The sequence below is a fragment of the Salvia splendens genome, chromosome 1 (genome assembly GCF_004379255.2).
Source record: "Salvia splendens isolate huo1 chromosome 1, SspV2, whole genome shotgun sequence".
NCBI classification, from domain to species: domain Eukaryota; kingdom Viridiplantae; phylum Streptophyta; class Magnoliopsida; order Lamiales; family Lamiaceae; genus Salvia; species Salvia splendens.
The window spans coordinates 41,026,536-41,165,702 of NC_056032.1; the positions used below are offsets into that span (position 1 = coordinate 41,026,536).

Sequence of the window (139,167 nt, forward strand, 5' to 3'; positions counted from 1 at the left end):
TTTTTAATCATAATTTCTATCACAGTTTAATTCAGTATAAATATCATGATCCCTATAAATCTATAATTACATCTTTGTACTCATACTTTCACTCTTGGGAATAAAATGACAATAAAAAATTTCTAGTGATTGAAATATCGATGTTGTTAGAAGAGATGATCAGACCTAGGCTGGATCAAGCTACTGCTAATCATCTTGATCAAGCCACTGCATGCCGACGCTCACATTGCATGTCGCAGCTGGATCAAGCCGCTGCTAACCAAGTTGATCAAGCCGCTGCTAACCAAATTGACCAAGCCGTCACGTGCCAAGTTGATCAAGCTGCAATGCGTTGTGCACGAGCCAAAGCAATCACGAACTCCACGAGAGCTAAAGCTGAGAATGAGACAAAGAAGAGTAAGGGGTGTGCGGCACAAAAGGAGCCAATGATCAACCTCGCACACGTTGAAACCACGGACAAGCCAGCTAAGATGGAGGACCACATATGTACTTCGCGACGTGGTGTTGCGCGGTTTAAAGAGGAAACATGTCTTGCAGAGTTTGTTAAAGTAGATTAGTACGATGTTCAGAGTTTGTTAAAGTAGATTAGTACAACGTTTTTAGATCGTTTGAATGGAGTATATATGTAGCGCATCTGGTTACATTTGATGGAAGGAAAAATGCCAATTTGAGAGCTCTCTCCAAATATATCTCTAGTATGTGTGTTCATGGCTTCCGCAGTTTTCTTTCAGATGTGACAACTAAAATTATATTGATTATAACATTCTCACCCGTCCTTAAAAAATATATACTACTCCGTACTAGTTTTACCATTTTCGGTCATTCCCCGAAATTAGACCAAGTCCAATTATGAAAGGTTTTAACCAATTACACAATATTAATAATGTGGACCCCAATCGCTAACACTACTTCTACTACATTTTTCCATTTCTCTCTCTTATTTTTTCTCATTTCTATCTTACTTTACCAATTTCACATAAAAACTCGTGTCATATACAAATTTCTCTAATTTTTTAGGACGAATGGGAGCATTGATTATTTTAAATTATACACTGATTAATCAATCGACATGTAAGTTTGGCTATCATACAATACTTCGATTGCTATAATTTTCTTTTGCATGACAATTTATTCCTAAAATGAAATAACTGATACTAAAGGATAATTACGTAAAAGATGAGATCTTTTTCGGGTTAACACTTCAAACGATGAGACAAAATTAGTCTACCCCAGTCAACTTATAGTACACGCAATAAGACGAACTTAAAGTTTGGATGACGAAATCGCGTGACTTGGTTTACTACTAGTAGAAGTATGTCATAGAAGTAGGACAACTGACGAGAAACGATAAGAGAAGACAAATATGCATGTAGGAAAATAAAAGGTAGATTAGATATTAAATATATGGGATAAAATTCCTTTTCAGTGGGCTCTTCTCTTTGCGTCTTGTCTTTTGAGTTTGGAAGCTTCGTGTGCAAAGTTGCATTCGACAAACATATATTGGCACTATATTTGGAATTCCTTGTATTTTTATTGCGTTCAAATTACGGGAGCGAAGACCAATTAGTTATTCCAGATCCAGATGCATGCACTCCTAATCATCACCACCATGGAGAGATAGAATAATATTGCACTTAGAATTTCGTAATAAACAATATCATGCTAATATATAGTTTGAGTACCCTAACACAACAAACTATATTTATGCACAATAATGAAGCATGCTTCAACACAACACAAATTTCATAAATGCAGTGTTGTCATGTGTCACAATCAAGAGCAGTGGCGGATCCAGGATTTCTGATATGAAGGTGCAGAAAATAATTATAGCGACTTGAAGTTTCAATATTAGATTAATCTATTTTATTTTCTTGATAATATTTCTCGATTAGAATCTTTATCTTTATTTTTTTACAGTAAATTCTTCATTATAAATAAAAATAAATTATTTTTTCTAGTGTTACTATATGGAGTAAATGATTTCTAATGTCTTGAATTAAGGTTATTAGACTTATTATAAAAATTTACTTCATTTTTTAGTGTGTTATCTACTTATCTTTATTTTATTGAAATAAATGTTTTAAATCTGAATATTATGAAGAATTTATTTCACTTTCTGAAGGATGTGTAATCTTTACCTAAAAAAAATCTTTTAGCTCTGATTGGATAGCTTTAAGAATACAATTGACATTTAAATTTCATCAATCACATGTTGATTTTTTATTAAGATTTTAATTTACATTTTCTTAAAATTTTATTTACAAGAATTAAAAATCACATAAACTTTTTTCTTTTTATTTTAATATTAGCCACATAAATATCTATTAAAAACAAGGTAATAAGAGAAATCTAAATATGAATAAAAATAAAATTATAGAAATTATAGTTATTAAATTATTAGCTATATATTTATTAAACATAAAGTGAATAATAAAAGTTATACTTTGATATCAATCAAAACAAAATTAAACTGAAAGGACATATGAAGTCAAGTGTATAAATTGAAAACATAAAATAATGTAAATAATGAAATTAAATAGCAATGAACATAAAATAAAATTGAAAAGAACAATTGGGTATCTATGACATGCGTTGAACAGGTGTAAATGTAGTGTAGTATTATCACAAAAATCAAAGATATGAAAAATACACTCCTAGAATTCGAACACGGGTGTTGCCTTTAAAAGAGCTCAATACCACTGCACTTGGCCAACGATGGAATTTGTAAAATGAGGTACCAATATACTATTAAACCAGAAATATTTGGGGTACAGCTGTACCCCTTGCTTCAGTGTGCATCCGCCACTAATCAAGAGAGTTTAAAATTCACATCGAATGATCGATATCCCACCCGTCTCAGTTATGATATAAGAAGTAGTTTTGAAATGAATATGATACTCCTTGCTGGATGCATTTTATCATTAGAGATGGCTCATCCTATTTGATCCATTTTTAAAAATAGACATACTATTATCTTTGTACAAATGTCCATGTCAAATAGGAAATGTGTCTATGGCTATCCGCCTCTTTGTCTCAATACCGTCTCTTAACCGTCTCATCCCTTTACTATTCATGGGCCCCACAGCATTTTTTACCCTCTTTCTTAACTAAGAGACAACACTTGCATCCCTCCCCTCTATCTCTTAACCATCTCATCCATTAACTATTCATTTAATTTCATTTTTATTTTTATTTCCAACAAATTCAATTAATATTTCATTGAAATATTAAATTAATACTAATAATTTATAAAATCATTAAAAACCACGAAAATTACAACATCCAAAAATACAAAAAATAAATAATTGAAATCCTAATATTAAAATTTATTGAAATCCGCATAATCATGGAAAGTGATGCGGTGATCGTCTAATGGTTGCCAAATTTTGCCCAAATGAGCTCAATTAGATCCTCCTTGAGTTGGGTGTGAGCGGTAGAATCACGTGTCCTTGCCCGAACACACAACCGTTCTTGCAAAGACGGATGCACTCCACTACGAGGCGGACTACTTGCGGTAGAGCTTCCCGGGGTTTCAGGGTCGAACCAATTTCCGGCCTCAGGTCCTTCGTCGGCGACAATCATGTTGTGCAAGATTATGCACGTATACCTGATGTCGACCATATTCTTCATAAACCTCGTACGAACCGGGGATTTGATAATGTTGGATCGAGTTTGTAGAACCCCGAACGCTCTCTCCACATCCTTGCGAGCAGCCTCTTGCTTTTGCGCAAAAAGAGCATGTTTTTTGTTTATCGGTCTGTTGAACGTCTTCACGAAGGTTGGCCACTTCGGATAGATGCCGTCGGCAAGATATTACCACATTCTATACTATCGGTTGTTAGTGGTGAAGTTGATGGCCGGTGCTTTACCATTCAAAACTTCGCTGAAGAGGTCGGATTGGTTGAGCACGTTGACGTCGTTGTTCGATCCGGGGACCCCGAAAAACGCATGCCAAATCCATAGCCGGTAGTCGGCAACGGCTTCGAGTATAACGGTGGGGTGGGTGCCTTTGTGGCCGCTCGTGTATGACCCCCTCCACGTCACAAGGTAATTCTTCCATTGCCAATGCATGCAATCGACGCTGCCGAGCATCCCGGGGAATCCGTGCATTGTTTCGTGAAGTCGGAGAAACTGACAATCAGCAGTGCTTGGCTTCTTGAGAAATTCGTCGGTGAAGGCTGCCCGGACGCCTTTGCAGAAGTTCATCAAACACAATCTCCCAGTGCTTTCCCCAATGTGTAGGTATTCGTCGAACAAATCCGACGTTTGTCCAGTAGCAAGCTGACGGATTGCTGCAGTACATTTCTGGAGCGTCGTGAGACTGGGACGGCCAATAGCGTCTAACCCTTCTTGGAAGTACTCTTCCCGGGCCGCCAATGTATTTGCGATATGCAAAAATAGCTCCCGCCGCATGCGGAAACGGCGACGGAAGTAGGTATCTCCCCATAGCGGATTTCACAAAAGTAATCTCATACCAACCTTGCGGCGGGTTCCTCCCGGTCACGGTGGATGTATTTTCGGGGTCGCTTTTGACGCACCACGGCTTCCTCCTCCTCCCTACGTTGATCTGCTTCTAGCGATTCTTCCATCATTCGACGCATTTGATCAGATGGATCCATGAATGGATTAAATTTGGGAGAAGAATAATGTTTTAAGATGAAGAATGTAGAGTGTTTGAGTGAGAATAGAGAGTTTTTTTATGGTGGATAATTTGTGGGAATGATTTGATATATATAGAAGTGATGTGAGCTTAAAAAAATAGAAAAAATTAAAAATTTGAAAAAAAAGCGGCTAGTATTTTTTTATAAATTTTTTTATTTTTTCAGGATTTTAAAAAAAATTTAAAAATAATATTTTTCAATGGATAAAAACGACGCCCACTCGCGAGCCGGCGAGTGGTCGTCACGGACGAACGGGAGCTCGCCAGCCACATCTTCGCGGAGAGACGTGGGACGCGACGGGACGAGACGCGATGCGCTCTTATCTATTAGAATACTAAAAACAGTGTCCATTAGAATGAGGCGGAACTAATTACTTTTCTTATCTATAGAATACTAAATCGTGTACGTAACAAAATTTAAATATACTGCCTGAAATTGACAGATAACAATACCTTGTGAATTATACTTAAATTGGATGGCATATTTCACAAAATAAATTGAGCTTTAGGCTTTTAGCAGACTGTCAATTACTTATTTTTTAGCAATTACCTAATTTACATATCCTATCTTTTCACAATTTTCAGGATTATATTTTACGAAGGCATTGAGTTTTAGCAGACTGTTACGGAGTACTTTTTGCAATTACGGAGTTTTAGCAGACTGATATTAGTCAATTAAGTACTACTACATACTACTAGTATTTTTTTAGCAATTACGGAGTACCTAATTTGCATACCCTATCTTTTCACAATATATCTAGATCTATTTTTTGGTATACTCAGCGAAATATATGTAGCAACCTCTGGTTGAAAAAAATACATACATCTAAAAATTTCTGTTAAAATGCTGAGAGTAAGTGGCAGATTCAGGGGTCCCCCCCCCCACATTGTACCAATTTTTCCTTACTTGGATGTAAAATTTTCGGATTTGGATCCCCTATTGTGGCAAAATGGACAGCAAGAGATACTGTGCACATCACCACCATTGATTTGTGAATAAAAGAAAATTGTATAACTTCATAAAAACAAATGGAGGGTGATGATGTGCACAACAAGGATGATGTGCACAGCATCTCCTGCTGTGCATTTTGCCACAGCAGAGGATCCAAGTCCAAAATTTTCATGTCCATTCTCCGTTTACCTATAATATTGTTCTAAGAGCATCAGCAGTGGTGCAGAATTCCCGGCGGAATTCCCAAAAACACCTCCTGCCACGTCATACGGAATTCCTACTGCACAGTGGCGGAATTCCCGAAGGAATTCTCACAATAAAAAAAATTCACAAATCAAATAATTTTAGGAAGTAGAAATTTACGGAATTAAATAGTCGACACAAATAGGGAAAAATATTCCATTAATAAAAAAAAGAAAAGTACATTTCACCAGATTAGAAATACATTTCAATAATGCCCACCCCCACATCAACGACGACTCCTCCGCTGTCACAATTCTTCAATAATATCGTTCTGGAGTCGAACATGGGAACCGAAAAAAAAAATTTAATGCATTAAATGGGAATTCCACACGGAATTCCGCGGGCTTCAACGCAATGGCGGACGTCCGCACCGAATTCCCCGCAGAACACCGCGGAACTGTGAATTCCTTCGCAGAATTCCGTATCCGTGGAAGGGACGCACAATGACGGACGTCCGCCACGAAATTCCCGCACGCCGGTGGGAATTCTGTGTGGACGTCCGCCATTGCTGATGCTTTAAAGACCTAAGGAGAAGTTGAGATCACATATGTCATTTTCTACTCCAACTCCTGCTACATACACACAAATATGATAAGTGATGATAAGATGCATCACTTATTATGTTTGTATGGATGTAGTAGAAGTTGGAGTAGGAAATGAGATATGTGATCTTATTGCCAAAGGAATAGCCATATTCGCTCCTTTCATATCCGAATTCATGGATTAAAATGTGAAAACCAGTATTAAGAATATGGATTGTGGGCTGATGGATTAAAATGGAGTACACTTTACACATAAGCAAGGAATTTTTTATAATTGACTAAGTAAAAGGTTAGTCATTTTGTGTTTTAATCAATGAGCCACTATAAAAACAGACGAGATGTGTGTTCAGATTTGAGTTGAAAAGACGACGCTTTAATACTAGAACTAGAATCAGAATCTGCACTCTCTTCGAAAATCGAATCCATTTCTCAACCAAATCCATTGATGGGTTTGTCAGATGGCGACGGCTCATCGCAGTTCCGCCAAAACGTCGTCGTAATGCGCCACGGCGACAGGCTCGACAACGTCGCCCCTCTCTGGTCGGCCTCCGCCCCGCGCCCCTGGGACCCCCCGCTCGCCGACGACGGCCACCTCCGAGCTTACGCCGCTGGCGACAAACTCAATAAACACCTCTCCTTTCCGATCCACCGCGTCTTCGTTTCCCCCTTCCTCCGCTGCCTCCAGACCGCTTCCGGAGTAGTCTCAGCCCTCTGCGCCGTCGATAACAAATCCGACGATCCCAACAACGCCGTCGCTATCAATCCTTCAAAAATCAAGGTCGGTTGTTAATAATCCTATGCATGAAGAGCATTCCTTTATCTTTGATGTTGACTTGTTACTAGTATTTGATTTTTTTTTTTAATTTCATTCTCCTGTTTCATTAATATTCATAGTGAATCATTGTATGTTTAAGATGTGAATTACTGAATTTTAAAATATCGAATTTCATCTGTTTACTGTTCTACTTAATTTGACAATTTTGGTTGAATTGTCTTCCTTTGTGAGGTTTATCCAAATCCATTTGCGCTCTATTGTGATGTTTCAACAACTAGGAAAACCACTATCGTTCATTCCCACCCAAAAAAACCACTTTGCTTATTGTATTTTCATCGTCTCACTGGTTAGCTAGTTTTCAAAGCATTCTTTTTCATCTATTCTCAATTCTCATTCAAAATAATATATTTCTTGAGCAATGTCTATAGTGGAGACTGTGGAATGTACCACTTAAACTATTCTATTCAATACTGACCGCAAATTCATTTAGACCCCACCATTAGTTACAAGAAAACACAAGTAACCTAGTAGTAATATTCAATTACAAACCTTTTACTACTACATAAGGTCAAAGTATTCTCCCAACCACATTTTTTATTACCACGCTTAGACATATAAACTTTGTCAACTAGGCAAATTCTAATACAAGTTTGTAAGCTTGAGTGTGAAGAAAGTATTGCTCAAAGTAATCAAATTGCGTGCATTCTAATTAGCTAATCTCATTGTTTGTGTTCAGGTGTCAATGGAGTATGGATTATGTGAGATGATGAATTCTTTAGCCATCCGGCCTAAAGTTGCTCCTAAAGATGGGATTTTTAGTTTTGACATATCGCAGTGTGAATCTGTATTGCCTGCTGGAACTATTGATAATACTATTGAAATGGTGTATGAGGAGGTAATATTATGCTTTCATTAGGTTTAGTGCTCTGTAATATGAGCCTGTAGCAGTCCAACTTTCCTATGCTAAAACCCGGTTTTGTCTGTGAATGTAGCTGCCAGGATGGCAAGAGACGCGAGAAGGTGCTAGGGATAGATATATGCAGGTGATCACAAGCCTTGCTGACAAATATCTGTCAGAAAACTTGTTGCTAGTGACTCATGGTAAGCTTCTCTACAGCTAGTTACAACGTGGCATTTACTGGCTCTCAGGCATTCGTGTTACCTTATTTTGCGGTCTTACATCATGAGCCACTTGATGCAATGTTTTGTGGCCGTCATTCATCACATTTCATCAGCATAGTTGTTTCTCTTGATGATCTGAAACTTCTAAAAATGGTATGCTTTTTCAGGTGAAGGAGTTGGAACCACAATTGCAAGATGTTTTGAGGATGTTGAGGTGGCTGAAGTCGAGTATTGTGCATATTCAGTCTTACAGAGGTCTGTAGTTTTCGAAGAAAGCAACTCGTTTACTGCTGGGCAGTTTGGGGGATCACTGAAAGATCTAGCTGGTGTCCAGTTAATGCAAGTCCAAGAAACCTAGTGAATTAGTGTTATGTACTTCATCTATTGTCTTCTCTTTTCTTGGGAATCCTAATAAACTTTGCCAATACATTCAGTCTGAAAATTGAAATCACCCAATGTGGTCAATGTAAAAGCATTTTTTTTCCATTTGATCTTTGACATGCTATCGATGTTTCTCTTGTTTTCCAGTCGCATATCATTACATATCTAAACAAAATATTTACAGAGAAACCAGAATTCATTTCACAATACGAGTTGCAGATACAGAACACAACAAAGCTTAAAACTAGCAGCTACAATGTTAGATGAAAGTACAGAAGAATTAGCAACAATTACAAGAAGCCATGTTTTGTAACTTCAATCAAGACCAGTGAGAGGGGCTTGGAAGCTGCTCGATTTGATCAAATAAGTCGATGGGAGGAAAGTCATCATCGATGAGGCTGTCGATGTCCACCGTGTCATGACTCACCGACGTTCCAGAAGCCTGGAACGACGGGGTGATGGGGACTTGCGCAGTGCCCAATGCAGAATGCCCAAACTCATAATCAAGAAAACTGGGAGCTCCAAGCCTGCCAATGAAGTCCTGGCCCTCCAAAAGCAGAGGGTAGTCCGGCTGAAGTATCGGAAACTGAGGGAAGGAGACATAGGGCTGCTGGTCCACCGGAACAGGGTTCGGATACACCACCTCCCCAAACGGCACTGTTTCAATGGTTGGGCACAACTGTGACTTGGCCGCAAATTCTTCCTCCCTTGATAGGCTCAACTTGGGTGCCTGCACACACATATGTTCTTGAGATTGATAGATGTATCATAAAATACGAGAAATTGGTGAGTGTATGACCTTGAGAGATGGAATGAAATCGAAAGGAGGGGTTTGGGGATGCTTGGTGGTCTTGTGAGATTTGGTGGATGATGAAGGAGCAGTAGAGGTGTGCAGAATCCTAGCAAGTCTCTTCTGTCGACTACTCCAGAAATTCTTGACGTCGTTGTCTGTTCTTCCGGGCAGATACGTTGCGATTTTCGCCCATTTATTCCCGAATTGTGCTTGCAGATCGATCACCGTTCTCTCCTCCTCCGCTGAAAACTTCACCCCCCTACAAAATCAGCAACGTAATAGTCAAATTCTTCACGCAAGCAACAAATTGAAGAAACAAAAGGGGGAAAAACAACATTTTTAACCTAGAAAACACAGGAGAGAAACAGAGAGAGAAGAAAAAAATTGTGAACTTGGAGGCAGAGGCGGAGAGATAGAGTTAGTACGTCTTCAAGTCAGGGCGGAGTTTGTTGACCCAGCGGAGGCGGCAGGACTTTCCGGTGCGGCGGAGGAGGCCTTTGGATCGAATGGAGCTCCAATCTCTGGGGCCGTATTTCTTCACGTGATTTATGAGCACTTGGTCTTCTTCCACTTTCCATGGACCTTTCTTGATATCGCGGAGTTCATCATCGTGTAACATCCTTCTCTTCCCATCCATCAATTCTATTACTTGATTGAGATGCTATTGCTTCTGGATTTTTTTGTCTGCAGATTTTGTTAGTATGTATGTATCTATTCTGTGTGCGTGGGAATTGGAGAGAGTGGCGGTTGAGACGGTTATTGGCACTATCCCCACTAAATTTCCCCGCTTTCCTCATTTCTCTCTTATTTGAATTTTGGGCCAAGAATGCTTATTGGGCCTATTTCGAGTGTAGCAGATTTTCCACTCGACCCATTAACCTTTTCTTTTTTGTTTTTTTTATTTCGGTGCCTATGCAAAGTTTCTTGAAGCTAAAATGCTAGTTTATGCTTCCAAGATGGTACAAGAATAGGATTCAGACAATCCACCTACATCCACCAAAGTTTGTTACTGCATAAAATGTCTTTATATTTTTTTATTTATGTATGAGATGGTATATTTAGGAATTTTTATGGTTCAAACTCCATCAATACTCTTCGTAACTACAAATGTTTTACTTGAGTTTCTGAAAGTAGGACTAACATAATTTGACAGTGGTATCTTACTAGTCTCAATATAGATTAAGGTTTAAAATCTTCTTCATTTACTCATAAGTTGGAGGAAAAAGTGATCGGATAGGAAAGCTAAAGAAAAGTTTACCAGGCTGGATAGTATAGTCCTGGACGTTCTACCTTGCCATATTGAACTATGTTGTAGGAGTATGAATTAACATTACTTTTCTATCTGTAATTATATAAAAAAAGTTTCTATCTTGCATATTATTTTGTGTTCCAACTTTGCATGTTGCTTGTCCTATTGGAGGTATGTAGATTTCTGCTTAGAATCCATTGCATATTTGTGTACAATATTGAGGACATATTTGAATCATTTCTCCCTTGGAACTATGCTCAAGGACTCTAGCTACCTCTCTTTTTCATCTTTTTTCCGCAGGGAGTGGGGGGTTAGAGGGTTTCAGAAATTGGTGGCATGTTTAAAACACTCTGTTCATAAGCCGTTCCTGCTATGCTAGATCATATGCATCCCAGCCTACACAATCAAAAGGATATTCATGTTCTTTCCAGATTAAGCTCATCATGTATTTTTTTTTGCTGGTGCAAAGAACTTATATTTGAACCAAAACAGTGAGTTAAAAATTATACTTCCTGAAAAATTGTACTCCATATAGGTTTGTTTTCCTCTTGTTTTCTGTAATGTTGAGCTGGAAAGCATGAGCTCCATTTGTGGACTTCAATTAAATGCACTGCAGGCTTCATTTAGCATACAGTTACATTTGCTGAAAAGAATAATCAAGAAAGAAGAAAGGATGACAAAGTTTGATATTCTTTTTAGAACATATCGAACTTAGGTTTGAACTAGTATTGAATGAAGCACTTCCACTGTCAATCACAAAAGTTTTAATATGTGATAAACTGGATTAGTAGTGGTTTAGTGTCTCAAATTAGTAAATTTTGCTCTGTTAGCCCATTTTGGTTCAGATTTTGCATTCGTCAGCTCATTGGTTACAGATTGTTTTTTCTATAAGCATGGGAATTTTAATTCCTTTTGGCCTAAATTGACTGCTACTTGTTGATCCTTCTTTAATTTATTGCTACCGACAGGTTAGGGTAAGAATTGAATCCCCTGTCACAGGCTATGGATCAGAGAACAGGAACTGTGCTGCTCGTCAACGGGTTCCCCACAAGTTATGTCGGAGATGCTCAAAGAAAAGGTGGACAGTGAATGGAAGTTCATGTATCTAATTGTTGAATTCACTTCACCTTTCCCAAACTCACCTCATGCTCCAGTCTTACATTCCAGTTGGGCAGTGCTCAAATCGTAGCTGGGCAGTTTGCTTAATGGTTCTAAGAATTTTGTTGCATAAGAACGCTTCAAACTTGAGTGTGCATGGTGTATTATCCACATGTAGGAGAAGAAAATTTTGTTTGGATGCCACAAATTCTGATGATTGATAACATTTATCATCTCGATTTTAATTTTCTTGGTACTTTCTGCTCGATTAGTTAAAAAAAAGTGTCATTGAATGGATTTGGAAGGTCAAATACAGGTCTCATCGACTGGTGGTCAAGAACAAGGGACCATCTGGATTTCTAAGGTACAAATGATAGTGGTGTGCTTGATATAAAAGGGCTCCTACACTTTTATTGCTTATGATAACAATAGGGAGAGACTCATCGTGTGCTCTTGCATGCATTCCTTATATTTGCCCCTACACTCTTGAGGTCTTCCACCTATAACCATATCAATTAATAATCAGACACTGCATAGAAATAAATTAAATGAAGTTAATCACCTAAAGACATAACTAGTTCATTTTCAAAATAGTTAACATCTCATAAGCTCTAAAACCATCTTTTAAAGTAAGAGGTGCTTATAAGTTCCTTAAAATAAGCTTAGCCAAGACTCCCAAAAACAACTCAAAATGTGATCGGCCTAAAATTATAAAGTACCAGCAAATTATATCCCCAACTTCTAGCATGTGGCCAAAAAGTAGTATCAGTTCTGTTATTTGACATTTCAAATTGCTAGTTTAGCTATAGTGAGATTGAGCAAAAACAGCATAGCTAGAGTCTTACAAGCAATATGAGATTCTCATATGCATCAAGAGTCGGATATGCACCATCTAGGATTCAATTTCACCAGACTCTATGTTCGCCACACAACACATTTCACCACTTCCAGTATCTCTAAGAAATCCATAAGATATTGAAATAACATTATTACTTAGTTAGTTCATCATTCTTTTTTTTGTTCAATCTACAACAGTCTCTAGTTATCCACTGTACTCACATGCAACTATCTCACCATGACATAGTAAATGATTAGATCATCGGAACGAATGTTGCAGCAGCAAGTAGAGCTGAAAACCTTAAACTTACTGTTCATGCCACTAAAACCTGACTAAAGGTAAAACTAAACTGAGCTGGATTTGAAATCAAAAGTATAACTCTTGTTAACAAGCTAAGCTCAAGACTGATTTGTTGAATATGCTAACGATAAGTCAAAACAAGCTTTATAGTTTATAGACGACACAACACAGCTAAGTTAGTAAGATGATAGTTCGAGTCATTCTGAAACGAGTGTGTGTTTTTGTAAATCTAAGAAAATCAAGCTTTATGTGTCATATGAAACGAGTTCATTATTGAGCCCAATTCCAAATATCTACCAATAATTCTACTTGCAACAAAAGAATCTCACAATTGAAAGACTGCAACCAGATACACATTTATAGTTTTTCGTTTGTTGTTATAACAATGTGTAAAACTCATATTTAGATGCAATAGCACAAACTAAGAAGTTTTAGTCAGCATTTTGATTGCAAGATCAACACAATTTTAAAATAAAAAAGGAACCCTAAAATAAACCAATTAGAGATTCTGCACAACAATTTACAGATACCAAAAAATAGTCCACAAAGAAAGAGAGGGCGGGGTGTGAATACTTACAGAGCGGATTCCTGAGAGCTGGAGCGTAGCTACGGCGGCGGAGGTGGAGGCGCCGACGAAGAGGGAGGCCACGGTGAAGGCCTTCAAAGGCATGAGGTTGCCATTGCCAGCGTATCCCCTTTTCAAGGCGGCGACGCCCCACCAAAATTGAACGGCGCTGGCGCTACCCCAGAACCAGTAACCTTGAACTACGCCATTGCCCACAACACTACTTTCTTCCTTTTCTTCCATTTCAACTTTCTCCATTGCTTAATTTCAAGTGAGATTCCATTTCTTGCCTCAGTTTTAATTGGGCTTTACAGCTGGGCCTCTCATCTCAAACAATAACAATACAAAAAAAAATTATCTTTTTCTTCGAAATCAATTAATATCAATTTTTAATACTAATTAAATCAAATGTAGTACTATAAAACAAAATAAATACTGTAATGCTAAAATCCTCACATAAATATATAGCATTTTATTTTTGAGGATTTAGGTATCCTGAAATATAAGCGTTACTTGTTGTCTCCATGTGGCATTTTATTTTTGAGGATTTAGGTATCCTGAAATATAAGCGTTACTTGTTGTCTCCATGTGGGGCGATGGAGCCTCATTTTATTCTAACCTTTTTTGTTTAATGTTCTAATGCTACCATAAGTTCTATTGTAGGAGTGGGACGTTGGGTAACTAACTTCACCTCCATAAACTCTTACTGGAGTATTAGATTTCTTTTATACTTGAGAGAATCTTTATCTAATAAAATAAGATTTTTTTTAGATCACATGTGTACTGAACTCGCTTTTAGTGTTATTTAACTAATCATGCCAACCGGGTTTGCGAACCCACTTGGATTCAGACCGAAAGTCTCTCAGCTGGTGGTGGGATTTGAAGCTGTGACCTCAAGGTCACCACACAGCTCTGCGTTGCCGACTGCACCACGGCCCATTGATAAATAAGATTCATTTTTATTATCGACCTTTTTAATCTCCATATTACACACGGACCAACAGTTTAGATTAATTTTGGATTTAGGGTTCTTATTGGGTCAGATGACGTCAATTAAAATTAGGGCTTCGATATGAATAGCGTGATTTTCTTTATTAATCGATTAGCACCCATGACATAAGCGAAACCTTGGGCTGAATTCTTGGTGAATACAAAATTATACTGTATTAAATTTTATATAGCAATAATATCTCTAATCTTTTTATATGTGGTAAGTTCGTCATTTCTATTAAATTGTAGTAATTTGGAATTTAGTCATCTAAAAATCGTCGGAACTCACTGAATCCAATGAACTATGAAAAAAGAAAAAGAAGAATAAGGCATATAGCGTTGGCATTTATACCTGGCGTGGAGGGTAGATAATATAGGGAAACATTTCAGTTTTGAACATATATGATGAGAGCAATTCAAATCCAGAAAAAGTCAGTCAAGCCAGCCAATAATAGTTGGCCATAGTTTGCCTGTGCTGTGCCCCCTTCCTTTAATAGATTCTTTGGGTTAGCCTTTATTATTTCAACTCCAAATTCCACATTCCGCCCACTTTTATATTACCATAATCGAAGCACACACGATATGCAGAGCAGACCTTGAAATCATTCAAAATCAACCCAGAAGCACTCTTTTTTTTTTTGCCATTTTCTCACCAAATTCATTTTCTGCTAAAACATAAGTAACATCTTTCCTTCACTTCTTTTATGCCCGGTTGCTGAGAAAACAATCCAATTCTTTCCCTCAAGGTTTTTTTGTACTTCATGTTCAAGCCCCTAATTTGTAGTAGCTACTATTCTTCTTACTTGGTTTGGGTATTAAAATTTCCACTTTGGAGTTGGATTTAGCAACTTCAATCTTCATCAAGTGCCAGAGTACACCAGGTACACAATCTAAAACTAAAAGTATCATACTTTATGCATAAACATTGTGTTCTTCAAATCAAATGGCATCACACAAAAATGAGGGCACAATATAATGTAAAGAGAATATTTGAGATGCGTCAACTATCAAGATTCATGAGTCATGAACTGCAACAGAACCAAATACATGAATTTCAACTGTTTTAATGTACAAATAAAGAAAGACGACCCAAATCAGTCATTATTCATTTAAAACAAAAAATGAATCAAAACCAATTGAGTCATGAAACTGAAAAAGAAAATCTAAACGATCTAAAATCCATATTTACATAATGCTAAATAGAAGAACTATCATCCATCTCCAGATCAGCAACTTGAACAGGGGCAGACAAAGGAAACAAGAAAAGAACAAAGAAACCCTAAATCAATGCTAGTTCTTCCTCTCAGAATACAAGTTACTACAGAGTATACCTTCAAAGCCATCCCCCAGAAAAAAAGGTTGGAAGCGAAGCAGCTTAGAACTTCCAAAAACTGCATCTAGCCCTGTGTAGAAGACCACCGCCATCCAGATCAGAAATTTAAAATTGAGAGCAACCATGGCTGGATGATCAGGGCTGTACCTTCAGAGAACTCTCAGAAACCTTGTATGAATCCGCAGTTATTGATACGAGCCATAATCCAGGGAAACAAATCTGCGATCCATGAAAAATTAGACACAGAGATGCCATAGAAATTCAAGCGCAAAAACTGATTCAGATCTTATCTTACATCAACTTGTTTTTGTATGTTCCTTGCTCTCTTCTTAGGCCTCCTTGCCGGCTTTGATCCGGTCAGCGCAAATATATCCTCCTCGATCTCGTCTTTCGTTAGAGGGATAGATATGCTCAGCTTCCTCTTCTCCTTCTTCCCACCGCCGTCGTTATCCCCCGATCTATTGTTCAGATTCCTCAACGGCGACGGCGCTTTACTCCTTTCCGGCATCGCCGTACCGTTACTCTTCACCGGACCTCCGCTCACGTTCAGCGACTTGTGCAGAGGCTTCCGAGGCCTTAAATTCCATGTCTTCGTTTCTTCATCAGTAGTAGTATTGTTGTTAACCTTTTCCTCTTGTTGCACTTCACCGCTGCAAACGTCTTCCTCTTTTTTCTCCGTCTCTTCTTGTGGATTTTCGTCCTCTGTTTTGCTGCTCTTGCAGGGAATTTTGATTAGGATTTTCGATCTCTTGATTCCAGCCGCATCGACCTCTTTCGCCTTCGATTTAGGCTCCGATTTCAGACTTGTTCGTCCTGAATTTGTTGAATGGAGACCGTTCCTCGCACCATCCAACGCCGGATGATTGGACTGATGTCTCCGATGCTCAACAGAGCCGCCTTTTCCGGATTGAGGAGGCGATTCATGCCTCGGCAAATGCCACGCCGGATCACCGCCGGTTGGCGAGTGTTTCCCCCACTCCCGAAGCGGAGATCGTTTCCCCAAGTAATCCCCGTGGACCGGAGACCGACGAGGCGACACCACCACAGCCGCCGCCGCGGCGGAGTCGCATAAAGGGGACTGATGCCGAGGCGGAGTCGCCGATACGGAATCTCGCAACGGCGACTGGCGGATGGGAGATGCGGAGGAGATATTCGGCCGTCGCGACGGCGATTTGATAGAGCGGCGCCGCTGGTGTTGGCCGGTGGAGTTTCGGTCCTTATTCCATTTCAGATGCGGCAGCGTGAAATTGTGCAGCGGCTGAGATTTGGCAGGAACAGTAGAAGCCATAGCAGCAAGCAACAACCGCCTTTGAGCGCCGAATTCAAGGAAAAACTTGAATTGTTATCGGAGGATGCGAATCGGAAACCAATCTGTTTCGAGATCGACGGCGACGTCACATCGTTTGGTAAATTCCGACGATATGAAATCAAATTGAGTGCATGAAAAGAGAGTGCGTGTGGTTGTGTGTGTTGGCACAGGTGGGTGGGGATGAAGTTTGTTTTGGGGGGTTAACGTGAATGAAGGTTGAGGTTGAGAGAGCAGAATTGATGAATGTAGAGAGAGAGAAGGAGATGATTTGCAGAGAATGTGAAAGGGAAGAGGTGAGGAGGAAAAGAAAACTTGATAAAAATTAACATAAAATAATTAATACTACTAGTATATTTATTTCATAGTATTATATACAGACGTGTGTATATGTATCGTATATCCGTATGTATATCCAGGCGCAGGTAGACCTCCCCAAGGTTTACCGAACCGGCGGTTAAAACGAAACCGTAACCGCCGGTTGCAGTTTCGAACCGAAACCGTAAGAATTTACCCAAATCGAAACAGTCGATTTTTGAACCGTGGTTCGGTTCAGGTTCAAAAATTTTCGAACCGAAACCATGTCGGAATCGCCGGTCCCGGATGGTTCCAAACTGGAACCGCGAAAAACCGTTGGAAAACCGTGAAACCAAACCGAAACTGTAAAAAACCGGCGATTCAGAACCGTGAAAAACCGTAGAAATCGCCAAAAAAACCGCCGGTTCAGAACTGAACCGGCGGTTACTATTTTGGTTCGGCAATTTCTAAAATCGGAACTGACGGTTCAGAACCGTAATCGCCGGTTCCAGAACCGTGGGCACCTCTAGACGCAGGCACAAATCTTAGAGGGGGATTTGTTGAAAACCCTATTTAGGGTTGGCTCAATTCTTCATATAAATATATTTATGTGTTCTTCGTATTGGAATTGTATATTAAGAGAAGAAGAATGTATTTACTTACTTTTACCCTTTTCAAATGAACACATTGAAATTAAACAAAAATTGATACTTTTATTTCAACTTTGCCGATTAATTTATTGCGTCATTTATCATCTACTCCCAACTTTGTATACTCCTAATTTTTATAATGTTAATTATATTATTGTGATTATTTAAGATCAATATATATATTTTTTTATGGATAAATAAATTTAAATTTAAAAATCGCTCCACGAAGAACTCGAACCTGCATTAACCTTTCTACTGTTTGGCCAAACTCACACACAGGCAAGATCAATACATAGTCCATCCACAAGTTTGTGGCTAACCTTATCACTTAAAAGTCATGCTTTTTTAACCAAAAAAAAAGTTAATGTTTTCTCATATTACTTTATTAATTTGACATAAAAATCGTTCTTATTTTTAGGGGAAGTAATATATTATGATATGTTTATTTACAAATACGACCAGTCCCATGACGTCACAAATGGTAAAGTTATATTCTCAAAGGGTAGCAATTTCCTATGACCGAATTGTGTGAAATTATAATTTTTACACAAGCTTAATTAATTTTATAAAGAATAGGACGAGTTATATACAAGGTCTAAGTCTATCTAGTTGATTTGTAACGTATGTTATTGTCGGTAAAGCCCATAAACATTGTATGAAGAAAGCCCATAATTTTAGCTAAATGTCTGCAGAAAAATAAAACGAACGAACAACTACCATAACGCCGATGTGGATGTGAAATCTAATTTCACTAGGCATCAAAGTCGTTTTGCCTACGCTACAGAAATTATAACAATTGTCACTCGAACTAAAGTCTTTAATCTCTTAACAATAGCAATCCGATCATTGTGTATTATTTTTTTTAATTTTAAGTAGAGAAAAACTCTATAAATAGTACATGATCTTTCACTTTTACATAAAAATAGTATCTGATATTAGTTTTATATTTGGTACCTCTATGTACCAAACATCTGATTTTGGTTAATTGAGGATATCTTTGAATATTTTTATTAAATAACCAAACGCGTGATTTCTTTTCTTTTTTTCCCTTTCTTCTTTCCTTTTTCTTCCTTTTCTTCTTTCTTATTAGTGTTTTATATATACACCTAATTGACATTCATAATATAATTAAGGACAAAGCACCTAATTAAATCAATTGAATAATTTTAATTTAATTACTTTGTACTCACTCCGTCCCATAAAAATATGCATTATTTCCTTTGTAGTCCGTCCCACAAGAATATTCACTTTTTAATTTTGGAAAGTCTTTTCTCTCTAATGAGGTGTGACTCATTCTCCACTTACAATACTTTAATTCCTTTTCTATCTACCTCTCTCTTACTTTACCAATTTTATATTAAAATTTGTGTCGAACCGAAAGTGCATATGCTTTGGGACGGAGGGAGTACCATTTTAGGACTAAAACACCTAATTAAAATATTTAATCATTTTATATCATTATAAATATAATTCATCATTTAAAATTTTATTAAGACTATATTGATTAGCTATTAATTTAAGATAAAATACTAATAATTATTATAATTTAATATTATACTATTCATATTTTAAATAAGTATATTATAATTATTTATTGATTACGAGTTATTAGTACTATAATAATATAATAATAATTAAATATAATTAAAACTATTATTATAATTAAGTCTGAGTCATAATTTGAGCTATATTAGAAAATAAATTAATTATTAATTTATAACATCATAATAATAATGATTAATAATAATAGTATAGAAGAGAAAGATGGAACAAATATATAGTATATCATGTTAGGGTTTTTTTTTCGTGTATGCTCAAAAATGCCTTCCATGGCAATTGTGAAAATATGATTTTATGAGGTATTTTGGGGTGAAAATCAGGTATTCAAAATGTGATTTTTAAGTACCACAAACGATATAAAACAAAAATCATATACTATTTTTATGCTATATCATATTCTATTTATGCAGTTCATTCTTTTAAGTATACAAATTGATTAGGAGTATGAGTTGAATTTAATTAGATTAGTAATAGTTGTACAGATTGATTAGGAGTATGAGTTGAATTTAATTAGATTACTAATAGTTGCGTGAATCACATATTGAAGGCAAGTCTAGTAGTAGTATCATTCTTTGAATCTAGTATTCTAAAAAGAATATAGATAAATTAACAAACATTGTATAAGCAAAATACCCTTAAACTTTAAATCGGTTTTTATTTAAACTGATTTTTTTTATCAACCATGATTTCTGTACTACATTACCCTTGTAAAGTCAAATCACTCTCAAATTACTTTAATTAATTGTGGAGTATATGGTATGAAATTCTTGCACAATACAAACCTTTCCATTATTAATCCAAATTTCAAATTGTGTCTTTACGTGTCTTAAACAAATCAATTTAATATTTATCAACTCCCGTAAATTTAAAAATTATAAGATTTTTAAATATTTTAAACTTATTTCTTAAAGTGCTTGAATCCTAAAAAATTTGAGTAATATTCATGGTCAACACCAATGATATTTTATACTACTAACATGTTTGGATCTAACGATGAAGAGAAATATTGTGTACGAATGAGTTGAACAACGCTCCGAGGATGAATTTCAATTCCAAAAATTTGTATGAAGATGATACACACAACTCACACGACGAGATAATACGAGAAGGTTTACAAGACGAGATGGTACGAGAAGGTTCACAAGACGAGATGATACGGGAAGGTATTGTTTGGATGACAACATTAAGAAATTAAGAAATTAGATGTAAATAAGGAGTATTATTTAATTGGATGTGAATAACTATTATTATTAAGTATTTCAATAAATGATAACATTAAAAAATTAATTACATATGCATTTAGTCATTTTTATAAAATAATGAATTAGTAATAAAAAAGTAATTGAATGTTAATTACTATTATTCCATTGGATGATAACGTTTAGAAATTAAGTATATAAACACACATTCGTTTTAATAACTTAGAATTTTAAGAATTATTTGGTAATAAAAAATAATTGGATGTGAATGACTACTAATATTTCATTGGATGATGACGTTTGGGAATAAAGTATATGCACGTGCAGTTGTTTTTATAACTTAGAATTTAAAGTTTAATTAATAATAAAATAATTGGATGTGAATGGATATGATTAATTCATTAGATGACATCAATAAAGAAATTAACTTAAAATTTTAAGAATGATTTCATAAAAATAAAATAAAATTGGATCTGAATGACTAATAATATTTCATTTGGATGATAACGTTTAAAAATTAAGTGTTTGCACATGAAGTCATTTTTATAACTTAGAATTTTAAAGATGAATTAATAATAAAATACTTGGATGTGAATAGATATGATTATTTTATATTTTGTTGAATGATTACACTAATAAATTAATTATATATGCAAGTAGTTGTTTTTAGAACTTGGAATTATAATACTTATTTAGTAATAAAAATTAATTGAATGTGATGACTATTATTATTTCATAGGATGATAATATTAGAAAATTTATGTATATACGCATGCTGTCATTTTTATACCTTAGAATTTTAAAGATGAATTAATAATTAAATAATTGGATGCGAATGGATATGATTATTTCGTATTTCCGAGGTTGATAAGACTAAGAAATTAATTATATATGAATGTAGTCATTTTTATAACTTGGAATTATAAAAATTATTTAGTGCCCACTCTATCCTGAATAAGATTCATGTTTTGCTATTTTCATTCCTCCTTAATAAGAGTCATATTTAACTTTTACGATAATTGGTAAGTAGGTCACATATTGCACCAAGTTATTTCATTCACATTTTATTCTAAAAGTAATATATTTATGTGAGACTCATATTCCACTAAGTTATTCAATCCATTTTTATTTACATTTCTTAAAACCCATGCTATAACCAAATAGGACTCATATTGCGGGACAGATGAAGTAATAAAAAATTAATTGGATGTGAATGACTATTATTATTTCATTGGATGATAACATTAAAAAATTAAGTATATGCACATGCAATCGTTTTTATAACTTACAACTTTAAAGATGAATTAATAATTAATTAATTAGATGTGAATGGATATGATTATTTGTATTTCTTTGAATGATAACCCTAATTAAAAAATTAATTATATATGCATGTAGTCATTTTTATAATTAATAATTGTTTAGTAATAAAAAATTAATAAGATGTGAATGACTATTATTATTCAACTGGATGATAACATTATAAGAAATTATATATATACATATGCAATCGTTTTTATAATTTAAAATTTTAAAAATGATTTAATAATAAAATAATTGGATGTAAATGACTATGATTATTTCATAATTTTTGTTCGATAATAACACTAAGAAATTAATTATACATACATGTTGTCGTCTTTATTAATTATATACACTTGTAGTCATTTTCATCTTCCGAAAATTGAATATTGTAAAGTATTGTATAGTAAAATATTGTGAAATCAAATATTTATTCGTTCCTATTCGTCATCCGAAAATTATGCAATCAAAAATCATAGACTTCATTACTTTTCCAAAAATTGGTACGTCTATATAATCAAAGCATATTTGACAACAATAAAATAGTTATATAGAAGGTAATTTTGATTAATTTTTTTAATTTAAAAAATTTATCTTTTATATTTTAAAAAATATTATAATTTTATTATAAAAATATGTTTCAATTATTCATATTCATTATCCGAAATGGCAAAATTTATGAAATCATATATTGTGTACAATATATCCATTAATTGTAAATTAATTTTAATTTTCAAAAATCTCATTTAGAGATATATAATTAAATCAATTAAATTATACATATAGTTAAATAATCTATGATTTATTAAATTAATATCTGTTGTCGATTTTCGCACAACGAATTCAGAATCTAAAGAAGTCTAGCTCTTGAATAAAAAACTAATTATGTTAGAATATCAATATTTTTTTTTCGCTCGACAACCAGAGGCAAGTTCCGGAAGACCTCGGGCCGAGAGATATATGAAATATCATCATTCTTGGAAGAAGAAATCATGCAAACATATATATCATATGGATGTTATGTGATGCGAATCAAATTGTACATTTTTATTCCCCTAACTTTACATGATTTATATAGTTTGATGCTTGCAAAAATATGTTTTATGGTGTAGGAAGAGGAATGAATGGTGAAACGAAATAAGGAATGAAGCTCGGATGGTGAAAAAGTTGTGCAAAATTCCCAATTTGACAGACTGCCCATAAAGCTCTCAAAATGAGGCACCCGATCGGGTGTATTTTATGCCTAATAATTCCACCAGGCCGGGTGAAATATATAATGCATGTGGAGTCCAGAGCCTACCACCCGACTGGGTGGGTTTTGCACCAATAAATACACCCGGCCGGGTGAGATTCGCAAGGCGTAAAGTGTCCAGAGAAGGCGGAATTTCTGTCACCCGGTCGGGTGATTTTTTAGTTTAAAAAATCCACCCGGCCGGGTGGTTCATTTCTAAATGCAAAGTGGCAGTTTCTTCGTCAGTTTTGGGGAGATTAAATCAGAAATAGAGGGGACGTTTTGAGACGTTTTGGGGAGAACAGAGAGACGAAATTGGAGAGAAAAGAAGGGAGAAGAGGAAGAAGAAGAGAGGAGGATCCGACATCCAATCTTCATCATCTCGGAGACGGACTACCGCCGGCTATCGGAGCACACCATTAGTCTTACGGTTTTTCTTCTTTAGCATGTGTGACTAGTTTTTCTTCATTGCTCCTAACACTAGTAGGATGAATTGATTGTAGAGATTCTATATTTAATCATTTGCTTTGGTTTTCGTCTATGGTTTGCATTTTATATATGCTATGTTATGATGCATCTAATGTAGTATATTATTTGCCTCTTTCTAATGTCTCTTCAACTTGGAAATTGGATGATAACATAGATGAAGAACTTATGAATTTTACCTTGTTCAGAGATAAATGCATAAGTGAATATTGATGTAAAAAAGTATTTGGAGTTGAATTATTACTTACTACGCATCCGTGGGAGTTTAGTTTGATGAGAAGATGTTTATGTGTTAAGTGTTCAGCTAACCATAATATTTGTTGGCTTTGAGAAGTTAGTCTAATATTTACTGCGATTTCGCGGGAATAATAGTCTAATGAGTAGGTACTTTTGGCTATGTGTTCAGCTAACATTAGTACTATAATTCTTTAAGTATGTTCAATACTTTTAGAGTGTAAAATTGATCATCGTTCTCAATTGCTTATGAACTTGAATATAGAATCAATACAATAGTGATTCATCCGAATGTTGTTGGGAGCAATGTTCTTTATCTCTTGAGTTTCTCCATTTTCGTACTTTAGTTCTTAAATTTAGTTTATTAATCTTGTCAATTCTTGTTAAATAATCAAACGCCTCCCTGTGGTTCGACACTCTTTTACTACAACTACATCTGTACTCTTGCAGAAAGGTTGTAATTTTAGAGCTAATTTATTAAGCTTGTGTGTTATTAGTTCATTGATATAAAAGCTCGAAAAATACACATCATTATGTTAATCTAAATAATTAATTTCAAAGATCTAATACATCATTTCCTAAATGTGTGTATATTGATTAGAGCATCCGCAGCGGTGCGTCCGTCCGTGCCAGTGGCGCGGCACCGCCTGCTCGCCGCTAGCGCGGCACTGCTCGATGCATCGAGCACGTCCGTGCCAGCGAATAGCTGGCGTGGCGCGTTCTAATTGGCCAACGGCATTTCCGTTGGAAATTCATTTTTTTAAAATCGAAAATAATACCAAAAATTTTAAAAAAATATTTTCATATTCCAAAAAATGTGGCCGCTTTTATTACCGTTTTTCTAGAATTTTTTTAATTTTTTTTATTCCCAAAATCATCTATAAATACACACATTTATCATCCATTTTTCACATCAAATCATCTCCCATTCATCTATCATTCATATTTTTTCATACAACTTATCTACATCTTTCTCTCTCACTCAAACCCTCTCAAATGGATTTCACCAATCTCATTGAGGCGGAGCGCGAAGAACAAGAATACTATAAACAATATTGTGCGACCTATGAAGCCTATGTCACCGCGAATACCCCTGTCCCTCATCCTCGACCAACTAGATCAACACGCCGCTACATCCATCGTGACCGAGAGGGAGCCAACGAAAGGCTCGTTGCCGACTATTTTTCCGATCGGCCGCGGTTTCCGGAAGATTACTTTCGAGGCCGTTTTCGCATGTCAAAACGCTTGTTTATGCGTATTGTCAACACATTATCCGCCTGTGTTGAATACTTTCAAACAAGTACAGACGCAACCGGTCGGCAAAGTCTCTCGGCGTTGCAGAAGTGTACGTGTGTCATCCGACAACTTACTACTGGGCAAACGGCTGACCTCTTCGACGAGTATTTGCATGTCGGTGAGTCAACTGGAATCCTTTGCCTTAAAATTTTTTGCGACGGCGTTCGTTCAGCTTTCGGTAAGAAATTCCTTCGGGCACCCACCACCGATGATTGACAACGGTTGCTTCGTCTTCACGAAACAGTCCATGGTTTTCCCGGTATGCTTGGCAGCATTGACTGCATGCATTGAAGGTGGAAGAATTGCCCGACTTCTTGGAGGGGGCAACACTTAAGCGGCCACAAAGGCAGCGGCCCAACACTTATCATTGAAGCGGTTGCCTACTACCGCCTATGGATTTGACATGCATATTTTGGTATTGCCGGATCCAACAACGACTTGAACGTGCTCTATTCTTCACCACTCTTCAATGATGTTTTGAATGGTGTAGCACCGACGATTGACTTCGCCGTCAACAGAAATGCATACCACATGGGTTACTATCTCGCCGATGGTATCTACCCAAGGTGGTCGACTTTCGTGAAGACGCTCAGCAACCCGTAAGACCCGAGACGAGTTCTTTTTGCGCAGCGTCAAGAGTCCGCTCGGAAAGACGTCAAAAGAGCTTTTGGGGGTCATTCAAGCCCGATTCAACATTGTGAAGGCCCCGTTTCAGATGTGGTACGTGAAAAATATCGCCGACATCATGTACACGTGTATTATCTTGCACAACATGATTATAGCTGACGAAGGACCGATGGCGGCTAGCTTTTACGACGAGGATGAAGCCGGAAGCTCAACCGCGAGGTCTCCCCCACGCCGAGGTGTGCATACGACGGTGGGCGAGAGGATCGAAACAAGGAACACAATGCGCTATACCAGAGCCCACATTGAGCTACAAGAATACCTAATCAAACACATTTGGGCGAAATTCGGCCACAAGTAGTGGATTTTTTTAATTTTATGAATTTAATTATGTAATTTTTAATTTTTAGGATTTTAATTATATACTTTTTAATTTTAGGATTTTAATTATGTAATTTTTATTTTTTTTGTAATTTGTAATAGTATTCCAGATATTTTTAATGCATTTTAATTTTGTGGAAATGTTTTTATTTAAATTGAATAATAGAATGATGGGACCCTTGAGCTTGTCCTTGCGGAAGAGCACGACTGTGGGTGTTGTGCCCTTGCCTAAGAGCAGGGAGTAAAAGTGGGTCCGGGCCCACATCCGTACTCGTTGGCAAGAGCACGGATGGGGATGCTCTTAAAAACACTTGTTCTTTCCTAAATAATCATACAAGGGTAACTATGTAATACATTAAATTAATTAACAAATATAAATTTATTTTGAATGTAAAATACCTAAAATGCCCAAAATTGTATATACAATTTTTGTTAATTTATCACTACTCATTCTAAAATTTTATACCAAAAGAAAAGGCTATAATAACAATAAACGTGATTCTTAAAGTAGAAAAACTTTGAAATAATATCGTAAAGTACTCAATAAAAACTAAAGCTATTAATGTGTGGATTGTGCTTCTATGTTGGTAGAGAAGGATGCATTGATAAGAATTAGGTGGCAAGATTAAATAAATGGATCATGGCATATATTGGCATGCTTAGCAACTAAGTATTTATGGGTTCTTTATAATCAAAGTGCTCTTGGTTTTTTATACTGGATCTTTATATTTTAGAAAAAATGAAATTAGAAGTTTTTCAATACATGAAATAAGAAACTATATTTGTACCTTATTATTGTGTTTGAAAAAATAAAATACAAAAATTGACTGGGGAGAGGGGGCGGATCAATGGCATGCCTCGTAAGAAACATGATCCTTGCGAGAATGCATCAAGTGTGCCTTCTTCTGAAATGGATTGTCCTTACATGTGCGTTCAAGGAACAATGGCATATCCACAATTTTTATTTTGAGGGCGCGATATATAATTATACTATCAATTTAAAGTTTTAAAATTAAATCAATCTTTTTTGTTAGATTTAATTCGTAATACAATCCGAAATTGGTTTTAAAACATGACGCACAAAGAATCTTATCATGGCCTTGGAACATATCTTGTTTTACAGTAATAATGGTTGATCCATTGATATCCTACACGATCTCTGATACGGAGTCTATTATTATTATTATTATTATTATTTTGTTTAGATATATTAAGTATTTTATTTTGTTTAGATATATTAGGTATTTGCATATCTTTTCATATATTTGTTTCTTGTTCATTAAGTTAGGGTAGTAGTTCTAGTATTATAAATAAGATAGATTGTTATCATTTTATTCATTCAATCAATATATGAAATTATCATTCTTTTGGCTCAATTGAGTAGTAAACAAGAAACATCTCCTAAGGTTGCCAACGAGGCTGATCTCGCGCTCAACCGCCCATTTTTGCCGTCCAAGCCACGACCCAACGTTGGGCGCTCGACAACGACGACATCTCGTTTCTTGATTTTGTGTGGAAATCGACGTTAAGGATTTAGGTCCTTAACAACTGGTGCTTTCATTGAGAGCTGACCCTCCCACCATCTCGAACCGAAGCTACACCGCTGCCCGACGGAAAACATTCCGCGCACAGCAACTGCTTTGGTTGTCGAGTCCCGCCTGTCCGTCGAGCTCTAGCCGCAGGACAACACTACTTCTGCAACGCCCGACGGGAAGGATTCCCGCGTGCCGCTTCGAAGTCAGGCGATCATCATCCACCACAGCCACGCCTCAGTCCGTCAACATGTCATACGACTACGCCGGCTATCGCCGTCGTCAATACGACTTCCCTCAGGCCACACAGCCATTCCGTCCCTACCATCCGGCCCAACCTCGCCGTGTAACCAGTTGGGACCCTCCGAGCATCCGGGTGGAAGTACTCCGCCTGCCGTCGTGGCCTGATCCAGAATCACCCTACGTCTCACACCACTTGGATCCACCTGATCGTCGCCCACGGCCGAGATACCAGCCCATCGGGTACCGCAATCGCGCGCAAGACGCCTGGCCCCGACACCGCGGTGGCTACGCCGAGAGTGGTGGCCACCTATCTGATCGCGGAGATCATCAGACCTAATTAGGGTTTGACCGCTACCCGCCAACCGCAACGCATCGGCACCGCCCAACGTGTTGGGACCCACCGGCTCAACAGCAGGACCGCGGCTACCAGACCGTTGACCGGCCCCGACGCTCGGAGACGTGTTGGGACCGACCTCGCCCTCGGGAGGAGGTGAGAGCGCGAGTCCAGCCCGCCTCCCACCAGCCTCGCTACTCCATCGAAAAGCCAACGCGAGGCCTGTACAGTCAGCCCGCGCGTGTGACCAGTCAAACTCCAGAGCAGCCACGCCTGCCGCTAATACGGGTCTTCTAGGCGGAGAAGTCAGAACGGTCCAGGTTGGGTCTCTGCTGGCACTGTCCCGAGAAATGGGTGATGGGACATGTGTGTAAACAACGCATTCTCTGTTATGCAGATGATGGAGAGGAGTTTGAGGAGAACATTCAAGATGAGAATTTAGCCGAAGAGAAAACTGATAATACTCCCACAATAGTATTCGGTGATGATGTTCCCAATGACATTACCGATGTTCACAATGATGGGGCTCCTCTTGATGTTCCAAACAACGAGTCCCCCGGAGAGTTCGTCAAGAACAAATGGATTGTCAAGAACGACAATGAGTCACCGCAAGTGCTCGTTGGGGTATATGATGAGAAGATTGGTGAAAAGGAGGAGACATTGCTAGAAGATAAAGAGGAGGATGATTCTATTGGTGAAGGGGAGAAGATAATCGCATCGTTCAATGTTGCTCAAATGTTATCGACGGATGTTACGAATTGTTGGTTTAAGAGAGGAAGTGCTTGCACTGGCGTAAGGATAACTACCTATTTCTATGTGGATTTCTTTGATGGCGATGTTCCAAGTATTGTTCATCATTCGACATCACTCGACGCCAGTACACGATTCATCCCTCCGTGCGATGACACGCCATATTTGAGCATTCTTGGAGGCGATAAAGGGAGACATTCAGCTGTTCGATATGTGTTTGATCCAGAAGGAGACGCCTAGCTAAAGCTTTTTGCTTTCAACTCTTCGTTGCTTCGTGGTTTCCACCTTGGGGACAAGGTGGATTTTAACCATGGGGGAGTTGATACGAGTCTATTATTATTATTATTTTGTTTAGATATATTAGGTATTTGCATATCTTTTCATATATTTGTTTCTTGTTCATTAGGTTAGGGTAGTAGTTCTAGTATTATAAATAAGATAGATTGTTATCATTTTATTCATTCAATCAATATATGAAATTATCGTTCTTTTGGCTCAATTGAGTAGCAAACAAGAAACATCTCCTAAGGTTGCCGACGAGGCTGATCTCGCGCTCAACCGCCCCTTTTTGCCGTCCAAGTCACGACCCAACGTTGGGCGCTCGACAACGACGACATCTCGTTTCTTGATTTTGTGTGGAAATCGACGTTAAGGATTTAGGTCCTTAACAATCTCACAACAGTGGGAGATTGCTGGGGAGATTTATACCATTTGCAGAAAAAAAATTTGTAAACAAAATCTAGTAGTATGAATCTACCCACCATAATGTATTTATATGGAGTATTATTTTTGTTTTAAATTATTTTGGTATTGTAAAATTATAAAAACACAAAAAATAATCTAATTCTGTTTTCCTCTTTGTTTTAACATGCCTCACCGCTTTCGTCCTTTTTCTTACCTACATTTTCGCCGTCTGATCTTATTTATCCTTTCTCTACAATTAACAATTTAATCCAATTATCAATGGAAATTGGGTATCCGTTGTTAGTTAAGAGTGAGTCCACGTGCATATGCCACCAACCCAATCGCTGCCTGCAATTCGTCGCAGCTGAGCTCCGCGATGACGTCATCTTCCTCCTCCCCGTCGTTCGTATCGCGTTTCTGCTCCTCGGCGCTTCGCTCCAAGCCTCTCTCGCCGCCTACCGACACCACCGTTCATACAACCTCCCCCCAAGGCCTCGTTCGCCGCCTAGGCGTCTTCGATTTGATTCTACTCGGCATCGGCGCTTCTATAGGCGCCGGAATATTCGTTGTCACCGGAACCGTTGCTCGCGATGCTGGTCCTGGTCAGGATTTTTCTAATTGCTTATTTTCGTTTATTTAGCTTGCCTGTCTTCTATTATGATTGAGTAAAAATAATCTCCAAAATCTGATGGTCGTTTAATATACATCTCACTTTAGATTGGAGCATACTGTGAGTTCTGCACTCTACTTCTTTACACTGCTTCATGAGAGTAGAGAGTGGAGTAATCTGCCAGTTTTGTATTCTGCTTGAAGTGGGCTAGTGATGGGGTGCGTACTAAACAAGCCCAACAGCAATGACGGCCCATCAGCCCAAGGAAGAGTATGAGTTCGGCATTACCAAAGAGTTCGGCCTCAGCCTACAGCTCGGTAAAAGCCAACCTATCAAGCTCTGCTCTCAGGTCGGCATCAAGCTCTACTCTCAGATCGGCAACCAAAGCAGGAGTATGAGTTCGGCATTACCAAAGAGTTCGGCCTCAGCCTACAGCTCGGTAAAAGCCATCCAATCAAGCTCTGCTCTCAGGTCGGCATCAAGCTCTACTCTCAGATCGGCAACCAAAGCAGTTCGGTCTCAGTATTCGACCGAACAAGGAGTTAGTGGACCCATACAGGATGTCCAACACACCCACTACCACGTGGTGTCAACTCAGGCCACGATCGTAGGTCATGACCTACGCTACATCCACGATCTTAGGCCATGACCTACACGACATCCACGACTTAGGGTGGTGATGCAAGCCACGATCTTAGTTCAAGATATAAATAGAACTTAGATCAGATAGAAGAAGGTTAAGCTCTCTAGAGATAAAATAGCAAATAGCAAGTTTGTATTTGTAAGCTGTAGAAAACAGATCAAGCAATACAATCTTGCCCTCCCTTCTTCCCGTGGACGTAGATTTACTTCAGTAAATCGAACCACGTAAATTCTTTGTGTCGTAGTTTTCATTCTCTACCAGCAATTACTAACATCAGAAATTCGCGGATCCATCACTGGCGCCGTCTGTGGGAACCAGAGAACAAAATTTGTGATAAAGCGAATTTTTGATCCATTTTTTTCCACCCAAAAAATGCATACCAGATCGCAGAGTACCCGTATTCCTGCCCGTGAGAACCAGGAGGAAGCCAATCCATCCCATAGGTCTGGAAAACAGCCTAGGGATAAATCCACCACCAGTTCTCATGGCGAAGGAACAGGCCGCTCCAAAAATCGTCCCACTGAGTCTTCCCAGCAGCCTGATTTGAATGAGGCTGTCAAGCTGTTCTTGGCTGAGAAGCAGGATGAGTTCTTAGCCTTCCTGCAAAAGAGCCAAGAGCCGAAGACGAAAGCGGAGGATTCTCCTTCCTCATCCAGACATGAAAGTCACTACCGCAGTAGTGCCGTGTCTTCCAGGAAGAAGAATCCTCAACCCCGACATATTCCTGCTCTTCCTCGGTACCGGAATCACAGGAGAACTCAATCTCCTCCATACCGACGAGATATCGGATTCGCCGTGTACGGAGCACTGAAGACTCCGTTCTCGGACGACATCACCCGAACTCCCCTACCACAGAACTACCGAACTCCGTCGATGACTTACGACGGACTCGTGGACCCTCACGATTTCTTGGGGCGCTATCAGTATAACATGGCGAACCAGGGTCTCAACGAGGTCCACATGTGCAAGCTGTTTCCCGAGCTGCTCATCGGGAACGCGAGAAGGTGGTTCGATAGCCTCCCCCAGGGCAGCATCAGATCTTACCGAGATCTAATGGATGCCTTCCACAGGAGGTTCTTTCAGAAAGCGGAAGCCCGAATCACTTCGGCTCAGCTGCTTTCCATTCGTCAAGGTCGCGACGAAAAAATCAGCGACTTTATGACAAGATTCCACAAGGAATGCCTGCAAGTAGACGATCTCAACGATCTGCTTGTCATCTCGGCATTCCAAAATGGAATCCTGCCCGGAGCTCTCTACAGGAAGCTCGTTGAGTGCGGTCCGCAGACAGCTCAGGAAATGTGGGACATTGCGGACCAGTACTCCCGGGCCGATGAGGCAGACCGTCGCAAACGGTCGTTAGACAGCTCATCGTCCCGAGGAGACAGGAGGAAGCCCGATCATAGCGATCAGGGACATCCTCGCCGAACTCCTTTTGGCGATCAGGGACATCCTCGCCGAACTCCTTTTGAAAGGATTCAAAGGACTCCGGTGCAAGACAGATTGGGACCCCGTCTCAATCCCGAGAAGCCGCCCGCTCAGTTCGTACCGCTGAACAAGCCGAGAGCGGAAATTTTCGAACTGCACTCTGACCTGTTCGAAAAGCCAAAGCGGATGACGAAATCAGCCGCGCGCCGACCCCAGGATAACTACTGCTCCTACCATCAAGACCACGGTCACGATACCGAGGAGTGCAGAAACTTGGCTGCAGGTATCGATGTTCTTGTGAGGGCAGGGACATTGAAGAAATACCAAAGCAAGCAGTCAAAGAAGAATAAGAAGCAGAGAGGTGCGAACTGCGCTCCTCAGGATCCGAAAAGGCAGCCGGATCCCGAAGACGATGACGAGCCGCAATATGATGGAGTAATCCTGACTATTGACGCTCTCCCTGCCGGGAAGACCAAGTCGTCCCTGAAGTCAGAGCGCAGAGGCTCCAATCGAGAGGAGCCAACGCATAAAAGGCTGAAGCAGGACGAAGTGATTACGTTCTCGGATGCTGATCCCGTCCCGGCCATCTCTCCTCACCAAGACGCCATTGTCATCCAAGCCGGAGTGGCAAACAAACTGATCCACAGGGTGTTTGTGGATACAGGAGCGTCAGTCAGCATTCTTTTTAAAGAGTGCTTCGACAAACTAGAAGTGGACCCAGCTCGGCTCAGTCCGGCTCCGCTTCCCCTGAAGAGCTTCGCCCAGGAGGACACCCGCCCTGAAGGTATTATCAGCCTTCCGATCACGGTGGGGAAAGCGCCTACTAGCTCCAGTACGATGATTGAGTTTTTCGTGGTGAAAGCTCGGTCCCCGTACAACGTCATCCTGGGAAGAGACTGGCTCAACACAGTTCGGGCCGTTTGCTCCACTTATCACCTCACCATCAAGATCCCTACTAAAGGAGGGATAGCGGTCATCCGAGGTGACCAAAAGAGAGCAAAGGAATGTCTGCAAATTGCGCTTAGAAGTGCCGAGCAGTCAGATCGGCACCACCAAGCATAGCAATCACAGCAGCCGGAGTCAGAGGCAATGACCGAAGTCATACCGGAGCCGAATTCGATGACAGTTCAGCTGTACGAAGACGATCCATCCAGAACGGTTAAGATCGGTTTCGCGGGAACGCCTCTACTTCGGGAAAAAACCATCCAGCTCCTCAAGGAGTATAAAGACGTCTTTGCATGGTCTCCGTTGGACATGACCGGAGTGCCCCCCGAGGTAATCACTCATCGTTTAAATATTGATCCTTCGGTCCGGCCGATAAAACAGAAGCAAAGACTCTTTGCGGCAGAACGAAGTCAAGTCATCCATGACGAAGTCCGTCAATTATTGAAGGCGGATGTGTTATTCGAAGTGAAGTATCCTTCGTGGGTGGCCAATCCTGTCATGATCAAGAAAAAGGAAGGAGGATGGCGGATGTGCATAGATTTCACCGATCTAAATAAGCACTGTCCCAAAGATTGCTATCCCCTTCCGAACATAGATAAAAAAGTAGAAGCTCTGATAGGCTTTGAAATTTTTTGTTTTCTTGATCTATACAAAGGATACCATCAGGTTTTAATGGATGAGATTGACGCTTCAAAAACGGCCTTCATTACTGATTTCGGCATTTTCGCTTATAAAAAGATGCCATTCGGTTTAAAGAATGCCGGAGCCACTTATCAAAGGATGGTAGACAAGCTTTTTCGGCACCTGATTGGAAAGGAGGTCGAAGTGTATGTTGACGATATAGTCGTCAAGAGCAAAAGCACCTCGGAGTACGAGCACAACCTCAAGTCCACTCTCAACGTGCTCAAGAAAGCCAACCTCAAACTTAATCCCCAAAAGTGTACCTTTTTGGTAGATTCGGGAAAGTTTCTGGGTTGTTGGGTTTCAAAAGACGGACTCAAGGCAAACCCCTCAAAAGTTCAAGTCGTTCAGAACATGGCAATGCCGAAGTCCATACATGACGTGCAAAGGCTAACCGGATGTCTAGCCGCACTGAGTCGATTCCTTTCCCAAGCAGCCGAAAAGCAACTGCCGTTCTTCAAGGTGTTGAAAAAGGCACCAAAGTTCGAGTGGGGAGCCGAGCAGAAAAAGGCCTTTGACGAGCTCAAAAGTTATCTAGCCGAGCTTCCTATTCTCTCTGCTCCAACCGAAGCCGAAGTAATATTCTTATACTTAGCGGCATCGGATCAAACCATCAGCGCGGTACTTGTTCGAGAAGAAGGCCTAAAGCAGCTTCCCATCTACTTTACAAGCCGAGCTTTAAGAGGTCCAGAAACCAGGTATCAACCACTGGAAAAGATTGCTCTGGCATTAGTAAATGCAGCAAGGAGACTGCGGCCATACTTCTATGCTCACAAGGTATGCGTCTTAACTGATCTGCCACTTCGGCAAGTGTTGACCAAACCAGAAGCATCAGGCAGAATCGCCAAGTGGGCTATAGAGTTGGGAGAGCACACAATTGAATATCTACCTCGGAAAGCCATCAAGGGACAAGCCTTGGCAGATTTTCTTGCAGAAGCGAAGTTCGATCAAGCAATTCCTATTATTGCCGAACAGAAGAATTCTGCCAATACCGAACTAGCACAGCCCTTGGAATCCGAAGTAGAGCCGCCGGACTGCTGGAGCGGATTCGTAGATGGAGCTTCAAACAAGATGGGAAGTGGAGCTGGTATTTTACTTGTCGCTCCCGACGGACACGAGGTAACCTACTCACTTCGTTTCCTATTCCCCACTACTAATAATGAAGCCGAGTACGAAGCCCTCCTGGCCGGACTCCAGTTAGCGCAAAGTCTGCTCGTCAAATCTCTCAAAGTCCATTGTGATTCACAAGTCATAGTAAATCACGTGTTGGGTACAAGTGAAGCTCGTGACGAGAGAATGAAGAAGTATTTGGACAAAGCGCAAAGCATCAGCCGAAGTTTCTCCTATTTTCGGATAATCCGCATTCCCAGAGCGGAAAATAGCCGAGCAGATGCCTTAAGTAAGTTGGCCTCAGATCCGAGCTCAAAGGCGGAAGAATTAATGCATCGAAGCATTGATGAAGCCGAGGTACATTCAGTATCCAGCTCGCCGAACTGGATGACGCCGATCTTGCAGTATCTGGATCAAGGACAATTGCCCGAGGATAAGAGAGAAGCTCGGAAGATCACGTGCCGAGCTCTTCGGTACGAACTTCATGAAGGAGTCCTCTTTAGAAAGTCTTACCTCCAGCCGTTATTGCGGTGCGTAGGACCAGAAGAGACGGACTACATCCTCAGAGAAGTTCATGAAGGATCGTGCGGTAGCCACATCGGAGCCAGAGCTTTAGCTAAAAAAGTTCTGAGATGGGGATATTATTGGCCAACCATGGTACAAGAGGCAGTTCAGCTCGTCAAGAAGTGTACGAAGTGCCAAATTCATGCAAATGTCCCAAGGATGCCGCAGACCGATCTATACACTATGCAAAGCCCTTGGCCTTTCATGCAATGGGGCATAGACATAGTGGGACCACTTCCTCAAGCTCCTCGGCAAATGAAATTCCTTATCGTTGCCGTGGACTACTTCACGAAGTGGGTGGAGGCTGAACCATTAGCTACGATAACGAGCTCAAAGGCATTGGACTTCGTCTGGAAGAACATAGTGTGCCGATTTGGCATACCCCACATCCTCATCTCGGATAATGGGACTCAGTTCACCGACAAGACGTTCAAGAATTGGTGCCAAGAGCTGAACATTCAACAGCGGTTCACTTCGGTCTCCCATCCCCAAGCAAACGGACAAACGGAAGTAACGAACCGGATTCTGGTGAAAGGGTTAAAAGCTCGGTTAGAACAAGCCAAAGGACAATGGGTAGAAAATCTCCCTCAAGTCCTATGGTCCTACCGAACTACACCCAAAACCTCCAACGGTGAAACTCCGTATAGTCTGGTGTACGGCACTGAAGCCGTAATTCCGGTGGAGATCGGCGTACCCAGTCCCCGAACTCTAAATTTCTCCTCAGAAATGAATGACGACGGACTGAGAGCAGAACTAGATCTCGCCGAAGAAAGAAGAGAATTGGCGTGCATAAAAGCAGCCAAGTACAAGGAGCAAGTAGCCCGGTATTATAACCAAAGGGTGAAAAAGCTTCAATTTCAAGTGGGAGATCTCGTCTTGAGAAACAACGAAGTAAGCCGAGCAGAAAAGCTGGGCAAACTCGAACCCACATGGGAGGGTCCATATCGGGTGTCAGAAGTCCTCGGCAAAGGGTCTTATAAATTGACTCACATGTCAGGAGAACAAGTACCCCGAACATGGCACGTCTCCAACCTCAAGAAGTTCCACTTGTAAGAGACAAAAGTCCGGTCAGTCCGTCTCGTGTCTAGTTCGGTCATAGGGGTATGTGTTTTTATTTGTTTGTTTTTTACTTGTACCTTTTACTTGTCGTTTTTTAAAAAAAAGGGTTTAAAGTTTTTTTCCTTCGTCCTTTTCATTTTTTCTCTATGTGTTTTGTCTCTATGTGCTTGTCGTCTCTTACAAATGGTACCAAGGTATATCGTTCTTTAAAGACTGATCTCCTTTTTAGATCGATTATTAAAGACTATTGTGAGTCCAAGCTTCTACGGAGGATATAGGACCACAATTCAGCTTAACAAGCAGTCCGTCTGAAACGAACTGCAATAAGCCAACGATTGTGAGTCCAAGCTTCCAAGGAGGATACAAGACCGCGATTCAGCTTAACAAGCACTTCGTCTGAAACGAACTGCAATAAGGGAAAGTCCGATCCACGCGATAAACCTCGCCGAATTAGGACGACCAAGTTCGGTCAAAGAAGTTTACCTCATAAGACCGGGGACGACCATGTCTAGTCAAAGAGGTTTACTGCATAAGACCACTTCGGTTAACAGGGAAAGTCCGATCCACGCGATAAAACTCGCCGAATTAGGACAAGGGAAAGTTCGATCCCGGCGACAAAAATCGCCAAATTAGAACACAAACCAAGTCCGGTCAAAGATGTTTATTTCATCAGACCAAAGACGAGTCCGGTCAAAGATGTTTATTTCATCAGATCAAAGACGAGTCCGGTCAAAGATGTTTATTTCATCAGACCAAAGACGAGTCCGGTCAAAGATGTTTATTTCATCAGACCAAAGACGAGTCCGGTCAAAGATGTTTATTTCATCAGACCAAAGACGAGTCCGGTCAAAGATGTTTATTTCATCAGACCAAGGACCAAGTCCGGTCAAAGAAGTTTACTTCATAAGACCAAGGCCCAAGTCCGGTCAAAGAAGTTTACTTCATAAGACCGAGGACGAGTACGATGAAATTTTTTCGCTAAGCTGTAAATACAGTGTTAGAAGCGAAAACAAAATTTCATTTTTCAAATCTTGTTCGGCATACAACTTAGCTACCCTACAAAATGGCGTTACGCTATTACAAAGGACTATTCTACTGTCCAGGGTTGCTGAAGTTAAGCCACCTATCTGCAAAATCCTCTGGAAGCCGAGTTCGGTTGTTCCGAGCAGATGAAGAATAAGCAGGTCGACGAGATGCTATCCTCGACCCAACGCCTCTTCCCCGAGCCCGAGAAGTCCTAACACCTCGGCGATGAAGAGTCTCTGCAATAAGCATCTGCTGATCTTGCTCGCTCATAGTCACAACTCCTCGGCGAATTTCAGTCCGTCCCTGTCTTGACGATTCCGGTTGCTCCTGAGCCCGTTCTCGTCTTGACGTTTCCGGCTGTTCCGGAGTTCGTTGTTGGCTGGGAGTAGGATTTTGAACAAGGGAACCAGAGGTTTGATCTGGAGTGCGAGCATCTGTTGGCGCGATATGCCGAAGGAATCTTTCTATGGAGGGGCGCCGAGAAAGAACAATGTTGTACCGAGAAGCCCAACGCCGCAGTGATGTCACAACTTGTTGGCAAGCCGGGCTCTCCAGCACATTGTTCATACGGAGTACATGATATTCCTCCCACAGTTCGTCAACTCGACTCTGAACATCTGATATGGTCATTCCCCCGCGCACACGGATGTAATCCTCATACGCAGTCCTCTCAGCAATGGCCGTATTCAGCTCGGCCTCCAGATCTTTCTTATCGGACTCTAAGTCCTTGATATCGGCCTCCAGCTTCACTAAACGAGCCAGAAGCTCGTCATTCTTCGTCTGATCGGCTATAGCTCTTCTCTCAGCTTCGTCCAAAGCCGAAGAGTACAGCCGTTTCCAGTGAAGTATCTCCATCTCCTTGGGTACAAAGCAGCTATATTAGTTCGGCAGCTGTACCGAGCAGATAGTAAAATACAACAGGAATAAAGGCAAGTACGAAAAGCTATACGAAGACAAGTGTAGAGAATTTTTCATTCACAAGGAAAATTTTTTACACTAGGGCTTCAAGGCCATTTTACAAGGAAGAAACTAGACTAAGAGAAGGGAGACGAAATCATACTCCGCCAGCTTCGTCTCCGGCTCCTCGGTCTGGTACAGCTTCTTTCTCCTGGGCTACCTCAGCCTCAGCCTCGCCTCCTGCCGGCCTCGCCTCCGCCTCCTGATCGGCTTCCTTCTCCGGATGCCCGGCCTGATCGACTTCGGACTCCAGCTCCAGCGGCTCGGCCTCACCCTCTCCGTTGTAAGTCGAAGCGGGTGAAACGGGTCCCACGGAGGCAAAGATAGCCTCCAGGTTCTCGTCCCGATCAGCTCGACAACTCCGGACTTGGTCTGCAGAAAGCAGGACCGAAGATGAAGCGAGCTCCTCAAGGAGCGGCAGATTCTGAAGCCGAGCCGCTATCTCTCGGCTGTACAGAGGCAGCACGACATCGGCCCCCTGCTCGCCCTTATCGGCAATTAGCCTTACCAGACTACCGACAAAGGCCGAGAACTGGCTGCTCAAAAAGAGTTTCTCCGTGTAAACACGGAGAGCCTCCCCTTGGGCAACCACGGCAGCAGCATCCCTCCGTTTCGTCTGCTCCCGCTGGATGACGAGCTGGTTTTTGGCAAACTGAGCTTCATCCTGGGCCGAAATCCTAGCAGCTCTGGCCTTCTCAAAGTTAGCCTCAGCCTGTTCGGCCCGATGACAAGCAGCCGCCAACTTCCTCTGCATCTCAGCATAGTCATTGGACGCTTTGGAGAGTTCGACGGCGACGAGCTTGGAGAGCATATCGTTCCTCTGAAAATGAATAAAGAAAAAAGTCAACAAAGGGACCACAAAAAATACAGGAAAAAAGCAAGGCCAGAAAATCAAGAAGAGAATTCACCTCGGCGAAGTCCGTGGGCCATAAAAACGGCTCACAGATATGTTCCGAAGGAGGCGCCAAGACCACGTCTTTCTCTGGCGCTCTCGGGGGCTTCTGGGCCTTCCCCCTCCCCTTTGCCGAAGTTGACTCCGGCTTCTTCGGATCCGAAGAGGTTTTTTGCCTTTTCGGAGTCCTCTCGGCATCAGACGCCGAGCTGGTGGTTTTCGGCCTCTCCGGCTCCTTGGACTCCGAAGATTTTCGGGTAGCCTTGTTCAGCATGTACACTGCCAAAAAGCAAGAAAGCAAGACGAGATGTCGAACACGACGTCGCCCTTGACGAGCTCAGACTCCGTGTATTGTTTCCTAACTATGGGAATCTTGTTGAGCTCGCCATCGAGCTCGGCCAATGGTTCTAACCGAGGATGAGGAATCACGGACTTCGGCCCTCTCCAGGGGAAGCCCGGAGCCGCTGTCCTATTATAAAAAAAGAAGCGGTTTTGCCATTTCGGCCACTTGGTTTTGCAGAATGCCCTAAAAGGCTGTAAGGGGATCAAGTAAAACCAAGATCCCTTCCTTTTAAATTGGAAAAAATTAAGGATTGCCCGCAGAGACAGATCCTTATCTAACCTACGGAGTTCGGCAGCAAAAGCCGACAAGTGCCTCCAAGAATTCGGAGTCACCTGACCTAAAGGGAGTTGAAAAAAATCAAGAAGCTCTACAAAAGGTGGGGGAAGAGGGAAACGAAGCCCGCATTCTAAGCAGGCTTCGTAAACGGTGGCATAACCCTCCGGCGGGTCGTTAGCCCTATGATCATCGTCGGGAACCACCGCCTTCCCCCCAGGAAAAGAGTATTTTTCGTAAAGGGATATCACAGTATCCTTACTCAAGATACTGTGAAAATACTCTACGGTCTTCTCCCCGGATTCTTTCCGGCTAGAAGACCCCTTACCCCCTTTTCTACCGCTACCAGACTCAGACGAAGAAGAAGCAGACATGGTTCTTACTCTTTGAAAGTTTGAAGAAATCCTGAGGAAATTTTTGAAAGCGGAAGGAAATTTTTCACGCAAAAGATAGAGAGTGCAAAAGAAGCCAATAGCAAAGGTGTTCAAATGATGAAGAAAGGCGGTATTTATCAGATTTGGAAAAGATTTCAAATCATCGCACCGTTTCATATTCCACCTTTTCAGGATTCGACGGCCGGATTTTACTGTCGCATTTAATGCCGCATTTAATGCAGTCACGCGCAGGGCACGTCCCCTGACTTCAGCCTCCCCCGTACCCTTTTCCAGAATGCCGAAGTGACTCGCTTCGCCGAAGTGATTCACTTCGCTTTTCGGGGGGGGGTAGTGATGGGGTGCGTACTAAACAAGCCCAACAGCAATGACGGCCCATCAGCCCAAGGAAGAGTATGAGTTCGGCATTACCAAAGAGTTCGGCCTCAGCCTACAGCTCGGTAAAAGCCAACCTATCAAGCTCTGCTCTCAGGTCGGCATCAAGCTCTACTCTCAGATCGGCAACCAAAGCAGGAGTATGAGTTCGGCATTACCAAAGAGTTCGGCCTCAGCCTACAGCTCGGTAAAAGCCATCCAATCAAGCTCTGCTCTCAGGTCGGCATCAAGCTCTACTCTCAGATCGGCAACCAAAGCAGTTCGGTCTCAGTATTCGACCGAACAAGGAGTTAGTGGACCCATACAGGATGTCCAACACACCCACTACCACGTGGTGTCAACTCAGGCCACGATCGTAGGTCATGACCTACGCTACATCCACGATCTTAGGCCATGACCTACACGACATCCACGACTTAGGGTGGTGATGCAAGCCACGATCTTAGTTCAAGATATAAATAGAACTTAGATCAGATAGAAGAAGGTTAAGCTCTCTAGAGATAAAATAGCAAATAGCAAGTTTGTATTTGTAAGCTGTAGAAAACAGATCAAGCAATACAATCTTGCCCTCCCTTCTTCCCGTGGACGTAGATTTACTTCAGTAAATCGAACCACGTAAATTCTTTGTGTCGTAGTTTTCATTCTCTACCAGCAATTACTAACATCAGAAATTCGCGGATCCATCAGCTAGCTTTCTTAATAAGAGGCACTGGCATAATTTGGAAAGAATTTGTTGAGGATATGATTCTACATTGTCGGAATTAGTAGCCAAGATGGCTTGGTTAGATTCACTTATTCAAAGGCTACTTTTCCCCCCTGTTTCTGCAAGTCAATGATCATTTTCTCTACATCCAATCTTGATCTAAATGATTAATTTTTTTTATTTTTATTTCAATGTCCGGCTTTTAAGCATAGTATCCAACTTTTGGGGCTTTTGGTAATTCACATTTGCAGTTTGAATATTTGGAACCAGGCTGCTGTTCAAAGAATATTTATTAGTATACCACATTGTCATTTGAAGAAAATTATTCATCACTTTAATGAAATTCTATTCTTTTGATTTCAAATGCAGGAGTTACGATTAGTTTCATCATAGCAGGGGCATCTTGTGTGCTCAATGCGCTCTGCTATGCTGAATTAGCTTCTCGCTTTCCAGCTGTTGTTGGGGGAGCATATCTTTATACATACTCAGCATTCAACGAGCTTACAGCTTTTCTTGTGTTTGCTCAGTTGATGCTTGACTATCATATTGGGGCTGCTAGCATAGCTCGTAGCCTAGCAAGCTATGTAGTTACCGTTCTAGAGCTGATTCCCTTCATCCAGGGTAACATTCCTAGCTGGGTTGGGCATGGAGAAGAAGTTTTTGGAGCTTTATCTATTAATGTATTAGCTCCTATCCTCCTCGTGCTTCTGACGGTAGTCTTGTGTCGGGGTGTTGGAGAGTCCTCAGTGCTGAATTCAATCATGACAGTGACAAAGGTTGTCTACACATCCTGAAAGTTTCTTCTTTTTTTAAAAGATAATCTAGCTGCAGAAACCTATATTGATAGGATGGCACTTGATATTTTTGTACAAATCAATGAATATAAGGGACCTAAAGTAAGACTTTTTAAGATTATGACATTTTCTCTAAGCAGTATCCAAGATTTTGTTAGGAACACAATGTTGAAATAGTTATGCATTAACTTACCTGGGTGCTCTTAGACCTTTTGATGGGTGCTCAAATACAATCTGAGAGCTCTCGCTGAGTTCTTGTGTATACGAGAACTTTATAAGACACTTTCGATGAAACTCCGGTTGAGGCCCAGCCTTCTTTTAGACTCATATTTTTAGCACTGATATGCATGAGAATGAAATGTCATATAGTAATTCTCCACACATGCAAAGACAAAAATTAAGATTGAGTAAAAGCTATAGTTGGCTTTCAGCCGTTAGCAGAGGAGGAATAACACCTTGTAATTTCATTCTTTTAGTCACTGTCTATGATGCTCAGAATTCTAGCTAGTTAAAAAGTTAGTGCCAATGTGAGCTTGAATTGTCTACCAGGACTCAATTGGTCTAATCTATGTGACATGCCATCATTCTTCTTTGCAATGCTTCTAACAGATGTATGTGTACTCAGTGTAGTAGAAATAAGAAAAATAGCAACCAAATGAGCATAGTGGTGGTGCAGATATTTCAAATGCTTCTAACAGATGCATGGTCTGCTTCATTGTAGCATATTGGTGAAGATTTATGTAGTGCTTCTTCTGTGCAGCTCTGTGGTGCTTCATACTTAATTATTTACCAGGCGCTAAATTCAAATATAATAATACGACAGGATTCATATGATACTTTTTGCAGGTTCTCATTGTTATGTTTATCATCATTGTTGGAGCATTTGAGGTTGATGTCTCAAATTGGACTCCTTTTGCCCCAAATGGTGTGCAGTCAATATTGACTGGATCAACAGTGGTCTTTTTTTCTTATGTTGGATTTGATGCAGTTGCTAATTCTGCTGAAGAATCCAAGAGACCCCAGGTATGCAAAAGGGAGATTAATTGAGATCATATTTTCACTTATTTTTGTTGTCACAGAAGGCTATTAATACTACTTCATAACCAATTCCTACTGCATCAACTTGATGTTGCAGAGAGATTTACCTCTTGGCATAATTGGTAGTCTCCTGGTCTGTGTTGTATTGTACGTTGGTGTTTGCTTAGTGATTACTGGAATGGTCCCATACCAATTTCTTGGGGATGATGCTCCCTTGGCAGAAGCTTTTACTTCAAAGGGATTGCAATATGTATCTGTGTTAATCAGCATTGGTGCTGTTGCTGGACTCACAACGACGCTTCTGGTTGGGCTTTATGTTCAGGTGATTTGCTTGTTCATCTTTACCTCAATACATGACTCGTCTCAGTCAAGCTATGGCCAACGACTCATTTGCTTGATTTTATTTGGCAGTCACGGTTATATCTTGGACTTGGAAGGGATGGTTTACTACCTGCAATATTTGCGAAAGTACACCCAACACGACATACCCCAATTCATTCTCAAGTGTGGGTTGGTCTAGTTTCCATCATCTTGTCCGGACTGCTAAACGTGGAAGTGCTCTCGCATATTCTATCAGTTGGAACCTTGGTATGATGTACTTGGACAAGAAAGATTCCTATTAACTGTGAACATGGAAAAAAGCATGATCTTCTGATCCGTTACTACTTTATGTAAAATTGTGTGCAAGCTTGTTATACAACACTGTTGATCTTTTAAAAAATAAATTTATAAGAGTGTCTAACCATATATGATTTGTTTCAGACGGGTTATTCAGTAGTTTCAGCATGTGTGGTAACCCTTCGCTGGACGGATAAGAGGTCAAGTGAGGTCACTAGCAAGGGGATTTCTAGGAGGGGAGAAGGCATCATCTGTCTCTGCACACTTGCCTGCTGTGGTTTTGCTTCTGGTGCCCTCTTCCGTTTCCAAGCTTCATTTGTTTTTATAATTCTAGGTGGTGTAGTCGCTGTGTTTTGTGGTGCAGCTCTCTATCTACGACAAGTAAGTAATTTCAATTCCACAGATACATACTTGAGGGGTCAATAAAGTTGCTTAGTATAATCTCCAAGTTGATTGTGTACAGGTGTACAAAGATCCACCGGGTTTTTCATGTCCCGGGGTTCCAATTGTTCCGTGTGTTAGCATCTTCGTCAACATGTTTTTATTCGCTCAGGTAAATTCTTAGTATTATAAAAGCATGAGAAATTTGAAGGTTTGTTGTATCTGACTGATCCTATATTTTGCAGCTGCACTACGAGGCATGGGTGAGATTTATAGTGCTGGGCATAATTACAGTGGGTATTTATGCATTTTACGGTCAGTATAATGCAGATCCTCTAAATTCTACTGCCACTACTGTTTACCACAGGGCAGCCACTGAAGAAGCACCATAGCTCTACTTATTTCCATTTCTTGATCATTTCAAGATTTCCAATTCCTATTATCTATTCCATGTATTCAACTAATAAATTGTGTTTCAATCCTTAATTGGAGGTTTTATAGTATTCATATGGTTGTCTTGTTATTAGACAACGGTCGAATCCCCCTCATGTCATGTGCTTGGCAATTTAAGGCAGCACATAAGGCCTTCAAATTGATTGAGGATGGGAAGATTCGCTACCAAATTCCATTTGATATTAGTTGTCCAGCAACATTTCCCAGGGAAGTCTCGACCAGTCAATAAAACCATTATCAGTCAAATGCTTTGCTAAAGGCACCTGTATCTACGTCTTGAATGCCTGATATCCTAAGCTTTCAAATTGCAATGCCATTACAGCTGATCTTCTCACAGAAATCTAGCTCAATTAATCTGAATGCACTCTAGTGCTTCATGTCGAGCTGCAAGCACACTTAGTGTTGCATCAGTCATGCTTCATCTTCCATAAATTCTTAGCTTGAAGAGCTATCTATATATAATAGCAACATGAAGACTCGGGAACTCGAGAACGAAGCTTCTGAAGATTCACACACATTAGAGAGAGTGATGAAGCTGCAGCAGAGCACCTCTTTCACATCCGAAGTTGTCGTTTCTTCAATCTCAGGGACATCCACTTTCTCTTCTCTCTATATGCCCCTCTTCCTCCGCACGCTCCGCTTTACCCTAGGTATAAAATGCATGAACGTTTTGTAGTAGTACTATCATAATTAGATCATTTGTAAACATCCCAACTGTTAATTCAAACTTAAAAATTCAATTAAATGCTTTATGTTATTATAACTATGGAAAATACTGAGTTACACATAATACTATCTATCAACATATTACATATATGAATATCGATCATTCTCATAGATAAAGCTACACATATCTCAACTCTTGATTCTCTAAAAAAATCACTATTGATTCTTGTTAATTTTGCAAACGGAATTTGTAAAAAAATAAGTATTCGTACTACTCTAATATATTAGCAAACACTCACTCCATTCCACATGGAAAAGTTTCCAATATGAGTAGAGTGCTAATACTTAATTATGATACTCCTAAATAAGGCAATTTTTTAGTTTGGGCTTTGAGATATACGTGAACGTTATGATTAGAGGCCCATTACTATTTGTGAATTGGAAGTTTAAAAAGCATAATTATGGAATTATTGGAATACGTAGGATTCATTAAAGCGTAATTCCAATTCCCACGTAAATTAGCAATTTCACAAGTTTTGCGATCATCATTTTCACTCACGGTATGTTTTACTCGCTCGATTCATATGCCTTTCTTCTTAAACTAAATCTGGAAATACACACAGCTTAATTATACAAAATCTGGAAATATACATATCACGAAATCTCGATAAATAGAGCGGTTTGCAGGTTTTACTTTCTAAATTCTCGATTGTTTTCATTGTATGGCTGCCTTTTCTTCTTAAACTGAACATATTCATACAAACATTTTTTACGATTTCTGGAAAAATACATATTACGAAATCTTAAAAATAGAGACTCATTAGGGTTTGCTTGGGAGATATAAAAAGAATGCGAAATCTGGAAATATACGTACATAATATGTATCGAGATCTGGAAATATAGTAAAAGAAAAGATTTAGGTTTTTGTAGGGTTTATTGAGATACGGTTAGGGTTTGCAGGGAGATAAAAGAATACCAATACAGTAATTGATAATTTGGTCTACTTATCAAATTACCAACTTACCATGAAAAAATACCAATTCAATAACCATAAACACTATCCTATTATTTGTGTACTATGTTATTTTATGTATTGTGGATTTAAATTGTGTCTCAATTCTATTCTTTTAAGTAATGATTTTTGACTGAATTTGAGTCAGATTCCATAAATCTTTTAATTTCATGATCAATTTTCTAAATTGTGAACTTGTAGGATTTCTGATTTAATAGTTGTAGCAATTATCTTCTGAAGAATTGTAAAGGTGGGATTGTGTATTTTTAATTTTGTGTCAATATAGAATCTAGAAAGATGGAAGCTTCAACGAGTGATGAATACGATGATTTTGCCAAAACACTTGAAGAGGAGCTGATGATGTTGGACGAGGAGGATCACGGTGCATACTTTGATGACGAAGGAAGTCAGGATATGCACAACGAATGTTCGGGTTCTGGTGGGGTTGAGTTAGATCACTCGGATGGCTCGGATAGCTCCTTTGATGGCTCGGATTGTGATGATGTTGAATCTAAATTCCCCAACCTGTTCACCAAGAGGTTGGTAGTACCTATTACAGTTCTCCACACAATTGAAACATGATCTGTATTTCCTTTGTTTGTTTCATCTAAAATATGGCCAACTATATAAAGGAACAAATTGCTGTCATTGGTCTCTTATGAAGACATCTAAATTCATCACAATCAAGATCATGATTACATGATTTTAAGTTTTGTGAAACATTTATTTAGGAGGAAGTTGACATCTCACTGGAGAGCATTTATCCACCCTCTTATGTGGCGTTGCAAATGGGTCGAGTTGCAAATCAAGAAGCTGGATGCACAATCCCGAGCATACGCCCACAACAACGCCCCAAGTGATCAGGCCCTGTCGCGGAAGAGAAGACGAAGAAGTGAAGCAACAAACAACGTAGAAGCCTATATGTCGCGCCACAACCTCTTCTCTTACTATGGTGCATTCTCCTGTTCATCACATTCAACTCCATTTTGTGTATGGCAATTGAAAGAGTTTGATGAAATTTCCTTTTCGCAGAACATAAGAAGCATAACCAACAGATTTCTCACAATGTGGTGAATAATTCTGGTGAGGAAAAAAGACATCTCTCTGTTTATTAATCAAGAGTTGTTTTTTTTCAAATAATCAATGTTTCATGTGGCAGGTACGTGTGAAGAAGGAAAGAGCGATAGTGAGTTGGGGAACGACGAGGCTAGAGATTGTAATAAGGATCATGAAGACATTCTTGAAAGGCTTGAAGGTCTGCAAAGGCGAGCACATAAGCTGAGGAGTCTATTCGAAGAGGAAAAGGAAGACTATTTTAGGTCAGTTATTTGGCCGGATGGTACATTGGACTTGCCTTTGCCTCGGAAACCAAAATCAACGTACCACCGGATGCCAGTGGGGACTCACCTAGCATCTCAGCTTCTAGCAGAGTATAACTTGGGTGGCGTGCTTTTACCCGAGAGCGCCCATCCTGGCCCTCTGCCAAAACCAACAAGACACCACCCTCCTTCTACTACACATGCTTATCAAAATGTGAGTGTTTCTTTTGCCTTATCTCATCGTTTGAGGCGACAATGGTGATGATGATGATGTTGTTGTTGAGTTAACTGATGTGCAGGAAGATGAAGGCGAAGATGATGACGATGTTTTGATTGACAATCAAAGGGTGAGAGATGAGGTGCCTTATTTTGAGAAAGGGATCATGGTGGTGAATCATGAGGCCTTGGCTAGCAAAAGTCGCGCAGAGCCACAAGATCGTTCAACTACAAAGGCTACTAAGACTAATACACGGTGCAAGAACAAGACATGGAAATGATCTTGATGAGTATGGAAACAAGTCCATATATGTGGATATGAATTTATGCTTTGTTTGTACATTCTTCCATTGGTTATTATTATTGCATAGGTCCCAAGTTGCAGGAGAGTCGAGAGATTTTCTTGGCATGATCGATCCCTTTGTGTGTGGTGTGGTCTACACATAATTGGGATAATATTAATCTGTTAAATTCAACCCGACCGGAGGTGGAGAGGCACTGCTGCGTTGCAGGGCATGCACCTGCAACGTGGATCTGCTTGCGCGCGTCTCATGCTGCGCTCACACACGTGCGTGTGCCGGCTCGGAAGGACGCACCGCGCAGGTATATTACACTTTTCCTTTTTCTTTGTTTGTTTTTTTAATTTTACAGTATTATTTTATTTGAATAATAATTTTATTTTATTTATATATATATATTTTTTAATTTCAATAATTTTACCTCAATTTAAATAAATATATAAATTCATTATTAAGAGTGAAATGGTGGGATTATGTATATATAGTATATATTTTTGAGCGTTTGATTGGATTTTTGTGGATAATTTTAGCCAATTTTATTTAATTTTGCATTTTTACATAATTAACTGGAAAAAAATATGTTCAAATTTTAAATTTCTAACATTTTCTTCTCAACAAAATAAGTAGTTCTTTCTAAAGTTTATCGAAATATCGTTTACCTTCAAAAAAAATATTTTTTATTTTCTTTTTCGTTCAATATTTTAACTATTAAAATTCAAATCATGACAGGAACTTTAACACAATTTATTATTGAAAAGTAGATTTAAAATTAAAAGTTAATTTACATTTAAAAGTTGAGGTTTGCTTCAAAATAAACTTTTCAACTAGTTTCTAAAAGTTTAATCCTAATTAATTTCTATTTGTGTGTCAATTTTTTTCCCTTGATAGTATACTAATCTAGTGCATACAAATTATTTATTTCGTTCTTTTCTCACTTCATTCTCTCCTCTCTATTTTGTTGTTCTCATTTCACTATCTTTTAGACGTTGTTTCCCTTTTTGTGTACATTGTTGAATAATACGATGATCGTTCACACACTTATTTATATTTGTTATCAATTTATTTTTGATAATAGAGTGATCATCAGTCCATTCGAAAGAATTTGTTGAGTAAATTTGTTTTTATCCATAACGAAAAACTAATAAAAAATAAACAAATACTACTAATTCGAATTATTTGAAAATAAAATAATATTTCTCACGGGCCATCCATCCAAACTACTAACAAAAAAATTTATTTTTCCAAATAATAAAATCAAAGAAATGAAAATTGGGAAAATATAATCGCACAAAACAGCACTTTGAAAAACAGTAATGATCAATTTCGTGACCGTTTTATAGTCATTTCGTGACAGTAAATTGAAGCGCAATCTCATGATTTCTATTAATCAATTTCCCTCCAAATATCAAAACTACTCCTATTTCTTCAACTCAAAAATTAGTACTTTACTTCCAACTACAATCTTGATGTGCATATGCAATTGATCCAACAGCAAATGTGTGACTTCCCAAAACGGAAGGCACTTATCTCCATCAACCACCACCAAAATCTGGTTATTCATCTCAATTGCGCTGTACCACATCTCATTCTTGGCTTCTCTAGCTCGTCTCACATCCATCGCCTTTCTGACCGCTTTCTCAGTTCTGACAGCGTCCTTCGCATGAACACACGCAAGCAGCAACGAAGCCAGCATGATCTCATCAGCCTCGTAAGGCATGCTCTCCAATCAATATCTCTGCTTCCTCCGTGCATCCAACTCTAGCCAAGAGATCAACTAAACAGCTGTAATGCTTTAGCTTAGGTTGAGTCCCAACTCTCCCATTTTAATGAACCGTCTGATTCCTTCTTCTACTGAACCACCATAACTGCAAGCTGACAAGATACCATCAAAGGTATCCTCGTTTGGGTTGAACCCATTTCTCTTCATATCTGCAAACGCTTGTAGTGCCTCTTTGCCACACCCGTTGAGTGCCAAGCCGTTGATGAAAGCAGTCCACATAGATGCATCTCTTGCTCGAACCTCGCAAAAAACTTTTCTTGCTTTCTCAATTTCCCCACAGTTAGCATACATGTGCACCACTGCTGTCGAAACTTCTGCATATACCTCCAACTTCTTTTTCTTCATGAATTCATACACCCGATTCCCCAAATCCAGAGCACCCAAATCTGCAATGGCTGGAAGAACAGCAAGAATCATAATTCTATCGGGCTCAAACACGTTGCATGCAAGGAACTGCTGGAACAACAACAATGCTTGATGGGGTTTCTTCTTCTTACAATATCCACCAATCATTGTGCTCCAAGAACACATATTCCTGCCAGGCATCATATCAAATAGCTGCCTAGCATGATCTACATCACCAATGCTACTATATCCATGAACCATAGTTGTCCACGAGACTACATCTTTCTCTGGCATGGCATCAAACATCACCTTGGCTAATCTCATATCCCCCAATTTCACATACCCATCAATCAACATATTCCAAGATACCACATCTTTCTCTGGCATGGAATCGAACAACATCTTGGCTGATGTCATCTCCCCCAACTTCAAAAACCCCTTGATCATCGTATTCCAAGACACCGCATCTTTCTCTGGCATAGCATCGAACAACTTCATGGCTATTTTCATATCCTCTATCTTCACATAACCACCAATCAAAGTATTCCAAGACACCACATTTTTTTCCGGCTTGGTATCAAACAGCGTCTTGGCTGATCTAATATCCCCTGAAATCACATACCCTTTAATCAAAGTATTATAAGACACCACATCTTTCTTTGGCATAGCATCAAACAACATTCCCGCCAATCTCATCTCCCTTGACTTCACATAACCGTTGATCATAGTGGTCCATGACACCAGATTTTTCTCAGGCATGTCATCAAACAACATCTTAGCCGATTTTAAATCACCTAACTTCACAAACCCACCAATCAAAGTATTCCAGGAAACCACGTTTTTATCTGGCATGGCATCAAACAACATCTTTGCCGATCTCATATCCTCCATATTTACATATCCACTGACCATAGTGGACCAAGCAACCACATTCTTCTCCGGCATTGCATCAAACAACATTTTCGCCCATTTCATGTTCCTCAACTTCACATACCCGTCAATCATAGTGGTCCAAGACACAATACCTTTCTCTGGCATCACGTCAAACAGCATCTTGGCTGCTCGCATGTCCCTCAACTTCTCATATCCATTTATCATAGTATTCCAAGATATCACATTTTTCACGGGCATGGCATCAAACAACATCTTAGCTGTTCTCATCTGCCCTAACTTTGCATGGCCATTGATCATAGTGCTCCAAGCAACCACATTTTTGTACGGCATAATATCAAACAACATGTTAGCTGATCTCATGTCTCCCATGTTCACATAAGCATTGATCATCATACTCCAAGACACTTCATTTTTCTCTGGCATGGAATCAAACAACATCTTGGCTGCTGCAATATCACCTAACTTCACATACCCTCCAATCAAAGTATTCCAAGATCCTAAATCTCTTTCTGGCATTGCATCAAAAATCATATTAGTCGATCTCATTTGCCCTAGCTTCACATGCCCCTTCATCATGGTGGTCCAAGACACCACATTTTTCTCCATCATGGCATCAAACAACAACTTTGCTGATCTCATATACCCTAACTTCACATACCCTCCAATCAAAGTATTCCACAGCTCCACATCTTTCTCAGGGACTGCATAAAATAACATCTCAGCTGATGCCATCTTCCCTGACTTCACATACACATCAATCATCATCTTCCACGACAACAAATCCTTCTCGGGCATGGAAGCCATAGCATTGAAAACTCCTTCCGCAGCACCCATATATCCACCCCTGATATACCCATACATGAGAGCGTTCCACGACGCAGAACTCCTCTCAGTCATTTCATCAAAGACTTTCCTAGCGAAGCCCATTTGCCCCATCTTCCCATACATGTCAACCAACGCATTGGCCACGTATAAATTCGAGTTAAAACCATATCTCAACACGTGAGCGTGCACTTCCATCCCTTCCACAATCGATGAAGTCAAGATGCAGCACTTGGTGAGAATGGTAAAAGTGTAATTGTCGGGTAGGAAGCCTTCCTCCCTCCTAAGACAATTATAGAGATGAATGGCTTCAGAGAACTGACGAGAAGAGAGGTGGGACTTGATCATCGCGTTGCATAGGGGGACATCGGGTTGTTGCGGCAATTGATCGAACAGTTGGCGCGCCTGACGAGTGCCGCTGCGCGGATCAGCTGAAGAGAGGTTGGCGATGAACATGGTGACATGGCTGATGAATCGGCGAATTTCTGATGTTAGTGAATGCAGGAAGATGCAGATCACGACACAGATTTTTACGTGGTTCGATTTACTGAGGTAAATCTACGTCCACGGGAAGAAATGAGGGCAGAGTTGTATTGCTTGATCTGTTTTCTTACAGCTTACAATACAGACTTGCTATTTTGTATTTTATCTCTAGAAAGCGAGAGAGTCTACCCTATCTATCTGATCTAGGTTCTATTTATACAAAGGACCAAGATCGTGGCATGCAGCTATTTACTAGGTAGTGGATGTCGTGGAGATCGTGGCGATCTTGCATGGGTCCACTATCCTGCATGAGTTAATGACTGCTTGACACCACTAAATAGATCGTGGGTGTAGTGGAGGTGGAAATCCTGCATGAGTCCACTATCTCCTAGTTCGGTCGAATACTGAGACCGAACTGCTGAATTATTGCCGAGCAGCTTTTGCCGATCTGAGAGTAAAGCTTGATGCCGACCTGAGAGCATAGTTTGATTGGTTGGCTTTTACCGAGCTGTAGGCTGGGGCCGAACTCTTTGGTTGTGCCGAACTGAACTCTTTAGTCATGCCGGACTGATACTCTTTCTTGGGCTTTAGGCTGATGGGCTTTACTGCTGTTGGGCTTGTTTAGTACGTACTCCATCACTACCCCCCCGAAAAGTGAAGTGAATCACTTCGGCATTCTGGATAAAGGTACGGGGTAAGTTGATGTTTGTCCTCGGTCTGATGAAGTGAACTCTTCTTTGACCGGACTTGGTTTGTGTCCTAATTTGGCGAGTTTTATCGCTCGGATCGAACTTTCCGTTGTCCTAATTTGGGGATCGGACTTTCCCTTGTCCTAATTCGGCGAGTTTTATCGCGTGGATCGGACTTTCCCTTGTCCTAATTCAGGCAAGTTTTATCGCGAGAATCGGACTTTCGTTGCAGTTCGTTTCAGACGAAGTGCTTGATTCTTAAGCTGAATTGCGGTCTTGTATCCTCTTTAGAAGCTTTGACTTCACAATCGTTGGCTTATTGCAGCTCGTTTCAGACGAACTGCTTGTTTAAGCTGAATTGTGGTCTTGTATCTTCTGTAGAAGCTTTGACTCACAATCGTTGGCTTGTTGCAGCTCGTTTCAGACGAACTGCTTGTTTAAGCTGAATTGTGGTCTTGTATCTTCTGTAGAAGCTTTGACTCACAATCGTTGGCTTGTTGCAGCTCGTTTCAGACGAACTGCTTGTTTAAGCTGAATTGTGGTCTTGTATCTTCTGTAGAAGCTTTGACTCACAATCGTTGGCTTGTATATGTTCTAAGAAGGGGATCAGCCTTCGAAGAACAAGATACCTCAGTAACATTTGTAAGAGACGACACGCACAGAGACAGACAAAACACACAGACAAAACGCACAGAGACAAATAAAGACCAAGTAAACCAAATAAAGCACATTGACTGAACAGGACTCAAGACTGACTGACCGGACTGTCTCTTACAAATGGAACTTTTTGAGGTTGGAAATGTGCCATGTTCGGGGTACCTGTTCTCCTGACATGTGAGCCAATTTGTAAGACCCTTTGCCGAGGACTTCTGACACCCGATACGGACCTTCCCATGTGGGTTCGAGCTTGCCCAGCTTTTCTGCTCGGCTTACTTCGTTGTTTCTCAAGACGAGATCTCCCACTTGAAATTGCAGCTTCTTCACCCTTTGGTTGTAATACCGGGCTACTTGCTCCTTGTACTTGGCTGCTTTTATGCATGCCAATTCTCTTCTTTCTTCGGCAAGATCTAGCTCGGCTCTCAGTCCGTCGTCATTCATTTCTGAGGAGAAATTTAGAGTTCGGGGACTGGGTACGCCGATCTCCACCGGAATCACGGCTTCAGTGCCGTACACCAGACTGTACGGAGTTTCACCGTTGGAGGTTGTGGGTGTAGTTCGGTAGGACCATAGGACTTGAGGGAGATTTTCTACCCATTGTCCTTTGGCTTGTTCTAACCGAGCTTTTAACCCTTTCACCAGGATACGATTTGTTACCTCCGTTTGTCCGTTTGCTTGTGGATGAGAGACCGAAGTGAACCGCTGTTGAATATTCAGCTCTTGGCACCAATTCTTGAACGTCTTGTCGGTGAACTGAGTCCCGTTATCCGAGATGAGGATGTGGGGTATGCCAAATCGGCACACTATGTTCTTCCAGACGAAATCCAATGCCTTCGAGCTCGTTATCGTAGCTAATGGTTCAGCTTCCACCCACTTCGTAAAGTAGTCCACGGCAACGATAAGGAATTTCATTTGCCGAGGAGCTTGAGGAAGTGGTCCCACTATGTCTATGCCCCATTGCATGAAAGGCCAAGGGCTTTGCATAGTGGATAGATCGGTCTGCGGCATCCTTGGGACATTTGCATGGATTTGGCACTTCGGGCATGTCTTGACGAGCTGCACTGCTTCTTGTACCAAGGTTGGCCAATAATATCCCCATCTTAGAACTTTTTTAGCTAAAGCTCTAGCTCCGATGTGGCTGTCGCACGATCCTTCATGAACTTCTCTGAGGATGTAGTCCGTCTCTTCTGGTCCTACGCACCGCAATAACGGCTGGAGGTAAGACTTTCTAAAGAGGACTCCTTCATGAAGTTCGTACCGAAGTGTTCGGCACGTGATCTTCCGAGCTTCTCTCTTATCCTCGGGCAATTGTCCTTGATCCAGATACTGCAAGATTGGCGTCATCCAGTTCGGCGAGCTGGACACTGAAAGTACCTCGGCTTCATCAATGCTTCGATGCATTAATTCTTCCGCCTTTGAGCTCGGATCTGAGGCCAACTTACTTAAGGTATCTGCTCGGCTATTTTCCGTTCTGGGAACGCGGATTATCCGAAAATAGGAGAAACTTCGGCTGATGCTTTGCGCTTTGTCCAAATACTTCTTCATTCTCTCGTCACGAGCTTCACTTGTACCCAACATGTGATTTACTATGACTTGTGAATCACAATGGACTTTGAGAGATTTGACGAGCAGATTTTGCGCTAACTGGAGTCCGGCCAGGAGGGCTTCGTACTCGGCTTCATTATTAGTAGTGGGGAATAGGAACCGAAGTGAGTAGGTTACCTCGTGTCCGTCGGGAGCGACAAGTAAAATACCAGCTCCACTTCCCATCTTGTTTGAAGCTCCATCTACGAATCCGCTCCAGCAGTCCGGCGGCTCTTCTTCGGATTCCAAGGGCTGTGCTAGTTCGGCATTGGTAGAATTTTTCTGTTCGGCAATGACAGGGATTGCTTGATCGAACTTGGCCTCTGCAAGAAAATCTGCCAAGGCTTGTCCCTTGATGGCTTTTCGAGGTAGGTACTCGATTGAGTGTTCTCCCAGCTCTATGGCCCATTTGGCGATTCTGCCTGATGCTTCTGGCTTGGTCAAAACTTGCCGAAGAGGCAGATCGGTTAAGACGCATACCTTGTGAGCATAGAAGTATGGCCGCAGTCTCCTTGCTGCATTTACTAACGCCAGAGCAATTTTTTCCAGAGGTTGATACCTTGTTTCTGGACCTCTTAATGCTCGGCTTGTAAAGTAGATGGGAAACTGCTTTAGGCCTTCTTCTCGTACAAGCACCGCGCTAATGGTTTGATCGGATGCCGCTAAGTATAAGAAAATTACTTCGGCTTCGGTTGGAGCAGAGAGAATAGGAAGCTCGGCTAGATAACTTTTGAGCTCGTCAAAGGCCTTTTTCTGCTCGGCTCCCCACTCGAACTTTGGTGCCTTTTTCAACACCTTGAAGAACGGCAGTTGCTTTTCGGCTGCTTGGGAAAGGAATCGATTCAGTGCGGCTAGACATCCGGTTAGCCTTTGTACGTCATGTATGGACTTCGGCATTGCCATGTTCTGAACGACTTGAACTTTTGAGGGGTTTGCCTTGAGTCCGTCCTTTGAAACCAAACAACCCAGAAACTTTCCCGAATCTACCAAAAAGGTACATTTTGGGGGTTGAGTTTGAGGTTGGCTTTTCGGAGCACGTTGAGAGTGGATTTGAGGTTGTCTTCGTACTCCGAAGTGCTTTTGCTTTTGACAACTATGTCGTCGACATACACTTCAACCTGTTTTCCGATTAGGTGCCGAAAAAGCTTGTCTACCATCCTTTGATAAGTGGCTCCGGCATTCTTTAAACCGAATGGCATCTTTTTATAAGCGAAAATGCCGAAATCGGTAATGAAAGCTGTTTTCGGAGCGTCACTCTCATCCATCAACACTTGGTGATATCCTTTGTATAAATCAAGAAAACAGAAAATTTCGAAGCCGATCAAAGCTTCTACTTTTTTATCTATATTCGGAAGGGGATAGCAATCTTTAGGACAGTGCTTGTTTAGATCGGTAAAATCTATGCACATCCGCCATCCTCCTCCTTTTTTCTTGATCATCACAGGATTGGCCACCCAAGAAGGATATTTCACCTCGAATAGTACATCCGCTTTTAGTAATTGGCGGACTTCGTCATGGATGACTTGGCTTCTTTCTGCCGCAAAGAGTCTTTGCTTCTGTTTTACTGGCCGGATTGAAGGATCAATATTTAACCGATGAGTGATTACCTCGGGGGGCACTCCGGTCATGTCCAACGGAGACCATGCAAAGACATCTTTGTACTCCTTGAGGAGCTGAATGGTCTTTTCCCGGAGTAGAGGCGTTCCTGCGAAGCCGATCTTGACCGCTCTGGATGGATCATCTTCGTATAACTGAACGGTCATTGAGTTCGGCTCTGAAGTGACTTCGGTCATCTCGCTTGCCTCTGACTCCGGTTGCTGTGATTGCTATGCTTGATGGTGCCGAACTGATTGCTCGGCACTTTTAAGCGCAATCTGCAGACATTCTTTTGCTCTCTTTTGATCACCTCGGATGACCGCTATCCCACCTTTAGTGGGGATCTTGATGGTGAGGTGATAAGTAGAGCAAACGGCCCGAACTGTGTTGAGCCAGTCTCTCCCCAGGATGATGTTGTACGGGGACCGAGCTTTCACCACAAAGAACTCGATCATCGTATTGGAGCTTGTAGGCGCTTTTCCCACCGTGATCGGAAGGCTGATAATACCTTCAGGGCGGGTGTCCTCCTGGGCGAAACTTTTCAGAGGAAGTGGAGCCGGACTGAGCCGAGCTGGATCCACTTCCATTTTATCGAAACATTCTTTAAAAAGAATGCTGACTGACGCTCCTGTATCCACAAATACTCTGTGGATCAGTTTGTTTGCCACTCCGGCTTGAATGACAATAGCGTCTTGGTGAGGAGAGATGGCTGGGACGGGATCGGCATCTGAAAATGTAATCACTTCGTCTTTCTTCAGCCTTTTATGTGTTGGCTCCTCTTGATTGGAACCTCTGCGTTCTGCTTTTAGGGACGACTTAGTCTTTCCGGCAGGAAGAGCATCAATAGTCTGGATTACTCCATCATATTGCGGCTCGTCGTCGTCTTCGGGATCCTCATGCTTTTTCGGATCCTGAGGATTGCAGTTCGCACCTCTCTGCCTTTTGTTCTTTTTCGGCTGCTTGCTTTGGTATTTTTTTAACGTTCCTGTTTTCACAAGAACATCAATACCTGCAGCCAAATCTCGGCACTCCTCGGTATCGTGTCCGTGGGCTTGATGGAAGGAGCAATATTGATCCTGAGGTCGCCGCGCGGCCGATTTCGTCATCCGCCTTGGTTTTTCGAACATATCGGAATGTAGTTCGAAAATTTCCGCTCTTGACTTGTTTAAGGGTACGAACTGAGCGGGCGGCTTCTCAGGATTGAGACGTGGTCCCAATCTGCCTTGTACCGGTGCCCTTTGAATTCTTTCAAAAGGAGTTCGGCGAGGAAACCTCTGATCGCTATGATCGGGCTTCTTTTCGTCTCCTCTAGATGAGCTGTCTAAAGACCGTTTTCGACGGTCTGCCTCATCGGCACGGGAGAACTGGTCCGCAATGTCCCACATCTCTTGAGCTGTTTGCGGACTGCATTCCACGAGCTTTCTGTAGAGAGCTCCGGGCAGGATTCCATTTTGGAATGCTGAAATGACAAGTAGATCATTGAGATCATCTACTTGTAGGCATTCCTTGTGGAATCTCGTCAAAAAGTCGCTGATCTTTTCGTCGCGACTTTGACGTATAGAAAGCAGCTGAGCCGAAGTGATCCGGGCTTCCGCTTTCTGAAAGAACCTCCTGTGGAAAGCATCCATTAGATCTCGGTAGGATCTAATGCTGTCTTGAGGAAGGCTGTCGAACCACCTTCTGGCGTTCCCGATGAGCAGCTCGGGGAACAGCTTGCACATATGGACCTCATTGAGACCCTGGTTCGCCATATTATACTGATAGCGTCCCAAGAAGTCATGAGGATCCACTAGCCCGTCATAAGTCATTGACGGTGTCCGGTAGTTCCGCGGCAAAGGAGTTCGGGTGATATCGTCCGAGAACGGAGTCTTTAATGCTCCGTACATGGCGAACCCGATATTTCTTTGGTACGGAGGAGATGGAGTTCTCCTGTGGTTCCGGTACCGAGGAGGAACAGGAACATGTCGGGGTTGAGGATTCTTTCTCCTGGAAGACACGTCACTACTGCGGTAGTGACTTTCATGTCTGGATGAGGAGGGAGAATCCGCCGTTGTCTTCTCCGGCTGTTGGCTCTTCTGCAGGAAGGTTAAGAACTCCTCCTGCTTCTCGGCCAAGAACAGCTTGACAGCTTCATTTAAATCGGGCTGCTGGGAAGACTCGGTGCGATGACTCCTGGAGTGGCTTGTTCCTCCTTCGTGAGAACCGGAGGTAGATGTCTCCCGAGGCCGTTTTTCAGACCTGCGAGCTGGACTAGCTTCCTCACGGTGATCACGAACGGTATTACGGGTGGTATGTGATCTGGTATGCATTTTTTTTTTTGGGGTGGAAAAAGGGTCAAAAATTCGCTTTATCACAAATTTTGTTCTTCGTTTCCCACAGACGGCGCCAGTGATGAATCGGCGAATTTCTGATGTTAGTGAATGCAGGAAGATGCAGATCACGACACAGATTTTTACGTGGTTCGATTTACTGAGGTAAATCTACGTCCACGGGAAGAAATGAGGGCAGAGTTGTATTGCTTGATCTGTTTTCTTACAGCTTACAATACAGACTTGCTATTTTGTATTTTATCTCTAGAAAGCGAGAGAGTCTACCCTATCTATCTGATCTAGGTTCTATTTATACAAAGGACCAAGATCGTGGCATGCAGCTATTTACTAGGTAGTGGATGTCGTGGAGATCGTGGCGATCTTGCATGGGTCCACTATCCTGCATGAGTTAATGACTGCTTGACACCACTAAATAGATCGTGGGTGTAGTGGAGGTGGAAATCCTGCATGAGTCCACTATCTCCTAGTTCGGTCGAATACTGAGACCGAACTGCTGAATTATTGCCGAGCAGCTTTTGCCGATCTGAGAGTAAAGCTTGATGCCGACCTGAGAGCAGAGTTTGATTGGTTGGCTTTTACCGAGCTGTAGGCTGGGGCCGAACTCTTTGGTTGTGCCGAACTGAACTCTTTAGTCATGCCGGACTGATACTCTTTCTTGGGCTTTAGGCTGATGGGCTTTACTGCTGTTGGGCTTGTTTAGTACGTACTCCATCAAAGGCTGAGGTTGGTATCGAGGGCGTGGCGGAGCATGAAAGCATGGATTTGGAGGAGGGTGGCCATGCGGTGGGTTTTTCTTTGAAGGAGGAAGAAACAATGTCTCGCTGTGGGGCCCCATGGCGGGGACGAGCAACTCGCTTCCATTTTCCATGTCTTGCATTGCAAATTCGGCTCCAATTTTATTTACTACTAATAGTATTTTTTTTATATCTAAATTACATTTCGATGGCTTTTTTTATACAGTAACAGTAAGACTTTATGTTTTTAAAACGGTAAAGTTTGGATTTGTTTAAGTAGTAGGGAGTATTTTATCGTGAAACACTCTTAACTAAATAATGTCATTTTATATGATTAGATAGCACTTTTAATTCATCAACATCCCATATCAACAATTTCAAAAAAAATCAACATGAGGAAATTGAAAACAATCCAACTTCATTATTTTTCTGACATATTTTTGAAGTTACAGAATAAACCAGAAATTAATCAAACTTATGATTTTTGACAATTTACTAGATTACCTAAAGTAGAAGAATCTTAATCCCATATCTCCAAAACCAAAACAAGGGATTAATGAATTACATACTACTAGTAGATTACCTATTAAATATTCATCACGTGTTGCCAAAACTAGTCTTAAACTTAAAAGGAGCAAGTACCATATTTCATACCATTACCATTGATCATAATCACAATGGGTAGAAAATTGATATTTTCTGCCTTGAAAGGACAAAATTATGAATAAGAGAAGAGGTCGCCATAAGAATTGAATAAATGAATAAAGATATCCACACAATGAGAGATGGTGCGCTCAACTTCTGTTCATCACTAATATTGTCCCAGCCGCATTACAAAAGTAGGAGTGGTTATCAGTTCTCATTTAGTCAAAACGATCCTGTCAACTTTCTGAGTCTAGAACGAGCTGAGAATCGCACAGGGATCACCACATCTTCCAGAGCATCGATCTCACTGACCTGAATGCAAGATGGCAAGTTACCTGGACAATTCATCCGAGGGACTCCCCCTCAGTTCTATCGCGATGTCGTCTCCTGTACGTTGTGAAAGCCAAACAACAATATAATACAGGATATACGTGATCCCAAAAAGTAAGTGGACTCAATTATATTACTAGGGGTATTGTAATCTCTTTAAGTAGCTTCAATCATATAATCGGTTCGTCCCTTTTTCACACACACCCATGCTGACCGTAATATGCATTTAATTCTGAAGGGCTTCGAAGGAGTAAACAGCTAAACAGTTGGTAGTAGGGTGGATTACATGAAGAGAATAGATATAACTCTCTAATTTTGGAGGAAAAAAGAAAGATAAAAGATGGAAAACACCTTAGCATATTAGCAGCTATAGCCCATGACATTCATAGCAGAAGCCTAAGATAATAGACGTATGGTCGGCTACCTCTTTGGCCGATTACGATCTTGGTCATGGTCCATTACTCCACCAAGTTCAGAAAAGTTCTCTTCATGCCCTGGGTAGTCAATGTCTGCCTGCTTACAGTATGTAACTTCTGCCACAGTGTAAGTAAGACAACATCGACCAACATATCCAGAGCTTATATACAACTACTTTGCATAATAGATTTAAACAACAAAGTTCTATAATGTACAAGCCTAACCTCATTTATGCATTTGGATGACTAAACCAGCATTCTTTGAAGTCTTATAAGAATGATGCAAGTAATGGCTCTAATCAATTGTTTATGTTGGCTAAAGCTGAGATATAAGTAACTCATAATCTAATTGTTCCAATTTATCATATTATCAACCCTAGAGGAAAATTGGATTCGCAAAGCATTTATGTTATAGTTCACACTCCAGCGTAAAACGAAAAGCACTTTTACCCAGGCCCTCAACACAAATCATGGATTCAAATTGGCATTTAAGTTTTTTATGACGGCTTAAAAGCATTGTGCCATGTACTATGAAAGAAACGACACCAACAGTTCATTCTTTACGAAAAAGTGTACTCTAACTGACCTTCATAGATAGTGTCTTCTTCACTTCTTCCACCCTCTCTTCTACCACCTTCTTGTGCTTCTGGTCAATCTCACCCATAGTGTCAGCCCATTTGATCTTCTCTTGAATTGAGACAAGAAGGTTATCTGATGTAGCCAACCTAAGAAATAACCAAAAGAGTCTTTATATACAGTTATACAAACTTCCGATATCACACATAGACGGCAAGTTACAAGAAATAAACAGTTACAGCTTCAACTGATACAAATTAAGGCTCTGACACAGAAAATGGCAGAGAAAGGTTCCGGAACAATAATTTTGAAGATAAGATCAGATAAGACCAACTTACTAAATCCCAACAAGATACTTAGAAACTTAAACCCCAGCAGTTGGAATTTTAAACTAGGACAATGACAAATCAGCTTAAAGATTCAAATCTCAGAGGGAGAAACATGTACCAATTCCCTAGAATATCAATCATGCTCCCTAATTGTCCAGGTCTGATATCCCTCCCAGCTGCAAATTGCACCTACAAGCCCAAAGATTGATGATTTACCAATCCACCAGTCAAATGTTAAACTGCTAAACACATTAATCAAGGTATGTTATCAGAGTGAGACCTCAAAGCATCTTCGTAACTGATTCAGCTTTCCTCTAACTATCCCCTGCCAATGAAAGCACAAAAAAATCAGCATTGGAATTTCATATCACCAACCTTACACTAAAGAACAACAAGCTAGTATGTCCTATTTAAAAAGGAAGCACAAAGACACTAGTAAAGAAAAATGAAAGATGGCTATCAAAAGTGAGGAAAGGGGCAGTCTCAAAGGCTCAAACAAAAGTAAATGAAAATGGAGTAGATATCATGTTGATAAAAAATATTGGTGACGAGTTCATCTCAGAACTGAAGTGCCATTCGTTGTACATATTCTGGAGCAAAAAGCATAAACGCTTACCACATACATACAATCATTGATGAGAAAATCCTCCAACTCGCGAACATTTGAAACATCCAACTCCTGCATCAATGTGTCGTATGGCAATACCTAGGGGAAAGCCGAGATCAGAGAGTCAAGCAAGAGCAGTTAGATAACTTGAAAAAACAGCCTCAAATAATCTCAGCAAAATATGTCATTTCAAGCAATGAAATAACAAATATTCCGAAAACACAAATGAAAGAATACTACACAAATGCAATTTTTTGCATCATCTAGCATGTCAAACCAAAGAAAATACTGCATCTGTCTATGATAAATAATCTTGGTAGTGGACGACATGGGTATTAATGAAAATTGGTAAAGTAAGAGATACAGAGAAAAAAGTGGTTGAAGTATTCCACCTCATTAGAGAGAGAAACTTAGCATATATAAGGACTAATTTTGGTGGATGGACCAAAATGGAAACATAGGACTATTTTTCATAGACAGATGGAGTAGTAAAATGGGCTGGTGACCAGCATATTTGAAGACAACTTTTTTACACACGGAGTAAAATTGCACCAGGAAATTGTGGTAAAGATGAACAAGTAGTAGTTTCAGAATGCATCCAATTGACTCTTCAGAACCCCCACACCAGCTCTATAACTTTTCTAAAATAATTTTCCTCAAATTCTGAATCGACAAGATATTTATATAGAATATATACAAAATGACTGACATATCAAACCACTAGGACCTTTCTTAGATGAAACCAGAACAACATAATGTATCTAATTTCAGGATCGGGTGGTAATATAATAACCTATAAGAAGTAATCACTGACAATGAAATGAGGTAGCAGATATCTACAACTAGCTAGAAAGTGTGTGCTACCCCTATACATACACTCAGACAATGTATGACAAGCTACCTTGTCTGTCTCGGCCAGAGTAAGCACAGTCAGCTGCTTCAGCTTGAGAACTTGATCAGGAACCAATTGTGGAAGACGACCAGCAACATCTGCCACGTGGCATAAAAATGTAAAACTGATAAGGAAAGAAAAATGCATCCATAGATATTGTAGAAGGAGCTCTTTTAGTATAAGCACCAAAATATCAAACTTATGATGCTCTAGCTAAGGCCTCTCTGCCAACAATCACAAGAAGGTTCTCCTTTTTTTAAGGCTCTGTGCCCCTACTAACACTTACCCCACTGATAAATGATACAATAAGCCAGTCGAAGAAGCCTAATAGAAATATAGGAGTGCCCATATGCTGTAGTTAAAGCATAGGTGCATACATCTTGCAATCAGTATTTTATTTCATTGTGCAGAGTTATCGGGATCATCTTTTTCAATAAAAATTAAAAGTTCAGCCTGACCGTGTATATTTAGTGCATGTGTTTCCATCTGTATGCACATTTAAGATATTTTTTTCCAAATTCTCACTACAGATCAGAGGCTCCTAGTCCTATAAAGAGAGTTAGGATTCCAACTGGCCAGTAATTATTCTAATTTATAAAGCAGCTCCCCGAATCATGTTTGGCTGTAAATTCTGTTAACAATCAATCAATGGGAGTCCTTTGACAACATATAACAGATGAGCTCAGGCACCTGTGACCCCCATTGAATTTATAGTCATAGAGCATATATTACTGGAGGTTTCCAATCAATTTCAAGTAAAAATATAAACTAATGGAAAACAAAAGTACATCCATAATGCACGAGTGTTATCATGGTGCAAGCATCCCTAAGCTAAAAAAGACAGCAAGATCGTCAATACTAAAACACCAGTAACACAAAGATTTTAAAGATTTCTTCTGACAGTAAATACAAAATCCCAGGTGGACATAAAAAGACATTACTAATCTAGCTGAAACCCAGAGAAGTTTAGCCAGGAAACAGACGATTATCTATGTTCCAACATGGAACACAGACAATAAAGTGCAATAACTTTAAGGAAATGACACAACATTAGTCATAATGAAGAGCTCATGTAATTTGGTGAAATCTATACCCATGAAAAATTGGTTATATGAGGAGATCGAGTCTTACTCTTATATTCACTCCAAGTACCATGTGCAAACATGCGAAGCAAATCAAGGAAGGCACTATTCTCAGTTCCTTCAAGCTGCACACATATATACATAGGTTAAAAACTTGAAACTAAAACAAGTTTTAGTATTAGCAACCGGTAACTCAAAAGCATGGAGATTGTTACCAAGTAGAAACTATGATTACAACAAAATATTACAATCCCTTTTCACTTTTGATTGATATTAATATTATTAAAGTCAGTGAGTTTAGGAGTATATATCTTTTATACATCAGCCATATTTTCACTTGATTCTTGCACCATCATTCTCTTTGATCCTAAATTTTTGCCAAACTAGTATTCAAATTTATATGTAGACAAAGGCTAAAATCTTCTCAACAAGCGCACATATCACCCGCAAATACATTACATGATTAAATACAAAATTCTTGACGTTTATTCAGATATCATCATAACATAAGAACTTTACGCATAAAATAAATAGACACTTCCAAAATATATGTGCATCTAGAGGAGATCAAACATGGCACATGTCAAATCTAGATCATTAAAACACCAGTTAGAGAGTGTGTAAGTGGTGGACACAATGATGTGATAATTACATCCTTCCTCCAGCTCTATGTATTAGAGGTGATAAAGAACCTGCTTGAGAAGATACTGCCACACCTTACTATCTAACCTTGCCTCCACAAACACACATTACCATATCCTTTTCCAACCAAGAAACCCCCGCCCAAAAAAAAGGAAAAACAAAACACATACAAGTTGAACCATCATCTCTCTTAAAAATCAAAGCTTATATACTGCATTTTAATCAGCAAGCAAAACCTACGAGATTGTCCGAACTATGCAAAAGTGCACATTTCCCTTCAATCCTATACAAAATATCCCTCCATTAACTCACCACATTAATATATCATAAAGGCGTAACTATAACTCTCCTTTCTATTAATTCCCAGCAATTGTTTGCAAAATCAGAAAATTCCACAGAGACACAAAAGTACAGCAAATTCTGACAAACAAACACAAATTCATTATATGTAACTGTATAAAAAATTATAAACAATAAACATAAAATATGGAGTAAGAGATTAAAACTAAAAACGAACCCCACTTAACCAAAATCATCATAAGCGAAAGCTTTCTAACCTCAGTAGCAAAACTAAAATTCAAATCTTCAAACTTTCAGTGCCACTAGTCCTAACCTAAAATAAGCAACACATACCTCGAGAACACTGGGAATTGCGAGAATCTCGGAGAAAGCAAATAGAGATGGGTGCGAAGTGGCCTCAACGACGACGTTTGCTAGTGCGTGGCCCTTCAGAGTGGAAGCCTTCTTCACAAAATAGTCTATGTGCTCCGCCTGTCTTTCTTCAAAGTCCATTTTTCAAATTCTATTGATTCAACAAAATTATAAAATCACAGAGAACTAGGTTCGTGGATTGCTTCTTTCCTCGAATTATTAACCACAGATGGACGAGGACGATGAGAATCTATGCTTTGAGTGATCACAATTTAGGGTTTGGGAATTCGGAGAGGGCTTTTGTGAATTGTGGATTTTTAGAGTCCCTCTGATGTTTCTGCTTTAGTGCTTCCAAGCATCCAGATCAACTAGTATAGTATAAACACATTTATTATGTTCAAGTACATGTTCAAGTATAATATTTTTTAATAATAAAATTCAAGTATAATATTTTTTAATAATAAAAAATAATATAATATTAATTTATCGGGCTCAACCCGAAATCATTATGTTCTTTTAAATAAGATGCATATTTGATTAATAAAGTTGTTGTTAACTAGTTTCTTGAAATATAGTACATGTCTTGTTTGGATAGATTAGAATTTAGAAGTTATTCTTGGTTTGGTTTTGAAGATTTGCTTATTTTGAGAAGATGCGTTCTCCTTGGCCATTGAATAAGGGTGAATATTTTGTTCTTACTCTTTGTAATTTTTGTTTGTTTCATATTTCATGACTTTGTTTGAGTCACGGTTTACATTTGGAGTAGAATAAACTGATGTTATACATTGTTAATCTTTTGTTGCCTGGATTTTGTTCTTCAATTTTCTTACAAGTCTTCAATTTTTGTTGAAAAAAAGTCTTGTTAGTATATTTTTGTGTTTTATTTTTAATTTCTAATATGCTCAGTACGTTGGGTTCTCGACTGATGGATTTGTTGTTGATGGCAGACTATTCTAGCTCGAATTTAATTAGTTACTTGAATGTAGGATATTCGTTCGTTGAATTTTATTGTTCGATGGTTTCTTCTAAGTAGCGAATAAAATTTCCAAAAGAGCATGTCTCAGGAGATCATCAACAGCCGTGAGCTGCAGATGATGATAACGTTGGATTAAAGGTGCGAATGCGAGCACGGTGATGAGTTGACTCCCTGACCAGTCCTGAGCTGGCCATAGGCGAAACATAGTTTAAGGGCTTGAGGGAACTAATGGCCTCTCGGGCTGTTGCAAGGGATGAGAAAGATCCCTTCAGTGTTTGCATCTCATGAGATTGTCAAACGCCACACGTTTAAATTTATTTATCACATGGTTTGTCGTTTATTACTATATGTTGATTAAATTTATAGAAAATTGTAAACAATATAACAAACAGCCCTTCTTCTATATTATATAGACTGATCAGTAGACTCATAATTTCAAAAGATTTTTCAGCCGGTACCTTATATAAGTAATTTATTGATATTCTCAACTTAGGGTTACATGGACCCGGAATTATAAGGATGAAGATTAAGAAGTGGATGCAAACAAAGATATTGAAGAGGAGATGATGCCGGGGCTGCTGCAGATTGTGATCGTTCTCGTCGTTGCATGAGACTCTTGAGTCGTTGTTGGCATCGAATGCTAGCTGCAGAGGTAGAGAATGACGGATAGGTGTAGGGGTGCTAGATTGAACTTGAATTCGATTTGTTGTTAGAATTGTAACATAGATGAAATCCATCTCTCATATCATCATGGTACCACATTTTTTCAGGTGGCAAGTCAAAAAAGTTGCCAACTCTCTCCAGTGAAGCTGAGAGGCAAAGCTGCATTGATGGATACTATGCAATAGTTGGACCTTACTCCTTAGCAAATTCAGATATTTTTCAAGAAACAAGTGATAGTCCCCTACCCTGCTTTTGTCCCCCAAAAAAGTCTAAAAGATATGCACCACTAGTTTGTTTTGATAACTGTACAAGAAAAGATAAGGGCAAGCATTATATTAGTATTTGCTGTGAAAACTTCTCATTTGAAGCATCACAAATCAGAATATTGTCTTAAGCTCCATAATGCTTTTGAGTTGAGACCCTAAAGTTTATTGTTTTTTCACTAGTGATTGATAAGATTCTCTAAGCACACTGGTCTCCATGTACATTTTTTTTCAATAATGTTAATTTGCCTCAGACAATATAAGTTTTGGATAGTACTGCTATAATTTTTTCATTACCAGCATTTTCTTGGAGTACCATGTAGTGGAAACTGAAAGGTCTGCAAAAAAATAATATTAGTATTGGAAAACAATGATATTTTTCTTTGAGGGGAAGCAAAATGATGAGCAATGAGAGGCCCCAAGAATTGCACAGAATTAGATTGAATGGAAAGAAAGGCAGGGCCCTTTGATGCACCACTTTGAGGGTGGAATATATTAATGGTAGTAACAGGTGGTGGAATGTAGAATAACTTCCTCTTTTCTTTCTACCCTTTAGGAATATTTATGATCCTATTCCTATAGGTATCATTTATGTGCAACAGAAAATCACATGTGACACATAATTTGAAGGGTAAATTCCCCCTAAAATGCATTGGATAACTTCACAAATAGTGTAGTTTTAATGAGGGATGGTCCAAAAGAATGTGTATGGAAAGAAGAATTCTTTCACAAACTTCAACCTGCGACTCCCACCATACCTATGTTGTCTTTTTAATTCATCTGTCCCAATAAAGAAAAAAAGGAATCAATACATTGGAACATTAAAAGGACATTTTTCCTGGGCTCTATGGTTGAACTTTTTTTTTTGGAAGATCAAGGGTTGGAATCCCCATCTTCAACATAAATATTTAATTGTTCAAATCAATAGTTAGATTGCCAAGGTGAAACAATACAAAAATAAGATCATTTTAACTTTTATTTGTCAAGGTGGTGCTGTGCTCAATGCATATATACTTGGTCTTTGAAACTATAAGATCTTTCTGGAGTAGTTAATAGATGAGCATCTTCTTTTGTGTCAATGTATAAAAGAGTAAAATCAACAACTTTTATTTTTATATTTAAAGATCCAACAATATAAAGAGAAAACAGTCAGTGTGACTACTGGTGATTGACTTTAGTTATGCTTGTGAATAATGTCTAAAAATGTAAAATTCTACTTTTTATATTCATTTATTAATCAGTAATTGGAATTTATTCTTCACAGAACTCAAACATTGCTTTGAATATGCTTTTTTTCTCAGTAGATATAAAAAAGGTTCACAAGGACTTTAACTACCAATGGGGCCCCACTAGAATTTATCTTTAGTTATTCTTCTTGGATATCACTCAACCTTTATTTTAAGAGTGTCCAAGGTAGGGAGTCGCGGCTCCCTATAGCTGCGGAAGCAGAGGGCCACGGTGGGGGTAGACGGGCGTGGGCCGAGTATTCAGCGTGGACGCGGCTGAGGGAGAGGGGGGGCGGTGGACGGGGCTCCTATTGCGCGGTACCGACGAGCCGCGGCGAGGACATGGCTGCGGAGAAGGGGGGCGGCAGTGGGAAATAGCTTGTCCAACAATTGTGGACACTCTTAATCTACTTTTGAGAATATTGCTAATTTTTATTAGTGTTGATTCTATATTCTGATTACCAAATACTACTACTATATAAGAAAAGTAGAAAATTACTCCCTCCGCCCCATAATAGATGACACAAGATTTTAGGAGATGTTATTTTGTGTGTTAGGTAGAGAGCGAAAATAATATATTTATATTAATGTAAGATAAAGTTTTTTCCAAAAAATGAAATGTGACATCTTTTATGGGACAAACTAAAAAGAAAAGTGTGATATCTATTATGAGATGTAGAGTATTATGTCAAAGAGTTTATAACTTGAAATGTAAGAGTTAAGACTATATTGCCATGGATGACAATTATTGGACGCAAAAATAGTACGTATGATCTACATGTTTTATAATATACGTATACATGAGAAACTCTATTATGTTAGACTTGTGTTCCAACATCGCAAATGTCTTTTCTCTACCCAAATAAATGAAGTGACCCTAATAGGACAAAAAATAATGTAGAGTGACGAATTTTAGCATTCCTCTTGTATAATCTTAAATTAAATCGTTATTAGAGGGAATTGCACAATTCTCGCGTATAATCTTTGTATAATCTTATATTATACGCACTTTATCTTATTGAGTGACGGATTTAGGGTTGCTGCTAGACTGCACGAGGACTTAATTTTTATTTAGGGTCGATTGAAAATCTCATGTTGTGTTCCTTAGTTTGTAGACTTATTTTTCTTCAAGAATATATGTGTCGTTTTGAAATTTTTTAAAAATTACTATGAATTTACAAATTTTTCTCTTATTAAGTGAAAGAAAAACCCGTTCTTCTTCCTCTATTTGCTTAGTTCAGACTGTAAATTATTTCTATTCGGATTGTCGACTGCAACAGACATCTGATATTGTCCGCTTTGGGTCAAGCCCGCACAGATTTGTTTTTGGGTCACTCCCAAAAGGTCTCAAACTGATTAGGGGTTGGACATGATTATATACATCTTCCAACTTCCCTCAGACTCCCGTGAGATGAGTTTGTACGTAACAATTTCCATGTATGTATATCAACGTTACCTATGTATACAGTATACATTTAGCAATATTTTGATTGCACATGTTTTACAATTTTATATACATATATAGTTTCACATATTAAGTAGGGCATATTTTCAATATATGAGAAAATAAGATTATGTGTTTTGAGGAAAATTGAAATGCTTGTGTTATTTCCTCTATTTTTACATTATAGTGTATGCATTAGTATAAGCGTACGGTAATATAAAATGTTTTATACTCTAGTGTGCAATACACACAGATAAAACACGAGCAGCACTTTATTTATACACACACCAATATTACAATATGTTAATCCCAAGTAACTATAGGATTATAGCTGTAAGCCTACCTAAATAGTGTTTTCTTTGACGTACTAACATAAAAAGCTGTTAGGATAACACTGACACGAACAAATCTTTGTTGTAATTAAATACTATAACCCCTCATTATTGCAATTATGAACAATAATCACAATTAGGGGCCATAATAATTACTCATTCAATGGGTCCAAAATTCACATTGATTTTCATTTTGCTTTGAGAAAAAAGTAATCCAAATACCAAAATTAAGGGCTAGTTCGGTTGACCGTAATTGGTTTTGCATGTTTTAAAACCGGGTGGAATTAAATGTGGGTGGTCCCACCAACTGCCAAATGATTGTCGCTGTTTGGTGACTCTTAATTGAGCTTATGTGTGAATGAGAAACGCGTATATATGGGTTGACTATTTGTCCTCCTTCTTTTAGCAACTCCTCTAAGGGGTCGTTTGGTTATCAAGGTGGGTAAAGTTTATAAACCTGGTTACCTTTGGTGTATAATCTGTGCACGTCGTGACTAATTACCATTGGCTGTTTGGTTGAATAGAGGTCAAATTAAACACAAGGCCAATCTTATCGTTTGGTTTACCAGTTAACAATCCGAAGCAAAGTAACCAGAAAATTAAATATAGAGTAAAAGCCAAAATTGGTCCTGAACATATGCCCATTTTACGATTTTGGTCATAAACTTTATCATTTGAATTTTTGCATCCTGAACATTTCAACTCGGATCACAATTGGTCCTACACTAACAATTCCGTCAATTTTTAAACGGTTTTAACCCGATTTTGACCGATTTTGATGGTTTTAATAGTCTCAATCGGGTTAAAGCCGTTTAAAAATCGGTCAAAATCAGGTTAAAACCGTTTAAAAATTGACGGAATTGTTAGTGTATGACCAATTGTGATCCAAATTGAAATGTTCAGGACCAATTATGATCCGAGTTGAAATGTTCAAGATGTATTAAAACCATCTCCACGTTAGGTTAGATATAAACTTTTAATTAAAATTAAAATATAGTACAGTAGTTTTACTTATTACCACTGTATCCACACTATCCACACACGAGTGAATGGATTCAAGTTCAAATACTAATACTCACACCGTTCCATGTTAATAGAGTCATTTTTCTATTTTGGGAAGTTTAAAATTAATTGAGTCATTTCTATTTTTGATAAAAAATAATTCTTCTTTTTTACTTTATTCTCTCTTCATCTTTCTTACTTTACTCTCTCTTACTTTTTTTACCATCTATTTAACATATTATTCTTAAACTCCGTGCCGAAAAGAAATGTCTCTATTAACAAGGAACGGAGGGAGCACTACTTTTCATGTGCGTAGAAAAAAAAAAGTTTGCGCTAATTGAATAATTAGTTTACGAGAGTACCTTACTATTTTTCTTCTCCTGGGATATTTCAGATAAAATTGTGAAAGCGCGTTTATCTCCATAAGCATGATACGTTCAGAGGTGTAAAGTAGGATAGATGATACTCCACGTACATGACAATTACCGGCGGTTAATCTCTCTCTCGGCTAAAGGTTCCGTTTTTTCATTTCTAACAATATCTCATAAATAAAATAAGGAAAAAACATTTATGAAAAAAAATGCATGGAGTTAATTTGATTTTCATAAAATATTTATTTAAACAGCAGAAAACAGAGTGGGAGTGCGTGAACTGTGTGAAAAAAGTAGACATAATCTCTCCGGCCAATCTCCATTGGAGCTGAAGCGGGTGTTTAGAGGAAGAAATGGGTTGCACGCCCTCCAAACTCCACAACGAGGACACGGTGCGTCGCTGCAAGGACCGCCGCCGTCTCATGAAGGAGGCTGTCTACTCCCGCCACCACCTCGCCGCCGCCCACTCCGATTACTGCCGCTCCCTCCGCATGACCGGCTCCGCCCTCGTCGCCTTCGCCGCCGGCGAAGCCTTCTCCATTTCCGATAATGCTCCTCCCGTCCTCCTCCGCACTCCCACTCCCACCACCACTAACACTAACCCCCCTTCTCCTTCACCCTCTTTCCACCCACCTCCCCCGTCACCCCCAATGTCCACCGCCTCCTCCCGACACCGCAAACCTCCGCGGAGACGGAGACAGCCAATCAAACTACCCCACATTCTCTCCGACTCAAGCTTCTCTTCTTCCCCGCCTCCGAATCACAATTTCACCTACAATTCGAGACCAAATTCGACCTACTCGGCCACTCCTTCACAGACCTCTTCGATATGGGATTGGGAGAATCTCTATCCCCCGCCGTCGCCACCGGACTCCGAGTTCTTCGACCAGCTCAAGCCAAACGTAACTCCAGCAAACGAAAACGACGATTCATCCTCTTCCTCCTCCGATGATCATCATCCCTACATCGTCAACGACAAAGCTTCCAGGTTCACACCCAGCTCGAATCTGAATCCATTCGATGACCGAGAATCAAATCACTCGTCGCCTTCACGTCGCTCAGAAATCAATCAATCGAGAAAGTTCACGAAGAACAGCGGCGAGGAGACGGAGAGAGAGGAGGTCGAGTGCAGTGAGTGGGGCGATCACGATGACTACACCAGCTCGAGTGATGAGGGTGAAGAGGCGGATTTGAAGTCGAGATCCGATTTTGAAGTGAGAGATGAGGGGGCTGCTGATTCAGGGAGTGAGAGAGTGAAGGCGAAGAGCTCCAAGTATTGGAGTAAATTGGATAAGATTTCATCGGAGGATGATGGGAAGGAAGGTGCGAATTCGGAGACAAGGATTGTGGTGAGGCACAGAGATTTGGGGGAGATCGTCGCAGCTCTCGTGGAGTATTTCGACAAGGCTGCTTCCGCTGGCGAGCAGGTGACGGAGATGCTGGAGGCCGGGCGGGATCAGCTGGATCGAAGCTTTAAGCAGTTGAGAAGTGAGTATGGTTGATTGCTCTGTTTCTCATGCTATGTTTATGAGATTGAGTTGTGTTTCTTTAACTTATGACTGTGAATTTGATTGGATTTTTTATTTGGTGTTGTAGAGAGAGTGTATCATTCTAGTGGAATGTTGAGCAACTTGAGCTCTAGCTGGACTTCAAAGCCTCCGTTGACAGTTAAATACCGGTTCGAGCCAAGCTCAGTCGAGCTCTCCAGTGGCAATAAGAGCTTGTGTTCCACTCTGGAACGCCTCTTGGCTTGGGAGAAGAAACTCTACCAGGAAGTGAAGGTGTAATAAGCTTGTAAATCATGTCTACTTATTTCAGAATTTCAACTCTTATGTGTGTGATCACGATTGCAGGCTCGTGAAGCAGCGAAAATCGAGCATGAGAAGAAGCTATCTGCACTTCAGGGGCAGGAGTACCGCGGTGAAGAGGAGTCGAAATTGGACAAAACAAAGGCCTCAATAAAGAGGCTGCAATCTCTAATTGCGGTGACATCTCAGGCTGTTCAAACCACCTCTTTCGCCATTGTTGGACTACGGGATTCTGATCTGATCCCGCAGCTTGTGGAGCTTTGTCATGGGTGAACACTCTCCCACATCTATAATAGTATCAATCTTATGCACAACTTAGCATAGGTTAGCTAACTCAGTGAAGCATTTTGTTGTTAACTCACCCTCTTCTCAACTTGAACTACATGACAATACTTGTTGCTTTGGTTGTCTCTCGTTTATATGTTCTTCGAAGCATGATAGAATTGGAACTTGCTGGTATATGGAGTCTTTTTGCATTGATACAGTTTGTTTTCGAGCCTTTTGTGATACAGTGAAGTGTGAATTATACCATTAACATATTTGTTAGCATATCATATCAGTTAGGATGAGAAAACATAGGATCATAGTAGCCATTGATTCAAGAATCTTTTTTTATCTTCAATTGTATTGCTTCAAATAAGGTTAGAACTATTTATTTTGTTTGTACTCCTATAAACAAGGCTGTGAATCCTAAAACCAATTTTCATACATACAGATTCATGTACATGTGGACATCGATGAATCGGTTCCATGCCCTCCAGAATGACGTGGTGCAGCAAGTTCAGGGCCTCATCAACCGCGCAGGAAAAGTCGAGTCGACTTCTAACCTGCACCGGCAGGCCACTCGCGATCTTGAGTTGGCTGTATCAGGTTGGCACTCCAGCTTCTGCTGCCTGATAAAGTTCCAACGCCATTTTGTCCGTGCCCTTCATGGCTGGTTCAAACTGACCCTATTCCCCGTCCACGGTGAGCCCGCTAATGCCCTCTCCGAGGTTCTTGGTTTCTTCGACGAATGGAAGCTCGCCCTTGAACGCGTCCCCGACACAGTTGCTTCCGAGGCCATCATAAGCTTCAACAACGTGGTGCATTCGATACAGTTGAAGCAAACAGAGGAGGCGAAGATCAAGAAGCAAGCTGAAACCGCATCAAAGGAGCTCGAGAGAAAGGCCTCCACCATCAGAAACCTCGAGAAGAAGTACTATCACTCCTACTCCATGGTTGGCATTGGACCTCCCGACGCTAGGCCAGATAATGGGGAGATGCTAGACGCGAGAGACCCGCTGGCAGAGAAGAAAGCAGAGCTAGCTACATATCAGAGGCGAGTGGAAGATGAGATGAGCAAACACTCCAAGGCAGTGGAGGTGACCAGAGCAATGACATTGAATAATATCCAAACCGGGCTTCCCGGAGTTTTTCAAGCTATGACGAGCTTTTCTGCTCTGATGTCCGAAGCTCTCGACTCTGTGTGCACCCGCTCTTATGCCATTTAGTAGGGTAAGCAATCTGTTGGGATTAGATGAATGAGGCGTTGAGGATTAAGAACTTGGAGATTTCGAATCTTGAAGAGAATTTCCTTCTTGGAATATTGGAATGGAATTGTGTAAAAGCTACTGTACAAAGCTAACTAAAAGATTAGCTATTTAACAAACTAACGGCTAATTTTAATCCTACGGCTAGGATTAAATCTTGACTACCAACCAGATCTAATGGCTGTTAAAACGAGTTGTCATAGCAGCCGAGCTCTTCTTCATGTTTTGATCTTTCTCTCCAGATCACGGAGCTGCCGAGCTTGTTGCCGAACTGCCGAACTACCGAACTGCCGAACTTGCGAACTGGCGAACTTGCCGAACTTGCCGAACTCGGTGCGCGAACTGCCGAGCTATCACAATCTACCAACAAATTGCAACTGAGCAATTAATGTCTTCACAAATCTCCACCTTCATTGACCAGTTGGAATTGTGGCTCTCTGCAAGCCAACCAACTCCAAACAAAACTCAAATTTCTCTCTTGTCAACGGCTTTGTCAGCATATCCGCAGGGTTCTCCTTTGTATCCACCTTGAACAATCTGACCCTACCTTTCTCCACCTCTTCTCTCACAAAATGTAGCCGCACATCTATGTGCTTGCTACGTTCGTGGAATACCTGGTGCCTCGCTAAACACAATGCACCGTTGTTATCACACCCTATGGGAATGACTTGCTGCTTTACCCCAAAATCTGCAGCTATCCCTCTCAACCAAAAACTTTCTTTAACCGCAGACGTAAGGGCAATATACTCGGCCTCGGTTGTGGACAATGCCACCACATCTTGCAACATTGACTTCCAACTCACAGCCGAACCATACAAGGTGAAAATGTATCCGGACTGAGACCTCCTTGTATCAACATTGCCTGCGAAATCACTATCACAGAACCCCATCAACACCTCAGTCTCTTTTCCAGCATCAGCTTTGAACAAGATCCCAATATCTCCAGCTCCCTTGAGATATCTGAGTATCCATCTTAAAGCCAGCCAATGCTCCTTTCCATGGTTGCTCATGAATCTGCTTGTGCAGCTTATTGCTTGAGCCACATCTGGCCTGGTTCCAATCATTGCATACATAACACTCCCTACAATGTTTGCATACGGGATAGCTTCCATTTCCTGCCTTTCTTCCTCTGTCTTCGGTGATTGCTCCATTGATAGCCTGAAATGCTGTGCTAATGGAGTCTTTGTCAGTTTAGTATCCTCCATCCTAAACCTCTTGACGACTCTGGAAATATAGTCAGTTTGATTCAACCACAACTCTCCTTTCTGCCTGTTTCTGACTATATTCATACCCAGAATTCGTTTGGCTCCACCTAGGTCCTTCATATCAAATGCAGACCCCAGATCATCCTTCACATTCTGTACTTCTTGCTGCGAGGCTCCTGCCACCAACATATCATCCACGTACAGAAGTAAATAAGCAACAGTAACACCTTTCCTCTTCTTTATGTACACACACTCATCATACTTGGACCTCACAAACCCATTCTTGAGTACATGGTCATCAAATTTTTTATGCCATTGCCTACTAGCTTGCTTGAGACCATATATGCTCTTCTTGAGCAGACACACCTTGTCTTCCATCCCTGGCTTAATGAACCCCTCAGGCTGAGACATGTAGATAGTTTCCTCCAAGTCTCCATGCAAGAATGCTGTTCTTACATCCAATTGCTCGAGTTCCCAGTTCATTCTTGTCACCACAGCCAAGAGAATCCTAATTGATGTGTGCTTGACTACGGGTGAGAACACCTCATTGTAGTCCACCCCATATTCCTGAGTGAATCCTCTGGCTACCAACCTAGCCTTGAACCTTATTTGTTCATTACCAGCGGACTCAATCTTTTTCTTGAAAAGCCATTTGCAGCTGACTAATTTTCTGCCCTCCACCTTATCTACCAGGATCCAAGTCCCATTCTTGATGAGGGAATCTATCTCCTCAATCATAGCCTTTAACCATCTGTCTTTTTCTTTGCAATTCATGGCCTCTGCATAAGAGCCAGGCTCTGCAAAGTCTAATTCTTCAGCCACACAGAGAGCAAAGTACAACATCTCTGCATCTGCAAATCTGCTTGGTGGCCTTACATTCTGCCTTCTTGTCCTGTCTCTTGCTAGTTGATAATCTCTCAGGTTAGTTTCTCCAGCTACAGTTACTGGAGTATCTCCATCAGAGCCTTCAGATTCTGATGAGTCATCCATTCCCCCAACCTCAACACTAGCACCAGGCACAGAAGTTTCAGCATTCCCAGATGGCTTTTCGGTTTTCTTGAAGGGCAGCTCAGTCTCAGTGAACACCACATCTCTGCTCACAACTACCTTCTGCATTCCAGGCTCCAAGCACCAGAGTCTATAGCCTTTTACCCCAGATTGATAGCCCAACATCACACATCTTAAAGCTCTTGCATCTAACTTTGTTTGCTTCATATAGGCATATGCTTTACACCCAAAAATCTTGAGTTGTGAGTAATCTCCATAACTTCCATACCATCTCAAGTCCGGAGTGTCACTTTTAATGCTAGAGGAAGGGCATTTATTTATTAATTTGACAGCAGTGGACACAGCCTCTGCCCAAAACCTTTTCTCCATACCCGAGGTGAACAACATGCACCTTACCCTCTCCATAATAGTTCTATTAGCCCGCTCCGCTACACCATTCTGCTGGGGATTTAAGGGGACGGTTCTATGCCTCTTAATGCCCCTAGACTGACAAAAGGTCTCAAACTCTTTAGATAGGAACTCCAAACCATTGTCAGTCCTTAAGCACTTGACTGCACAGCCTTTCTCTTTCTCCACAATTAGGCACCACTCCCTAAACTTGGAGAAAGCCTCTGACTTCTCCTTTAGTATGTAAACCCACATCTTTCTAGAGTAGTCATCTATTACTGTCATGTAATATCTCCCTCCCCCAACAGATAGAACCGGAGAAGGCCCCCACAAGTCGCTGTGCACATAATCAAGTGGGGCAGTGGAGGTGTGTTTACCTTTCTGATATAAAAGCTTCTTGGCTTTGCTCAGGATGCATTCTTCACATGGTTTGCCGGATCTTTCTTCAGATCCTTCAATCACATCCCTTTTCATCAGTTCTTTAATGCTCCTATCAGCTGGATGCCCAAGCCTTAAATGCCAAAGCTCCATAGACCCTGACTTCACTGCATTTGCCTGAGCAGCATCTCTGACAGCAGATCCACATAGATAATACAAGCTGCCATTTCTTTTGCCTCTAAGCACCAAACTTCCACTTCTCCTGACTTCCATTGCCCCATTAACAGAACCAAAAGAGCAGCCCTTCTTTTCAAGGGACCCCAAAGATATCAGATTACGTTTTACTTCAGGTATGTATCTGACATTACTCAAGATCATAGTGGAGTTATCTTCAAGCTTGAATCGAACACTCCCAATTCCTTTAACCTGGCACACTTGGTTGTTGCCCAACACCACAGTCCCTTGTGCCCCTGAAATCTCTTCAAATAGCTCAACACTGGGACACATGTGAAAACTACATCCGGAATCAAGAATCCATGATCCTACTCCCGGCCATTCCATCACATTCAAGGCATGAGTGGTCTCTTGCTCCTCAACACAATCGGAGCTGGGCTTGGGGTTGTCACCTTCTTGGGCTTGCTTCCGCTTCCAAGCGAAGCAATCTTTCTTGAGATGCCCCGGCTTCTTGCACCAATGGCAAGAGCGTGTCTCTTTCTGGCCGCTCCCATTAAACTTGGGGGCTTCCTTGTCCTTCTTGAATCCCCTTTTTCCCTTGAACTTTTTGATAGTCAAGCTCTCGGGGACTACCTGAGTTCCTTGGTCCCCATTCTTCTGCAATTCCTTTGATCTGAGGGCCGACTGAACCTGTAGCAAAGTCACAGTCCCCTCCCTTCCAAACAGAATTGCATCCCGCATCTGATCGTATGTTTTAGGCAGGGCATTCAATAGGAGTATGGCCTTATCCTCTTCCCCGATGGTGACGTCGATGTTCTCAAGATCATCGATTGCCTTTCCGAAATCTTCCAATTGCTCCAAAATATTATTCTCCTCACTAAAGCGGTATGAATACAACCGCTGCTTCATAAAAAGTCGATTGGCAAGGGATTTTGTCATGTACAACTCCTCGCACTTCTCAAGAATTCCGATCGCCGTAGTCTCCTTTGAAACTTCTCGCAAGACCTTGTCTCCGAGAGATAACACTACCACGCTATGCGCTTTAGCAAGTACCTCAGCTCGCTTCTGTTTTGATCTCTCATCGAGAACTACTTCCGGATCATCTTTGTTGAGTGCATCCGCCAACCCTTGCTGGATTAGCAACGCCTTGATCTTCATTCTCCACAAACCGAAATCATTTTTTCCGGTAAACTTTTCTGCTTCAAATCGCGAAGCCATTGAAATCGATTTTAGGGCTTGATCGATTCACCACTGGAGCTTTCCTTCTGGACGCCTCTCCGATTCCCACAGACGGCGCCACTTGTTGGGATTAGATGAATGAGGCGTTGAGGATTAAGAACTTGGAGATTTCGAATCTTGAAGAGAATTTCCTTCTTGGAATATTGGAATGGAATTGTGTAAAAGCTACTGTACAAAGCTAACTAAAAGATTAGCTATTTAACAAACTAACGGCTAATTTTAATCCTACGGCTAGGATTAAATCTTGACTACCAACCAGATCTAATGGCTGTTAAAACGAGTTGTCATAGCAGCCGAGCTCTTCTTCATGTTTTGATCTTTCTCTCCAGATCACGGAGCTGCCGAGCTTGTTGCCGAACTGCCGAACTACCGAACTGCCGAACTTGCGAACTGGCGAACTTGCCGAACTCGGTGCGCGAACTGCCGAGCTATCACAATCTACCAACAAATTGCAACTGAGCAATTAATGTCTTCACACAATCTAAATGGAAGTTGTGAGGTTGTTCATTCTTCTCCCTTTTGACTTTTGAGGCAAGTTGGAGAGCTTTTTTGGTGGTGGCTTGGATTTTTTGATAGTTTTTGTCAGCTTTGTTCTTTGATTACCAAATGCTGGTATAAGAATATCTCTGTACAGAAAACTGCTTCTGTATTCACTTTTTTTAGGTGATAAATAAAGTGATCACCTGAAATATGTGTTATTATCGTATTTTTCCTTATCTTACCAAACGATGGTATTTTCAGTTATGGTGTAACGAGAATGTGATGAACGGTGACAAGTATTCATTCTGGAAAATAGTAATTACAATGAAAAAGGAAATTAAAGTTGAAAATTTGTTTATTCCAACGCCCATTTATTCTCATCTCTAACCACAGCTTCTTCTTCTGCAGTAAAATCGTTTTTGATGCGGAAGGTTTGGCGTATTTCTTCAGGAGTCTTTCCGGCTATTGTATCTCTTATAGCTTCAGTCATCAGATCCAGAAGCCCTTCAATATTCAAGAAATTTGCCGCCTGAATCAATCAAATACTCCCTCAGTTCCGCGGTAGTTGGGTCATTTTGTTTTCTGCCGTCGTTTTGAAAAAAATGATAATAAATAGTTAGAATGGAGAGAGAGTAAAGTAAGTAATATCATAAGGTAAATAAGAGTCTTTTTCTCCACTCTATTTTTTTCTAAAACGAGGGCAGAAAATGAAATGACTCAACTACCGCGAAACGGATAGAGTACTAATAATTAAACAAATTTAAACGATGATACTTTTAGATTAGAGAATCTCGATTGCAATACCAATACTGAGGGATGAAATTTGTAGTAAACTAGATCTCATAATAAACAATTAAAAAGTTATAATAATTGCAAACAACATGCTCTTATCATCGATCATATTCTTCACGTACTTGGAATTGAAATGAACAAAAAATCCATGGGTCGGGAGCGTGGTATTCGCAGTAATCGAGCAGCTTCGCCAGTGTATCCGAATCAACTTTAGGCAGCGGGATTCCACCGTCGACGATGCAACCGTCTTCAATTAAATTCTTCACAGTTAGCGAGAGCATGGCGACGGCCTCATCTACTTCGACCTTCTTGCCGTCATTGCTGATCAAAACAACTTTCTTAGCTGAGGAAGATGACGCCATATAATGCAGAAACCAAAAGAGAGTATACACAAGTAGAGAAGGCTGGAGAGATGTGAGGTAGCGTAGTGTACTTATACAGATTGTTATGATTTCAAAGTTGTTGGAATTATAAATTTATATTTATTAATTAAATACAATTAACTAACTAATGTAATAACTATCTATAATTTTGAAATTACATTAATATTTGCTGAATATGTTATTAATAAGGACATAATAGAAGTAATATAATTTATATTACTTTAATTTTATTACTATTCTTAATTCATATCATAATAATGCCAATAATAATAGTGGTATGATTAATACTACAATTATAGTTATTTATTATTCTCTCTGTTCCTGAAAAAGCAGTAGTACTACATTTTTTTTGGTTATGCTCGAGTTTTAATACTTGGTATAACAAGAGAGAAAAAAAAGAAAGCGTAATAAAAGTAGTGTTAGTAGAGTGTGAGACCTCATATTATTAGTACTAATATAGTTGGATTTCTAAAATGTTTAGTTCTTTAATAGATTAATTAATCATTAATCATTATGTCCAGCCTCTTCAATAACCATGGTTGTGTAAGTTGTAACGAGAATGTGATATGAAAGGTGACAAACTACGTTCTTAAAAGTGTAGCTGCATGTAATAAAACTTGAGGAAATGTGCTTGAAAAATAGTACTACTACCACTACTAAAAATAATCACCAAAAAGCAAATTAAACTTGAAAACTAGTTTATTCAAAAGCCCATTTATTCTCCTTTCTAACAGCAGCTTCCCCTTCTGCAGTAAAATCGTTTTTTATGAAGAAGGTTTCACGTATTTCTTCAGGAGTTTTTCCGGTAATCATATCAGTTATTGCTTGACACGTCAGATCCAGAAGCTCTTTAATTATTCCACCTAAAAAATCAAATCAATTCAATTCAATTCAATTCAATTCAATAATTAAACAAATTTAATCGATGAACTACGAAGAATGAACTAAATCAGAAAACAATTTAGATTAGAGAATTTCGATTAATAAGTTCTAATGATTGCAAATTTGCAATAACAATAATCAATGAGCAGAAAAGTTTCAAAGCTCTTAATTGCAAGTATTTACCGTTTAAATCATAATACGAGAGAAAATTACCAGAATCATATCAAACAACAAGCTTTTATATCATTCTCTAAAAAGTAAGGTAGTTTAGGGTTCAATTTATGAAATTATATTTCGTGGCAAATGGACTCAGTAGCCAAACAGCCCCCAATAGCGCCGACTTCGAAGCCATCGAGTTTCTATAAATAGCCCCTTCAACCCCCGATTCTCTTCTTTATGTTTCAAAGCCGCCTTCTCCTTCAGAGATGAGCGCAGCGTGAAAAAAATGCACCAGTTTTCAAAAACCCCAAAAAACCAATTACTTAACTGAAACCGTGGAAATCTTGATTGTACTGAATAACCATATTTGTTTCTAATTTTAGATTTTTTTAACTAGCATCACAAATCACAATCGAAAACCCTAGGATACAATCTCCGGTGTCGCAATGGATCTGCGCTTCCCCTTCTCGCCGGCAGAGGTCGCGAAAGTCCGCCTTGTCCAGTTCGGCATACTCAGCCCCGATGAGATTGTAATTCCCACCTATTCCAGTGTTTTGAGCTTTCAGTTTCAGTTTTAAGTGTGCGTTATTGAGTTGGAATCGGTTAGTGACGGAATCCTGTTTTATTGTGTGTTTTGTAGAGACAAATGTCGGTTGTGCATATAGAGCACAGCGAGACGACGGAAAGAGGCAAGCCGAAGATCGGTGGTTTGAGCGACCCGCGTTTGGGGACGATTGATCGGAAGATGAAGTGCGAGACTTGTATGGCCAACATGGCTGACTGTCCCGGTCATTTTGGTCACCTTGAGCTCGCAAAACCTATGTTTCACATTGGGTTCATGAAGATTGTGCTCAGTATTCTCCGCAGTGTCTGCTTCAATTGCTCCAAGATTTTAGCTGACGAGGTATTATACATTGCCCGAGTAGCTAGATTGAAGTTTATGGATGGTGGGGCGCCTTCTGTTTAACTAGTAGTACGAATTTGTATACTATATTTCCAGGCCTGAGTAGCATACTGTGACTTTTTTACGATTGGTGTAGCATATGCTGGAGTAGCGGAAAATGATAGTTTCATGTATATACTCGGATACTAGTATGTCAGACTTCGGTCTTATTCATGTTCATCCTGAACCATCCCACTGAGCAGATGGCCTCGTTCCTCAACTGTAACATACTTATTCCTTTTGAAATTGAAAGGATAGTAAGACTTCTGCATGGTAATAATCCAATTTTAGGCTGTCTTCCATAGCTGTGTTACTTTTATAGAGATGCATATTAGTAAACTAGAAGCTGTTTGAGGCATTTTATGATCTAGATGCATCTCCTAGTCCCTAGGCCAGGAGCCTTGCTGTCTGTAAAAGTGTAATTTTTGGTAGTGCCTGAATATTGTACTTCTCAGTTCTCATGGCTACAAAATTACTCGCAACTATCATTTTCTTTTGCAATATATTTTTAACCCTCTTTAATCTTTCTAGGAGGAACCAAAGTTCAAGCAAGCAATGAGAATTAGAAACCCTAAAAATAGGTTAAAGAAGATATTAGATGCCTGCAAAAACAAATCCAAATGTGAAGGAGGTGATGAGATTGATGTACGAGATCAAGATTCTGATGAACCTGTGAAGAAGTCTCGGGGTGGATGTGGTGCTCAGCAGCCAAAGATTTCTATAGATGGGATGAAGATGGTTGCTGAATACAAGGCTCAGAAGAAGAAAAGTGATGATCAGGATCAGATGCCTGAACCTGTTGAAAGGAAACAACAACTCTCTGCGGAGAAGGTATCATGTATCATAAATCTCCAGAGAATGGGGAAATTCAAACTTTTATCCTAACCTGAATAATTTAATAGGATGATTCATGAGTTAATCCCAACAATCTCTATTTCTTTTTTGTTTCAGGTGCTTAGCATATTGAAGAGAATTACTGATGAAGATTGTCAGTTGTTGGGCTTGAATCCAAAATATGCTCGCCCTGACTGGATGATTCTTCAAGTTCTTCCAATCCCTCCTCCTCCAGTTAGGCCTTCTGTGATGATGGATACTTCTTCCCGGAGCGAGGCATGTCTTCTCCTTTATATCTATGCAATTTCATGGGACTTAGATTTACCCTAATTGGTAGACTTCTTTAGCGTTCCTATGGGTCAGTTCAGTGTGTCAGGTTCTGCTCAATGAAAACAGATCAAGTCAATTATTTGCAAGGTGCCTCAGATTGCTGCTTTTAACTTGCAGGAGAATCTAATGTTTGAGTCAATTTATGCAGGATGATTTAACTCATCAACTGGCCATGATCATTAGGCACAATGAGAATTTAAAGAGGCAGGAGCGGAATGGGGCTCCTGCACACATCATCTCAGAGTTTGCACAGTTGCTGCAGTTTCATGTGGCTACATACTTTGACAATGATTTACCTGGTCAACCAAGAGTATGGTTTTTTTTTTCAGTATATTGAGACTGTGGATGCAGGTCGTAGAACACCATTTATCTAACGAGTGAAGTATCTCTATATACTTCAGGCTACCCAAAGATCTGGCAGACCCATTAAATCAATATGTAGTAGGCTCAAGGCAAAAGAAGGTAGGATAAGAGGCAACTTGATGGGTAAGCGGGTAGATTTTTCGGCTCGGACTGTGATCACACCTGACCCAACAATCAACATTGATCAGCTGGGTGTACCTTGGAGTATTGCCTTAAATCTTACATATCCTGAAACTGTAACTCCATATAATATTGAAAGGTTATCATTCTGGCCATATTTCTTGATATTGATCATTCTATACTTTTTGGTAATTCTTTATAACCAGATCTTGACATTGAAAATAGATTGAAAGAGCTTGTGGAATATGGACCCCATCCTCCCCCTGGTAAAACTGGTGCAAAATATATTATTAGGGATGATGGACAGAGGCTTGATCTCCGGTACTTGAAAAAGAGCAGTGATCAGCATCTGGAACTTGGATACAAGGTGAGACCCCCAGCTATATAATTGAGAATGATCAAGCAGTGGATTCCTTTTGACACCTGATTTTTTTTATTTGATGGTATAGGTTGAGCGACACTTAAATGATGGAGACTTTGTCCTGTTCAATCGGCAACCGAGTCTCCATAAAATGTCCATTATGGGCCACAGAATCAAGATTATGCCTTATTCAACTTTCCGCTTAAATTTGTCTGTCACTTCACCCTACAATGCTGATTTTGATGGAGATGAAATGAATATGCACGTGCCTCAGTCATTTGAAACTAGAGCCGAAGTTTTGGAACTAATGATGGTTCCAAAATGCATTGTGTCACCTCAAGCCAATCGACCTGTAATGGGAATTGTGCAGGATTCACTATTAGGATGTCGTAAAATTACTAAGAGAGATACATTTATTGAGAAGGTAGCATCTGATATTCTTTTATGTGAATTTTAGGTAAATGTACTGTCTATATTCAGTCTGAAATCCCTGTCTATGTGCAGGATGTTTTTATGAATATCCTAATGTGGTGGGAGGATTTCGATGGCAAAGTACCTGCTCCAACAATTCTGAAACCTAAGCCTCTTTGGACTGGGAAACAAGTATTTAATTTAATCATACCAAGACAGATAAATCTATTAAGGTATTCAGCATGGCATCAAGAAACTGAAAAGGGATTTATTACTCCGGGAGATACTCAAGTACGTATAGAGAAAGGGGAGTTACTTTCAGGCACTCTATGCAAGAAAACACTTGGGTCATCTAGTGGAAGTCTCATACATGTTATTTGGTACGTTTTTTCTGGAATATCTTAGCACTATACTATCATTTCAGTATTTGATGGGTTTTAAAATTGAAGCTATTGTTTCTCAAACACACCTGCCCAACTTATCAATATGTATGAATTGGGGTCCACATACTGAAGATTCAAGTAGCATACTGTCAATATGGGGAGAGTTGGGTTGGGTCAAATGGTGGTCATCAACATGTTTTGTTCAACTCTAAATTTAAGAGCAAATACATAACTTTCACTTTTATCGTCTTAAAATTCATGATATATTAACTTGGTCCATTGCACTAGGGTCAAAGGGGACAACGGCCAAATGCATGTAAAGAAGTTAAAGGAAGCTGGTGTCTACTTTTTTTATATCCGATCTCACAATATGTTGATTGAAGAAGTAATGCTTTGTTTCCAAAAGAACTTCCTTGAGTTTCCAATAGGATCCCCTTTTCTCTTTTCAACACCAAAAAAAGTCTCATTTGGGGACTAAAATACATGCTTTTCAATAGCAGGCAATAGACTCTATCCGTCTCCATGCTTGCAGTCTCGTAGATGAAAGAAAAATAAATGTCTTTGTCAAGAAATTGTTCCTTAATCCCTTTGGAAATGGTTGAAAAGAGGGCAGTTAATTTTCTCCAAAAGTTTAAAACTACAAGAGGATCTGGTTGGTGAATTCTGTAGTTCCCTAACAATTCAGCTTTTGTATACGCCAATCTTCTTCCACTTTTATTAGCTCTTCCGTGTTGAATATTATAGCATGTGACATCAAAACATATGACATAGTCCATGAAATCATGAGTCCATAATAATGGAGTTAAAGCACATGAAAGATTCTTTTTTCTTATTTATGTGTTTAATAAAGTATACTGATCTCAGGGAAGAAGTTGGTCCAGATGCTGCACGGAAATTTTTGGGACATACACAATGGCTTGTCAATTATTGGCTTTTGCAGAATGCTTTTAGCATGGGAATTGGTGATACCATTGCTGATCATGATACAATGACAAAGATCTCTGAAACTATTAACACAGCTAAGAATGAGGTGAATGAGCTTATCAGGGCTGCACAAGAAAAGCAATTGGAGGCTGAGCCAGGAAGAACAATGATGGAATCGTTTGAGAACAGAGTTAACCAGGTTTGTTGAAACATGTGATTTCCTTGCTGCAGCCTGATGAATCCTGATATATGTTTTGTGCCTTCAGGTGTTGAATAAGGCTCGTGATGATGCTGGAAGCAGTGCTCAGAAGAGCTTGGCAGAAAGTAACAACCTCAAAGCTATGGTCACTGCAGGATCTAAGGGAAGTTTCATCAATATTTCTCAGATGACCGCGTGTGTTGGCCAACAGAATGTTGAAGGCAAGCGGATTCCTTTTGGTTTTGTGGATCGCACACTTCCACACTTCACTAAAGATGATTATGGTCCAGAGAGTCGTGGTTTTGTGGAGAACTCATATCTCCGAGGGCTGTCTCCTCAAGAGTTCTTTTTCCATGCCATGGGTGGTAGGGAAGGTCTCATTGACACTGCAGTGAAAACTTCTGAGACTGGATATATTCAGAGGCGACTGGTGAAGGCTATGGAAGATATCATGGTTAAGTATGATGGTACTGTTAGAAATTCCTTAGGTGATGTCATTCAGTTTCTGTATGGGGAAGATGGTATGGATGCAGTTTGGATTGAATCGCAACCTTTGGAATCACTGAAGTTGAAGAAATTGGATTTCAGTGACATGTACAAATATGAGATTGATCACCCAAATTGGAATCCTAATTATATGTTGCCTGAAGCTGTGGAAGATCTGAAAACGATTCGCGAAATCCGCAGTGTGTTTGATGCAGAGGTTCAGAAACTTGAAGCTGATAGGTATCTACTTGGAACAGAGATTGCCACAACTGGTGACAATTCTTGGCCCCTCCCTGTTAACATCAAGAGGCTTGTTTTGAATGCACAGAAGACCTTTAGAGTTGATTTCCGGAGACCCTCTGATATTCATCCAATGGAGATTGTAGAAGCTGTTGATAAGTTGCAAGAAAGGCTTAAGGTGGTTGTTGGTGATGATTATCTGAGTTTGGAAGCACAGAAGAATGCTACTCTTTTCTTCAACATATTGCTTCGTAGTGCTTTAGCAAGCAAAAGGGTACTGAAGGAGTACAGACTTACCCGTGAAGCTTTTGACTGGGTAATTGGCGAGATAGAATCTCGTTTTCTTCAGTCACTTGTTGCTGCTGGAGAAATGATAGGATGTGTTGCTGCACAATCCATTGGTGAACCTGCCACACAGATGACTCTCAATACATTTCACTATGCTGGTGTGAGTGCTAAGAATGTTACTTTAGGTGTACCAAGGTTGAGGGAGATTATTAATGTTGCTAAGAAAATTAAAACACCCTCTCTCTCGGTATACCTGAAGCCTGGTGTAAGCAAAACCAAGGAGAAGGCCAAAAATGTCCAGTGCGCCCTGGAGTATACAACTTTGCGGAGTGTAACACAAGCAACAGAGGTATGGTACGATCCAGATCCTACGAGCACTATTATTGAGGAAGATGTTGAATTTGTGAAGTCTTACTATGAGATGCCAGATGAAGTGATTGACCCTGACAAAGTCTCTCCGTGGTTGCTTCGCATAGAGTTAAACAGAGAAATGATGGTGGATAAGAAACTCAGCATGGCTGATATTGCAGAGAAGATTACTGCCGAATTTGATGATGATCTGTCGTGCATATTTAATGATGATAATGCTGAAAAGCTTATCCTTCGTATTCGTATTATGAATGAGGAAGCCCCTAAGGGTGAGTTAAATGATGAATCGGCTGAGGATGATGTTTTCCTGAAAAAGATTGAGGGTAACATGCTCACAGAAATGGCTCTTCGAGGAATACCGGATATCAATAAGGTGTTCATAAAGAATGGCAAGGTGAATAAGTTTGATGAAAACGAAGGTTTTAAGGCTGAGAATGAATGGATGCTTGACACAGAAGGTGTTAATCTTTTAGCTGTCATTTGCCATGAAGATGTAGATGCAAGTAGGACAACAAGCAATCACTTGATTGAAGTTATTGAAGTTCTTGGCATTGAGGCAGTTCGCAAAGCATTGCTCGATGAGCTGCGTGTTGTCATATCGTTTGATGGGTCTTATGTTAACTATAGACATTTGGCAATATTGTGTGATACCATGACATATCGTGGTCACTTGATGGCTATCACTCGTCATGGTATTAATCGCAATGATACTGGCCCCATGATGAGATGTTCCTTTGAAGAAACAGTGGACATTCTACTTGATGCTGCTGTGTATGCAGAAACTGATTACCTCAGGGGTGTCACTGAGAATATCATGTTAGGTCAGCTTGCACCTATTGGCACAGGTGATTGTGCCTTGTATATGAACGAAGAGATGCTAAAACAAGCTATTGAGATCCCTTTGCCCAGTTATATGGAAGGTGGTCTGGAGTTTGGCATGACTCCTGGCCGTTCGCCTATATCAGGGACCCCATATCATGATGGCATGATGTCACCAAATTATATGCTGAGTCCAAATCTTCGATTATCACCTGTTTCAGATGCTCAGTTTTCTCCATATGTGGGTGGGATGGCATTTTCTCCCACGTCATCTCCAGGGTACAGCCCGTCATCTCCAGGATACAGCCCATCATCTCCTGGATACAGCCCTACTTCCCCTGGTTACAGCCCTACTTCCCCTGGTTACAGCCCTACTTCCCCAACATATAGTCCTAGTTCTCCTGGATATAGCCCTACAAGCCCTGCATATTCTCCCACCAGCCCATCTTATTCGCCAACATCCCCTTCCTACAGCCCTACATCTCCCAGCTACAGCCCAACTTCTCCGAGCTATAGCCCAACTTCTCCGAGCTACAGCCCAACTTCTCCAGCATACAGCCCAACGTCACCTGCGTACAGCCCAACGTCTCCAGCTTACAGCCCCACCTCACCCTCGTACAGCCCCACATCACCGTCTTACAGCCCCACCTCACCCTCGTACAGCCCTACCTCACCCTCGTACAGCCCTACCTCACCCTCGTACAGCCCCACCTCACCCTCGTACAGCCCCACCTCACCTTCATATAGCCCTACCTCACCTGCCTACAGCCCAACTTCACCTGGATACAGCCCCACCTCACCAACCTACAGTCCGACCTCACCAAGTTACAATCCTTCAGCAAGGTACAGCCCTTCACAAGCATATTCACCGACAAGTCCAAAAATCACACCTTCAAGTCCATACAGTCCATCTTCTCCAAGTTACAGGTAACTTCTGATAAACCTTATTTAAATGTTTGCTCTTCAAGATTGCTAACAAATATAGGCTTGGCTAAATGTATTAGACAATGCTTCTATCCTGGATTGTCCACATGAGAAACTGGGTAAATTGTTACCTCGAATTTATTTGGTGTGGTGCCTTAGTAGAAAAGTGAGTTTTCTTTGGAGGATAAATCATAATCACTAGTAACTGGCTTTTCAGTATTCTCATGGGATCATATTCTTGCTAGAACAACTCAATAGTTAATTATGATGGTTGATTACGCAGGTTGACCCACCCCTGCTTTATTTTGTTCTCTTTTGTTTTATTTTCCTGACAATAGTGGGATGTATTCTAAATTAGTGAAACTCTCTTTCAAATGCTACCGTAATTTAGTGAAATTTGAACTCTCTTTCAAATGCTACCGTAATTTAGCCAAATTTGATTTGTGGCCTGACAATCTATATTTTTTTGTTTTGCAGCCCTACATCGCCATCATATTCTCCTTCTAGTCCAAGTTACAGTCCAAGCAGGTATATTCATCATTGCTTACTTTGTTCCATCCCGTTTTCAGCATACTTAACCATGTTGGTACAGATTGCTTTCTGTGTGTGTACTGTTCACATTACTAGTGTAAATGAACTAACAAATGGAAGGTGGAATTAAATGGGACACCCTAATCCAATTATTACAGGATGGTAATTACTGGATTAGCCTTGACACCAAATCATAAAAGAGATCCAGTCTGGCTTCCAACATAACACCAATTCAACTGTTTTACATGAATACTACCTCCGTCCCATAATAGGAGTCCACATTTGACTCAGCATGGATTTTAAGATATGTAAAGAAAAGTGGGTTGAAAAAGTTAGTGGAGTATGGATCCCACTTTTATATAGTATATTAGTTTTATAATGAAATGTGAGTGAAATGAGTTAGTGAAATGTGGGGATTGCTTACCATTTATAGTAAAAGTGAAAATGGACTCTTATTATGGGACAGACTAAAATGGCAAAAGTGGACTCTTATTGTGGGACGGAGGTAGTATATCCCTTTGTTTGGCATCCAAAAGAACCCTATGTATACCAACTACCAAAAACGTATATCGTCGGAGTATGTTGGTGGATCTTAGTACTGTTCTTGACTTCTTGTTTATGATTGATTCATAGGAGTCAATTATTTATAACTAACCTTCTTCCTCAACATGTTATCTTTACATGACTGATACTGTTACTATTATATAAACATTGTTAGTACATTAAAGCACTTCACAATTAGCTCCAGGCTTCTGGTGAATACTTTTGCCACAAGCATAAACCTACACTGCAATATTGTTTACAGAATGAACTTTCCTACTAACTGGTGAAATGTGATTTTTTAGCCCATACAGTTCAGGAGGAAATGCTGGCTATAGTCCAAGCTCTCCACAGTATAGGTGAGTGTCTAAATAATCACTGTAAGATTCAATTCTATTTGAACTTATTGGAGTCTGTTGTGCTCATACGATTTTTCTTTGTTTGGCTTGTCTCCAGCCCCAGCGGTGGATACTCCCCCAGTGCGCCAGGGTACTCCCCATCATCTGCCAGCCAATTCTCTACCCAAATGGATGACAAAGATAACAAGAGTGTGAAGGATGACAAGGGCAATCAATAAATTGCAGTAAGGTTTCTTGACCTTGTGAATTCTTGATCCTACAAGTTTTTTTTTGGTTATAGGAGATATTATCCAAGAGCATATGAATGCCATTTTGCCGAGTTGCAGGCCATTACCACTTGGATATTTGACATTTATGATTTCGGATTCATCTCTACTTGTATATCTAAGATTCATTGTCTTGGTGAATCTCTTACTTTGAGTACATAATTGTGTTAACAGACAGCTAAGAATCTATAATCAGCTTCATTTGTCGCAGGTATTTTGGCATTTCTCTAGCATCGTGTCTCCAAGTTTGCTGGTTCAAGTATGTATGTATGTATGAGCCAAATATGTTTGGTGATCGCCCGCTCTGATAGCGAGATTGATTGCTACAGTTACTTATTTAGCTCTGCTGTAATTGTAAGAGAAACAAATGTTCAAATTTGAATCTTTAGTGGATCTATCTGTGATTTTATTGGGAACACTTTTCCTACAGAATCAGTAGAAACATTATTTTAGGAGAATCATCCTTAAATTTAGGTTGCACGTAAAGCATTTATTTTAACTAAATTCATTGTACTGGAAGCTGTGATATGTGGCTTCTCAACTAATCCCAAGTCGATTTGGGTTTGCAACTTGTTTGTTTCAGCGGATCAAGTTTGAAACCGTGGTCTTGCCAGGATCGATATGTCACTGTTGAATGAATACTGTTTAAAACTTAGCCTTTGGATTTGCATAGTTTTTGGTATCTTTTGGCTTATTTCCGGCATGGAGAATTTGGGATTGGTTATTTCTGGCACGGCGAATGTGATCAAAATGATGTTTCATTGATAAGAAAACTTGCTACCTCCATCCTTAGAATATAGACTGCTCTTGTTATAAAAAGTTGAGCTGAATTGGACGAGATAACAGAGAAATATACGGAGTACTCGTTTTGAGTGATTTATTGCCCTTGGACGTTCTTGTAGCAGTGGTCCACAAACTCCTCAGTATTGATTCACAAACAAACTCATCAAAACCCTTTCTATCAACCTTCCTTCACATTTTGTTTCTCTCTCATTTCTATTGGTATTGGCAAACCATGAGTGATCGGGACTAGTGGTTTTACAATCTGTAGAAATGGCAACAGCAAATACCTTCGATTTGTTGGGTGACGATGATGCTGAGGACCCATCACTACTTTTAGCTGCTCAGCAGCACAAGATTGACTCCAAGAAAGCCGCAGTCAACCAGCCGCCGCAGTCCAAGTTTCCCACGAAGCCTCTCCAACCTGTTCAGGCTGGTCAGACCTCTAATTTATTTGCTTTGCTTTAATTTATATGGTGAATTAGTAAAATACCTTTATAATGTTGTTTAATACAGTATGTTTCTATCAGACAAAACTGTTAGAAACAATGGGATAAAATTCCCAAGCCGTGTACAGGCGGTACTCTAACTATTACAATCGAAGGAAAATAACAACAATAAGAGGAATGGAAATTACAACGGAAATAATAAAACAAACCAAACTATAAGTCGAGTCGAGGGAAGCCTTCTTTCCGCAAGACAAATTACGCCCCGGCTAGTGGTCACAGAATGAAATATTGTCCCCGAAGATAAAACGACTTCCTCCTAGCATGTAGAAGCACCTTAAACCCGCTAGGCACCGGCGAACTTGATGGAGTTTCGAGAATCGAGCTATGCAAGGCTCATATATGCGAACTAGGATGTAGAGAGCTAGAGAGAAGAGAGAATGATTTTGTTGGTGTATTGTTCATCTCTCAAACCCACCTATTTGTAGGGATATGAGAGACCACTTCAAAAGTCTTGGCATTAAGGATCCTCATAAACCACTTGGAGGTTACCTTAAGTTGAAAAGCCAAAAGACTTAAGACAATGATGAGACCCTTCTAAATTCTCACGGTTCCAACAATCCCCCACATTGGTTAGAGCACTGCCAGCTCAAACCAACACACGACATGCATGCATGCATGCAGACTCTTTGCTCAATCCTCAAGAAACAATATTGCATTTGGAATAGTAGCTTGGGGCTTTGAACTTTCCATAGTCAACACTATCGGGCATACCAGTGGCCTGGTGGACATGATGCCTTGAACAATTCCTCATTGGTGTATACAGAGACAATAATATTGACATAATATTATTTACAAACTCAACAGTTCTCACGTTTGTGTCCTTTACTGGCCGTGGAACACTACTTTGGATTCATAAGTGATTCACATGTTGAAGCGGCCCACACTTCTTCACTTACATAGGTGATTCTTTTACAGGTATCTTGTCATACTCACCTCCTGAGGTTTCTAAGAATCATTAAAAGTCAAAACTTAACCTCTTACCAAATGCAAGTTACAACACTCAATGCTTTCTAAAGAATGGACGAAGATAAAAAATCTTCCGAGTGTTACAGCTAGAGTCATATAGCTTCGTTTTCCCATTGAACCAAGCCCATGGGATCTCCAATCGTATGGTTGGGTTACCACTATAATCATCTTTTAAGATGTGGTTTTCAGTCCCATCTCTTTTAGCAATTTATGCATTTGATCACGGTTTAAACCTTTCGTTAGCGGATCCGCTAAATTATCCACTGACCTTACATAGTCAACTGCGATAACACCGCTTGTGATCAACTGTCTTACGGTATTATGTCGCCGACGAATATGTAGAGACTTACCATTGTACAAGCCACTATGTGCACTCCCTATAGCTGCTTGGCTATCATAGTGTATCACTACTGTCGGCACTGGCTTCTTCCAACATGGAATATCTTCTAGGAAATTTCTAAGCCACTTGGCTTCTTCCCCTGCTTTGTCTAAAGCGATAAACTCAGATTCCATGATGGATCGAGCTATACACGTCTGTTTTTTTTACTTCCATGAAACAGCTCCACCCCCCACAGTGAACACATACCCACTCGTCGAAAACGAGTCTTTTGAATCAGAGATCCAATTTGCATCACAATACCCTTCAAGTACTTAGGGATAGTTTGTATATTGTAGCTCAAGGTTAAGAGTATACTTCATGTATCTCAAAACCCTACGCAGAGCTTTCCAATGTTCCTTACTTGGGTTGCTCGTATATCGGCTCAGCTTATTCACCGTAGACGCAAGATCTGGTCGGATGCAGTTTGTGATAAACATCAAACTCCCTATGATCCTTGCATATTCTTCTTGAGCTAGAGGCTCACCCGTATGCTTACTCAAATGCACGTTGGGTTCCAATGGAGTCTTAGCTGGCGCACAATCAAACGAGTGAAACTTCTTAAGCACTTTCTCAATGTAATGAGATTGTGTCAAATCAATTCCCTCATGATTCCTTTTAATCTTGATTCCGAGAATCACATCAACTAGACTCATATCTTTCATGTCAAAATTTTTCTTCAACATATTTTTGATCTCGTTGATAATGTGGCTATTGCTGCCCATAATCAACATATCATCTACATAAAGACACACAATAACAAAACCGTTATATGTGTTCTTAATGTAAACACACTTATCACACTCATTGATAGTGAACCCATTTGACAACATCGCATTGTCAAACTTCAAGTGTCATTGCAAAGACGCTTGTTTTAATCCATATAGAGACCTCACTAGTTTGCATACCTTCCTTTGTTGGTCAGGTACTATAAACCCTTCAGGTTTCTCCATATAAATTTCTTCCTCCAATTTACCATTCAGAAATGCAGTTTTCACATCCATTTGGTGAATCTCAAGATTGTGCATAGCAACAATTGCAAGAAGCACCCGAATAGAAATGATTCTTGTAACAGGTGAATATGTGTCGAAGAAGTCATATCGTTCTTGCTGCTTAAAGCCTTTTACAACTAGGCGAGCTTTGTACTTTTCAATAGTACCATCAGTTTTATATTTCCTTCTCAGGATCCACTTGCACCCTAAGGCCTTACAGCCTTCTGGCAAGTCTACTAACACTCATGTGTTATTTCTCATAATTGATTCAATTTCACTATTGATTGCTTCTTGCCAGAATGGAACAGCAGCTTAGCCATTTTGGCTTCAACACACACTTCACATCTTTCTTGTGAGTTAAACTTATCAACTTTTAGTAAATTAAGTTTTACTAATCTTTTTATAGCATTTAGATTTACATGTCCCAATCTATTATGCCATAAATCAGCGCTCTCAATCAAATAAGAGGATGCATCATCTTCCTTATTGCTTATTCCTTTTCCACGGTGAATGACAGTAACATTCTGCTCAAAAAGACCATTCACTAGGTGGCCTTCACCTATGAATTTTCCATTCTTGGTCAGTATAACCTTTTCGCACTCAAATTCTAATGAAAATCCATGATTTACTAGAAGTGAGCCTGATACTAAATTATTTCGGATGTCTGGGACATGCAGTCCATCCTTGAGGTTAAGAATCTTTCCAGATCCTAATTTTAGGAACACATTACCCACACCAACCACCTTAGAAGAAGCTAGGTTTCCCATGCGTACTTTTCTACCTCGAACAGATTTGTAAGTAGAAAAAACGCTTCTCTCAGAGCACACATGACATGTGGGACCCGTATCAACAAACCATTCATTTGGATTATTACCATGGTCCACGTCGGAGACCATTGCGACCACTTCGTGATCTTTGTTGTTTATACAACACGTTCAATAATTTGCACAATATTGTCTCCAACAATAAGTACACAATTATATTGAACCATATGTGGATTGGTATATTCAACACCACATGCATCTCAATTATTACTACCAAGTCTAAATTGGTCTTGCTTGTCAATTGACAAACGATAAACACAATTCTCAAGAGAATAGAACTCAACGAATTAACCATTTCATAGCACATGAACATTGTGACTGTTCGTTTCTTCATTCCAACTTTGGAGCTCATGTTTCCTCCAACTTCGATTGATATAACCCTGTCTTAGAAGAGTACAATAAGTTGTCTTGCGATTGTTAGAAACAATGAGATAAAATTCCCAAGCCGTGTACAGGTGGTACTCTAACTATTACAATCGAAGGAAAATAACAACAATAAGAGGATTGGAAATTACAACGGAAATAATAAAACAAACCAAACTATAAGTCCAGTCGAGGGAAGCCCTCTTTCCGCAAGACAAATTACGCCCCGGCTAGTGGGCACGGAATGACGTATTGTCCCCAAAGATAAAACGACTTCCTCCTAGCATATAGAAGCACCTCAAACCCGCTAGGCACCGGCGAACTTGATGAAGTTCCGAGAATCGAGCTATGCAATGCTCCTATATGCGAACTAGGATGTAGAGAGCTCCAGAGAATAGAGAATGATTTTGTTGGTATATTGTTCATCTCTCAAACCCACCTATTTATAGGATAGGAGAGACCACTTCAAAAATCTTGGATTAAGGATCCTCATAAACCACTTAGAGGTTATCTTAAGTTGAAAAGCCAAAAGACTTAAGACAATGAAAGGCTTTGAGACCCTTCTAAATTCTCACGTTTCCAACAAAAAGTTGCAGCCTTTCCTTGCAATTGGTGGCTATGAATCAGAACAACAATTCTTATGGAAGCAGAGAATTATCTGTTGGTCAAGGTGCATCTGATGATGCTGATACTAGACAGACTAATGAAAGACGCGGTGGCTATGGTGGACCTCGTGGGTCTTTCCGAGGTGTCCGCAGAGGTGGTTTCAGCAACGAAGATGTGGGAGAAGGCGATTGCCCTCGTAGGCCGTTAGATCGTCGCAGCGAAATTGGTTATGCGTACATTATTTTCTCTGTTGGCATAGTAGTAATTTGACATTTTTGTTTGGATTATATTACTACAGCATGCTAAGTTAAATATCTGTCCAGATATGAGTCAAAGAGGGACGGAGCTGGCCGTGGAAACTGGGGAACTCAGACCGATGGGCCAGTCAAGTGAGTTTTGCTGCATTATTCCATTATACTCAACTAATGAAGTTGTCATATTGTATTGGGTGATTCTCTAATGACTATTATTATGTAGTGTGTCTGAGGGGTTGTGAGTGAAGGTGAGAAAGTGGAGGATGTAGAAAGGCCCTCTGAAGAGAATGCTCCTGCTGCAGCTGATGGAGGTAGAGGAAGTTTCCCAAACTGACGTCGAAGAGAAGGAACCTGAGGTAAAGGGAGAGATTATTTTGTACTCCCTCCGTTCCATAGTGTCAGAATAAAATTCTTATGAGGGCATCCACAGTGGGGCAGGGCAGCGGCGAGAGTTTGACTAATGTGCGCGATAAAGCGTTTGCGTCGTACATTTCATTGTACGGCGATTTCAAGCATTACAACTCCTGGCTCTTCTTGAAGGATAAGCAGAAGTTCTAAGGAGGGATTATGCCCCTATCGGCTGCGGCGAAGAGGACGAAGAAAACCGCCGCCGGTGATTATACGAGTAGCGACAGCGGCGCACCTCCGATGGACCTCAACCAACCGATGTACGAAGATGAGAGTTCCGGCACACCGATGTCCTCCCGGTTTCCCATTGGCGCCACGGCTGCCAAGAACAAGGGCAAGGAGAAGGCGACATCCTCACAGGCCGCGACCCCGACCCCGGCCCCGACTTCGGCCGCGGGACATGCCTACGCGGAGTTGGTGGCGGCCGCCAACCGGAGGACGTTGTTGGACACGCACCACGCCCTCATGCAGTGCGAGGACCCGGGCAAAGCCGAATACCTCAAGTGGATGATCGATGATCTGCGCCGCAAGCTGGGAATGAAGGATTAGTAATGTAGGATTTAGTGAACTTGTTTTTTATTTCTAACTCTTGTAAAAAAAAATTTAATTAGTAATGTAGGATTTCCCTTTAATCGTAGTGTTTTTTTATAATTTTGCATGACATATTTGAAAACATAAAAAAATAATTACCAAAATAGTAGTGAAAACAATAGAGCGGACTTTAGGGCGTCCCACTGCAGGTGGAAGGATAGGAGGATAGAATGCTGATGTGGCGAAGCATAGGGCGCCTTATAGGGCGGACTTTAGGGCGCCCCATTGTGGATGCTCTGAGAACTTTTATTTTTGTCATTCTTCATTTTGACAAATCGAATGATCTGGTTCTGATATGCATTTTTAAATTTCAATCTATTATGCAAATATTCTGTTAAAGCAGGTAGAGTTTAGTATTTAGTCAACTCACTATATCTACCTATCTAAAACTTAGTTATTTACTTATTAATTGATTTCATTCAAAGCTCACCATTAATTTGACAAAGAGATTTAATATCTAAACGATAGGAGATGACAGTGGAAGAATATGAGAAGATTCTGGAGGAGAAACGAAAGGCTCAGCAGGACCTTAAAACTGACAGCAGGAAGGTCGATGCTAAAGAGTTTGAGTCCATGCAACAACTTTCGAACAAGAAAGCTGCTGATGATATTTTCATCAAACTGGTAATTGACTTGCACTTCTGAGAGAATGAAGTCATACTTGTCACGTTCATTTCTAATTCATTTATGTTTGATTTCTAACTCAATTTTGAATTTACACTTGTGTAGGGCTCTGAGAAGGACAAAAGGAAGGAGTTATCTGAGAAAGAAGAGAGAGCCAAAAAGGTCTGTTTCGTACTTAAAACATTTGTCCATTCGTACAATATCTTGTACTGGATCGACCGCACAAGTTCATTTCTGGCTTCTACTGCAGTGTTGATGGTTATACCCACATTGAATTCTGATGAACAATTCAAAATCTGTTGTTTTTTCGTAACCAGCTCAAAATATCACTCAAGTTGTTTGATGGAAGCACAAATATACGCATGAAGTTGTTTATGAATGGAACTCCACTTTGCTGAGGATAGTTTTCAACGCGGGAGACTCTGAAGTCATATTTTTGCTGTTTTCTGATAATTTTAATTTTGTATTTTTCAGTCTGTGAGCATCAATGAGTTCCTGAAGCCAGCTGATGGTGAGAAGTTCTACAATCCTGGCCGTGGACGTGGTGGTCCTAGAGGTGGTGGTTATGGCGGAGGCAGTGAGACGAGCACAGGGAGGGCACCTGCCATCGAAGATCCAGGGCAGTTCCCCACCTTAGGCGACAAATGACCTGGTTTTCTTGTGTTGAAAAGTTGAAAGAATTGCACTCATAAAAATGTAAAATGTATATTTATGTCAAGTCTCCTGTGATGTCCTCTAATCCCCATGCTGTGTTTTTCCATAGTTAAAAGGTAGTAGTATGTCAAATGTTACTGCCTTTTATGTCATTCTCTGGATATTTTTGTTACTCAGTTTTGTTTCTGAATATGACAGATTTAGTTAGTTCCACTGTATCATTTCTCTCAGAGTCATAGTGGTCTGTGTTTATCTATCCTTTTCTTTTGTTTTGTCTGCAACAACTGTATTTGATTCAATAAAACACTATAGTATTTGTAATCTATGGGAAGTTATAAGTTTGATTCTATTTCAGATTTTCAGTATATTATTTTCCACAGTGAATTCACCCTCGTTTTGTCCATATTACTCCAAACATAAATTTTGCTCTCGATTTTGAAATTTTCAGACATTATTTACAAATCAAAGCAAGTTTAGTTTTTTTTTTCCAATTATGTTCAACTTGGTTAAAATGTTACATCTATATAAGTTGAAGTATGCTCGATTTAATGATCATTACAAATTTATGGTTTTGTAAAATTTCGTCAAATTTGACACTGATGATTTTTTTTATGTTTTGACATGTATTTATTGCATGAGTAATGTCTGTGTATTTGATCTCCATATACGGTCACCATTTTTAGAATGAAATAATATATGTATAGCTATGTTTGATTGACTATGTAAAAATAGATATAGTAAAAGAGTGTAACTATGAAATGAGAGTTGATATGAATGGCCATCAATCAGTTTGTGTGTGTGGCCACCCAAACACAAGAAAACTGAATCAGCAGAAACAGAATCTCCTTTTTTGGATAGAGAGAAAATTCATTGCTAAGTAGGGAATGTGAGAGAAATACGATAACGAATGTTATCCTGTTTGTCTGTATATACACACACAAATCACAATTTCAATGTATATACTAAATGTCCCCATGCATATGGACAGAGAGGGGATATTCGTTTCCTTTGATTGAGCTGATTTTGTGGCGGATCTTGGAAATTGGCAACCCTAAAATATCTACCGTTCCTTGTTAGGTGATGTTTCAATTAACGGCGTCGGATTCGTTCCACATTTCTCCCGATGTGATTTCGATTCCCAAATTCCGCGCCTTAAATCGAATTCCATCGCGATTGAATACGTCCTAGCAACACCCGGGGAATGGATGGTAGAGGCCGAGGAGGAGAATCCTTTGTGGCGGTCAGGAGAATGTCGAACGGCCTTGGTCGCGGAAGCGCCTACCATTCCACTCCTCGTATACTCTCTCTCTCTCTCTCTCTAATTTTACGCTTTCTCAATCTCCATTGTCAACCTACCTTTATTGTCTGCCTTCATCCTTTCAATTCGAATTTGCTTATTCCTATGGTTCTGTATGCAAGTCTGCGGTGATTGTGTGGAGATCCTGGATCTGTGAATTGAAAACAATTGCCTCAAGTTATGCCTACTTGCTTTGAGATTTTTGGTTAGTTTTCTTGTTTTGGATTAGTTTGCTATTAGCCTTTGTTGAATGCACATGTCTAGCTGTTATTTTGATGTTTGATCTATGGAAAGTTTACAGTTTTACACAGTTATGTTGAAAATGTGCTTTATGCAGAAAACATCACAATATTTGTATCGTTTATTTGACAATGTGATATTTGATGTACTATATTCATAATTTACCATGAGATTGTGGACGTAATTATCTCTAGCTGTATTCTTCAAATAGAGTTGGCTTGTTAATCTGTATGTATGCTATTCTTTTGCTACAGCGGAGGTTGTCACAGGATCAGCTGCATGGCTTGGCAGAGGACTCTCATGTGTTTGTGTTCAGATAAGAGATAGTGATGCTCGTCCGTCATTTGATTTGACACCAATGCAGGTTATAATGCTCAGCTGAATCATCAAAAGAAATTATTTAATGCATGTTGGACACTATATTTTATGATGTTTTGAGGCGTAGTGAATATGTGTATGATTGATACAGGATGTTGATTTCGGTTTTGGGTTTATTTTCTGTAGAGAAGCAAAAAACAATCCTCTTTACAGGTTGCTGCTTGCTTCATGCATAGATACCTGATGATTGTACTACATAATTTTTCAGGAAGAGTGCCTAGATAGGCTGCAAAGCCGGTTAGATGTTCCCTATGATAGTTCTATCCCCGAACATCAGGTATATTTCATAAAGCTACTACAGAGTACAGATAAATGTTGGTAACATAGTTATGGGGTTCATTAGGAGCCTTCTTCTTGTTAAGCTTTATATGAACACAAAAATCTGCATATGCTTGATAATATTTTCTTTTACCATATTGATAGGAAGCTTTGTTGGCATTGTGGCATGCTTCATTTCCTGAAGAGGAGCTACAAAGTTTAATTTCCGATCAGTGGAAGGAAATGGGTTGGCAGGGAAAAGATCCAACGACAGATTTTCGGTATAGCGTTGAATATTTTGCATTCCATTTTTCATCTTTTCAAATCTTTGGTTTTTATGTCATATCATTGCATGGAACTCACATGTGGCATGTTATGATAGGGGCGGCGGTTTCATATCACTGGAAAATTTGTTGTATTTTGCAAGGAACTTTCCGGTATACTCACTCACTCCACACTTTATTTCCAACAGCAGTCAGTGCACATACATGCGTCTAGATGCATATTCTTGTGCAGGCACTTAGTTCTTAGTATCAAGATGGTTACATATTCTCTATGTAAATGTGAGAGAGTTGCAATCGATTTATTAGGCCTGCTAAACATCTTCAAGTCTTCAATTACTGGCTGGTATTCATATATCTGAATTCAAATCTTGAATTCTCTCTCTCTATCCAACTTAAATTGGTTGCCATTCTAAATAAACATTAACATTTAAAAGTCTATTATGTTTCAAGGGAAATATCAATTTCTTTTATATTCAAGTTTTCTTTGATCCATGATTTTGATGCTTTAGCTGGATTTAGGACTACATATCTCCAATAGTATGAGAATGCATGGCTGTAACTGAACATGGAGATGGTTTCATGTCCCTTGTAGGACTAAATTGATTTGACTTGTTGATGCATATGAGACCATTGTCTTTATCCATATTTTACCTTATTCATTGCTGATGTAGTACATGTATTCCTTGATAGGTATCTGAGACTTTTTTCTTGTACTTACCAAATGTTCTTCTGTAGAAATCTTTCCAGGACCTTCTTAGCAAAAAGGAAGGTAATCGAGCAGTGTGGGAATACCCATTTGCTGTAGCTGGGGTCAACATCACATTCATGCTTATTCAGATGCTTGATCTTGAAGCATGTGAGTTTGTTTAATGTGACAAATAGATAAATGAATATGCTGAACTCTCCAAATTGTAATAAATAAAAAAGGGATGAAAGTATTAGCTTTGGTTTATCAGTTCTAGTTTTTCCACATCTTTGCAGATAAGCCAAGAACACTTGTGGGAGCAGCCTTCTTGAAGTTTCTTGAAGGTAATGCTTTCCCTTCATTCTCACCTAGAGAGAGCCTCATTTTGTGCGTGAGGACACATTTCATTCGTGCTTCTTTTCGTGTGGGTAGAGAAATATACAGTCTTTGCTGAATATTTCTTGTTACTGGTGAACACTTTGATTGTTTTGCTCTACAGAAAATGAATCAGCATTTGACCTTCTATATTGTATAACATTCAAGCTAATGGACCGTCAGTGGCTTAGCATGCGTGCTTCTTACATGGATTTCAATGTAAGTTTTGACTAGCATGTCTGAGCTGATTAAAAATAGTTACTATATGCAAGTACAAATAGGCTCCATGAACTTTTCATATTTTTCATTTAAATTATTATGGATGTAGATCTTGCTTGTATGAGCCTTCTTCTACTTGGGTTTTTCTGATAAATTATTCATCAATATCACTTAATCTTCCATCATCAAATAACTTTGTTTCGTCATACACTCAGGATGTGATGAAATCTACTCGTCGTCAACTAGAAAGTGAGCTTCTTCGAGAAGGCATCAGGCACCTACAAGACTTGCCCTCTTATAAACTGCTTAGTCTGTAGTGGAATAGGTAGCTATTGTGGTTTTGAATGAATGCGCAAAATCAAGTTAGCCCTAACTTGTTTTTGAGTAGCAAATCGATTGTTTTTTTCACTTGAAGAGGATATGTATTTGTTGATTATCATTACGAGTGATATTGTGCCCCAATATTTTTTGGTGGTCATACAAGACTGGGGATCTTTTCAATTTCTAAAAAAGCTTAATAACATTCATTAGACATTTTAAATGTTAATAGCAAAATGGCAAGACAAACATACTCAAATTCAAAATCCAAAATCACAATGTGAAGCCACCAATGGCAAGGGAAACAAACTTGCAAATCCGATGTTCTAACAACTCAAGTTGAAGCCAGGACATTTACTCGTAGATCCAGTGGTGTGCGCTGCTCCTCCATTCAGCAATTCCCTCAGGGAACCAGAGAGCAATCTCCTTCCTCGCACTCTCAACAGCATCACTGCCATGAATCACATTCCTGCCAATATCAACAGCGTAATCACCACGGATGGTACCCGGAGCAGACTCAGCTGGGTTGGTGGCACCGATTATCTTCCTGCCGGTGGCCACAACATTCTTGCCTTCCCAAACCATAGCAACAACAGGTCCAGAGACAATGTACTCCACCAGTCCATTGAAGAAGGGCTTGGCCGACAAATCAGCATAGTGCCTCTCAGCAAAATCACTATCCACAGTGATTAGTTTAAGACCTGAATAGGGGGAAAGCCAAAAGTTATTCAACTATCAAATAAAATGATGTAAAACCACAGAACTCAAAACTTAATTACTACTATAACATAACCGAAAATACAATAGAGAACAAAATTACATAAAACTGAAACATTTTTAAAACATTCAAAGTTTTCCACTAGAATAGTTCCCTAATTATGCATCAACTGATTAGGAAGTGAAAGTACAACCAAAATAAGCATTTTGCCTCAAACCATTGTCATTCTCTCCATTCAGGTAGAAGAAATCAAAACAGTTAGGGCATAATCGCAGCTTAAAATAGCAACAGTAATAGTTAGTAGTATCACATAAGTGAGCAATTATCTCAACTTCGAAATGACTGAAAAATAAACAAGCAGGTAACATGTGCGTAAAAGGCAGTAGCTTGCACCTAATTCCAAGTAAACACAATCATGAAAGCAACGAACATAAAATAAATGAGTACCTTTCAAAGTGAAACCTTTCTTCTCAAATCTGCCAATGATCTCACCGACCTGAACACAAACATACACTAATAAGTTTTAAATTCTGGAATCTTCTACCAAATCGTTGCAAGAATCTACAGGATCTATTACATATCTTCAAATTCAGCCAATCAATATAATTTAACTTTTTTATATTCTATCACATAAAAAAGAAATACTCCTAAAATTTTACAACAATTTCATGGATGCTCACCCTATCTATACACCCAGCAGAACACAGTGAATACGTGAAAGTTCATCTAGAGTGATTAAAGCAACTAAGATACCACTAAACAGATTTCAAATTCGATATGAAAACAAGATAAATTTTGCTTGAATAATTAACGAACCAGATTTCTCTGAACACCATCAGGCTTGATCATGATGAAAGTCTGCTCCATTTTTGCTAAGGCGGCGAAGTGGTATAGCTAGTTGAAAGGTTTCAGCAGAGTGAGGTTGATAGGGGCGGGCTATATATACAAACACACACGCCAAAACAGCATCCACAAACCCTAGTAATCAACCAAATTTATTGATTCAGAATTTCCCCCCCCTTTTTTTTCTTTTTTTTGGCTTCTCTTTTTCGTTGTGGGCCTCTTTAACAAGTGTTTTTTGCGTACTCCACCAGATTTTCTTTTCCTTAAAGAGACGAATTACAATTTGGACCCTAACTTTTCTCTTTAATTAGTCTTTCACCCTCTTTACTAATTCTCCAAATTTTCCGTTTAGAAAATAATGTGACTTTTATTACTACAAGAATAAAAATAAAGAAAAAAAGAAGCAATGACACTAAACCAAATCCAAACACGACATGACTCAGACCTGAAATAGGGAGTATCTTTTTATTTTTAAAATGTAACAAAAAAACATCATTAAATCGTACTGTTAATTAAAAAGAAAGATTGTTACAAAATCAATAAATTGGAAAGTCGCAGTACACAAAATAAAACTGGATTCCGTATAAAAAGTGAATGATGGTCGGTCACATGTAAAAAATAAAAATAAAAATAAAAATCATACGAATTCCTTAATAAAAGTAAGAATGGCCATAGCCCTCCGGTTATCAATGAGATCAATGTTGTGGAATCCGACGTCGTCGAAACGCGCCTCCACCTGCACCCCACGCTCCACCAGCATCTGCACCAGCTCCTGCTGTCGGTCCACCAACGGGTCGCCCCCGAACCCGATCACCAAACACTTCCCCAAACTCTTCACCTTCCCCTTCATCGCCGCGTCCACCAGCGGGTTGCAGAACCGGTGGTCCCGGTCCGTCCCCACCGGCAGCGCCAGCTCCCACAGCAGGTCGATCACCGGCAGAGGGAAGTACGGATCCGTTGCCAGTTTCAGCTCGCTCTTCGTCCGCTTCTTCCCTCCGATGAACAGCTGGTTCAGGATCGTCCCCGCGATCTTCAGCGGCTGGGGCTTCATCTCCGGCAGCCGCAGCGCCGTGTTGTACACGATGTTCGCGCCGCAGCTCGCGCCATAGAGATAGCATCTATAACATTGCAGAATAATCGTTTTATTATTTCCTTTTTCATCTACTATTTACAAATAATTATACCTCATTTAACTTTTACTAGTAGTACTAGTTTAATCAAAGTAATTTTGGTTGCAAACTCATTTCATATTAGATAGTAAGGGTAACTATATATAAGTGTTGTCCAATGCTAAATAGCTTCGAGTCTTTTGGAAGTGACCTAAAAATTAATTTTTGTAGGAGTTTACTCAAAACAGACAATATCAAACTAATGTATACTTGGTCTAAAACGGACAATATCTATACATATATAAAAGGCAAGTTTTATGACTTTTTGAATAAAAGTTTTGTGCAAGAGAGGTAAACGCAATTAAGAAAAACTATTAAATCTTTCACTTGAACTCATTAAATTTCGGTAAGCACAATTTTAAATTCATCCGGCAGTTTGTATCTTCAAATCCACTCTCTTGGGCTGTAATGATCGTTCATCTCTAGAAATTAAATATTTTGATCTATCAAATTATTGTCGATTTAATTTTTTGTGCGTTTTTTAACGTTACATTACATGGTGGATCGAGTTAATGGCCATCACTCATAGTTAATTAGTATATATAATTATCAATTACTATTATTAGCACCAAAGCAATATGATGCCACTTATTATAGAAATTGAATATTTTGATCAAATTATTATTGACTTAACTTTATGTATATTTTTTACAGTACAAGATATTGGGGGAATAATTTATGTGTCTTTATGAAGCCTTAAACACCAATTAATTTTTCATATTTAAGGTGCAAAATTTTGGGAAGTTAAAAACGTTTTTTTTTCCCTTATAAAGTGGAAGGTTTTGGAAGAGGGTTATATTTTTTATAAACATATGACATTTGGTAGTTTACAATCCACATGTTCTTACCTTTTTTCCACTATATTCTTCGTTAAACTTTTTGCGGAAATCTAATCCGAATTTAGGTATTGTTCGAATTCTGCATCACTGTTGTTTTAACATGAATTTAGTTTTTAACATGATGATTTTTTTTTCATTTGTGTATTAATAATGTTTGCTTTGAACCCTCAATTCATTCTCTAAATTATTTTGTGATTGAAGAATTGTTTTTTCTCCGGTGATCTATTCATATGATTTGTTGCATCCTAAATTAACAATATCACCTCTAATTTTCCATGATTCTATGCAATGTATTTTTTTGTTGTTGATTATTTTATAACACATTACTGTTAATAGAGTCTATGGTTCCTTCCTTCAATTACACCACTATTATGATTTCAATGATCTTAAAATTTTACACACTTTTCTATTTCAGGATTAAAATTCACAACTTCACCTCAAATCCATTAAAAAAGAAAGAACGAAAGTCACATTCAAGGAAAACAAGATGAATGGTTCTACCGAGTTTTCCATTTTTGTATGATAGATTCATTTTTTAAAAATGGTATAGTGAATAGTAGAAGGAAGTGAAAAAAACTTAGTACTACTTCATGAGGAAGAAGACCAGCACTGTAGAAATGGAGAACAAAATTAGACGCATAAAACAATAAGTTTAGGGTAAAGTAGTAGTAGTAGTAGTATTTTTAAGTGTAGTGGGGCTAAGGTTGTTTTTTTATTTATTTAAGTTTTAACACTATTTTTTAATACAAAATTAGTTTTCTATTAAGATGATTTTTTTTCTATGTGTGTATTAATTATGTTTGCTTTCATCCTCAATTCATTCTCTCGATTATTTTGTGATTGGGGAATTGTTTTTGTTTCAACAATCTATGAACAATATTTATTTGCTCTACGCATTATTTATTTTTATTTTTTGTGTTGTAGATATTAATTTATTTTTATAAATTTTGATTAATATTAAGTAAATTTAAAATGTGTGCATCGCACATGTATTAAATAGTATATTTAAATTGTTTTACATGTTTCTGATTTTTAATACTTTGATAATATAGTTATATCTGATTTTAATTAATTCAAAATATGAATTTACTATAGTGAAATTAAATCGATTCGTGCATCGCACGGGCTAATACTAGTTAAACTAATGTGCAACCGAGAATCCTAACAAATAGTACTAGAGCCAGGTTGTTTGGGTCAGGCCCTAGATGACCCAAGTTCAAGTTGGGCCTAGGACTACTCAAGTTCAAATTGGGCCCATAATGTCTTAATATATCGACTATATTCCTGATGTGATCATGATTTAAGGAAAGGTTTATTGAATTACGGACCTATCCAATATCAGATGATAAGGGAACTTGGAAGTTATAATATAAACATGGGTGGATAAGGCTTAGGTGGGGCATTACCCCTCCTCATATATATTACTATCCATAAATTTTATTTCTTTTAATTTTTCACAAAATGTACCTCCTCAAATTCTTAAAATTTCTTCGTATATTTCCGCCTCGACAAATTCCTGGCTTCGTATATACTCCCTCCGTCCGCGAATAAGAGTCATGTTTTTCCATTTTAGTCCGTCCGTGAATAAGAGTCCCGGTTCACTTTTACCATAAATTGTAATAGGGTCCTACCTCACCTAACTCATTCCACTCACATTTCATTTAAAACTAATATATACAAGTGAGACCACTATTCCATTAACTTTTTTTCACTCACTTTTCTTAACATTACTTAAAATCCGTGCCGCCAAGGAATGAGAGTCCTAATGGCGGACGGAGGGAGTAAATGTTATCCAACTTGGGGACAATATCAAATTACTATTATACGGTCGACGGTTCTAACAAGTAAGACAAATAATCTCATTTACCTATTGAGATCGGCGTTGTCTCTGATCCAGGGATCGCCGTTAGGGTGGGTGGACTGGTTCTGGACCCAGGTGACGGCGTCCATGGCGTCGTCATACTGGGCGGGAAGGCGGTGCTCGGGGGCGAGGCGGAAGTTGACGGCGACGAGAATGGAAGGGACCTCGGCGGCAGTGCGGTTGCTGAACTCGTGGATGAGGCTCTCGGCGACGCTCATCTGGATCCAGCCGCCGGGGTGGAAGTAGAGGATGACGGGGAGGCGGGTGGCGGTGGGGAGATTGGAGGGGCGGTAGAGGCGCATCCACGTCTTCTTGTCGGTGTTGAGCGTCACGTCCTTGCTCAGCACGGCTTGGCTCGAGTCGGTGTTGGGGGCGGTGGTCGGGAGCTTCATGTACCGAGTCAGTGTCCCGTCTTCATTCAGAGACACGTTCAGGTGATCGTACGGGTCGAATTTTGACATTATTTTTCCTCTCTCCTTTCTTTCTCCCTGCCTCAACAATTAACTCACTACTTTTTTTTAAAAATTCATTATTAGGAATTTCTTTTAGCGTTTACCTCAAAACTAGGGAGCTTATTGAGGCTCTCCTTAAAAATCGAGCCTACTTTTATTTTATGTTTCTAAGTACAATATTGGTAATGTAACGACTTTTAAATATAGAATTTAAAAAAGAAACATAGGTCTCCATTATCTTGATTGGTTTCGAAGTATATATTGTAGTAAAGAATATCCACTCTTAGAATATTAAGGATAGTTGACAATGATGAAATAATTAGACAAGTGAAAGGTATCTATGACTTTTGATGATGAGTTATGCATGCACCATACCAACAGCGCCGGTCCTGAGGTTCCAAAGACCCGGGGCGAGACTAAAAGTTGAGGCCCTATTTATATATTTTTTCCTTCCAATCAAGGATAATAGAGAAATATTTGGCATCTTTAACAACCTTTATGATAGAGTCCGTAATGCTAGAAGTCATAAGATAAATCAGCTCATCTTGAATTTTATGACTCAAATAATGATAACGAGTCTCTTTGTTTTGAATACGTCTAAGGTGGTCATGCATGACAGGATCAAATTCTGCAATCATCTCAACACAAGCGTAGAAATTACCAGTTTGATCATTATAAAGCTGCTCATTAGATCCTCTAAAAGCCAAGCTGCGTTTACCAAGAAACTTCACGATGGCAACTAGTCTTAATAAAACTTGCCTTATGCGTTCTTGCTCCCTCTTGATTTCTTTTTGTATCTCTTTGTCAATTGTTTCATCTTTGCCCATTCTAGCTCTCAGTTCATTCCAAGTATTCATATTGGTGATATGCTCCACACTAGTTTCATGATCTTTCAGTCTGTCAATGATATGCTTCCAATCTCCAAACCCATCATGTGCCAAAGAACTTTTGCAACTTCTTGAGTTGAAAATCTTACAGCAAAAACAGAACACTTTATCAACATGCTTGGAATAAACTAACCATTTTCTGTCACACACCTCTCCATTTTTCATTTTCCTAGAGTAGTGGGCATATGAAAAATGTCTTGCGTTGCCATCCTTGGGGAACACGATATTTTCTTCTCTAATATGACCCTTCTCCAAATATGTCTCTAGCTTTGTTATCAAGACTATTCCAATTTCTTGGATCATAAATATCCGTGGTATAAACAAATTGTTCATGACTACTAGCAGGTTCTGTAGCAGGCTGGTCATGATCACTTACATAGTTGTCATCATTATCCTGCATCGGGACCTCATCTTCTAAATTAGGATTAGTTTGCTCATCCACAACAATAAGCGCCAACTCATCTGGGTGGTTTCTGGACGTGCCTGTACTTGTTCTGTTTGAAAAAAATCTGTCCATAGCTCCTCTTTGCGATTCTATCAATTCATCTACTCGCTTCCTCTTTTTCCTTTTTTCACTACCTGATGCATACTTCCTTGTTGACATGATCTTGCTAAAATTTAGAAGAAAAAAAGAACTGATCAAGATCAATTAATCAATCAATCGGTGTTGAAGCCAAAAGACATGAACGTACTAGTACTACATGTCTACTGTCTACATACATTCTTGACTTCTTGTGTTCCTTGCTGCTTGGTGACTTGTGTTTCTAGCTGCTTGATGAAGGCTCACGATCACGATTGGTGGATGAGTAGCAATATCAAAACAGAAAATCTGGATAGCTGACACAAATAACAAGAGAAAACAAATAAACAGTTATAAACAAACAATCGAAGAAATAAACAGTCGATTACGCCCAATCCTGTGAAAATATACCCCAAAGCCAGGCGATCGATCAAACAAATCAAAATACAACAAAAAAGAAGAGTTTTGCCGGTGCAAATAACGGGGGAAAGGACCACAATTCCACAAACGAGCTCAAATAAATCAAAAGAGAATCGAATGAAGAAAAAATCAAATTTCAATTGCATACCGACGACATGGCGACATGACTCTTGAGCGAGAGATATTCCAAAGCATAAAATTAGTTGAGGAGCGAATTGTAGAGAGAGAAAGGTAGAAAAGGATATATGGGTTTACATATATATATATATATATATATATATATAGGGTTTTGATCTATGCAAAACTAGATTTAAATACAGAAACGCAGAACAATATCATAATTAGGTCACTTTTAGGTCATAATTAGGTAATTTTTAGGTCATGCTAACAAAGCATGACCTAAAACGATCTTAGCATGACAATAAACCCAAATATTATAATATGACCTAAAATTGCTTAATTATGACCTTCCGTGTTTTTGGTTAATTATTGACCATTAGATCATCTAATCCTAGGGCCAAGATTTGGTCTGCATTTCTGGATTTAAACACATACTTATTTTGATCATCTCCCTATATATATATATATATATATATATATATACCTGAGGCTAGGGAGGGGCCCTGCAAATTTGGGGGCCCAGGGCGGCCGCTCCACTTGCCCCCCTCAGGTCCGGCCCTGCCTACCAAACATGCTTTTCTTTCTCCATCTTACTTTGCTATCTCTTTATTAACTTTTAAACATTAATTTCTTAAATTTTGTGTAAAAAAACAGTACTTATCAAGTAGCTTGGGATGGATTTCAGTATTTCATACAAAAATCAACGTATCCTTCTTTTTTTTCTTTTGGCAACGATGTAAGTGATTCCAAGGTCTAACTTGGGTTTATCAATTAAACGAACACCCCGAGCCCTCTAAGTCAAATTCATCAAACTTATATTTAAAAGCCCATCTACCAACTAGGCCCACATCCAAAAAGCCCATTAAAAGAAACGTAACTGCTGCACAGGTCCACCTTGAACATAGAGGAAAGAATTCATGCTGGAAGAGAAGCCGTATTATTAAACACCACCCATTTGGAATCAGATCCTCTGCAGACTGCAGTGCATCAAACACACAGCATTTGCTGTTGTGCTTAAAACGCACAAAATAATAAACAAAACGCTAACAATTTGCTTCCTTGTTATGGAGTAAGATTCTTTTTTATTCTAGATATAACCGAGCCCCTTTTATATGCGTATAATTCTAATTATGGGTTCAAAACTTATACAGGACATCTATAATATTTTAATAATAGATTCTAATAATGGCAGGAGAAATTATTACTGTGAAAAAATCATTAGCTTTGATTTGTAAAAAAAAAGTATTTTCGAAAATAAAATGATAATATTAAATAAAAAGGTGTAAAATAAAATTATTATAAAAAAAATCATACTTATAATTCTGATATGATATATATATATATAGGGTAGTGATCAAGATATAACTAATTTTAAGTGTATAACTAGAGAACAAATCTCAGCCACACATCTTAATGGAACAAATATTATTTATTTTAATAATATAAAATAGGCCAAGGGTATTTTTGGAAATTACATTATGAAATTCATTAGCTCATACGCGATTCGTTTTCTTCCAGATTGAGATTGTTGATGTTCTGCTCCAGAACAGAAAAAACGAGCTACTGAGATCGTTCTTTTTTATCTTCTCCGCGGCGTCGAAGTGGAGGCGTTTCACGGCGGTGATCACGCTTTGGAGCCATTATTCTGTAGCCAATAAGGGAGGAATTAAATGAGCAAGGAATGAAAATGGATAGAAATTTTGCTGCGATGCAATGGAGGAGAAGATGAACTAGTTCATGATGTCCCACCAATCGCGTCACATTGACGATGCTGCGGCAGAGATTTGATACTTATTATAAACTAGAGATTTGATTTGATACTAATAGAAAACTAATTACAAACTCGCTCCTATGTGTTTTTTTGCTTCGGGCTTTGGCTGTGTTAAACTAAATACTTATAGGTTTATCTATTAAATTTTCATTATCTTCTTGGCTATTGTTATTGATTTGATGGTATAACTGAAAATAGATTACGATATTGTTGTATTAGGCTGCTGTAAAATAAAAAAAATCAATATGTGAAATAATACACAAAATTTTGATGATTTTACTTCACTGTTGTTAACAAAACACATCACTATTAGCATGATTTTACTTCACTCTTGTTAACAAAACACATCACTCTTACTGTGATTTTACTTCACTCTTGTTTACAAAACACATCACTCTTATTCTGATTTCACTTCACTCTTGTTCACAAAACACATCACTCTTATTTTGATTTTACTTCACTCTTATTCTGATTTTACTTCACTCTTGTTCACAAAACACATCACTCTTACTCTGATTTTACTTCACTCTTGTTCACAAAACACATCACTCTTACTCTGATTTTACTTCACTCTTGTTCACAAAACATCACTCTTATTCTGATTTTACTTCACTCTTATTCTGATTTTACTTCACTCTTGTTCACAAAACACATCACTCTTATTCTGATTTTACTTCACTCTTGTTCACAAAACACATCACTCTTACTCTGATTTTACTTCACTCTTGTTCACAAAACACATCACTCTTATTCTGATTTTACTTCACTCTTATTCTGATTTTACTTCACTCTTGTTCACAAAACACATCACTCTTATTCTGATTTTACTTCACTCTTGTTCACAAAACACATCACTCTTACTCTGATTTTACTTCACTCTTGTTCACAAAACACATCACTCTTATTCTGATTTTACTTCACTCTTATTCTGATTTTACTTCACTCTTGTTCACAAAACACATCACTCTTATTCTGATTTTACTTCACTCTTGTTCACAAAACACATCACTCTTACTCTGATTTTACTTCACTCTTGTTCACAAAAGACATCACTCTTATTTTGATTTTACTGTTCACAAAAGAGTGAAGTAAAATCACATCCACAAGTACCCTTCCTTATTCATTCTGCAAATTACTTGCTTTTTACAGAGAGGATGAGCAACCAAAGATTTGAGCCTCAAAACATTATACAAGCAATATAAGCACTGCCAAACTTCACATTTTATCAATTCATCAACACAACTTAGCCACGTATGAGATAATCCCCTTCTTTCTGAAGCATTTACAGTACAGTACAACATCCTCGGTGGCCTTCTTCCTGATGGCGGCGGCGGAGAGGTCCTGGTGGCAGTACTCGGGGACGCAGTCGGGGAAGTTGAGGCTGGCGGTGGGGCCGCGGAGGAGGGGACGGCGGTGTCGTATGCGCTGGCGGTGGCGACGTGGGAGGAGTAGGAGCCCAGCCAGATTCTGGAGCGCTTGTTGGGCTCCCTGATCTCCGCCACCCATTTCCCCCACTTGCGCATCTGAATCCCGCGGTATGGCTTCTTCTCCGCCGCCTGCTTCCGCTTGCTCAGATTCTCGGAGCTCAACGAAGAATTCGTTCTCAAACGAATTGAATTTGTGAATTTGCCAATGACATTATTTTGGCTGCAATGACAATTATACCCCCGCCTTGTTATTGTGGAGTAAATTTGTGATTGAGGGAATTAATTTCTCCTTAAATTAGAAAATTACATGTATTAATACTAGCCCTTGATTTTCTTGATTTTGTGGCTATGATTTGTTCTCTAGTTATATGGTTAAGAGGTGTTTGCCATAGATCATGACCATATATATATATATATATATATATATATATATATGCTAATTTATGAATCTAGTTTAATTATTTTATAATATTTTAAAATGTTTATATAGAAAAGGTGATCCACAATAAATCTTAAAAATATCATTTACAAAAGCAAATAAGTAACGATTATTTAGTTCATACTAGTATAATACAATTAAAAATATCATATAACACAGAAAGCAAATTTAGAATAAAAATAATATTACTCCATAACAAGAAAAGCCATAAGTTGGCGTTTTATTTATTGTTTTGTGCGTTTTAAGCACAGCAGCAAATGCTGTATTTTAATACACTGCAGAGGATCAAATTTATTCAGTATATCTAGTAATAAGAGACACTAAATGTCTCATCTGATCAGGACTATCCAAAAACTGGATGTCTTCCATATTTATTTTAAATTTTAATATCATATCAAACATGCAAGCCCACCATATGACATACAGTAATTATTAAACCTTGATGGGAATTGCTCTAAGAAGGGTTTTCTTCTGCAGTGCTAGTCCAAACACATCTTCTCTTTGGAGTTTTTTGGATTCTGCCCCTTTTTCAAGCTTCCAATCGAAGTTGTGACACATCGTTGCCACCATGCAGTGCAACATGCGGCTAGCTAGTGGCAAGCCCGGGCATATTCTCCGTCCTGAACCAAATGGAATTAGCTCCAAATGCTGCCCTCCAAAATTTATGTCGTTATTTATAAATCGTTCAGGCTCAAAGCTCTCCGGATCGTTCCAGATGCTTGGATCTCTCATGATTGCCCAAACATTGACAAATATTTTAGCATTTTTGGGTATTATATAGTCATTGACTCGCGCTTCATCTTCCGCAACATGAGGAGCTAAGAGAGGCGCAGGAGGGTGATGACGGAACACTTCATTGATGGTAGCTTGCAAGTATGGGAGTCTTGAGATATCTGATTCTTCCACGATGCTTTTCTCTCCAATAACACTCTTCAGCTCTGCTTTCAACTTTCCCATTTTGTCGGGGTGGAGTAGTAGTTCCACCATTGCCCACTCTGTCGTGGCCGCACTTGATTCTGATCCTGCAATAATTAAATCCTGACATATGCAGTACTCGTGTTTTAGAATAACGATTTGTAAACATGGAAAAGTTAAAGAAAAGAGTAAACATATATTATTCTCACCACAAACAAATGCTTGATCTCTTTAATGCTCAAATCATACTCGTTTCCTTGGGAGAGGTCTAGGAGAGTTTCAAGGAAATCACTCTTCTTGTGGTAAGACGACGCCGTTCTTTCCTGCAGTCGCTGATCGATGAGGCTCTGGACTAACTCAAGCAAGCTCCCGAGGTGATGAGTGAGCTTCCGTCTCAACCCCTGTGGATCCAAAGGAGCAAAGATGGGGAAGAAATCTGCAACATTGGGAACTCCCATATACCTTGTGATAGCCTTAACATGCTCTTTGAATTTCTTGTTTATAACACCGTATTGGATGATTTCAATGGAGAAAAGGGTAGCAAACATGAGGTTGGACATGGTGGTGAAGGTGGCTTCTCCGACGTTCATAGGGAGGCCCTCTCCGCTGCACATGTTGATATAGTCGTTGAGCTTCCGCAGCCTTTCTCGCCGGATAATCTGAGTGGCTTGGAGAGCTTGACTGGAGAAGAGTTTCTCTCTGGCTATTCGTCGGATCTTTTTCCATATGTCTGAGGCGGCGGGGAGCATGGCCATCGAGACGTCGCCGTGGCCGTGCACGCACACTGCGTTGGGAGTGAAGGGCGTCAAGAAGACGTGGCCATGTTTTTGAAGGACTTCTTTAGCCGTCTCGGGCGATGAGGCAACGACGACGGATTGGTTCCCGAGCTTGAGGAACATCAAGGGGCCGTATGTTTTGGAGAGGTTAGCGAGGGACTTGTGAGGGTTTGGGCCGAGTTGTAGCATGTTGCCGATGATCGGAAGACAAGGCGGCCCCGGAGGGAACTTGTGTCGCTGCTGCCGCCTCGAGTCGGACCACCTTGTGTAGATGAGCCATGCGGCTACCAAGGCAAGGGAAACAAGAACCGAAGCTTGCATTTTTTTTTTGTTTTGGGTTGTTTGCATGTCTATCTTTCCAAGGAGATTGGAATTTTATAGAGCTTGGTTAACCAATGCCGGTCATGTTTTGAAATTGATAAAAATTTAATTAGGTTTGAATATTATAGAGGAAACTATTGTGCTTGAGAAAAATACACATTATTAGTATTATTCAACTATTGACTAAGTATATAAAGGAAATTATTATTTAAATTATTGTTTTTGGTTGACTTATAGATCAAATTCTCAAAATTAAATTACTAGTAGTACTTTTTTTTACAATTATCCCATAAGACTAATTTTTTGGATTAACCACTCATCTTGTCATTATTAAAAAAATCTGCATTGGATTAAATGATTAATTTAGTCAAAATTATTTATGGTCAGGGATATGGTGCTTTGCTTCCTGTCATTGGATGGGAACACCTTTTCAGAAGTTTGTCAAGAAGTTATGGAGCTCCTCTCTTCTATGTGATCTTATACTCCATTTTGTGGCTCGGAAACAAAGTTATCTTCCCGAAGAAGGAACTTAAAGGGAATTTCGAGAATGAGCTAATTATATGGAGATTGAGGTTGTTGACTAAAGATTGGTGTCCGTAATTTCCTTGTTTACCAACTGGGCAAATAAGTGAGAATTTGGTTGAAGCTAGAAAATAACCATTTATAGAGCCGAAGACCAATTATATATGAGGTTTTTATTATGATCCATTGTCTCTGTTTCTTGTTGTCTCTTCTGGTTTCTTGATGGTATGCGTTGTTGGAGGTTCTACTCTTGACCTAGCCTCCTACTTGTTGGGTTAATTTGGTTTTCAGCTTTTTCTGTCTTAGCTGTTTTGATTTTAACTTTTGTTTGACTATGAATTTCGATGTGTTACTAGCTTCTTGGCTTGCCCACTATCATAATTGGAGCTTTTTTATAGCATCGAAAAAAAAATCAAAATTATTCATGTAGGTGTGGTGGCCACGAATGTTTCATTAATGGAAAATTTGTTTTGAAGAATTGCATGGCTGCCTGAAGTAATTAATCCGCATTTACTGCCCTTTAATTTGCCCTTTAATTCAAGAGTTAATTACAAAAATGGTCCATGAACTATGAGTTTATCTCGCTCATAGTCTCTGGACTTTAAAAATATCGTCAGGCATCCCTGGACTAAGGGTTTATCTCCAATTTGGTCATTTTGTTATTTTTTGATACGAAAATACCCTTTTAAACATTTGGGCAATTTGATATTTTTACACTTTTAACATTTTAAATTTGATATTATTTCAGTGATGTACTAAATCTGATATTTTTCAAAATTATCATTGTTCTTCCCTTTTGCCATCCTTCACTTTGTTTCTTTATTTCAATATTAGATTTAATTTTATAAAATTACATTTTAAATTTAGATTTTCAAATATCAATAAATTTTTTTAATTAAAACTATTAATTCATGTACACTATAAATATTGATTAAAACTATTAATTTTTGTTATTTAATAGTATAATATTCAACTGAATTGAAGAAGTATAGAAATATAATAATAATCATGATGGAAAATTAAGAGCTATTCTATTTAGTTTTCGTTCGGTTGTTATAATTGGTTGTGATTAAATATTATGAAGTTGACTAAAAATTTGATACTACTAAAATTTTTATATAGGAGTATTTTTGTTGAAATTTTCTAGTTAGTTTTGATTGTTTTCAAATAAATAAACGAAAATTATATTAGTCTTACATTAGATGCATATTTATTTTAGAATAAATCGTGTTATATGATCTATTTATGATTAAAACTATTAAATATTGATTAAAACTAAGTTGGCGTCGGCATACCTTATTGATTAAATATTAAAAATTATCAAATATTAATTAAAACTATTAGTTTTTGTTATTTAATAATTTTAATAATTAATAAAAAATTATTGATATTTAAAAGTTGAATTTAAAATATAATTTTATAAAATTATATCTAATATTGAAATAAAGAAACAAAGCGAAGGATGACAAAGGGAAGAAAAATAATAATTTTGAAATAATATCAAATTTAGTACATCACTGAAATAATATTAGATTTAAAATGTTAAAAGTGTAAAAAGACCAAATTGCCCAAATGCTCAAAAGGGTATTTTCGTATAAAAAATGGCAAAATGACTAAATTTGAGATAAACCTTTAGTTCAGGGATGTCTGGCGATATTTTTAAAGTCCAATGACTATGGGTGAGATAAACCCATAGTCTAGGGACCATTTTTGTAATTCACTCTTAAATTTAATGTTGATTATAAATAATACTAACAGCATAACTCAAGAGAGGTCAATATCAGTACATCAAAATAAATGTACATCTGATTGCACTCTGTATCAATGCAAATAGTATTATTCCTCGGTTTAAGGCTTTAATCCACGATTATCATGGTTTATGTAATTACAATTGGGATTTGTGACTCTGTATTTGTACTGCAGTTCTTGATAGAAGACGTTTTCCCCTTAATTATTTTAGCATAAAATTGTAGTCAATTCATAAATATGCACAATTTGAGATAAATTTGAGGCAATGGGCAGAGCAACGTGGGAACAAGGGGTACCACTGTACTCCCAAATATTGAGCATCCACAATGGAGGATGTCCCGCTGGACGTTGGACCGGCGTGCTGGACATCCGCGCGGGATGTCCGCCATTAGGCGAGGGAGGGGCGGACGCGGACGTCGGCTGCGGACACCGCACATCCGCGGCTTTCCTGGATGTCCGTCGTGACGTCCGCCATTGCGGTGCCACGACGGACGTCCCGACGGATGTCCCGATTTTTTTTGTGGATGTCCATCGGGATGTCCTTGGGGATGTCCGTTATTGTGCAGTGGGATGTCCTTATGACGTGACAGTGCAGTGGGAGGCCTTATGACGTGACATGAGGTGTTTTTGAGAAGTCCGTCGGGATGTCCGCCGGGACATCCGCACCATTGTGGATACTCTTAGAGTTTGGTAATCCTACAAGTTGGCCAGTTTTCGATCCCTCCTTATGAATTTATTTTACTTCTAAATGCAGTGTTTGTCCTTTTACTATTAGACATTTCTTATTTTGTCTCAATGATCTTATTTAATTTTACTTATATCTCTATATAGTTTTTTAATGCATTTTACATTAATTTGATTTATATTCTTAATGTGCTATAAAACTTGAAAATTCAACCAGCCTAGAATATTTATAAATAATTTATTGCAGTTTATTTTTATCTTCTGTAGTTTTTTTTATTGCATTTTTACTATAATCTGAAATATAGTAAAATTTGAAAATTCAGTTAGTCTATTTTCTTTTTCAAAGATTATGTATGTATTGCATTTTATTTTTATTTATTTTTTCAATTTTATTCTTAATAGTAGTTCTGTCAATTTGAGTTTCTTTCAAAGATTAGATATATATTTATTTTTTATTTCAGTTATATTTTTAATGTATAGGTATGAATTTCAAAGTTTAAAATCAAATAATTTGCTATTTTCCTTATTTTGTTTTGTGTTTTTTTTTATAAATACAAATTTGTTTAGTTTAGTTTAGTTATACTACTATTTTTTATATTATTTCTAATATGGAGTGATATAATTATTTGTAGTATAATCCGTACCTCATATTAAAAATTCTGGATCCGCCAGTTATTTGAGGCATGTATGTGACGTAAATATAGTGGAGTATTATATCATTCTAATCAAACATGAACATCTTAATACATAATTTTAAGCATATATTACTAGTCAGTTTGACTTTTTAGTAGATGTTGGCTTTTCCGTAATCCAAGAAAAATTCTACTCTTATCTTTTAGAAAATACTAATAATTAATATTTAAATGCATTAGGATTGTTATTGCTCGCGTATGTTAAATTCATTATAATCCCTTTATCTATTTAAGATAAATGATTTACTGATGTGACTCTCACCATTTTGAATTTAATTTCAATTCAACAAATTCATGAGTTAGACTTCTCTCGGTAAAATAAGTTAATTAAATTAAATTAGCATCAAGTTTAATCAACTAATGGTATCAGACATCTTACACACATGAGATAATCAATTAACAAGATTATTTGTAATTGTGATTTTTCGTCATCCATCTTGTATTCTTCAGATTTTTTGTCAACTCTTAATCCCCAATTCTTCTTTCACATTCATTCTTCAAAGCCGGTGGATATTTATTTTCAATACAAAGTACAATTTACTCCACATTGTCTTCCTAGAAAAATTCAATGACATTTAATTCTCCATTGGACTACACATACATAATACTTTTCGAGAACATTAAATGCCATAATAGTCATTTTATTGTCACTAATTTCATATGTTAAATTTTGGAGATTTTAGGAAGCAATAATATACTCCGATTATAATTTATTTCCACATCTAAAAAAAGAATTTTGTTCTGACAATTATAATTTAGATTCATAGGAATTTATTGGTTAAAAGAAAGTTATAGTGGATTATATTGTATTCATGCTACACCAATTACTATCGATAGAGAGAGGAAAATCACGTAAAATAAGGGAGGAGAAGAGGGATGATAGACGATAGTGGAGTGTTTTAGGCAACCCTAAAAATAAAGATATGCTGTTATTGTATGTGCAACCTCCAATTCAATGTGTTTAGTGTTTTCTTTTGAAAATTATTCCGATTGAATTAAATTCGGTACGTCACATAAAAAAGGACATATGTATAATAAATAGAGAGGTTCGAATGTATATTTTTTTATTATAAAAATATTAAACTATGTTTATCTATTAGAAGTTTATAACCTAGACATCAAGTTTGTTAAAGACTTGGACATCAATAATTTCTGTGTGTTTACTTTGGTCACTTTTTCAATGCGCGGGCAGACTTCTTCAAAGCTTAATTAATAATCTTAAATTACTACTACTAAATATAATAGTAAATAATTGAAATTGAAAAAAGTGGTACCCCTTTGTCCCATCATAAGAAATTCACATTTCATTTTGAAATTTTCATCATAAGTGAATAGATTTTTTTAGCAAAAAAATAATACTCCTGCATTTTTCTTTTTCACTTATTCTTTCACCTACTTTATTTCCCCCACTTAATTATGTAAGAGTACATATAAATTTTTTAAACCTCTTGCTTAAAAGAAATATTCCATATCACTTATATGGGAGGGAGGGAAGGGATATAGGATATTAAATTATTTATGGCATCGATAATTACATAAAACAACTTGAAAGAAAGATCTGGTTTTGATTTTGGGCCAACCGCCAACTTGCACTTTGCTGGTGGAGTTATTAAGTGTTCTTGGGTATTTAGAATCTAGAATGGACGGAGAGGAATCAGTTTGGTCAGCCCAAGTTTATTCAGGAGAGTATCTCCTAATCCACTCCTCACAACAAAATAAAATAATTCACCATCGCTTATTAAAATTGGTCATGATTATAATATTATTTTATTTTATTGTGTGTAGTGAAGTAGGAGGAGTGAATTAGGAGATCCTCTCTGAGTTTATTCATATTATCTGCAGGAATGGTGCAGCAGAAAATGTACTCAATTCAACCCATCATAAGCAAAATATTTCTTTTTTGCAATAATTTTTAAAAAGATAACAATAAATAATTAAAATAGAGAGAAAGTAAATTATGAGAGAAAATAATATCGAAAAGAGTGTACATATATGGTTGTATTAAAAGAACTAAATCTCAAATTATTACTAAAATTCAATAATATTATTTGATTTATTAATTTAATTGTATTAAAACATGTCATGTACTAACATATAAAAAATATAAAACAGTCCACTAAAATTAAGATGGTTATGATAGTTATTAAAATCAACCATAATTATAAAATTAACCATAATCTTAATATAAAATTATAACCATAAAAACATTGTACTAATATGATAATCATTTATGTAAAATCTTGCAAATTGAACTTGTCAGAGCACCCACAACCGTGCTCTTGCCAACGAGCACGGTTGTTGGCCCGGCGCCACTATTCTTGCCTGCTCTTAAGCAAGAGCACAACACCCACAGCTGTGCTCTTCCGCAAGGACGAGCACAATTCATTTTAAATAAAAACATTTCCATAACATTAAAATTCATTAAAAAATCGAAATAATATTACAAATTACAAATAAAATAAAAAAGACATAATTAAAATCCTAAAAAATAAAAATTACATAATTAAAATCCTAAAAATTAAAAATTACATAATTAAAATACTAAAAATTAAAAATTACAAAATTAAAGTTAAAAATATCCTCGTGGAAGACTACTCATCCGGCGGCACTACCCTCAATTGTTTTTGGAGGCCCAATATCATGGCCTCGTGCGATCGAAGTTGCGAGGGGGTCATAGTTGACCTATTGGCCATATTGAGTTGGGCCAAAAGGGTCCACAACGAGTTGGTGGGGGTGGAGGTGGCGCATAGGGAATGGAAAAGGGAGCGAGGTCGGGAGCATCGCCGGATGGAGTCGCGGCGCGACGGCGGTTGACCGCCGCCTTCTTCCTTCCTTGCGGTCGGCGTTGGGAACCGCTCGGGCCGGCGTCGGGGCTACCCAAGTTAGCTCCGACGAGTTGGCTAACCACATCTTCGAAGCCGGAGTCGGATAGGGATACCGACCTTGACCGTTTGGAGGATCCGCTAGAGGAGGATGTTACGTCTCCCCTATACTTCGGATGCGACCGCGTCTCCTGCCAAATGTTGAGGTACTTGAACGCCTTGTAGTTCATGGATTGGTAGGTCGACATGGCGGAACTGATGATGTCGGCCTCGCTCCGGCTGCTCCCCGCCGACCGCTCTTCATGAAGGTAATACCCCTGAAACTTGTTAATTTCTTCATTGGCTCGGTAGATGGCGTTGCGCACCATACTCTCGTTGCGCTCGATTGTTCCCTCCGGTCGGTTTCCATTGTACCGGCGACAGATGCGCCACCAAAAGTGATCGCCGGATTGGTTCGTGCCAACCTCCGGATCTTCGGAGATTGACAAATACGCCTTGAACAATTGCTCCATCTCTGCCGGCGAGTACGGTGTGCGGACACCGCGAGTAGGAGGAGTCAGAGTTTGGGAGGGGGCGGTCGACCTCGCTTTAGGCTCGGGTGTCCACCCGTATCGCCCTTCGGGGGCATCTTGGTCGTCAATTGGGTATGACCGGTAGCCACCCGGAACGCCCAAACTTTGGGTTTGAGGAGGGGCCGAATATTCCGTTTCCAGACTAGGAAACGGTTGTGAACCGAACCAATCGGGGTTCCAACCGTGGGAGCCCGGAGGGTGATCGCCTTGGCCGGGCATTGTTATGTTGTATGTGTGGAAGAAATGGAGATGAGAGAATGTAGATGAGAATGGAAATGAGAGAATGTGGTGTGAATTTTTGGGTGTTAAAATGGAGGTATTTATAAATGAAAATGTGTATTTTTGGGGGGAAAAATAAAAAATAAATAAAAAGTGGTAGAAAACGGTAAAAAACAGATATATTTTTTTGGGAATTGGAATTTTTTATTTTTAATTAAAAACTGATTTTTAAAAAAAAAATTCAGAGGCAATGGCTATGCCGTTGCCCAATCGTAGCACGCTAAGTCACCTGCTCGCTGGCACGGACGTGCTCGATGCATCGAGCAGCGCCGTGCCAGCGGCGGACTAGCTCTTTCGTGCCGCTGGCACGGACGGACGGAAGCCGTCCATCCACCGTTGCAGATGCTCTCAAGGGCAGGACATAACAGGCTCTGAAAGAGAAGCACCAGTAGTGCTTGAAATATTTAAAACAAAACCTTCCAGTCATAAATTAAAAGTTTTAAATGATATTACAAAATACATCCATCCAATAAAAGTAGACTACTTTTTGTCAATTTGGTTTATACCATAAGAATAAACAGTTACGTTTTAGTATATTTTCCCCTTCTAATGAGATTAATCTCATTCGTCACTAACAAGTAGACTACTTTTTGTCAATTTGCTTTATACCATAAGAATAAACAGTTACGTTTTAGTATATTTTCCCCTTCTAATGAGATTAATCTCATTCGTCAATAACAATATTTTAATCACTTTTTTCTATCAATTATGAATTGAAACTCGTGTCATCCCAGGATGTGCTATTTTTATAGCACGGGTGGAGTATACATTTATTGCGTATTTATTTTAAATAAATAAAATTTAGTAACCAGTTTGTTACAAGTGACATAATATAATACTAGTTATGAAATAAAACACTCTATGTTTCATAATCAAATGTGTATACTCATGAAATTAATGTGAAAAATACAATTTAAATTGAAAAAGTAATGTAAAATTCAAAGTTTTTAGATAGTTACTAATTTAGGGGGACAGAGTGGTTAATTAAGTAATTACTCAAATAAATTACGTTTCATTTATCATCCATATGTGTCCGTTTCTAGACAAACACTATTGTGTATTACTAACATATATGGAGTACAAGACGAGAAATTATTGAGAAGGGAAACAATTAGGTCATGGATGATGGGTATCAATTAGTATCAACTAATAGGAGTGTGAATTTAAGTTGACCAATTCTAGTTCAAACTATTGATGTATGTTGCGAGTAGAATATCAATCCCTGTTGACATGACATCACATACTACTTGTTTAATGAAATGAGTCAAGGCTGGGGCTGCGTGCTCTTGTTGAAATCCCTAAGAGCATGCGCAGCGGTGGCGTCCGTCGCCACCGCCGTCCGCGCCGCTGCGCTCGGGCCGCTGGCACGGCGCTGCTCGATATATCGAGCACGTCCGTGTCAACGGACGCACACGTGGCGGCACGGGATTGGGCAACGGCGTAGCCGTTGCATTCAAACTTTTTTTTAAATCGGTATTTAATTATAAATAATGCTAAAAAATAAAAAAAAATATTTTCCAAATCCCAAAAATATGGCCGTTTTTTCCCGTTTTTTCTGATTTTTTTTTATTTTTTTATTTTTTTTATTTTTTTCCCAAACTCATCTATAAATACACACATTCATCACTCATTTATCACATCAATTCATCTCTCATTCATCTCTCATTCATAATTCTTATACAAACTATCAACACATTCAACCTTCACTCAAAACATCAAATGGATTTCACTCATCTCATGGCGGAAGCGGAGCGCGAAGAACAAGAATACTACGAACAACATCGTGGCGCTTACGAAGCATATGTCGTGGCGAATACCCCCGCTCATCCTCCTCAACGCACTAGATCAAATCGCCGCTACATCCATCGTGACCGGGAGGGAGCCCACGAAAGGCTCGTTGCCGACTACTTTGCCGACCATCCGCGGTTTCCGGCAGATTACTTCAGGCGCCGTTTTCGGATGTCAAAGCGCTTGTTCATGCGAATTGTCAACACATTGTCCGCACGTGTTGAATACTTTCAAACAGGTGTAGATGCAGTCGGTCGGCAAAGTATCACGGCGTTGCAGAAGTGTACGTGTGCCATCCGACAACTCGCTACTGGGCAAACGGCCGACATCTTCGACGAGTATTTGCATATCGGTGAGTCCAATGGAATTCTTTGTTTAAAGAATTTTTGCGAGGGCGTTCGTTCTGCTTTTGGGGATGAATTCCTTCGGGCACCCACCACCGATGATTGCCAACGGTTGCTTCGTCTTCACGAATCAGTCCATGGCTTTCCCGGAATGCTTGGCAGCATTGACTGCATGCATTGGAGGTGGAAGAATTGCCCGACTGCTTGGAGGGGGCAACACTTAAGCGGTCACAAAGGCGGCGACCCAACACTTATCCTTGAGGCGGTCGCCGACTATCGCCTATGGATTTGGCATGCATATTTCGGCGTTGCCGGATCCAGCAACGACTTGAACGTGCTCTATTCTTCACCACTTTTCAATGATGTGATGAATGGTGTAGCACCGGCGATCGACTTCACCATCAACGGAAATACATACCGCATGGGTTACTATCTCGCCGATGGTATCTACCCAAGGTGGTCGACGTTCGTGAAGACGCTCCACAACCCGCACGACCCGAGACAGGTTCTTTTTGCGCAGCGTCAAGAGTCAGCGCGGAAGGACGTCGAAAGAGCCTCCTTCAAGCTCGATTCAACATTGTGAAGGCCCCGGCTCGGCTGTGGTACGTGAATAATATCGCCGACATCATGTTCACGTGTATTATATTACACTACATGATTATAGCCGACGAAGGGCGGCTAGCTTCTACGACGAGGACGAAGCCGGAAGCTCAACAGCGAGGTCTCCCCCAAGCCGAGGCGAGCATACGACGGTTGGCCAGAGGATCGAGACAAGACACACAATGCGCGATACTCGAATCCACAATCAACTACAAGAAGACCTAATCAACCACATGTGGGCGAAATTCGGCAACGAGTAGTGGTTTTTTTAATTTTTAGGATTTTAATTATGTAATTTTTAATTTTTAGGATTTTAATTATGTAATTTTTCATTTTTAGGATTTTAATTATGTAATGTTTAATTTTATTTGTCATTTGTAATATTTATTGTGGTTTTTAAATGAATTTTAATATTATGGAAATGTTATTGTTTAATTGAATTTTAAATTAATTGTGCTCGTCCTTGCGGAAGAGCACAGTTGTGGGTGTTGTGCTAAGAGCCAGAGAGCATACATGAATAGTACCGCCCGGGCCCACAACCGTGCCGCTGGCAAGAGCACGGTTGTGGATGCTCTAATGGGCTTGGTTACTAAGAGCACCCGCAACGCGTGCCGGCGGCGTTCCGCGTGCCGTTCCGGTTTCGTCGCGGAACGCGTTGCGGCGCACTATTCCGCTCCCATTCCGTGCCGGGTGCCGACGGCACGTAACGTGGCACGGCTTGTGCCGCCACGCGCTGGGGCGACGTGGCGCTCCCCGCTTCACACGCAATAATTAATTTTTTTAAAAAAAATTGATTTTTTTTTAAAAAAATTTTAACGGTAATATTACCGTTTTATAAACTTTTTAAATTTTTTTTTTATTTTTATTTTTATTTTTATTTTCTTATTCTATAAATACATCTAATTTATTACATTTCACACACAACTACACATCTACTCTTCCTAAATCAACATCAATTCCTCTCCAATTTTCTATTTCAATCTCCTTCACAAAATGTCCGGCGACGAGAATTACGGCGGTGGCTGCTACGGTGGGTGGGATCTCAACGCGTTCGGCGATTGGGAGACCATGTACAACACACTTGGTGGTTCCGGGTCGTCGACGCCGGGCACCCAGGGGTCGGCGACGCCGGGTGGGTACCAACCACTCACTTTCGATGTGGATGCCTACGCTCGACCACCCGGCTCGCGGCTTTCTCAGGGTTTGTCCCAGATTCGGGAGGATATCCCCGTTGAACCCACCCAGGGAGGAGGCCGAGGCGGTGGAAGCTCTAGGGCTGCGTCTGAGGCACCCGAGGAGGAGGAGGAGGAGGAACTGGAGGATCTGGGCCGGCATCCGTACAACAACGAAGAAACTAAGGCGGTGTACACCGCATGGCTCACCGTCTCGTACGATCCCATCGTCGGGAACCAACAAGCCGCCAAGTGCTTCTGGGAAAAGGTCCGTGATTTCTACCACCAGACTAAGCCGAAAGGGGCCCGAAAGCGCAAATATACAATGCTCCGTGCTCACTTTGGCCGAGTCGATGTACAGGTCAAAAAATTTTGCGGCATCTACTCGGACGAAGCGGCGAACTACCAAAGCGGAGCTTCGGGCGCCGACATTCTGAGGGCGGCTTTGCGCGTCTTCTACCAGGACACCGGTCTACAGTTCAAATATGTTGATATTTGGCAGCTCGTTAAGGATGAGGAAAGGTGGGCCGTCGGTGTCCGCTCGAGCTCGGGCTCAACCTCAAAGCGCACGAAGCACACGGCGAGCGACAACTACTCGTCTGGTGACACCGGTGAGGCCAGCGAGGGTGAACCGCAGGTGTTTGGGGGTACGGGGGATCCAACGCCCGACGAATACGAGGGATCCAGCCGTGGGCGCCGTCGGCCGCAAGGGACGAAGGCGGCGAAGGCGGCTAGAGCGAGGAAGGGCCGAGGCGAATCAAGCCAGTCGGCCTCGGGATCGGGCTCGCGGGGAGGCTCGGACACACTTATGGTGGCGTACATAACCGCCACAATGGCGGACACTTCGCGCTTCTCGTACGCCCAATTCACGGCCTGGTGGAACGGAATTGTGCATATGGCAGGACTACTTGGTCTTCCTCCTCCCCCTAAACCTCGACCGCCTCCGGAGGATGATTCGCCGGCGGAGTAGTTTTTTTATTTTCCCACGTTTAATTGTGTGTTTTTTATTTTGTGTTTTTTATTTTTTTAGGATTTTAATTGTGTGCTTTTTTTATTTTTTTAAGTTTAAGTTGAATTTTTTTTAATGTTGTGTGTTTTTTAATAAAGTGTGTTTGTTTTTTATTAAAGTGTGTTTATTTAAATTGAATTGGGTTGGAACTAAAAAAAAATGAAATTGAATGAATAGTAATTTTAGGAACGGTTAAGGAACGGAGGGTTGCAGGTTCCGTTCATTAGTTAAGGAATGGAGTAAAAAAGTACAATGGGGCCCTCAAATAGTGGTTTAAGGAACGGTATAGGAACGGTATAGGAACATCATTGTGGATGGCCTAAGGCAATAACGAGAGGCATCATCACGGACAACACAATGAAGAAGTTGGACAAGATGCCAGGTGGTGCAATCGCCATCAGAAATGCAAACAGTGCTACTCTAAGCTCAAACTGCAGGGGAAATCCGTGCATCAGAAAATTGATAATGGTGTTGAACACCAGGAATAGGCCGTACGACACATATACCGCTTGTTTGGTGCTGTTTTTAGCGCTGTCCGGCCAGACGTTGCTGTCACAATCAGCACAACAATGATCAGCACTTTGTTTCTTGCTTTGCTTGAAGTAATCTTGCAGCTTCTGGGAGGCGGATCTTGGACGCCTCTGTTCTTGCACCGGAGACTGGTTTTCATTGGAGTTCGGTGTTGTTGCGTCTGCTGTTTGTGGAATCTCTTCTATGTCCTTGAATCGGGAGTTCTTCTTTAGCAACATATCAAAAACTTGAATGAAACGACAGTTTCATTCAGGTTTGGCAAATGAAACAATAAAATATCTCATATTGATGTAAATTGTAAAGAAAGTATATAATCATTATTCATTAGTAATGCCTCATGGACTATTCCACTTATCATCAATTGGTTTTGTGAAATAATTGTGGACTTCAATTTGGGCTTGCTATTTAAATCAGCTGGGCTGGTTTTAATTGATGGCCCGTTTATGTTTATTGGTGACTCAATTCGGATTTGGCCCAATACTTAAATGGACGCTCCGATGGCTGCCACGTATGCCACCTCACGCGGATCATGTCGATGAGCCGTTGGATCTAGGGTGTGTTTGTTTGCTGAGTTATACACTCTCTGCGCCTCCTTGACTCCTCTGTCTGTTCACTTGCCTCTCTCTCTCTACATGCTTTCTCTCCTGCTTCTCTCTAAAGCTTTCCCTCTCTCTCTGAAATGGCTTCCGATCTTTCTTCTCCGGTGACTCCTTCTCTGTTTTAGAGAGAATCGAGTGTGCATCTCTCAACTCCTGTGTTGATTAGGAGATCTCTTTGGTTTCGAACGGTTGAGTTCGATTCTGGCTGTTTGGTGGAAGATCTTCGGTTGATTTCTTAGATCCGTGGGGTTTGTGTGTTCTTGAAGCCTTGTGGCTGTGGTGTGAGTCATTTGATGTGTGAGGTGGCTACTGTGTTGTAGTAATCGGAAACCCTAGGTTTTGGGGTTCAATTGTTTCACTGTGCTCCCTTGTGATTTGTTGGAGAAGATTGAGGAGGTCCTTGGCCCTGTGCAGTCGTGTGTGCAACCTGAGCCATATCCTAAATCATTTGTCCTATTTTTGTTCTTGTCCCGCAAGGATATTGGATATTGGATATTGGATATTGTGTTACTAACTTGTGTATTCAGTGTGCAGGAGATTCACAGTGTATAGCTCGATATATTCGATCGGTTCCAGATCCTATATGGGCTAGGGTTTACTGTAATCTTGTACTCGTAGCATACGATTCTAGTTGTAGAAAATATCTTGTAATTGGCTTGTTCTTTACTGAGATTAGTCATCTCGGTGTTGATCAAATAACAAAAAGAGGTCCCGGTAATTAGTGAACCTGAGTGATCTGATCCCTACAGTGGTATCAGAGCTATGGGGGATCACTTGGGCACGCCGGGTCGTAAATTAAAAAGGAAGTGGGCTCGCCAGAGTAAAGCTCGGCCTCCGGTATAGGCCCTGGGGTAAGACGAGTATTCCTTAACGAAGGATATCCGCTTTGGTAAGTTGGTTGATTCCCTTAAACTTTTACAGCTTTCTAGTCTAGGTTTGGGCAGTTGTTGCTGGTAGATGCCACTGGCCGTGGCTTAGGTTTTCTGTGCTCCTGTCTTCTTTATGCTTCTTGATGCTCTTATATCTTTCTTTGCTTCCGTTGTCACTCTCTGTGTGATTAAGTTTGATTCAAAGTGTGTATTCCAGAGCTTAGTCTCTGTGTCTTGAGTGAATTGTCTATCCACCATGTGCCTTAACCGTCTTGAGTGACCCCCTACGCCCCCATACATTGGGTGACTGCGAACTGGGAAATCCTCTTGTCGGGGTACACGTGACAGATAGGGAGGAACTCAGTTTTGACTTGATTCTTGTGTCTGGAATCACTTTGAATTGTATCATGTGTGTGTGTGCGTCTTGCTGTAATTTTGTGCATCTGTGATTTCTTGCATGATAAATCTCTGCATAACTGTTTTAAGTGGACTCACTGATTGTTGTGTGTTTAAGTCCACTTTCTGTGCTACCAGGGTTGCTTGCTGTGCCTTCTGGGTTGTTGGTCCTTTTGTGTGTGTAAAACTCTTTATCAAAATGTCTCAGACAGTTGGTATTGTACCCTTCAATGAGAAAAATGATTTTGTAATCTGGAAACAGAAAATAAAATGTATTTTGATTCAACAAAAAGTTTTTAAGTCAGTTGAGGGAACTATTTCTGATACTGAATCTGAAGATAAGGTTGCAGAAATGAATGAATTGACCAGATCTACTATTATACTCAATCTTTCTGATTATGTGGTCAGAAAGGTTGGAGCCATTGAGTCTGCCTCTGAACTATGGGCAAAGCTAGATACTCTGTTTACTGAAACCTCAATGTCTTTAAGAATGTATTTGTTGAAAAAACTTTTCAAATTTAAACTTGATCTGTCAAAGGACATTGAGGATAACATTGATACCTTTCAAAAACTTGTTCAAGATATTAAAAGATCTGGTGATAAAACAATTGATGAGTATACTAGCATTGCTCTAATGAATGCTATCACTGATTCTTATAATGATGTTAAAACTGCTATAAAGTATGACAGGGATAGTGCCCCTCTTGATTTGATCATTAGTTCTTTAAAATCTAAAGAAATTGAGATTAAAGAAAATCAGGGTTTTAAATCTGCTCAGTCAAGGGCTTTATATGCTAGGGGCAGATCTAAAACAAGATGGGGTAATGAGGACAGTCACTCTAATGACTATGGTAAAAAGAAGGGCAAGAGTAGATCCAGGTCTAAAAGCAGGAATCCTAAGGCTAATAGAAAATGTTTTAACTGTGGTGAGGTTGGTCACTATAAAAGGGAGCGCCCCAACCCTAAAAAGTAGAAAAATGGTAATAATCAACTGGATTCCATTGCAAACCTGGCTAAGAATAATGATTCTGAAGGTGTTTGCTTCATGACTCATGTTATTATGTCTGTAAACTCTTCTCTTGGCTGTTCTTTTTCCATGAATGATTGGCTGATTGATTCAGGATGCACCTATCACATATCTCTTTTCAAATCTGTGTTTTTTGAGTTCAAACCTGTTGAAAATACTTTTGTGTCTATGGCAAATGATAAAAAAATGTCAGATTCTTGGCATTGGAACTGTGTGTTTGAAATTCAGCAATGACTATGTGCATAACTTGAAACATGTGAGATATGTGCCTGATCTGTGCTATAACCTGCTGTCTTGTACCTGCTTAGAGCTAGATGGGCTTGAGGGTAAGTGGGGGCAGGAGATTATGAAAATCTGTAAAGGTGCTATGTGCTTATTTAAAGCTGAAAAAAGATGTAACCTCTATGCGTGTTCTGCTCAGTCTTTGGCCGGTGTGAATAATGTCTCAAATGTGGTCAGGGTTGATAAAACCATGTTGTGGCATAATAGACTTGGTCATATGAGTGAGAAGGGTCTAAATATTTTGAAGAAAAATGAGTTGTTGTCTGAAAATGATTTTCAAAATAGCCTCCCCTTATGTGACACTTGTGTTTTAGGCAAACAACATAGAGTGTCTTTCCCAACACCTGTGACTAAAAATATTAGTCACAGTGTTATTGAATACCTACACATGGATGTGTGGGGTCTAGCCTCTGTTTCTACTCATTCAGGGTCTGCGTATTTTCTGTCTATAATTGATGATTTTTCCAGGAAAGTTTGGTGTTTTTTAATGAAAAACAAGTCTGAGGTCTTTGAAAAATTTTTAACATGGAAAATTTTTGTTGAAACTCAAACTGAAAAAAACCATTAAGGTGATTAGGACAGATAATGGTCTTGAGTTCTGTAATTCCCAAATGAATTCTATGTGTTCTTAGTTTGGAATTAAAAGACACAAGACCACCCCTTATGCCCCTCAGCAAAATGGAGTTGCTGAAAGGATGAACAGCCCTTCTAGAAAAAGTTAGGTGTCTTTTGTCTAAAAGTGGTCTGTCTAAAAATTTTGGGGTGAAGTCTTACTGACCTCAGTCTACCTTGTCAATAGGTCTCCTTCTGTTCCCCTAAAGGGAAAGTGTCCAGAGTCTATTTTCACTGGTAGAAAAATCTTCTTATCTCATTTGAGAGTTTTTAACTGTAGTGCCTTTGTTCATACCAAAACTGATAAGCTGGACCCCAGATCCAAGAAAGGGGTGTTTCTTGGATATCCTGAGGGTGTAAAGGGTTATAGGATTTGGAATAGGAGTGAGCCTGGTTTCAGGGTCACTATAAGTAGAGATGTTATCTTCAATGAGGATGAATTTCTCTGTCTTAAACTTGCCCCTGATTCCACTCCAACAAGTACTGACAATGAGCCTCTTAGTGAGGTGGAGTCCACTGACACTCTCACTGATGTGGAGGTATCTGAGGATACTCCAAGTGAGGTGGAGCACTTATGGAATTCCAACCCTATCACCCCTAAGCCTGAACCTGAGACCGAGCCCTTATCTGTTGACAACCAAAATATGACTCATCATGATGACCAAGTTGTTGAGACTCAACATGTTGTTAACTCTGGTCCAGATTTGAGAAATTATCTCATGTCTAGAGATAGAGTCAGGAGGCACATTACTGAACCTAATAGATATGCTGGTTTGGTCAACTTGATTACATTAGCTTTTAATGTGCATAAATCTGATGGTGATGAGCCTCAGTCATATAAACAGGATGTTAAATCTAAGTTTTATAGTTAATGAAAAAAGCCATAGAAGATGAAATGTTATCTTTAAAAATTAATTGTACTTGCATGTTTGTTCCTCTGCCTGCTGGTGCTTCTGTTGTTGATTGCAGGTGGTTATATAAAATTAAAAATTAGGTAGATGGCCTGAGGTACAAGGCTAGACTTGTGGCCAAAGGGTTTACTCAACGAGATGGGGTAGATTATACTGAAATATTTGCTCATGTTGTGAAATTTACTACTGTTAGACTTATGCTTGCTTTGTGTGCTCATTTTGATTGGGAATTGAAACAAATGGATGTGAAAACTGCCTTCTTGCATGGTGATTTAGATAAACCTATCTATATGAAACAGCCTGAGGGGTTTGTAGATCCCAAGTATCCTAATCATGTGTGTTTGCTAAAAAAGTCCTTGTATGGTTTAAAGCAATCCCCTAGACAGTGGAATATCAAGTTTAATTCTTGTATGCAAAAACTTGGGTTTGTGAGAAGTACCTTTGATGCTTGCCTATATGTGAAAAATCTTGATAAAGTTCATGTCTTTCTGTTGCTATATGTTGATGATATGCTGATTATGGGACCCTGCCTTAAATCCATCAAGTATGTGCAATCTGTTTTATGTGATAATTTTGACATGAAGGACCTTGGTGATGCTCAAAAGATTTTGGGTATTAATATCCATAGAAATAGAAATGAATCTATCCTTGTGCTTCACCAAGATCCATATGTGCTTAAGATTTTGCAAAAGTTTAACATGTCTGCTGCTAAAATTGCTTCTGTGCCTTTAGCTGCTTATTTTCTGTTGAGTATAGATTTGTGTCCAAAGTCTGAATCTGACATAATGCTATGAAAATGTCCCTTGTGCTAATGCTATAGGTTCTGTTATGTACTTAATGGTTAGTACTAGGCCTGATATTGCTTATGTTGTTTCTTGCTTGAGTAGATATATGTCTAATCCTAGACCTGTGCACTGGGAGGCCTTGAAATGGCTCCTGAGATATCTGAAACATACTTCTAAGTATGGTCTGTGTTTTTTAAAGTGTGATGATGGTATAAATCTATGTAGTTTTGTGGATTCAAACTATGCTAATGATATGGACAAGAGAAAGTCCACTACATCTTATGTGTTTTTAGTGTGTGGATCTTGTATAAGATGTAAATCCCAATTGCAACATATAGTAGCCCTCTCCACTACTGAATCAGAATATATAGCCATCACAGAGGCTATGAAGGAAACAATTTGGTTAAAGAGAGTTCTTTCTGAACTCAAATTCTTGAAAATTGTTCCTGCTGTTTATTCTGATAGTAGTCTACAATACAATTATACAAAAATCTTGTCTTTCATGATAGAACTAAACATATAGATGTTAGGTTTCATTTCATTAGAGATGTGGTTGAAAAACAAGAAATTTTGTTGCATAAGGTGCATACTGATAAGAACCCAACTGATATGGGAACTAAATGCTTACCTGTTGATAAACTGTTGTCTTGTATTAAGAGGTTGCATTTTGACTGTGGTTAGCATGTGCATGTCCCGGGGGATGACCTTGCTGATTCTTTAGGCCTTGGCCTATTGCAATCACATGGCAATCTAAGTCCTACTTGGCTAATTGGCTTGCCATTTGGTGTCTTATTAGGCAACCTGGTTACTCTTTTGACTAATGAGCTTAGACTCTTTGGTGTCTTGAGATAACCTTGTAGGCTGTGATGAAGCAACACGTGGACCAAGGTTCTCCTCTGTTTACCAAATGTAGTCCAAGGTGGAGTATGTGAAATAATTGTGGACTTCAATTTGGGCTTGCTATTTAAATCAGCTGGGCTGGTTTTAATTGATGGCCCATTTATGTGTATAGGTGACCCAATCCGGATTTGGCCTAATACTTAAATGGACGCTCCGATGGCTGCCACGTATGCCACCTCACGCGGATCATGACGATGAGCCATTGGATCTAGGGTGTGTCTGTTTGCTGAGTTATACACTCCATGCGCCTCCTTGACTCCTCAGTCTGTTCACTTGCCTCTCTCTATCTCTACATGCTTTCTCTCCGGCTTCTCTCTAGAACTCTCTCTCTCTCTCTCTCTTTCTCTCTCTGAAATGGCTTCCGATCTTTTTTCTTCGGTGACTCCTTCTCTGTTTTAGTGAGAATCGAGTGTGCATCTCTCAACTCCTGTGTTGATTAGGAGATCTCTTTGGTTTCGAACGGTTGAGTTCGATTCTGGCTGTTTGGTGGAAGATCTTCGGTTGATAATCCGTGGGATTTGTGTGTTCTTGAAGTCTTGTGGCTGTGGTGTGAGTCATTTGATGTGTGAGGTGGCTACTGTGTTGTAGTAATCGGAAACCCTAGGTTTTGGGGTTCGATTGTTTCACTGTGCTCCCTTGTGATTTGTTGGAGAAGATTGAGGAGGTCATTGGCCCTATGCAGTCGTGTGTGCGACCTGGGCCATATCCTAAATCTTCTGTCCTATTTTGTTCTTGTCTTTCATTTGCGGTTTAGATCCGCAAGGATATTGAATATTGTGTTACTAACTTGTGTATTCAGTGTGCAGGAGATTCACAGTGTATAGCTCGAGATATTCAATCGGTTCCAGATCCTATATAGGCTAGGGTTTACTGTAATCTTGTACTCGTAGCATACGATTCTAGTTGTAACAAATATCTTATAATTGGCTTGTTCTTTAATGAGATTAGCCATCTCGGTGTTGATCGAATAACAAAAAGAGGTCCGGTAATTAGTGAACCTGAGTGATCTGATCCCTACAGGTTTTAAGTTTGAACGCCACAGACTTCTTCTGTTTATGTATCACAGCAGGTCGCAGTATTAGTTTAAGAATCTAACCTCATACTGCTTTTTTAGATGCGGCAAGGTGCAACACGGTATTCCCTCTATTATCCTTGTTGTTCAAGATCCCCTCTTTCCCGACCAAGACAGCATGGTAGCAGAGGATCTTGAAAGCATCATACTAATTGAATTTCACAGCGAGGTGAAAGCAAGTCTCGCCTCGAGCAGTCACGTGCGCGATGGAATCTGAACATGCCACAGCAACTCTACGATGATTGGTGTTCT

The 139,167-nt window shown here is 39.6% G+C and overlaps 15 protein-coding genes, 1 long non-coding RNA gene and 3 pseudogenes across 27 annotated transcripts; 8 read left to right on the forward strand and 11 right to left on the reverse strand.

Moving 5' to 3' along the window:
• Positions 1 to 6,651: 6,651 nt before the first annotated feature.
• On the forward strand, positions 6,652 to 8,787 carry LOC121800490. Its single transcript, XM_042200060.1, has 4 exons — positions 6,652 to 7,175; positions 7,909 to 8,067; positions 8,165 to 8,273; positions 8,462 to 8,787. Exons 1-4 carry the CDS (start codon positions 6,843 to 6,845, stop codon positions 8,650 to 8,652), a joined length of 792 nt encoding a protein of 263 aa, XP_042055994.1. The 5' UTR covers positions 6,652 to 6,842; the 3' UTR covers positions 8,653 to 8,787.
• A 154-nt stretch (positions 8,788 to 8,941) lies between these two features.
• Positions 8,942 to 10,302, reverse strand: LOC121800479 (transcription factor DUO1-like). The gene is made up of 3 exons (XM_042200050.1): positions 9,894 to 10,302; positions 9,475 to 9,727; positions 8,942 to 9,405 (listed from the first exon to the last, which is right to left on the reverse strand). The coding sequence occupies exons 1-3, from the start codon at positions 10,103 to 10,105 to the stop codon at positions 8,995 to 8,997; spliced, it is 876 nt and encodes a 291-aa protein (XP_042055984.1). The 5' UTR covers positions 10,106 to 10,302; the 3' UTR covers positions 8,942 to 8,994.
• Positions 10,303 to 12,083: 1,781 nt separating this feature from the next.
• Positions 12,084 to 13,817, reverse strand: LOC121800500. Of its 2 annotated transcripts, none has more exons than XM_042200076.1 (2): positions 13,531 to 13,817; positions 12,084 to 12,344 (listed from the first exon to the last, which is right to left on the reverse strand). In XM_042200076.1, the coding sequence occupies exons 1-2, from the start codon at positions 13,774 to 13,776 to the stop codon at positions 12,327 to 12,329; spliced, it is 264 nt and encodes an 87-aa protein (XP_042056010.1). In that variant the 5' UTR covers positions 13,777 to 13,817; the 3' UTR covers positions 12,084 to 12,326. The 2 variants fall into 2 exon arrangements, with proteins under 2 accessions (XP_042056010.1, XP_042056002.1); XM_042200068.1 differs by having other exon boundaries at positions 12,084 to 12,315; positions 13,531 to 13,805.
• Positions 13,818 to 15,481: 1,664 nt separating this feature from the next.
• LOC121751971 lies at positions 15,482 to 17,995 on the reverse strand. Of its 2 annotated transcripts, XM_042146824.1 has the most exons (3): positions 16,137 to 17,995; positions 15,989 to 16,060; positions 15,482 to 15,911 (listed from the first exon to the last, which is right to left on the reverse strand). In XM_042146824.1, the coding sequence occupies exons 1-3, from the start codon at positions 17,127 to 17,129 to the stop codon at positions 15,906 to 15,908; spliced, it is 1,071 nt and encodes a 356-aa protein (XP_042002758.1). In that variant the 5' UTR covers positions 17,130 to 17,995; the 3' UTR covers positions 15,482 to 15,905. The 2 variants fall into 2 exon arrangements, with proteins under 2 accessions (XP_042002758.1, XP_042002751.1); XM_042146817.1 differs by having other exon boundaries at positions 15,482 to 16,060.
• Positions 17,996 to 30,159: 12,164 nt separating this feature from the next.
• LOC121800514 (cationic amino acid transporter 9, chloroplastic-like) lies at positions 30,160 to 45,977 on the forward strand. The gene is made up of 8 exons (XM_042200086.1): positions 30,160 to 30,552; positions 42,318 to 42,724; positions 43,589 to 43,765; positions 43,878 to 44,102; positions 44,192 to 44,368; positions 44,543 to 44,779; positions 44,862 to 44,951; positions 45,025 to 45,977. Exons 1-8 carry the CDS (start codon positions 30,327 to 30,329, stop codon positions 45,169 to 45,171), a joined length of 1,686 nt encoding a protein of 561 aa, XP_042056020.1. The 5' UTR covers positions 30,160 to 30,326; the 3' UTR covers positions 45,172 to 45,977.
• A 361-nt stretch (positions 45,978 to 46,338) lies between these two features.
• On the forward strand, positions 46,339 to 49,754 carry LOC121800526. 3 transcript variants are annotated; one of them, XM_042200094.1, is made up of 7 exons: positions 46,339 to 46,458; positions 47,197 to 47,449; positions 47,642 to 47,862; positions 47,943 to 47,993; positions 48,070 to 48,443; positions 48,529 to 48,735; positions 48,817 to 49,749. In XM_042200094.1, the coding sequence occupies exons 2-6, from the start codon at positions 47,208 to 47,210 to the stop codon at positions 48,724 to 48,726; spliced, it is 1,086 nt and encodes a 361-aa protein (XP_042056028.1). In that variant the 5' UTR covers positions 46,339 to 46,458; positions 47,197 to 47,207; the 3' UTR covers positions 48,727 to 48,735; positions 48,817 to 49,749. The 3 variants fall into 3 exon arrangements, with proteins under 3 accessions (XP_042056028.1, XP_042056034.1, XP_042056023.1); XM_042200100.1 differs by lacking the exon at positions 46,339 to 46,458 and adding an exon at positions 46,501 to 46,585 and having other exon boundaries at positions 48,082 to 48,443; positions 48,817 to 49,754; XM_042200089.1 differs by lacking the exon at positions 46,339 to 46,458 and adding an exon at positions 46,503 to 46,585 and having other exon boundaries at positions 48,817 to 49,750.
• A 393-nt stretch (positions 49,755 to 50,147) lies between these two features.
• LOC121805339 lies at positions 50,148 to 51,751 on the reverse strand (annotated as a pseudogene).
• Positions 51,752 to 51,818: 67 nt separating this feature from the next.
• Positions 51,819 to 53,041, reverse strand: LOC121790579 (pentatricopeptide repeat-containing protein At2g44880-like). Its single transcript, XM_042188786.1, has 2 exons — positions 51,895 to 53,041; positions 51,819 to 51,853 (listed from the first exon to the last, which is right to left on the reverse strand). Exons 1-2 carry the CDS (start codon positions 53,039 to 53,041, stop codon positions 51,819 to 51,821), a joined length of 1,182 nt encoding a protein of 393 aa, XP_042044720.1.
• Positions 53,042 to 61,376: 8,335 nt separating this feature from the next.
• Positions 61,377 to 67,185, reverse strand: LOC121751985 (COP9 signalosome complex subunit 7-like). Of its 6 annotated transcripts, none has more exons than XM_042146835.1 (9): positions 66,811 to 67,185; positions 65,585 to 65,660; positions 64,463 to 64,551; positions 63,571 to 63,660; positions 63,235 to 63,279; positions 63,073 to 63,143; positions 62,636 to 62,774; positions 62,058 to 62,146; positions 61,377 to 61,690 (listed from the first exon to the last, which is right to left on the reverse strand). In XM_042146835.1, the coding sequence occupies exons 1-9, from the start codon at positions 66,967 to 66,969 to the stop codon at positions 61,648 to 61,650; spliced, it is 801 nt and encodes a 266-aa protein (XP_042002769.1). In that variant the 5' UTR covers positions 66,970 to 67,185; the 3' UTR covers positions 61,377 to 61,647. The 6 variants fall into 6 exon arrangements, with proteins under 6 accessions (XP_042002769.1, XP_042002802.1, XP_042002787.1 ...); XM_042146868.1 differs by having other exon boundaries at positions 62,058 to 62,163; XM_042146853.1 differs by having other exon boundaries at positions 62,058 to 62,166.
• Positions 67,186 to 67,413: 228 nt separating this feature from the next.
• On the forward strand, positions 67,414 to 69,175 carry LOC121804213. Its single transcript, XR_006051118.1, has 3 exons — positions 67,414 to 67,508; positions 67,815 to 68,456; positions 68,575 to 69,175. It is a non-coding gene; the product is annotated as an uncharacterized LOC121804213 (long non-coding RNA).
• A 4,182-nt stretch (positions 69,176 to 73,357) lies between these two features.
• Positions 73,358 to 76,814, forward strand: LOC121752022 (nitrate regulatory gene2 protein-like). Of its 2 annotated transcripts, XM_042146903.1 has the most exons (5): positions 73,358 to 74,593; positions 74,702 to 74,886; positions 74,959 to 75,182; positions 75,629 to 76,407; positions 76,685 to 76,814. In XM_042146903.1, the coding sequence occupies exons 1-4, from the start codon at positions 73,459 to 73,461 to the stop codon at positions 76,401 to 76,403; spliced, it is 2,319 nt and encodes a 772-aa protein (XP_042002837.1). In that variant the 5' UTR covers positions 73,358 to 73,458; the 3' UTR covers positions 76,404 to 76,407; positions 76,685 to 76,814. The 2 variants fall into 2 exon arrangements, with proteins under 2 accessions (XP_042002837.1, XP_042002831.1); XM_042146897.1 differs by lacking the exon at positions 76,685 to 76,814 and having other exon boundaries at positions 75,629 to 76,519.
• A 4,854-nt stretch (positions 76,815 to 81,668) lies between these two features.
• Positions 81,669 to 82,467, reverse strand: LOC121790675 (SKP1-like protein 1A). Its single transcript, XM_042188842.1, has 2 exons — positions 82,228 to 82,467; positions 81,669 to 81,842 (listed from the first exon to the last, which is right to left on the reverse strand). Exons 1-2 carry the CDS (start codon positions 82,465 to 82,467, stop codon positions 81,669 to 81,671), a joined length of 414 nt encoding a protein of 137 aa, XP_042044776.1.
• A 1,287-nt stretch (positions 82,468 to 83,754) lies between these two features.
• On the forward strand, positions 83,755 to 93,635 carry LOC121752037 (DNA-directed RNA polymerase II subunit RPB1-like). Its single transcript, XM_042146915.1, has 15 exons — positions 83,755 to 84,059; positions 84,170 to 84,433; positions 85,004 to 85,303; positions 85,424 to 85,582; positions 85,785 to 85,946; positions 86,038 to 86,258; positions 86,345 to 86,486; positions 86,569 to 86,904; positions 86,985 to 87,271; positions 88,139 to 88,397; positions 88,465 to 91,526; positions 92,001 to 92,051; positions 92,900 to 92,953; positions 93,051 to 93,177; positions 93,431 to 93,635. Exons 1-14 carry the CDS (start codon positions 83,976 to 83,978, stop codon positions 93,169 to 93,171), a joined length of 5,502 nt encoding a protein of 1,833 aa, XP_042002849.1. The 5' UTR covers positions 83,755 to 83,975; the 3' UTR covers positions 93,172 to 93,177; positions 93,431 to 93,635.
• Positions 93,636 to 94,161: 526 nt separating this feature from the next.
• Positions 94,162 to 101,435, forward strand: LOC121790758 (annotated as a pseudogene).
• Positions 101,436 to 101,952: 517 nt separating this feature from the next.
• Positions 101,953 to 105,385, forward strand: LOC121752044 (ELMO domain-containing protein A-like). 2 transcript variants are annotated; one of them, XM_042146933.1, is made up of 10 exons: positions 101,953 to 102,461; positions 102,586 to 102,668; positions 102,958 to 103,067; positions 103,290 to 103,358; positions 103,505 to 103,620; positions 103,722 to 103,776; positions 104,359 to 104,479; positions 104,605 to 104,652; positions 104,808 to 104,902; positions 105,118 to 105,385. In XM_042146933.1, the coding sequence occupies exons 2-10, from the start codon at positions 102,644 to 102,646 to the stop codon at positions 105,217 to 105,219; spliced, it is 741 nt and encodes a 246-aa protein (XP_042002867.1). In that variant the 5' UTR covers positions 101,953 to 102,461; positions 102,586 to 102,643; the 3' UTR covers positions 105,220 to 105,385. The 2 variants fall into 2 exon arrangements, with proteins under 2 accessions (XP_042002867.1, XP_042002861.1); XM_042146927.1 differs by lacking the exon at positions 102,586 to 102,668 and having other exon boundaries at positions 101,954 to 102,461.
• An 18-nt stretch (positions 105,386 to 105,403) lies between these two features.
• Positions 105,404 to 106,977, reverse strand: LOC121752057 (nucleoside diphosphate kinase 1-like). Its single transcript, XM_042146941.1, has 3 exons — positions 106,755 to 106,977; positions 106,386 to 106,434; positions 105,404 to 105,921 (listed from the first exon to the last, which is right to left on the reverse strand). The coding sequence occupies exons 1-3, from the start codon at positions 106,803 to 106,805 to the stop codon at positions 105,575 to 105,577; spliced, it is 447 nt and encodes a 148-aa protein (XP_042002875.1). The 5' UTR covers positions 106,806 to 106,977; the 3' UTR covers positions 105,404 to 105,574.
• A 441-nt stretch (positions 106,978 to 107,418) lies between these two features.
• Positions 107,419 to 111,134, reverse strand: LOC121805346 (probable carboxylesterase 9). The gene is made up of 2 exons (XM_042205159.1): positions 110,657 to 111,134; positions 107,419 to 107,899 (listed from the first exon to the last, which is right to left on the reverse strand). The coding sequence occupies exons 1-2, from the start codon at positions 111,109 to 111,111 to the stop codon at positions 107,419 to 107,421; spliced, it is 936 nt and encodes a 311-aa protein (XP_042061093.1). The 5' UTR covers positions 111,112 to 111,134.
• A 399-nt stretch (positions 111,135 to 111,533) lies between these two features.
• On the reverse strand, positions 111,534 to 112,593 carry LOC121790847 (annotated as a pseudogene).
• A 4,286-nt stretch (positions 112,594 to 116,879) lies between these two features.
• On the reverse strand, positions 116,880 to 118,746 carry LOC121800549 (11-hydroxysugiol 20-monooxygenase-like). The gene is made up of 2 exons (XM_042200103.1): positions 117,811 to 118,746; positions 116,880 to 117,724 (listed from the first exon to the last, which is right to left on the reverse strand). Exons 1-2 carry the CDS (start codon positions 118,723 to 118,725, stop codon positions 117,119 to 117,121), a joined length of 1,521 nt encoding a protein of 506 aa, XP_042056037.1. The 5' UTR covers positions 118,726 to 118,746; the 3' UTR covers positions 116,880 to 117,118.
• Between the last annotated feature and the right edge of the window lie 20,421 nt (positions 118,747 to 139,167).

Excerpts from the sequence above, each read along its gene's own strand:
- LOC121800490 (XM_042200060.1), top strand. The coding sequence starts at position 6,843 with ATGGGTTTGTCAGATGGCGACGGCTCATCGCAGTTCCGCCAAAACGTC. Across the intron at positions 7,176-7,908 it reads TCAATCCTTCAAAAATCAAG|GTGTCAATGGAGTATGGATT; the intron begins GTCGGTTGTTAA and ends GTTTGTGTTCAG. Across the intron at positions 8,274-8,461 it reads CTTGTTGCTAGTGACTCATG|GTGAAGGAGTTGGAACCACA; the intron begins GTAAGCTTCTCT and ends ATGCTTTTTCAG.
- LOC121800479 (XM_042200050.1), bottom strand. The coding sequence starts at position 10,105 with ATGGATGGGAAGAGAAGGATGTTACACGATGATGAACTCCGCGATATC. Across the intron at positions 9,728-9,893 it reads CTCCGCCCTGACTTGAAGAC|GGGGGTGAAGTTTTCAGCGG; the intron begins GTACTAACTCTA and ends CTGATTTTGTAG. Across the intron at positions 9,406-9,474 it reads ATTTCATTCCATCTCTCAAG|GCACCCAAGTTGAGCCTATC; the intron begins GTCATACACTCA and ends ATGTGTGTGCAG.
- LOC121800500 (XM_042200068.1), bottom strand. The coding sequence starts at position 13,776 with ATGGAGAAAGTTGAAATGGAAGAAAAGGAAGAAAGTAGTGTTGTGGGC. Across the intron at positions 12,316-13,530 it reads AGCTCTCAGGAATCCGCTCT|GTGGAAGACCTCAAGAGTGT; the intron begins GTAAGTATTCAC and ends ATATGGTTATAG.
- LOC121751971 (XM_042146817.1), bottom strand. The coding sequence starts at position 17,129 with ATGGCTTCTACTGTTCCTGCCAAATCTCAGCCGCTGCACAATTTCACG. Across the intron at positions 16,061-16,136 it reads ACATACAAAAACAAGTTGAT|ATTTGTTTCCCTGGATTATG; the intron begins GTAAGATAAGAT and ends CATGGATCGCAG.
- LOC121800514 (XM_042200086.1), top strand. The coding sequence starts at position 30,327 with ATGACGTCATCTTCCTCCTCCCCGTCGTTCGTATCGCGTTTCTGCTCC. Across the intron at positions 44,369-44,542 it reads TTCTATCAGTTGGAACCTTG|ACGGGTTATTCAGTAGTTTC; the intron begins GTATGATGTACT and ends GATTTGTTTCAG. Across the intron at positions 44,780-44,861 it reads CAGCTCTCTATCTACGACAA|GTGTACAAAGATCCACCGGG; the intron begins GTAAGTAATTTC and ends GATTGTGTACAG.
- LOC121800526 (XM_042200094.1), top strand. The coding sequence starts at position 47,208 with ATGGAAGCTTCAACGAGTGATGAATACGATGATTTTGCCAAAACACTT. Across the intron at positions 47,994-48,069 it reads CAATGTGGTGAATAATTCTG|GTACGTGTGAAGAAGGAAAG; the intron begins GTGAGGAAAAAA and ends TTCATGTGGCAG. Across the intron at positions 48,444-48,528 it reads CTACACATGCTTATCAAAAT|GAAGATGAAGGCGAAGATGA; the intron begins GTGAGTGTTTCT and ends ACTGATGTGCAG.
- LOC121790579 (XM_042188786.1), bottom strand. The coding sequence starts at position 53,041 with ATGTTCATCGCCAACCTCTCTTCAGCTGATCCGCGCAGCGGCACTCGT. Across the intron at positions 51,854-51,894 it reads TGACGTGATGCCAGAGAAAG|TTGAGGAACATGAAATGGGC; the intron begins GTATTGTGTCTT and ends GGGTATGTGAAG.
- LOC121751985 (XM_042146835.1), bottom strand. The coding sequence starts at position 66,969 with ATGGACTTTGAAGAAAGACAGGCGGAGCACATAGACTATTTTGTGAAG. Across the intron at positions 63,280-63,570 it reads TCAATGATTGTATGTATGTG|GGGATAGTTAGAGGAAAGCT; the intron begins GTAAGCGTTTAT and ends TTTCATTGGCAG. Across the intron at positions 62,147-62,635 it reads AGAAGACACTATCTATGAAG|GCAGACATTGACTACCCAGG; the intron begins GTCAGTTAGAGT and ends TACTGTAAGCAG.
- LOC121752022 (XM_042146903.1), top strand. The coding sequence starts at position 73,459 with ATGGGTTGCACGCCCTCCAAACTCCACAACGAGGACACGGTGCGTCGC. Across the intron at positions 74,594-74,701 it reads AAGCTTTAAGCAGTTGAGAA|AGAGAGTGTATCATTCTAGT; the intron begins GTGAGTATGGTT and ends TTGGTGTTGTAG. Across the intron at positions 74,887-74,958 it reads AACTCTACCAGGAAGTGAAG|GCTCGTGAAGCAGCGAAAAT; the intron begins GTGTAATAAGCT and ends TCACGATTGCAG.
- LOC121790675 (XM_042188842.1), bottom strand. The coding sequence starts at position 82,467 with ATGGCGTCATCTTCCTCAGCTAAGAAAGTTGTTTTGATCAGCAATGAC. Across the intron at positions 81,843-82,227 it reads TTTGTTCATTTCAATTCCAA|GCGGCAAATTTCTTGAATAT; the intron begins GTACGTGAAGAA and ends TGATTGATTCAG.
- LOC121752037 (XM_042146915.1), top strand. The coding sequence starts at position 83,976 with ATGGATCTGCGCTTCCCCTTCTCGCCGGCAGAGGTCGCGAAAGTCCGC. Across the intron at positions 86,905-86,984 it reads GAGATACATTTATTGAGAAG|GATGTTTTTATGAATATCCT; the intron begins GTAGCATCTGAT and ends GTCTATGTGCAG. Across the intron at positions 92,954-93,050 it reads CCAAGCTCTCCACAGTATAG|CCCCAGCGGTGGATACTCCC; the intron begins GTGAGTGTCTAA and ends GCTTGTCTCCAG.
- LOC121752044 (XM_042146927.1), top strand. The coding sequence starts at position 102,368 with ATGGATGGTAGAGGCCGAGGAGGAGAATCCTTTGTGGCGGTCAGGAGA. Across the intron at positions 103,068-103,289 it reads TTGATTTGACACCAATGCAG|GAAGAGTGCCTAGATAGGCT; the intron begins GTTATAATGCTC and ends ATAATTTTTCAG. Across the intron at positions 104,653-104,807 it reads CTTCTTGAAGTTTCTTGAAG|AAAATGAATCAGCATTTGAC; the intron begins GTAATGCTTTCC and ends TTTGCTCTACAG.
- LOC121752057 (XM_042146941.1), bottom strand. The coding sequence starts at position 106,805 with ATGGAGCAGACTTTCATCATGATCAAGCCTGATGGTGTTCAGAGAAAT. Across the intron at positions 106,435-106,754 it reads ATGGTGTTCAGAGAAATCTG|GTCGGTGAGATCATTGGCAG; the intron begins GTTCGTTAATTA and ends GTTTGTGTTCAG. Across the intron at positions 105,922-106,385 it reads GAAAGGTTTCACTTTGAAAG|GTCTTAAACTAATCACTGTG; the intron begins GTACTCATTTAT and ends CCCCCTATTCAG.
- LOC121805346 (XM_042205159.1), bottom strand. The coding sequence starts at position 111,111 with ATGTCAAAATTCGACCCGTACGATCACCTGAACGTGTCTCTGAATGAA. Across the intron at positions 107,900-110,656 it reads GACAACGCCGATCTCAATAG|ATGCTATCTCTATGGCGCGA; the intron begins GTAAATGAGATT and ends GCAATGTTATAG.
- LOC121800549 (XM_042200103.1), bottom strand. The coding sequence starts at position 118,725 with ATGCAAACAACCCAAAACAAAAAAAAAATGCAAGCTTCGGTTCTTGTT. Across the intron at positions 117,725-117,810 it reads AGATCAAGCATTTGTTTGTG|GATTTAATTATTGCAGGATC; the intron begins GTGAGAATAATA and ends TGCATATGTCAG.